The sequence below is a fragment of the Pituophis catenifer genome, unplaced genomic scaffold (assembly GCF_029215685.1).
Source record: "Pituophis catenifer annectens isolate HBS135680 unplaced genomic scaffold, rPitCat1.0.hap2 SCAF_2, whole genome shotgun sequence".
In the NCBI taxonomy this organism is placed as follows: Eukaryota; Metazoa; Chordata; class Lepidosauria; order Squamata; family Colubridae; genus Pituophis; species Pituophis catenifer.
The window spans coordinates 184,408,552-184,551,926 of record NW_027256882.1 but is presented as its reverse complement, the minus strand read 5'-3'; the positions used below and the strand labels follow the sequence as shown (position 1 = coordinate 184,551,926).

Here is a 143,375-nt window from a genome sequence, read left to right as displayed (position 1 = left end):
AAGAAAAGAAAAGAAAAGAGAAAAGAAGGAGGCAGGAAGGAAGGCAGGAAAGAAGGCAGGAAAGAAGGCAGGCAGGCAGGCAGGCAGGGAGACACCAAAATAATTTTGTTATTGATTAAACAAAGAATCAAATTAACTTTTTTTAAACAACATTAACTTGATTGTAAATCATTTCCCTTACATTGTATGTAAAGTCTGCCAATCCTTGCTTTCCCTGAAATTAAAGTATATTCATAATATACTGGGAACTACCGGAGTATATTCATAATATAATGAGAACTACCAGATGATTGGAAAAGAGCCGAAGTGGTTTCCATTTTCAAAAAAGGGAAAAAAACAGACCCAAGAAACTACAGCCCAATCAGCCTAACATCAACACCTGGGAAGATACTGGAAAAAATAATTTTAAAAAACACATCTGTGAACATTTAGAAACAAATAAAAGTTATAACTAGTAGCCAGTATGGGTTTGTTAAAAACAGATCACACCAAACCAATCTTATTTCATTCTTTGACAAAGTGACTAAATTAGTAGACCAGCGAAATGCTGTGCACATAATGGTACCACATCTACATGAAGGGAAGTAAGCAGTGGAGTACCACAAGGTTCTGTCTTAGGCCCAGTATTCTTCAATATCTTCATAAATGACTTAGATGAGGGAATAGAAGGAGAACTCATTAAATTTGCAGATGACAGTAAATTGGCAGGAATAGCCAACACCCCAGAAGACAAGTTCAGGATCCAAAAAGATCTTGACAGACTTGAACAATGGGCCCTATCCAACAAAATGAAATTTAATGTGGAGAAAAGTTTTACACCTGGACCGAAAAAACCAAAAGTACAAGTACAGATTAGGCGAAACCTGCCTCCAAAACAATAACTGTGAGAGGGACCTTGGAGTCTTAGTGGACGATCACTTAAACATGAGTCAACAGTATGCAGCAGCAGCCAAAAAAGCTAATAGAGGCATACAGTAGAAACAAAATCACATGAAGAATTAGTACCAGTTTATAAAGCCTTGGTAAGACTACATCTGGAATACTGCATCCAGTTTTGTCACCACATTACAAAAAACATGTTGAGACTCTGGAAAAAGTGCAAAGAAGAGTAACTAAGATGATTAAAAGCCTGGAGGCTAAAACATATGAAGAACAGTTGGAGGATTTGGGTTTTGCTAATCTAGAAAAAAGGACTGGGGGGACATGAAAGCAGTATTGCAATATTTGAGAGGCTGCTACAAAGAAGAGGGTGTTAATTTATTTTTCAAAGCACCAGAGGGCAGGTCAAGAAACAATGGATGGAAACTAATCAAGGAGAGAAGCAACCTGGAATTGCGGAGAAACTTCCTAATAGTGAGGACAATTAACCAGTGGAACAGCTTGCCTTCAGAAGCTGTAGGTGCTTCATCACTGGAGGTTTTTAAGAAGTGACTGGACAATCACTTGTCTGAAATGGTATAGGATCTGAAGAGGTTGTACAAAAAATGCTTTTAAAAGCCTTTGACGATCCCAGCTGAGCTGCGCGATCATCAGAGGCTTTTTTTTTTTTACTTTTAAAAGCATTTTTTCGGCCGAAGAGGTTGTAGAAAAAATGTTTTTAAAAGTAAAAAAAAAGCCTCTGATGATTATGCGGCTCAGCTGGGCATTGGGGGGGGGCAGGGATTTTTGCTACCGGTTCTCCGAACCACCGGGTGATCCGGTCCGAACCAGGAGCATTTCACTCCTGAGCTTTTCCCATAACTTCTTACTGGATGCTGATTGGACTCTCTGTGCTGGACTCTGGGGGGAAGGACTTGGGGTGATTTTCAATGTGTAACTTTCACGTGGTTTGTTCTAGATCTTGCCTTGCTTTCACTGGTATGAGTTCATTCACTGCTATGAGTAAAAGTAACTCTTCTCTAAATCAATGGAGTCAGGGTGGGGGGTTCTTTTTTAGGATTTGAACAGAGGCAGACCTGACACAATGCTTCCTAAATTCTTCTCCTCAGTTCTACCATCCCACTGAAATATAAACTGGGAGGGGTTTCAATTGATAATTCTAGTTCCTATTAGCCCAATATTGTATAGCAGTCTTCTTGATGCTGTAAAAAAATTGACAATAAAGTATTTCAATTATGCTGACATCAAGTGAAAATCTAATTCTGCCAAGAACCAGTTGTCAAACAAATTCTCATCTTCTCTTGCTGACAACTTCATTTCTTTGAAGATGAATAAAAAAATAAAAGGGTTTGGAATCCTAAACTTAAACCTTACCAAAAGGGAGAAATGGTTGAGAATTGAAAGTTACTGGAAACTTGGAGAAAGTAATTATATTACCCTTGAGTCCATAAAATAAAGAAAAGATTAATGGACAAGAATCAGACTTCTACAGACTTGGATTGCAGAAGGACAGTTTGATGAAGTCAGAGAGATTGTAAATTAAATCCAATGTAAGTTTGAAGTCAGAGAGATTGTAAATTTCAAAACTTGAAGGAGTAAGTATTAAGGAAAGATGGAAAATCCTGCAAACTAAACATTAAAGATGCCATTGTAAACCATTCCTCCATTGTAAACCATTCCTCCAAGAACAAAAACCTGAATACTTCCAGAGGAAGAAATGATGGACTGAAGACAGCTCTCCAAAAAGCAGAAATTTTAGATGAATATCTCTGAACAAGGAGTTGGTGGGGAGATCCCCCACATTCACTCCAAACAGTGGCTCCTCATAAAAAAAAACCACAAAACAATGGTCCCTGTTGTGTTTTGAGCAGTGGGGGACAACAGGAATAGCTTTCTTGCTCACCACTGCAATCGGTGCCTTTTAAAGGACACTAAATTCACAAACTTCCTTTTCAAAATTCATTTGTTTACTTTTAAGCTATTTGAGACTTTCAAATTGACAAGTCTGAAAAAAACAGGTGAGTGTTCCTTCCATCCCACTTGAAAGAAAATTTTAATCATAAATTTAAGAATTAAAAATGTTTGAAATAAACAGCAAAAATATAAGACTTTGATTAAAGTTTATTTATTTATTTATTTTATTTTATTTGTATACCGCCCTTCTCCAACAGGACTCAGGGCGGTGAACAGCCATGGTAAAACATAACATATAAAATTTAAAAGCAATTTAAAAAACATTAAATAATTTTGGCTATCCATTTAAAACAACCCAGGTTAAAACCAATTACAAATTAAAATCGAAGGGATGGGATCAAGCCAGCCCAGCTAGGTGAAAAAGATGTGTTTTCAGGGCCCGACGAAAAGTCCGGAGGTCTGGTATCGTGTGTATCTCTGGGGGTAGGTCGTTCCAGAGGGCAGGTGCCGCCACAGAGAAGGCTCTCCCCCTGGGGGTCGCCATCCGACATTGTCTGGCCGACGGCACCCTTAGGAGTCCCTCTCTGTGGGAGCATACTGGCCGGTGGGAGGCTATTGGCGGCAGAAGGCGGTCTCGTAAATATCCCGGCCCTAAGCCATGGAGCGCTTTAAAGGTGGTCACCAACACCTTGAAGCGCACCCAGAAGACTACAGGAAGCCAGTGCAGCTCATGCAGGAGAGGTGTCACATGGGAGCGCCCCGTCACTCCCATAATCCCCGCGCGGCCGCATTCTGGACCAACTGGAGCCTCCGGGTGCACCCCAAGGAGAACCCCGGAGTTAAATAAGACTTCAGTTTAGAAAGTTTAAGATCTACCGTAGATAAATTTGGAATAAGATTTTGGAATTAATCTTTCCCATGGGATTTTTTTTTTTAATTTGATTTATATGCCGTCCTTCTCCGGAGACTCAGGGCGGCTTACAATGTGTTAAGCAATATTAACATTTGCAAGATTTTGACATTTGCAAGACAAAATAAAGATAAGTAATTTTAAAAATTGGACAGTAGAAAGAGAGAAAAATACACAAGACTGATTAGCCACTAACTGGACTGAAAACTTTAATATTGTAAATGCTAATGATCACATTTGAAAAATGGAATCAGAAGTTAGTATCAATATGACAGTAGGGATGTTTGCTTCCATGGATAGACTGCATCCAAAAGATGTTTAGAAGAAATGACAGATGAGGAAAATATTCTATTTGACAAGATAGAGATTGCATCGAAAATGGAACTACAAATGACGGTTATCAGAATAATATGGAAAAGGATGTTGCACTGAACATGCAAAACAAACTGGTTGATATTTTAAAATCAATACAAATAATAAACCAAGAGTCATCTGAATAATTCTTTTTATTGAATTTAACAATTTAAAATATAAGCAATGTATGATAAAAAAAATCCAAAGAAATAGATGGCCATTGTCCTCCATAACATCAAGGGCTGTTAAAAGGAAAGGTTTTCAGAAGCTTCCCAGAGGCCAGGAGAGAAGGGCCCAAACATATTTCCAGGGGGTACAATTAAAAAAGGCCTATCTTCTCATTCATTTCCCTCACTTAACAGGACAGGCAGACTCATTTCAGATAAGCCAAACCCTAAGATAACCTGGCATTAAGTAAGGATCGCCTCTCCTTCCAACTTAAGAAAGTACGAACTCTTGAAACATGGTTGTTCAAAAAGATTCTTTTATTAAGCAGAAGTAACAGCCATCCAACTAAAGCACAATTTGAATGCCCTTAGGCAAAGCAGTAGGATTAAAGTGGTAGAGACCCCTCCCTTTAAGTCAGAATGCAGATTTTAGCCAATACACAACTATGAAGATGTTTTCTTTACTATTTCCTTTGCGAACCCGAACAAACATGCATTCCCACCACTACCCTTTAAAGTGAGACAACCCACATGGCTATCATATAAATTCCTGCAGGTAAAGGGAATCTCAGGCCTCCTTGGCGCCAGGATATAGGTTGTAAAATATCTGATGACACAGGCAATGCTAGGGAATCGAATCCAAGTGTCCCCCCTCCTCTGATTGAATGGCAGTATCACTTTTAGGGATCTGACATGCTACCCTCCTTAGAAAGCGAAAGGGTCCACCTAAAAAAAAAATATACACAAGATTTCATGATAATATATTAACAAGGTTTGTTAGGATATTGGGAGTGAAATTTTCTCAGTAAGATTGGAGCCTTAGCAACCCATTCATTGTGTGTTGATGGTAAATGTTTCCAAGTAACTAAGTATTGGATTTTCCCTCTGTGGATCCTAGAATCAAGGATTTCCTTGATTTCAAAGTGTTGTTCACCTTCAATCATGATGGGCACCGGTGGTGTAGATGTAGGTGGTCTGAGGGATGAGATTACTTCTCACTTGAGTAAACTAATATGGAATACTGGGTGGACTTGCCTGAATGTCTTTGGAAGGAGTAGTTCAACTGCTACTGGATTGATGATTCTAGTGATGGGGAAAGGTCCAATGAACTTTGGCCCTAGTTTTTTTGATGGTTGTAATGATTTCAGGAATTTTGTAGATAAGTATACTCTGTCTCCAATATGAAAAGGTTTGGGTTCCATCCTTTCCTTGTCAGCTTGAATTTTAAAAGCTTCTCTAGCTTCCTTTAAAGCTAGTCTAACCACTGGCCACGTGTTTTGCAAATTATCCATCCACTCCTTAAGTGGGTTCTTCTGTGGGTAGTTCAGGCATAGGGCTGAAATCCTGGCCTATTGCTACTCTAAAAGGAGTAAAACCAGTGCTTGAATGGACAGCATTATTAAACGCAACTTCAGCAAAAGGCAAAAGTTCGGTCCAGTTATCCTGTTGAAAATTAATAAAACATCTTAAATATTGTTCTAATACTGAGTTCAAAATTTCAGAATTTCCATTAGTCTGAGGATGGTAACCCGAGTTTAACCCCTGGCCAGTACCAAGTAAATCCAAAAATACCCTCCAAAAGTTGGAGGTGAATTGAACCCCTGTCGGAGATGATCCTTTGTGGAGCACCATGAAGTCGATAAATGTGTATTAGGAATAATTTGGCTAAACTTTTAGCAGTTGGGATCTTTTGGCAGGGTATAAAATGTTCCTGTTTTGAAAACAGGTCTGTCACGACCCAAATAACAGTATTTCCCGCACTGTCTGGCAATTCTACAATGAAATCCATGGCAATCTCTTTCCATGGCGCTGAAGGTTCAGCTACCTTCTGAAATAGACCTGGGAATTTCCCCTGACGTCTTTTTGCTGCTGCACAAATGGGGCAGCTATCTACATAGCTTTCTATGTTCTTTTTCAGTGATGGCCACCAAAATTGTTTTTTAATCAGGTGTAAGGTTTTCACAAACCCAAAATGTCCAGCTAATTTGGAGTCGTGGAACCTTACCATTAAGCATAGTCTTTGGCTGGCAGGAACATACAACTTCCCCCCCCACCCGAGCCAAGTCTTCTTTCATCAGACAGCTGGATTTGTTGTTCAAAAACCATTCATCAGTGGCCAATGCTTGTTTAAAATTTTGGGTGGTGTCATTGCCCGTCAATGTCTCTTGTTTTGCCTGGGATCTGGTGACTACTTTGGCAGCTAGTTGATTGTTTTGTACTATGGGTTTGATTACGTCTGGCTTTGCACTATTGTATTGCGGTTTTCTGGATAGCACATCCACCAGAAAGTTTTTTCCTCCCAGGAAATATTTTAGAGTAAAATCAAACCATTTAAAGTACTGAGCCCATCGTACTTGTTTTGGGGAGAGTTTCCTTGGGGTCTTTAGGGCTTCTAGATTTTTATGATGAGTCCAGACTTCAAAAGGAGTCTTACTACCTTCTAGGAAGTGCCTCCAGGTTCACAGTGCCCAACGAACTGCATAAACCTCTTTCTCCCAAATGGCCCACCTTTGCTCAGTCTCATTCAACTTTTTGGATGTGTAAGCGCATGGTTGTAGTTGGTCTTGCTCATTCTTCTGAAGCAGGACCTACTGCCACATCGCTGGCATCTCTTGTATGACAAATGGTTTAACCCAGTCAGCGGAACGATATAAGGCCCAGGCCGACAAACGCCAGTCCCTCCAACCACTGTTCCAAATAGGCGATAAGGTATATTTGTCAACCAAGTACCTAAGATTGAGGGTATCCAGCAAGACGTTTGGACCCAAATTCATAGGTCCCTTCCCTATAGTGAAAGTGATTAACCCAGTGACTGTCCAATTTAAGACTCCCTCGCATCTTAGAGAAAGCACACCCCGTTTTCCACAGTAGCTTATTGAGACCGGTCAGAGAATCTACCCTAAGACCCTTGCCAGCTGCTCCACCCCCTCCTTTGCTAGTGCAAGGGGAGACTCATTATGAGGTGAAGAAAATCCTGGACTCTAGACTCTACAGAAGTCGCTTACAATATTTGTGCATTGGAAAGGCTACCCTTTGGCTAAAGCTACTTGGGTTAAGAGTTGGGATGTAAATGCTGATGCACTCGTGAAACAGTTTCACGACAAATTTCCTGACAAACCGAAAGGTCCTCCTGGAGGGGGGGAGAGGGGGTTAAAGGGATTGGTCGGGAATTTTAGGTAGGTCTGATTTTTCTAAAAATTGTATTATCTTCTCTTCAGATATCTTCTCTTGATAATAGAGCTTTTCATAGTAATTCATACAAAGTCTTTTATGGATTTATTATCTTGTTTCATCTCTTTTATTGTGGTTTCATTCTCATTGATCTGATCAGGGTGATCAAATCGGGCCCAGAGCAGTTCAACAAACCCTTCAGCATCATTTAGTTCAGCCACTCCCTCACTGTGCAGCTGGACTATCCAGTCTGAAGCGTCTCCTTCATTCATCCCCTCTGAAATTCCAGATACTAAGTTGCGATCAGTTTCGTATTGTTCCCCATACTGATCTATATGGGCCCACATTCGGCTGAGGAAGAAAGCCAGTTTGGAAGACTGGCTACCATCGAAAGTGGCCCTAAAACGGGGTGGAGGTGGTCTTGCAGGTGGATTGGCCCCGGCGATGGGCAGTGGGCCCGGGAGCTGCTGGTGGATCCTGGCGGGCGGTGGGGCAAGCGCGGGCAGGTGAGCTGAAACCTGTGGCGGAGCTGCTGCTGGTGGCTGAATTGGGGCCGAAGGAGGAACAGGGGCCAGCTGCTGTGCTGCTTGTTGGGCTATAGAGGAGGGGGAACTCCAGTCGGCTGCTGGATTAGCCTCCACTGATGTGCCGGGATCATTGGGGCAAATTGGGCCCATGGGGATCCCTGGAAAATTGGAGAAGGTGCTGGCAACCACTGGCACTGGACCCACCCCTGGCCGGGATAGAATCCCCGCCTGGGGAGACACATTCTGCAGAAGGTAGTGCAAAGGGGAAAGGGGGGGGCAACAGGCAAGGGTCCTCATGCCGGCTGTGTTTGCTGTCTCCCAAATGCTGCTTTGCCTGGCTGCACGGAGCCGCTCCTCCTGTAATCCCTGGCCGGGTAGAAAGGTGCCTGCTGGCCACTAATTCCCAGACATTCCTAGAACACTGGAATGAGTTCCTTCTTTGCACAGCTACATAGCACAGTTCCAAAAGCAGCCATCGTTTTCTCCTGCCCACAAAATGGCAGCTGCAATCAAGTTACCACCACATAGTCTGGGAACAAACTGCTTCATTTTGCTGCTTTAATAAGCACTGAACAGTGAGCTCCTGCAGCCCTATGGAGACCTCTCTCAAGGCAGCAAAATGAAGAAATTTGTCTGGCCATTATAAGGCAGCTGCCATTTTGTCCCCACCCACAAATGGAATTAGAGAGGTCTCCGGTGTTCAGAAGCTTCTGCAATCAGGGTGGATAAAAATCAATGATTTTTTTAAAAAAATCAAAAAAATCAGATTTTTTTTAATTTAAATTGGATTTTTTTGATTTAAATCAGATTTTTTTGATTTTTATCAAATTTATTTTAATAAAAAAACTTTTGGGGTAAAAATCTATCGTAAAATAGTTTTCTATTTAAGATACATAAATAATTTAGTTTATTCAGCATGAAATGGAGCTTAGTTATGTAGCATGAGGCTGTATATTCTGCAACACTGGGACTATCGGTGAGTCAACAATGGGTCAAAGGAGTAGCAGAGATGACAGTTGCTCTTTAAAAATTATGATTTAAATCGAGTTGATTTAAATCAAGCCTTTTTACTAATGATTTAAATCATGATTTAAATTGTGATTTAAATCAACTCAATTTAAATCAAATCCACCCTGTCTGCAATACTGTGCAGACCATCTGAGGAAGCAAAATGAAGTTATTTGTCTTGTGGCCGCCATTTTGCCCTACCCATAAATGTCTCTAAACAGAAATAATGTTTTACTAGAATATTAGCTTTAATTTGTTTAATGTTACATAAAATTAACAACGAAGTGAATTGATCAAGATTCTGTCAGTAAATGAGACAGGATAGGACTCCAAATACATATATTATGTACAAGCATATAGCATCGGTATATAACGTCTATGCTTAAAATAATTTTAATCAGTTTTAAAATATTTTACTTATTCATGAAATAAACTCAGAAAAAATTGGGACATTTCTGAGTAAATGAACTTCATTTTGAGACATCATATATTGGTTTGAATCAAATTCTAAACACTGGTTCTGTGACCACCATATGCCTTCATCCATAGGTGCCTGATCATTCCTCAATGTCTATTTTTTCTCTTAATATTCCCTCTAAACAGGATGTATAAAAATCAATGATTTTTTTTAAAAAAATCAAAAAAATCTGATTTTTTTGATTTAAATCGGATTTTTTTAAATAAAATGCTTTTTGAAGAAAATATATTACCATCCAAAGGTTATTCTATCGTGAAATAAAGATTAGTTTTTTAATTATGTAGAATAAGGCTGTACATGTTTAATTTTTTTGGTAAATAAATTCCATTAATCCATTCACAATGTCATGCTCTCCCAGAGGTTTTTGTAAGATTATTGGGCAGTTTCTCTGCCTACAAGATATTATCACAGATGCTTGGTTTACTTTTGCAGTTCTCAAAACTGAATTTGACTCAGCAGAGATCACATGCCTCTTTTTCACAGCAAAAATGTTATAACATGAACAGAGCTGAGAAAAAGACCTTAATCCTATTGTTCTACAAACCTATGAATACAGAATCAACCCCTTTAGTCTAAGTTTCAAGAAGCTCAGTGAATAGAATAGAACGGACGTTGACTTACCTGAACGTCCTTTCTCGGCACGCTGCTGGAGAATCCAAATGTTGGGTAATTCCTCAGCTTCATTGCCAGACTGGGTGAATATTTCTTTAAGAAAATTCCTTGGCCACTCCTCCCTCGCTTGACTGGGCTCCAGTTCATTCACGAAGACAAATAGAAGATGGTGCTGCCAAACAAACAAAAACAAGAAACAACCTCCCCGGACCACAGAGACGCAGCCGAAGGGATGAGTTGGATTCTCCAGCAGCGCGCCGAGAAAGGACGTTCAGGTAAGTCAACATCCGTTCTCCAGTGCGCTGCTTGGAGAATCCAAATGTTGGGATATACCCAAGCTAGTTAGATGTTGGGGGGGCGACTGCATTATCCCGGGACGGGAAGGCCAGAACTGACTGCAGCACTCATCGACCAAAGGAGGCCTCAGCCGAGGCAAAGGAGTCAACCATGTAATGTCGAACAAAGGGAGTCAAGGTAGTCCACGTTGCAGCTCTACAGATGTCTAAGATGGAAGACTGGGTAGCTCAAGCAGCTGAAGTGGCCGCACTACGGGTAGAATGCGGTAAGATTCTCCCCGGCAGAGGTTTCTTCTGGGTGCAATACGCTGTCGTGGACGATGAAACCTTCATCCCCAGCGTAAATGGATTGAAGGACAGAAACAGGGCCTCAGACCTACGAAAGGACGCTGTCCGCTTGATGTACCGACGGAGGGCCCTCCTAATGTCCAAGGTGTGCCATTGTTGTTCCAGATGATGACAAGGTCGTGGACAAAAGTCAGGTAAAATCAATTCCTGGGACCAGTGGTATAGAGTTTACCTTGGGCAGAAAGGAGGGATCCGTTCGGAGCACAACCTTGTTAGGGTGAAAGATGCATAGGTCGGGTCGCACTGACAACGCCACCAACTCAGATACCCTTCTTGCCGAGGTAATCGCAACAAGAAAGGCAACCTTGAGAGTCAAACACCGAAGGGAGATAGATGCCAGAGGTTCAAACGGAGGCAACATCAGAGTGATAAGGACTACCGCCAGGTCCCAAGTTGGATACCGGTGGACAGTCGCCGGCCAGAGACTAGATGCCCCTCTCAAGAAGGTCCGTATACGGGGATGTTGAGTCAGAGGTCGATCATCGACAGCAGTCAGGAACGTGCTAAGGGCCACCACTTGATGCCTCAGGGTGTTAGGAGCGAGGCCACGGTCCAAAGCATCCTGCAGGAACACAAGCACATCCGAGGGAGACGCCGTCGTAGGATCCTGATGGGACTTGGAACACCAGGCGCAGAAGGAGTGCCAGGTGGCGTCGTAGATATGATTTGTGGAAGCGCGTCTGGCGGATTGCATAGTGTGGATCACGGTGGCAGGGATGTTGTCCTTCCTTAGATGGATCCTCTCAAATGCCAGACAGTCAACTGCAACCATTGTGGTTCTGGGTGCAATATGACCCCCTGGCTGAGAGATATGTTCTCGTTGGGAATGTGTCAGGGACGCTCCACAGACAGGCTCAAGAGGTCCGCGTACCAGGGCCAACGCGGCCAATTGGGGGCGACTAGGAGATCCACCTTCTCCGCCAACAGCTTGCGAATCACTCAAGGAATGAGTGGCAGAGGAGAAAAGGCATAGAGCAGACTCGGGGGCCACTCGCTTCGAAGTGCGTCACAACCTTCGGCTCCTGGACAGGGAAACCGGGAGAAGAAACAGGGAAGCTGGGCGTTCAGCGGGTGCGCGAAGAGATCGACCGTTGGGAGACCAAACCTTCTCGACAGAGTCCTGAACAAAGCTGGATCTAGGTGCCACTCCGCCTGATCTATTTGGGTCTGGCTGAGCCAATCCGCCTGGATGTTGTCTGCGCCGGAGATGTGCTCGGCCCTCAGTGACAGAACGTTCTTCTCTGCCCAATGTAGCAGCCTCACTGCCTCTTCCATCAGGAGTCTGGACCGAGTTCCGCCCTCCTTGTTCACATGGGCTTTCGTCATTGTATTGTCCATGAGGACTAGCACGTGATGCCCCGTCACCGAGGTCTGAAAATGGCGCAGGGCGAGATGGACCGCCTGCAGTTCTAACCAATTTATGTCGTGTCGTAAGTCCCGAGCAGACCAGCGGCCCTGAGAGACCGATGACTGCAGGTGTGCGCCCCAGCCGAACTGGCTCACATCCGTTGTGATGGTAATCCGGTTGGGTTCCTGGACGTAACAGCCCTTCCGTATGGACGGGGATATCCGCCACCACAGAGACAGGCAGACCGTCGCCGGGAGTGCGACTGTGGTGTTGGAACACGCCTGGAGGGACCGCTGGTAAGGCAGGAGGAACCACTGAAGAGGTCGACTGCGGAGACAGGCCCATGGAACAATCGCGATGCAAGATATTAGCTTGCCAAGCAACTGGGACAGCGTGAGTAGGTGAACATATCTGAGAGACAACATTCGAGTCACCAAGGATCTTATGCTGCGAATCCTGTCGGGAGCCAGGAAGACATGGCAACTGATCAAGTCTATGACAGCCCCAAGATGGAGAATGCGAGTGGTGGGAAGGAGCTGACTCTTGTCTAGGTTCAGCGAGAATCCGTACTGTTGTAAGAGGAGCGACACTGTCCTGAGGTCGGCCACAGCTTGATCTCGAGTGGCTGACAGGATGATGCTGTCGTCCAGGTAGCACATAACTCTGATTGGAATCTGTCGTAAGGCAGCAGCCAAGGTAGCCAGGAGCTTCATGAAAGTCCGAGGGGCGGACGAAAGGCCAAACGGCATGGCCCAATATTGGAAGTGCCGGTTTGAGTAGGCAAACCGAAGAAAGCGAAGAATGTGAAGGACGAATCAGGACATGCAGGTAAGCCTCCTTGAGGTCGATAGACGTCATAAAGTCCCCCCGTCGGATGCCCTGCAGAATTGACTTGAGCGACTGCATTTTGAAGTGGTGATACCTGACGAACCTGTTTAGTGCCTTCAGGTCTAAAATTCCCCTCCAGTCCCCGGAAGACTTTGGCACGAGGAAGAGACGCGAGTAGAACCCGGATCCCCGTTGTTCCACAGGCACCTGTTCAATAGTGTGGATGTTGAGCAGATGTTGAATCTCTGCGTCTTTACGGTTTGGAGAACCCAGGCGTCTGTTGTGGAGGAAACCCATTGGGGCAAGAAGTGAAGAAGGTGACCACCAATGGGTAGTTCTGCGCGGTAGTCACTTGCCCCTTCTGTAGGATCGGCTGGCAGCTCCACGGAACTGTCTGGCGTTAGTCTGGCCTCTGCCACGATCCCGGTAGGCAGGTCTGTCGGCGGACCGATTGAAGCCCTGAGTATAGTGTCTGGAGAAATATGACCCACTGGCCCCAGACTCAGTCCTAAAGGGCTGTCTCTGGTTATAAGGAGCAAATCTCCGATCCTGGCGTCTGTAGGAGGACGGCATCACTTTACGTTTATCCTTATCCTCCACAAGAATAGGGTCTAAAGCCTCTCCAAAGAGAAGGGAACCCCTGTAAGGAGCAGACGCGAGCCTCCACTTAGACTTGAGATCGGCCCTCCAATGACGGAGCCAAAGGAAGCGCCGAGAAGTGACGTTGGAGACAAGAGCCCATGATACAAACTTGGCCACAGTCAAGGAAGCATCTGCAGCATATTCTGTGGCAGCCACAATTTTATTTATGTCCTGGTGGAGCCTACAGTCATCAGATGGTAGCCGCTCCTGCAGTTGGCGCAACCATATAAGAGATGTGCGAGCAAAGAAAGACGTAGATGTAGCTGACCTGATGGCCCAGGCAGCTGCCTGATGCGTCTTACAATGAGATAACTCAGTCTTTTGTCTTCGGTCCTGAGACCGTCAAGCACATCGTTGGAAATAACGGAAGACGTAGTCAACTGTGCCACAGGGCCGTCCACGGAAGGCAACTGGATCAGATCTTGCAAGGAAGGGTCCGAGCAATATAATTTTTTATCTAACCCGTTAGGAGTTGGGATGTAGGCAAGTTGGGACCAAGATCTTTGGACCACGTCTGTGAACAGTTCAGGACACGGAATAAAGTCCTGGTCAGATTTGTGCAGCTGAAACAGGTCATCATGAGGATGAAGATCCGACTGCTGTGATGTCTGTGTGGCCGACAGTCCCATATTTGTGGTAACTTTAGCCTTGTGGAGCAAGGACTTAAACATGGAAGGACGGAAGAGTCCAGTGAAGGAAGGCCACTCAGGCGCAAGATCCTCATCTTCAGACAACTCCATCTCCTCGGGCTCCTCCTCATCCCAGACAGAATCGTAAGAAATGATTCAGCTCGATATGAATAGCCAAGACCAGGATCGCCATAAGCATGAGACAATGGTGGTTGCATGGCAGGCATGAAAAGACCTTGAGGCACTTGCTGAGGAGCCAAAGTCAAAATACGAGAGATAGTCTGAGACACCAGGTCCTGAATATCTCTAGATAATGCAGGTTGCAGACCTTCAGAAGGACGGAGGCCAGCGGGCGTAGGAGTGAAGGTCGCTTCTGGAGCAGACCTACCCTTACAATGAGTTGGTTGGACACTGGACCCCGGGGCTGCAGATGGAAAGGCAGCCTCTCTGAGGAGTTCAACCTCAGACGAACTTTGAGCAGCATTAGAAGGGTCTTGAGGAGCCGGAGGGGGTTTGTCCGGAGACAACTGTTGAGTAGAAGACTGGGCCCTCTGCTGAGGAAGAAGGTATTGTTTTTCAAAGGCCTTGCACTTCCTCTCCTGAGCCCTGTCAGCGGCTGCAGAACGCATAGTAGGGTTAGGGCTGGCCGACCGTGCCCGAACCTCTCTCTGTTTAGAGGCCTTGGCGGGGCCTTTTGAGCGTTTTTTGGCCTCAGGTGGACTGTAGGCCTGGTCAATGTCGGAGGACAAGTCAGACTCTGCCATGGAAACAAATTGATCCAACAGGTAAATCGATGAACCAATTAATTGAATGAAGGAGAATGAATTAAGTAATTGATTGTCTTTTCTTTTTTTAAAAAAAAAAAAAACAGGCACAACAAGGGATCGGGAAGCAATGTAATCTGACAGACAGCAGAATACTTGAAGGAAAGCAAGCAATAAACTTTCAGCCCAAACGATGAGGTGAATAAAACGTTGGCAAAATAGGTATCAAAACACCCCAACTAGCCACTTCGCAAATGCCTCACTCACTCCTCCGACTGTAAAATCAGGCAGGCGATGTCCGAAAATGTAAATTCAGGCAGGCGATGTTCAAACGCTGCTGGCTGCCGCAATTAAGGTCGTCGGATGCGGGCGGGCGGCGATGAGGGAACAACAAAAAAAATGGCGCGCGGCATGAATTGTGCCGCGCCAGCGCCACAGCCAAGTGAAGGCAGCCGCCAGAAAATGCGCCGATCCAATTTGCAAAACGGCGCTGCGAAGCAAAAGCTTAGGAGTTTGCCGGAATGAAAGGCAGGGACCCCTGGCCGCCAATTATCAGAGAATAAACGGTGGAGCGGTTTGGATGGCGGCGGTGGTTCTTCCGACGATCTGGGGACCAACGCAACCGCCAGCGGCAAATTATACATCTCGGAGATGCCTCAAAAGGTATTGCTCCGAGGAAATTGGCAAATACAGAAACAACGGGGGGGAGCCCTCCTGAGGTAACCCTCACCCACTGACTCACCCACCGCCGCGGTCCCAGAGCTTGACAGGGAAGCCAACAAACAGCTGATTTCAAGAAAAAATATATCCGCACCACTCGAGGAGTTAGGACTTGCTAGGATATTAGCAATTTGGAAATCCAATTGAGGGAAATTCTTCAGCCAAATTGCCAGAGCCAAGGAAAACACCAGTCTCTCGCTTGACTGAGTGAATGAACTGGAGCCCAGTCGAGCGAGGGAGGAGTGGCCAAGGAATTTTTTTAAAGAAATATTCACCCAGTCTGGCAATGAAGCTAAGGAATTACCCAACATTTGGATTCTCCAAGCAGCGCGCTGGAGAAACAATATTTTTCTGATTGTTTGGAGTGGAACAGATCTGCACAAGAAGAAAGTGAAATTAAGTGTGAGGAGGAAGGGGCAGACAAGCAGTACAAAATGAAAGTGAAACTTTCTGAGCACAATATTGCACAGCCACAGACAGACAAGTCTTTGGATCTTTTTGTGTGTATGACCTGAAGTTTATCACATTCTTTCCTTGGAGGAAAAAACCTATAATGGCAGCAGGCCGTAAAAGAGACCCAGTTTGGCAATATTTTAATGAAGTTCCTTTACCTATCGGTAAGGCAGGCATGCGTGCAAACTGCAAACACTGCAACAAAGAAATGCAAGGCCTGGTGGCCCAAATGAGGCAACATCATGAGAAGTGCTGTGATGAAGATGACCAAAGAAACACATTTGAACAGGCAGGATCTTCAGGTTGGTAAACATTTTTATTGAATCATATTTCTAAAGACTGTCTTGAACTGTCATGTTTGAGCAAAATTATATTTCTTATTATTACTGCATGTTACTGTCATTTGGTACAGTTATGAAGAAAAGCAAACATTCCTTTTGGGGCAGTGCTGTGTACAATAAGCAGAAATTGTATAAACAATAAAATAACAGCATTGACTTTTTTGTTTAGGGGAATTCATGGATTCTGGAAACTATCCACCTTCAAGATCACCATCCTCCTGTTCTACAGTTTCAGAGTTATCCATCCACGATAGTGCTTCATTAGCATCATCATCATCAGACACCCACAGCCACATATCACTATCACCTAAAAGAAAGAAAAAACCCTTCCCTCCTGGAACCACCATAGATAAGTTTGTGATAAAAACTAGCAGATTAGAAAAAGAGTTAATTGATGAAAAAATTGCCCAGTTTGTTTATGCAATGAACTCTTCTTTCCGTCTGACTGAGAACCCACATTTCATTAATATGGTTCAGTCACTGAGACCAGAATACAGTCCACCCAGCAGAGCAGATGTTGCAGGGAAACTGCTGGATAAAGTGTATGACAGAGAAATGGAGCAATGTGCAACAGCTCTGGAGGGTAGAATTGTTAACCTAAGTATTGATGGGTGGAGTAATGTCCACAATGATCCTATTGTATGTCCTTGTATAACAACAGAAGAAGGGAAAGTCTTCCTTGCACAAACAATTGATACGTCAGGAAATGCACACACAGCAGAATACTTACAAGAAGTGGCAGTAAAAGCTATAATAACATGTGAACAAAAATTCAAATGTCTAGTACACAGTTTGGTCACAGACAATGCTGCAAATGTATCCAAGATGAGAAGAAATTTAGAAGAGCAGGAAGGGAATACAAAGCTAATAACATATGGTTGCAGTGCTCATTTGCTGCACCTCTTAGCCAAAGACTTAAGTGTTCCAGAAATAAAGACTAATGTTGTTGAAATTGCTAAATACTTCCGTAACAATCATTTTGCTGCAGCAGCTCTGAAAAGGATGGGTGGAACCAAGCTGACGCTCCCACAAGATGTTAGATGGAACTCTGTGGTGGACTGTTTTGAGCAGTATATCAAGAACTGTATATCAAGTATACTTATATCATTATATTTATATATATATTGTGTATATATATATATATATATATATATATATATATGTATGTATGTATATATATATATATATATATATATATATATATATATATATATATATAAATATTATAACAGTATATCAAGAAATATACAAAAGTATAAAGGCTATTGCTTAACGCATTGTAAGCCGCCCTGAGTCTCCGGAGAAGGGCGGCATATAAATCAAATTAAAAAAAAAAAACAAACTGGCCTATTCTGATGACAGTTTGTGAAGAAAATCAAGATAAAATAGATGGCATTGTCATGGCCAAAATCCTCAACATTGGGCTTAAGAGAAATGTTGAACATATGCCGAGCATCCTGAAACCTATCTCTGAAGCTTTAAACAAAATGCAGAAAAATAGCTGTTTTATTGCTGATGCTGTTGAAATTTGGAAGGAACTGAGTGAACACTTAAAAACAGAACTACACACGGACATAATTAAATTACAAGCATTAAAAAAACGAATGGGACAAGTACTGTCTCCAGCTCATTTTTTGGCAAATATTGTCAATATCCAGTATCAGGGTCAAAACTTAAGTGCTGAGGAAGAGGAGTTAGCTATGACATGGGTATCCAGCAATCATCCATCTGTAATGCCAACTATAATAAACTTCAAAGCTAAGGGGGAACCATTCAAGAAATATATGTTTGCTGAAGATATTTTAAAGAAAGTCACACCAGTCAACTGGTGGAAGTCACTTAAGCACTTGGATTTAGAGACTGTTCAAGTAATGATTTCACTTTTAACAGCAGTAGCTTCTTCTGCAGGCGTTGAAAGAATATTCTCTTCCTTTGGACTCTTTCATTCTAAATTGAGAAATCGTTTGGGACCCGATAAAGCAGGAAAGCTTGTTTTTCTTTTCCAGATTATGAACAAAGAAGAAGATGAAGATGACGAGTGAGCTACAGAGGACAGTATTTAAGTTTTTCATGTGTAGGCTGGGCTGACAGTCTAAGTTTCTTAAAATATATATATTTTGTTTAGCCAAATTAGTTAACAAACATGGATGTTTGTTTAAGCAAATAACATATGCTGTAATGTTATTGTTTCAGTTGAATAAATCTATTTAAATTGTTATTTAGGTAATGATTATTTTTCTCCTTCCTAAGTACAATAGAAAAGTTGTCGAAATATGAATGATTAACCTATTAAACTGGGGATAAAAAAACTAATATGAAAAGTTGTTATTCTAAAAATCTTCATCTACTTGCATATTAAAGTTATACCAGCAAGAATTAGTCTTTATGTAGAAAACTATGATTTAAATCAAGCCTTATTGACTAGTGATTTAAATCGTGATGAATTGAACTTAATTGATATATGGCGAACCCTGCACCCAAATGATAGACAATACACATTTTATTCAAATGCACAAAAGTCGTGGTCCAGAATAGACATGGCATGGATTAACAGGAAACTTGGATTAGAAATTGGAATGGCAGAAATCAACCCGAACGCCTGGGCAGACCATAACCCCTTAGAAATAAGGTGGAAGAGTGTAAAGAGAAAGAACCAACAGAGATGGAGGTTTAATGCCAAATTACTAAGTGACAAAGAATGTATACTAAAACTTAAAGAAGTCCTTTTTCAAGGAAAATGAAAATCAGGGAACGCCTCGCGCAATAGTATGGGACACAATGAAGGCCTACTTGAGAGGAGTTGTGATTTCATATAGTGCATACAAAAATAAGGAAAAAAGGAGGACCCTGGAAGACTATTTAAACCACTTAGGAGAAGCAGAAAGAAAACTCCAAGACAACCCGGGAGATGAAACAGCTAAAGAAAGCTGGCTGATGTGGAGACACAAATTGAATATCATTGATCAAGAGGAACTAGCGCAAAAAATAAAAAGAACGAAACAATACCACTTTGAGAATGCCAACAAATCGGGCAGGTGGTTGGCCTATAAATTAAAGAAGGAAAATGAAAAGGGGACAATTCATACATTAGAAGATTCTAAGGGCAAGCTATTGAACAAAGAAGAGGACAAACTAGAAAGAGCTAGGGAATTCTATGAGACCCTATATAAAGAAGAGGAGGTCCCAGAAGGCAAAATAGAGCAATATTTGATAAATGCAGAGCTCCCGCGAATAACAGAGGAAGAGAGAGAAATGCTCAATAGAAAGATTACAGCTGAAGAACTAAAAACAGCTCTCTCTAAACTTAAAAATAATAAAGCGCCAGGCCCAGATGGATTCCCAGGGGAAATATATAAAAAACTAGAAGAAATATTGCAACCAAAATTAGTGGAAATTTTCAATGATGTATTGATGGATTCTAAAATCCCAGAGTCGTGGAAGGAAGCACATGTTACACTAGTGCCGAAAGAAGGTGCTGACCTAAAACAAATTCAGAACTATAGACCAATTTCCCTCCTAAATACTGACTATAAGCTATTTATGAGCATAATGGCGGAAAGAATCAAAAAAATATTAAACATTTGGATACACAAGGATCAAAATGGATTTCTCCCCGGGAGGCAAATTAGAGATAATTTGAGAACCATGTTGGACATTCTAGAGTACTATGAAGAACACCCCGAAAAACAGATGGCTTTAGTTTTTGTTGACGCCCAAAAGGCATTCAATAACTTAAATTGGAAATTTATGATTAAACAAATTGAGGTAATGGGATTCGGAACCAATTTTGAAAAGATGATAAAATCTATTTACGATAATCAAAAGGCAAGCATCTTAGTAAATGGAGACAGGACAAAAACATTCCAGATTAGCAAGGGGGTAAGGCAAGGTTGTCCCCTGTCACCATTATTGTTTATTTTGGCCCTAGAAATCTTCCTACGAAAAATTAGAAATAACGAGGAAATAAAAGGTCTAAAGATTAGGAAGGAGATCTACAAGACACAAGCATTTACAGACAATGTAGCTTTAATCCTAGAAGACCCTATAGAATCGGGACAAAAAGTGCTAGAGGAATTAGGTAAATACGGAGAGGTGGCAGGCTTCACATTGAATAAAACCAAAACCAAAGTACTGACCAAGAACGTAACCGAGGTTCAGAAAAAATAGATAGAAGAATTGTTAGGACTACAGGTTGTCAAAAAAATCAAGTACCTAGGAATTTGGATTACTACAAGATGTTCAACCCTAAAAGATCCCCTTTAATTAGGAAAATGAAACAAGACCTTGATAGATGGAAGAAAATAAATTGTCACTTTTGGGCAAGATAGCCGCGATCAAGATGAACATCCTCCCCAAAGTATTATTTTTATTTCAAAATATACCGGTGAACTTAGATAAAAAAAATTTTCTCAGAATTAAATAAAATTATCAGGGAATTTGTATGGGAAGGGAAGAAGCCAAGGTTTTCCATCAAAATTTTAAGGGGCAAAAGAGATATAGGAGGATTTGGTCTTCCCGATTGGGAAACATACTATAGGGCAGCTAAGTTAGTCTGGATAAGGGACTGGGCCACCCTGGAAAATAAGAGATCTTAACCCTAGAAGGCCACGACTTACAAAAAGGGTGGCATGCATACTATGGGATACAGAGAAGAAAAAGAAAACATATTTTCATAGACATAAAATTAGAGACTCGTTGATACAAACATGGACCTGGATTAGGCAGAGATACTATAAAAAAGTTCCAAGATGGCTCTCCACGATGGAGGCCCTGATCTATTTCAACAGATGGGGAATGGAGAAAATGAGTAGGTATAAAGACATCTTAGATTCCAAACTGCGCATGTCCAAGATGGCGGTGCCCGCTGGGATCGCGATCCTCAGATCGCGATCCTCAGACCTACCCTTTGGATCCTTTGGGGGTCGTTCTGAAGATCCTCGACCCGGCTTCCGGTTGCGTCATTCTAAATGGAGGACTAGGAATTGTGTAGCTGCTTATCCTAGTTCTCCCTTTTCTGTGTCTGGCAGTTGTTCCTGCGCCATCGTGAGCCGTGGAGAGGCTTGCGAAGAAGGGGAGGCATCGGGGCATGCGAGGAGGTGGCTTTCCCGCATGCCGGCAGATTTCTTCTCAGGATACCAGCGCAGAAAGAGGGCGGCGTGGGATCGCCCCGAAATCGTGACTATACCAACTGGAGAGGGGAGCCCGCCAGCGTGGTGTAAGAATTCTACTTTACTAAGTTAGCTCAGAGCTGACTGAACCTCCTGCCTAAGAAACATATAAGTTTTGCCATTTACTGGGGGAGCGGCTGAAACGGAGAAACGGCTGTCTTGTAAACTTCTTGCTGCTAGCTGTTATTTCCCCCTCAGAAGCAGTTATTGATCTCCCTTTGAACTTTGATATTATCAAAACTTCATCTTCTCCCTTTTTTTATTTGAATATATTCTCTGTTGCATGAGGAATAATTGACTGATCTTGTTGAAGACGTAGTGAGATTTTTTCTTTTACTTCTCTCTTTGTCACATTATCAGAAGAGGCGAGCTTTTTGCCACATCTTGATTTGATATCTTTTTCTTCTTTCCTCACTGCTGAAGACGGAGACCGCCCTTGGTTGGTCTTGTACTGCCACCTAGTGGTGGATTGGGATATTACAACGAAAGGAAAGGAAAAGAAAGGAAAGGAAAGGAGGCAGGAAAAAGAGATATATATACACTGCCTCATAGTAAACATTGAAAATAGACTAATTTGGATATATCAAGAGCTGATGGATTAACTTATTTGATTTAAAAGACTTGATTGATATATTTATTCAACAAAGAGTAGAGGAACAGTGGTTGTTTTCAGTTATGTCTACATCTTCAACTATTACCACAACAAATAAGAAAATTATCTCTCTGCCTACCGCTGTAACCCCAAATTCGACGTATTTAGCTTCTAGAAGAACATCGGAAGATATGTCGGTGACGGGGAAGACGCCCTCTATGCAGGCTCTTCAAAATATGTTACAAGCTATCCAGGAATCAATGGCTAAAAACCAGGAGTCGACATCTAAGAACTTTGAGGACTTGGGAGCAGATGTGAAAGCGGAAATGAGAGGGGTTAAAGAAGAAATTAAACAGATGCGAAGTGAACTGGGAGATATACGACAGACATTAATACAACAAGAGGAAAAAATGAAGGAGATAGAGAAGAAGACGGAGAAATGCGAAGGACGGATGGACAGTTGGGAGAAGAGACAAATAACCATAAATAGAGACTTAGAAGAAGAAATAATTTTTCTGGAAATGGAGAGATCTTCTTTTTTCCTTAGAATACAGAATGTGGCGGAAGAGAAAGGGGAAAAACTGGATGACATTGTAGGAGAAATAGTTGCAGAAACTTTGGAGGCAGATAGACTCATGATCCAACGGGATATTGATGAGGCCTTTAGAGTATTCACTAGCTACGCAAAAAGGAACAATCTTCCTCGGGAAATTCATGTTCGTTTTAATAAGAAAGCTTTGTGTGAAGAATTTTATAAACGAACAAGGGATCAAACTATTACATATAAAGGCCAACCGATGATAGTTTTGAAACAAATCCCACGTCGGGTAAGGGAACAGAGACGTAGATATCAATTTTTGACGACTTTCCTGAGGAAAAATGTAATTTCGTATCGTTGGTTATTGCCTGAAGGTTTATTGATGACATGGAGGGATAAGAAGGTGAGGATTCGGAGTCTTCAAGAAGCAAGAGAATTCATGGAACAACAACTTAATTTGTTAGAATTAGATGTTGAAGGAGAAGGGGAAAGTAGAAGTTTGGAGGAATCGCAAGAGGAAGAAGAGGTAGAGGAGAGGAGAGAAGGAAAGACGGGAAAGAAGGGTGGGGGAATACGAAAAGTCGAGGAATTAACAGCACCTCAGAGGGAGACAAGACAAACAGTTAAGAAGGCTATAACAGCGGGAAAGTAAAAACTTAGCTGAGAAAAGGAAATGGGGGAATTAGTGCGTTTGATATCTGTAAATATTAACGGTTTAAATGCTCCTAATAAACGTAGTAGGATTTTGAATAAATTAAGAAAGGCTAAGTATGATATTGTCTGCATGCAGGAGACTCATATAAAAAAAGATCAAAACCATTTGTTAGAATGTCGGGCGTTGGGTAAAACTTATACCTCATTAGCAGATCAAAAAAAAAGAGGGATAGTGGTATATGTACGACATCATTTGAAATCCCAACAGGTTTTTGCTGACCAGGAAGGCCGGGTTCTTATGCTCGAAATAGAAATTGCCCAGTGGAAGTCTTTATTGGTTTGTATTTATGCCCCTAATGACAATCAGAGGACTTTTTATCAAAACTTATATGTTAAATTGGGGGAACTGGAATATGAACATGTCTGTCTAGTGGGGGATTTCAATGCTGTGACGGATAGAATGCAGGATTATGTCCCGGGAAACATACAAGGAAGGTTAAAGGATATTAAGAGAACATTACCAAAAATATGTAATGATTTAAGGGAGGAATTTGGATTACAGGATATATGGAGGTTGAGAAATCCCAATAAAAATCAATATACTTATTTCTCTCCCAGACACCACTCGTGGACCCGAATAGATATGATATGGATGTCTCTTGAGTTGAGGGGGCTGGTCTCGGAAGTGGAAATAGGGCCCAATCAGTGGGCGGATCATAACCCGCTAATGGTAACTTGGAAGATCCCACATTGTAGGAAGAGTAGATGGAGAATGAATATAGGTATCCTGAAAGATGAAGAATTCATGAGTAAATTTAAGAAGGAGTTATATCTTTTTTTCCAGGAAAATAAGAAAGAGGATACTTCAATATACAATACATGGGATACGGCTAAGGCAGTGATGAGGGGATGGTTAATCAAATATATGATTGACAAACGTAGGGCGGGTAAGAAACACCGAGACAACCTCTTGAATAAATTACAACGGGTGGAAGAAAGGATGCAAAATGGATTAACCCAGACAACATTGATAGAGGAAAGGGAGTACTGGCAACACCAGATTAAATTATTAGATCAAGAGGAATTAGCAAATAAACTAAAGTGGACTAAACAAAATTTTTTTGAAAGGGCGAACAAAACAGGAAAATGGTTGGCTTACCGGCTTAGAAAGGAACAGGAACAACGGAGAATAGAAGGGCTGAAAGATGTAATTGGGAATTTCCATTGTACTAAGGAAGGCAAGAGAATGGTAGCTCAGGATTTCTTCACACAGCTTTATCAGAAAGGAGAGGAAAATATCTGTGAAATTCGGAAATATTTGGAAAAGACAGACTTGCCTAAAGTCTCGGAAACAATGAAGGAAATTCTTAATGCGGAATTCACGATGGAGGAAGTAGAAACAGTTATGAAAGCACAGGCGAATGGCAAAACCCCGGGTAGAGATGGCCTTCCAGTTGAATTATACAAAATAGTGTTTGACGTGATAGGAAGACACATGACGGATTTATTCAATGCGGTTATGAAAGAGGCTCAGGTTCCAGTATCTTGGACTGAGGCTTATATTTCTATTATCCCAAAAGAAGGAACGGATCTATCTCTTATTAAGAACTATAGACCAATATCATTACTAAACTCCGATTATAAGATATTTGCGGGGGTTCTTGCAGCTAGGCTTAGCTGCTTCCTTAACCAATTCATTCATTCAGACCAAAACGGCTTCCTTCCTAATAGATATCTACGAGATAATCTTAGAATTATCATGAATACACTAGAATTTTTCGAAAATCGCCCGGATAAACAATTAGCTTTAATTTTTGTTGACGCCCAAAAGGCGTTTGACAGAATCAGTTGGGAATTTATGATTTCTCAATTGGAATATATGGAGTTTGGTGGGAATTTTATTCGGGCAATTCGAGCTATTTACCGGGAGCAGACTGCAAGAGTTCTCATAGATGGAGAGGAGACGGAGAGAATTCAAATTCGTAGAGGTACAAGACAGGGATGTCCCCTTTCCCCATTGCTATTTGTATTAACTTTAGAGCCCCTGCTTAGAGAAGTGAGAGGAAACACGGAAGTAAGAGGAATGAAGATTAGGCAGGAGGAAGTTAAAGTTCAGGCTTATGCAGACGATCTTGTATTTATCTTGGATCAACCACTGGACTCGGGCCTGAAATTATTATGTTTGATTAGAGAGTATGGGAAGGTAGCGGGGTTAAAGATGAATGAAGAAAAAACTAAAATCCTAGTGAAAAATATGACTCAGATGCAAAGGCAACAGCTGGAGCAGTTAATGGGCTTAAGAATAACAAACAAAATTAAGTATCTGGGTATATGGTTGACCGCCAGATGTTCCTCCATAAAGGAGGATAACTATCTTTCTCTTTACAGCCAGATGCTCAGAGACTTAGAAAGATGGAAAAATCTCCAGCTCTCAATTTTGGGAAGGGTGGCAACTATTAAGATGTGCGTGTTACCCAAATGGTTATTTCTATTCCAAACAGCCCCGGTAAGGTTGAATAAAGAGTTTTTTACAAATCTGGATAGGAGTATATCTAAATTTATTTGGCAGGGAAAGAGACCGCGGATTAGACTTAAAATGTTACAAGAACCCAAAAATAGAGGAGGATTTGGACTCCCAAATTGGGAGCTCTATCACCAAGCAGCGAACTTGATTTGGGTGAAAGAATGGATGGTCCTACAAAAGAGACGACTTTTGACATTTGAGGGAGCCGGTCTTCAACATGGCTGGCACTATTTCCTATGGCCAGGAGCATCCGGCCGCCCTAGACACTTTGATGATCACTATTTACGTAGGACGCTTGGGTACACTTGGGAAAAGGTTAGAAGAAGAGTATATTTAAAAGTTCCATGTTGGATTTCGGTGCAGGAAGCTCAGGTTTACCCGACATTGTATAAAGGGGAGAAAACCTTGACGTATGAAGGCTTTTTGGATGTTCAGGGTAATCCGAAGTCACGAGAATTATTAATTCTTCAAGGATATAAGATAGACTGGTGGTCTTATTCTCAAGTGCACTCCAGGTATAAAAAAGATTTACATAGTGAAGGAATCTACTGTAAAAGACAAGAATTGGATAAGATCTTATTAGAAGGAGGGAAAGGGATATTATCTAAATGTTATGCATATTTATTGTCTCTGCAGATAGGACAGGATGTAGTGAAGGATTGTATGATAGCATGGGGGCGAAATTTTGGATATTCCCTTGACTTCCAGCAATGGGAACAGATTTGGTTGAAAAATATGAAATTAACCATGGCCTCCTCATATAAAGAAAACATATATAAAATGGTCTACCGGTGGCATCTCCCCCCGGCGAGATTAGCTAAAATGTTTCCCGGGACATCTGCCTGCTGTTGGAAGTGCGGTTACAGCAATGGAACCTATTTTCACCAATGGTGGACCTGCCCGCAGGCGGTTAAATATTGGAAAAAAATACGGCAATGGATTTTGGAAATTACACAGATTAATTTGGAACTAAGACCTGAGATTTTCCTATTGGGGGCAAAACCTTTGAATATTAAATCAGATATATGGTTCTTGTTGATTCACATTATCACTGCAGCAAGATTAGCGTATGCGCAGGAGTGGAAAAATCAATACTTACCGATAGATTTGAAAATAATATATAAAATTAATGAGTGTGCGGAATCAGATAGATTAACTAGATTGATCAATGGTAAAAAAGATTCAGAATTTTATAACAGTTGGAAAGTATGGTACGATTGGGTCCAGAAAAGGTGGGATAGAATAGATATATGATGATGTATATATATATGGTGGCAAATATGTATGTATAAAGGAATGATTTTATACTTATGGACAATGTAATCATATTACACCATGGTGGCAGGATTGTATATTTTATTTGTGTATTAGTGCATAGAATATATTAATAAAAATTTAAAAAAAAAAAAAAAAAAAAAAGATCCTCGACCCCAGGACCTGTCAGGGGAGCTCCTGGCCAGCACGGAGAGGGTTTTCTTTCCCTCCGTGACTAAGCAGAGGGGAAGGGGCGATGCGTGGAGCGCCAGGCTGATCAGCTGGGCGTCGGCAGCGTCAGCAGCATTTTTTCACAGCCGGAGCCATCAATCAGTTGGAACGGCGCTGTGCCGGGGGCGCCCGCCGCGCGGCAAGTTTCTAAGCCTGGGGGGGTTGCCCGAAGGGCTACACGATGTGTCGGGCACCCCCTGAAGACCTCTGGGACGTCGCCAGGCTCTTCGGGGGCTGGCAACGATGGCGCGGTGGCGGTGGCAATGGCGGTTGCTGTGGAGGCTAGCTGGCGGTCAGACGGCGCTGGGGACCCCCCCTTGGAATAGGAGTTGGGGGGGCAACAAACCAACAGGTCTGGGAGACCTGCAACCACGGTTGGGCGAAAAAGACCCGGAGCGATTTTCTGGGCCTTGGGAGGCCTCAATTTGTGGTTGTGTGGGGGGCTGGGGGCTCGAGAAAGCTGCCCCATTTCTGCCCCATTTCTCTCTCCTCCAGCGTTCCCTCTTTAGAACTGGGCCCACCTGGACCAACTGTCAGCCTGTGGGACTCATTGGCGCTATGCTCTATTATTATTACTATTCTGAACCCCCCTGACTCTGGAGAGGGCTATTTCCACCTGAATGGGAGACCGGTACATGGCTGCATCCCGTCGGCTGAGGGGGCTAGACATTTGCCTGACCACCGTGAGAGGGTGGCCAGGTGTCAGAGCCCCTGGGGGCTGAACCGGGAGGCTTTCTACATATATGCACTTTACCAGCGAAGGGACTTTTCCAGCGAGGGGACTTTTCCATCGGTCTTTACCACCGGACAAAACGCCGTGAGAGGGCGATTTTTGGACCTGACCCCCGGACGCTGTCTATATGCATCGGTTCATTGCTGCCACCCCACCACAAGAGGGGGCTGTCCAGCTGACCTAACCACCGTGAGAGGGTGGTTGGATCTATTTCCCCCTTGGAACTGTGGTCGTCCTGGCTTTGGACTATGTCCTCTGTTGTGAGGGGACAGGGGACTTGGTCCTGCAAATATGTCTCTGAGATCCCCCATTCCTTTGTCTTCTCCTCGGTCCTTTATATAAACCCTCAGGATATGGTCGTGTCACCCATTATGATTAATGTACTCAGCAGCGGAGCTTCTTGGTCTGCGAGACTCCCCCCTCTCGCAGGCTTGGCCCTCCATTCTATCGAGGGCCTACCTCGATGACAGGCTCTGGAGTCCCGAGAGGTGGCATGCCGCAAAGAGGGGGCTGCGGGGTTTTTTAAAATTGTCCTTGTTTAAACTTTTAAGGGGTTCTGGGAGGGGGGAGGGGGTGGGATTGGAATTAGGATTGTGGGTTTGGGGGATAACCCACTAGGGGGAGAGTCGGGCTTGGCCAGGATGTTCGGCGGGGGTGGTGGGGGATCCGGAGGGGGTCGAGCTGGTCCAGATTTTGTTTTTACCATCGGTACTGTGTGTGGGAGGGGTAGATATGGCGGGAGCAGGGGGCCATATCATGTTAAGGGAGCACGCACCCGCTGTCTTCAAGCGGTAGAGTGCTCCGGCCCCCAAGGCTCCACCCGTTCTCCAGGTAGTACAGACCTTCAGGGCCCGGGCCTTCGTCTGATGTTGTGCAATGCCAGGTCTGTAGTAAATAAAGCCCCCCTCATCTGTGATCTTGTTTACGAGGGGGGAGCGGACCTGGCGGGTATTACGGAGACCTGGTTGGGCCCAGAGGGAGGGGCCCCTCTGGTAGAAATGTGCCCACCAGGTTTCCACGCATTCCATCAGCCAAGGTCACAGGGGAGGGGCGGGGGAGTAGCGGTTATTATTAGAGAAGGCCTTAGGCCGAGGGAGACCACTGTACCTCAGACACCTGGTTGTGAGTCCCTCCTTGTGAAGTGGGGCCACGGGGTTCAGATGGGTTTGCTGATCACGTACCTGGCTCCCTGCCACGTGGCGGCAGCCCTGCCCGAGCTACTCAACGTTATTGCCGCGGTGGCGGTTGATATCCCCAGACTTATGGTCATGGGGGATTTCAACCTGCCATCCATGGGTGAGGCGTCTGAGGTGGCTCGTGAGTTCATGGCTTCCATGACGGCCATGGACCTGACCCAACTAATTCATGGCCCTACGCACACTGGGGGAAACACACTGGACTTGGTTTTTGTCTCTGGACAGTGGTTGAGTGATCTCGAGATAGGGGATATAGTCATCGAGCCCTTGTCATGGTCAGATCACTCGCTCCTTCGCCTTGACCTTCGAACCGCGGCACCCCGCTGCAGGGAGGCGGAACCGGTAAGATGGTACCGCCCCAGGCGCCTGATGGAACCTGATAGGTTCCAGATGGAGCTTGGGCCAATCCCGGAGGTTCTGGCTCACGCCTCATCTGGGGACCTAGTGGCCACCTGGGATAGGGCGGCTGCTGGAGCCCTGGATCGAGTCGTGCCTTTGCGGCCTCTGACCCAGCGCCGATCTCGCCTGGCTCCTTGGTTCACCGAGGAGCTGAGGGAGATGAAGCGCCGGAAAAGATGCCTAGAGAGCTGTTGGAGGGCTAGTCTTTCTGAATCTGACCGAACACTGGTAAGATCTCATATTAGGAGTTACCTAGTGGCGATAAAAGCAGCAAAATGTACTCATTTTACTGCTCTTATTGCGTCATCAGATAATCACCCGGCCACCCTGATTAGGGTGACCCGCTCCCTGCTCCACCAGGAAGCGCAGGAGGACCCCTTGGAGGGAAGAGCCGAGGATTTTGTTCAGTATCTGTATGACAAAATCACTCAGATTCAGGCAGGTCTGGACTCTGATGGAATAGATCCAGCGAGGGTGATGGAGACAGGTCTTGAGACTGTTATCTGGGATGAGTTTGATCCTGTGACCCCAGATGACGTGGACAGGATTCTGGGTAGATTGAACGCGACCACATGTTTGTTGGACCCGTGTCCCTCCTGGTTAGTGCTGGCTTCCCGAGAGGTGACGCGAGGCTGGCTCCAGGGGATTATAAATGCTTCGTTGGGTGAGGGTGTCTTTCCCGCCGCCCTGAAAGAGGCGGTGGTAAGGCCTCTCCTCAAGAAGCCTTCCCTGGACCCGGCAGTATTGGCTAATTATCGTCCAGTCTCCAACATTTGCTTCGTTGCGAAGGTTGTTGAGAGTGTGGTTGCGTGACAGCTACCCCAGTACCTGGATGAAGCGTCGTATCTAGATCCGTTCCAGTCGGGCTTCAGACCTGGGTACAGCACGGAAACGGCATTGGTCGCGTTGGTTGATGATCTCTGGAGGGCTCGGGACAGGGGTTGTTCCTCTGTCCTGGTCCTGTTAGACCTCTCAGCGGCTTTTGATACCATCGACCATGGTATCATGCTGCACCGGCTGGAAGGGTTGGGGGTGGGAGGCACCGTTTTACGGTGGTTCTCCTCCTTTCTCTCTGACCGGTCGCAGTTTGTGTTGACAGGGGGGCAGAGATCGACCCCGAGGCCCCTTATATGTGGGGTGCCGCAGGGATCGGTTCTCTCGCCCCTTCTGTTCAACATTTATGTAAAGCCGCTGGGCGAGATCATCCGTGGTTTCGGGGTGAAGTACCATCTGTACGCTGACGACACCCAGCTGTACATCTCCACCCCGGACCACCCCAACGATGCCCTTGAAGTGATGTCCCAGTGCCTGGAGGCCGTACGGATCTGGATGGGGAGAAACGGGCTCAGGCTCAACCCATCCAAGACCGAGTGGCTGTGGTTTCCGACGTCCCGATATAGTCAGCTGGCACCATCGCTGGCTATTGGGGGCGAATCATTGGCCCCCACGGAAAGGGCTCGTAACTTGGGCGTCCTCCTGGACTCACGGCTGTCTTTAGAAGAGCACTTGACGGCCGTGACCGGGAGGATTTTTCATCAGGTTCGCCTGATTCGCCAGTTGCGTCCCTTTCTAGATCGGGACTCGTTACGCACAGTCACTCATGCCCTCGTCACCTCTCGTCTGGACTATTGTAATGCTCTCTACATGGGGCTCCCCTTGAGGTGCACCCGGAGGCTCCAACTGGCGCAGAGTGCGGCCGCGCGGGTGGTTATGGGAGCAACATGGAGCTCCCATGTAACACCTCTCCTGCGCGAGCTGCACTGGCTCCCGGTGGTCTTCCGGGTGCGCTTCAAGGTTCTGGTTACCACCTTTAAAGCGCTCCATGGCTTAGGACCTGGTTACTTACGGGACCGCCTACTACCATCAACAGCCTCCCACCGACCAGTACGCTCCCACAGAGAGGGGCTCCTCCAGGTGCCGTTGGCCAAACAATGTCGGCTGTCGGCCCCTAGGGGGAGAGCCTTCTCTGTGGGGGCACCGACGATCTGGAATGAGCTCCCCCCAGAGATACGGAGGATTCCGGATCTGCGCACCTTCCGCCGCGAGCTGAAGACGCTTTTATTTCATCAAGCTGGCCTCGCCTAAATCTTCTCCCTTTTAAGTGTAAATTTTAAATTTTTTAATGGATTTTAAAATATGGGTATTTTAAATTATGGGTATTAATTCAGCCAAATTTATTTAATTCATTTTATTCGATTTTAAATTTTGTATATCTATGTGTTTTATTTCATGGCTGTGCACCGCCCTGAGTCCTTCGGGAGTAGGGCGGTATAGAAATTCAATAAAATAAAATAAATAAATAAATAAATAAATAGATGAAGGAGGAAACCTTAAATCAAATGATACCTTGAGAGAGCAAGGAATAATTTTAGATTGGTGGACCTACTTACAAATAAAATCTAGATACCAGAAAGACAAGGAACAATGCATCTTAGAGCTTGGACTTAATGGGTTGGATAAAGTCCTGATGGGAACAGGCAAAAAGATCCTGGCTAAATTATACAACTTTTTATTAGATGAAGACAGGGCTGAGGATATAACAAAGAATCAAGTGAGTGCATGGGAGAAAAATATTGGACGTGATATAAATTTTAATGAATGGGAAGAGGCATGGAATAAGAACCTTAAATTGACCAGAGCTGCAACATACAAGGAAAATCATTATAAGATGCTCCACAGATGGTATCTAGCCCCGGCTAGGCTAGCAAAGATATATCCCAATATGCACCCCAACTGTTGGAAATGTGGCTATGGTCAAGGCACCTTCTTTCACATGTGGTGGACGTGCCCGGAAGCGAGAGGATATTGGAGTAAGATCAGGAGATGGTTACAAGAAATAATTGGGGAAGATATTGAATTAACACCGGAAATATTTCTCCTGGGAATAGTAAAGAAGCCATATGGAAAGGAAAGGATTAATTTAATGATACACATAATTACAGCCGCTAGATTGGTTTATGCACAATATTGGAAAGAGAAAACCCAGCCACCAGAAGAGCTTATAATTAGGAAAATACTGGAGTGCGCAGAGATGACTAAATTAACTCATGAAATAAATGATGATGAGAATTCAGAATACTATACTGTGTGGGGAAGGTGGTATGAATGGATGAATGATAAAATGAAAGGAAGAGAAAAAGGTGTGTTAAATAAAAGTAAAAAGTAATTTAAAATGTCACCAGAAATATATTTTGTATATAGTTAAAATCACTGCACATCTGATATTAATGGAAATGTCAATATATTTATGTTTTTTAAACTCAATAAAGTTTTCTAAAAAAAAAATCGTGATTTAAATCAAATCCACCCTGCCTCTAAAGTTTAAAAAGTAACAATTAGAGAAGCAGCATAAATTTATAAAATTTATAAATTGGGAAAGCTCATCAATATTGCTTTCTTTTGGTGCAAAGATAAAACTTTTTTTAGCCATTTGAGATCTTTGTTATTTTTATTCCTTTTATATTTTTAAAATATTATATTTATTTTCTCTATCCTATCAATTTTCTAAATGAGAATAATATTAATAATCCCCAATAATACTATATATTTAATGTCTTTAAACTGTTGAAAATCTCTGTTTTTCTTATAACAGACTAACTCAACCCTCTGAAGTTATTTAGCATAGATAACTAGGTGAATTCCCTTTTATACATTAATAAGTCATGAAAAGCTAATCTGGTCTAGCGGTTAAGATACTGGCCTAGAAATCAGGAGACTGTCAGTTCTACTTCCACCAGTTGGGTCACTTTGCATCAAGTGGGTGACTTTCTCAGCCCAACTCACCTCACAGGGTTATTGTTTTAGGGAAAACAGGAAGAGGAACAAGTATTAGGAATCTTTGTTGCCTTGAGTTACTCATAAAGTAATAAAGGCAGGATAAAAATCTACAGAAAATATGTACAGAAAATATATTTCTCTGATCCTCAAAAGAAAAAGAATTAACAAAATAATTCAACCCTGCACATAAGCATCTTTAAATAGAATTAAGATGCAAGATATGACAAGGCCATTTGTCTAGCACAACAGGCATCAGTAGCTTGTAATGATGAGGGGAAGGAGCTGATGTCGCTACAGCACGGATGGAAGATCCTGGGGCTCCAGGATCACCACCGATATCCCCGTCGCTGGACGGTCCTTTTTGGACCTCACAGTCCCGCTGAGACTGTGATAGTGGAGGGCACATGCCTTCTTCATCACCATCTGGAGGACAGCAATCTATACAGATGATGTTACAACAGGAAAAGGAGAGAGAATGATGATTCTACAAGTAGTTCAGAAGATTGAACAAAGAACAGAGAAGACAGATGAGAAAGTGGAGAACATACAGCAAATGTTGTTGAAATATGAAGAAAGACTCCAAAAAACTGAAGAAAAGGAGGAGCAAAGAGAGAAAAAAAATCAGAGATATTGACATTAGACTGGAAGAAGTTGAACGAGATAAGAGTGGATTAATTGGATGGGAGATGGATAGATCAGAATTTTATCTCAGATTTCAAAATATAGAAGAAGAAAAAGGAGAGAACTTGGCAGAAGTAATGATAGGAATTCTAGCAGAAGCATTAGAAATCACTAAAGAAAAGATGATGGATGGCATAGATGAGATATTTCGAGTTTATACAAGATATGCAATGCACAATAAATTACGAGAAGTTCATATAAGGTTTACCAAGAAATCGATTAAGACACAAATACTGCAGATTGCTAGAGAAAAAACACTGAAGTATAAAGGGAACAGACGTTGCTTACCTGAATGTCCCTTCTCGACGTGCAGCTGGAGAATCCAAAGCTTTGGGTAGTTCAGTAGTTGAGTAGCCTACACTGAGTGTGTTACTTTAAATTTTTTCTCTTCAGACACGCCCACTTGCTCAGCAGAGTCCCAGTTTTGTTCACGAAGTAAGGAGCAGTAGAGCGTAAGGAAGGAATGTTCAGCAGCCAAGCTGGGTGGGTTGGATTCTCCAGCTGTGCGTCGAGAAGGGACATTCAGGTAAGCAACGTCCGTTCTCCAACGCACAGCTTGGAGAATCCAAAGCTTCGGGATGTACCCAAGCAAGTTCAGACAGGGGGGGAACCTGGCTGCTGCACGTCGTCTGAAGAGTTGCATACAGCTTGGAGCACCCGGCGGCCAAAGGATGCCTCCACCGAGGCAAAGGAGTCCACCTTGTAGTGCCTGATGAAGGGATTCAAGGATGACCAGGTAGCCGCTCTGCAGATGTCGGAGATGGAGGCATTAGTGGCCCAGGCAGCCGTGGTAGCGGCGCTCCTGGTGGAGTGAGGAAGGATTCTCTGCGGAACCGGTTTGTTCCGAGCTGAATAAGCCCTGGAGATGCAGGATTTTATCCATCTCCCAATTGTTGTAGAAGAAACCTTCCGGCCCATGGAGGCGGGCAGAAAGGAAATGAAGAGTGATTCAGATTTTCGGAAATGCTCCGTCTGTTTAATATATCTGCGTAGGGCCCGGCGGACATCTAAGAGGTGCCAGTTTGCTTCCCGAGGATGTCGAGGTTCCGGGCAGAAGTCCGGGAGGATCAATTCCTGGGCTTGATGGAATGAGGAATTTACTTTAGGTAGAAATGAGGGGTCTAGTCTCAGTACCACATGATTTGTGTGAAAGACGCAGAGGTCGCTTCTCACGGACAAGGCCGCGAGTTCAGATATACGGCGAGCCAAAGTAACTGAGACCAGAAACGCCACCTTGAGTGTCAAATCCCAGGACGGGTAGCAATGGATAACTGGTGGACGCAGGTTGGCTGCTCCTCGAAGAAAAGCGCGAATCGTAGGGTCCTGTGAGAGAGGAAGAGTTGCGGAAGCAGAAAGGACAGTACTTAGTGCAGCAACCTGGCGATGAAGGGTGTTAGGCGCGAGGTGCTTGTCCAGGCTCTCCTGGAGGAATCCCAACACTTCAGGAACGGATGCAGACGTTGGGTCCAGGTGGGACTTGGTGCACCAGGAACAAAAGGAAGTCCAAGTTGCATTGTAAATGCGGCACGTAGACGGCCGCCTGGACGCCTGAATAGTGGGAATCGCACTGCTGGGCATGTTGACTCTCCTCAACAAGATCCTCTCAAGCGCCAGGCGGTCAACTGCAACCATTGGGGATGTGGGTGCAGAATGACCCCCTGGCTGAGGATGATCCTGTCCCCTGGTATCCGCCATGGCCTTGCCACCGACAGGTCCATCAAATCTGCAAACCAGGGCCTCCGAGGCCAGTGGGGTGCGACCAGAATGACGTCGGCCCTGTCTGCTATTATTCTGCGGATCAGACAAGGAAGGAGAGGCAGAGGGGGAAAGGCATAGAGGAGACCCCTGGGCCATGGAGAGGCGAGCGCGTCGACTCCTTCCGCCTGAGGACATTGGTACCGGGCGAAGAACCTGGGAAGGTGTGTGTTGTCGCGGCTGCCAAATAGATCGACCAGAGGCATGCCGAATCTGCAAACAATCTCGGCGAACAGATCTGGGTGAAGGCACCACTCGGCGTGGTCCAGATGTTGCCTGCTGAGCCAGTCCGCTCTGATGTTCGTGGTCCCGGCAATGTGCTCTGCTGCAAGGGACAGGACATGCGTCTCCGCCCAGATCAGAAGCAGAGTTGTTTCCTCCATAAGTGGTCCTGAGCGGGTCCCCCCTTGGCGGTTTATGTGCGCCTTTGCTGTTACATTGTCCGTGCGTATCAGGACATGATGGCCCGACACAATTTGCTGGAAGCGTCGGAGAGGCGTATCGTGCGGAGCTCTAGCCAGTTGATCCCGTTGCAGCGCTCCTCTGTTGACCACGTATCCTGGGCGACGTGAGAGAGGAGATGACCTCCCCATCCCATCAGGCTGGCGTCCGTTGTCACTACCAGACGCTGTAGATTCTGAAAGTAGCAGCCCTGCAGCAGGCTCTGGGAAGACCACCAGAGGAAGGACCTTGAGACCTCTGGCGGGAGGGATACTTGTGCGGAAGAGTTGCTTCGTCTGGCCCTCTGAAAGGGGAGGAGGAACCACTGCAGCTGGCGGGAGTGAAACCTCACCCAAGGGACGACCGATAGGCAGGATATTATTTTGCCAAGTAGGCGGGACAGGAGCAGCAATACCACCTTCCGGGAGGAAAGGACCTGGGATGTTAATGACTGGAGACTGGAGCACCGATCCGTTGACAGGAACAACTGGCCCTTCACTGAATCTATTACCGTCCCTAAGTGAAGAATTTGCGTAGTGGGCTGCAATTGGCTCTTTGGAATGTTGAGGGAGAAGCCATGATGACGAAGGCAGCGACACACCACTCCCAGGTCTCGAGAGGCCCGGGTCGGAGAAGGTGAGAGCACCAGAATATCGTCCAAGTAACAGTGGAGCCGTACCGGATGTTGACGTAGGTGGGCTGCCACTGCTGCCAGGAGGTTCGTAAAGGTTCTGGGGACGGAAGAGAGGCCGAAGGGCATTGCCCTGTATTGGAAATGCCGGCCGTTGTATGCAAAGCGGAGGTAACGACAATGGGACAGTCGTATGGGCACGTGGAGGTACGCTTCTTTCAAATCGATAGACGTCATTCAGTCCGATGGTCGAATGGAAGCCAGAAGTGAGCGGAGAGACTCCATTTTGAACTGATGGTAGATGATAAATTCGTTCAGTCTCTTGAGGTCTAAAATGCCCCTGTGACCCCCCGACGCCTTGGGGACTAGGAAAAATATGGAGTAGAAGCCGGTCCCGCGATGTTGGGGGGGGACCGGTTCTATGGCCTGGATCTGGAGCAGGTGATGGATTTCTGCCTCCATTAATTGACGACGAGAGAGGGCATTGGAGAAAGTGAGAGGGGGGACGGGAACGGAACTCCAGAGTAAGACCTAGACGGATTGTCTGGAGCACCCAGGCGTCCGCCGTCGAAATTTCCCACTGGGAAAGAAAGTGAGTCAGACAGCCGCCAATGGGAAGGTGGGTGTAGTCATTTTCCTCTTCTGAAGGCACGGGAGCCCGTACCTCAGAAGCGCCGTTTGGGTGCCGGAGCCTTGCGTCCACGGTCTCTGAAGGAAGGTCTATCGAAAGAGCGGTCGAACCCTTGAGAGTAGGACCTGGAAGAGAAGGACCCAGAAGGTCCGGCGTCGGTCCGAAAGGGCTGCCTGGTGGAGTAAGATGAAGGTTTACAATCTGCTCTTTTGAAAGAGGATGGCATGACCTTCCGCTTATCCTTGTCCTCCACAAGGATGGGGTCCAAAGCGTCTCCAAAGAGACGGGAACCCTTGTACGGAGTTGAGGCGAGGCGCCATCTGGACTTTGCATCAGCTCTCCAATTTTTAAGCCACAATAAGCGACGAGATGTAACGGATGACACCAGGGCGCGTGAAGCAAACTTCACGGCATTGAGCGAAGCATCCGCTGTGTATTCTGTAGCCGCCACCAGTTTGTTCACATCTTGGCGGAGGCGTGAATCGTCAGGAGGGAGGCGCTCCTGAAGTTGGCGGAGCCAGATTAGAGATGCACGGCTGAAGAAAGAGGCCAAGGTGGCAGCCCTAACAGCACAGGCGGCCGCATTATGCGTACGACGAAAAGTAAACTCAGCTTTCCGATCCTCTGAGCGCAGCCCGTCAGCGACGTCGTTGGAAATTACCGAGGAAGCAGTCAGGTTTTATTTTTATTTTTATTTTATTTTTTTAGGTGAAACGAGGCTCAACAACAGCAGAGGAAGGAAGGAAAACAAACAGGTGAGTCCGTTTTAATTTTACAAGAGTGAACCAGCCGTGTCACGTTGTCTAAAGAACTGAGGCTTTAGTTTGACAGTTCTAATGCCTGTCAGCTCCCAGCAGCTGAATGCGCATGCACGGAGCTGTTGCCGGGTAGAAGATGGCAGCCGTTAGTGTTCTGAATTTGTGAAGCAATTTAGGCGCGAGGCGAGGGCTGCAGCTATTCCCAAGGAGCTTCCTCCGAACGCCCCCGTGCCTGCTCCACTGCCACGGGAGGCAAGCAGCTGGTTGAGGAGGGGAGATTCCAAGCGAAAACTTTCAGCCCGGGGATCAGGAAACAAGGCGCGAGCTGTCAAGAACCAGCTCCTAGCGCTCAGAGTGGCAAAAAAATGGCGAGCCCTCAGATACTCCAAACGCCGCCGCCGATTAAACTGATGGATGAGAACTGCCGGTAGTCAGCAACCTCTCGGCCAAAGCCCCAAGGCAATCCAATCACCGCAGCAGTACGATCAGAGCCGGGAAGAGAAAGGCGCCGTAATATTAAAGTCCTGACAGACGAACGAGGTCTAGGCGGGAGAGGGGGCGGTGGAAATGTCCTTCGTGCTCTGGAGATGTGCGATCACTCAGAAGTGATCCAGACGCCGATGGCAAGGCTCAATGTCCCGAGAAAGTGCCACTGAGAGCAGGGCAGCAATCTCAAGCCGCCCAGAGGAATTAAAGTCCAAAAGGCGGGGGTGGTATTACCGGCAGGCCGGGGAACCTACCCACACGCCGGCGGCAATTTGAAGGATCGGGAAAGTCAGAAGTTTGGCAGGGCTCCCCGGAATGTAGGAAAACTGCACAGGCGGTCAGCCTGGAGCCCCAGGCAACTCACCCCTGGCAACTCCTCAAGGAAGAATGGAATAAAATAGTCCTAATCAGAGAAGAATCCAAAGCTTCAGGAACAACAGTCAAGTAAAATCACTGGAGAATTTTTCAGACAGTGTCACAGGCTCAACTGAGTGAACTAAACTGGGACTCTGCTGAGCAAGTGGGCGTGTCTGAAGAGAAAAAATTTAAAGGAACACACTCAGTGTAGGCTACTCAACTACTGAACTACCCAAAGCTTTGGATTCTTCAAGCTGCGCGTTGGAGAAAGAAATTGTGGTCCTGAAGCAAATACCGAGAAGAGTGAGGGAGATGAGGAGAGAATATCAATTCTTGACTAAAATACTACTTCAAAACGGTGTCAATTATAGATGGCTGATACCAGAAGAATTAGTCCTCACGTGGCAACAGCAAAGATATAGAATAGATACAATGGATAAAGCTAAAGCATTTTATGCAGAATTCCACAGAGAGAAAGAAATGGAACCAAAAAAGGCGGACCCACTAATAGAACTCCAAGAGGAGAAGTTAGCAATGATTGAAAAAGCAGACGGAGCAGTAGGGGGTATTGTGGAATGCAAAGAACAACATGAACTAAGATCTACTAGAACAATAAACCCTAATTATAAAATATGAATATGGAAGAGAAAAAATTGATCTCAATTAATATAAATGGACTTAATTTAGCTATCAAAAGAAGAAAGGTATTTCACAAGTTAGAGAAATTAAAGTTTGATATAATCTGTCTGCAAGAAGTACACATTAAAAAGCAACATGAACAGTTACTGGTCCAGCCAAAACTAGGGAAAATCTTTACTTCATTGCCACAATGTAAGAAAAGGGGAGTTGTCTTATATATTAGAAATACAATTCAAGCGGAGTAAATATACGCAGATGACGATGGAAGAATTTTGATGGTAGAAATAATAGATAATAATATGAATATACTTTTAATAGCAATATATGCTCCAAACAATAATCAAGACAACTTCTATAGAAAGCTACAAATGAAAATAATTGAATTGGACTATGATAATATCTGCATGATGGGAGATTTTAATGGTATAATGGATGAGAAATTAGATTATAAAACGCACAAGGTAATAAAGCACAGTAGAAAGACCCTTTTGAAATCCTTTTTTAAGATGACAGAGGAAATAAATGTATAAGATGCATGGAGAGAAAGAAATGGAAAAAATAGACAATATACTTTTTATTCTGACAGACACTCATCTTGGTCTAGATAAGATATGATATGGACAACAATGGAATTGACCTCGAATATAGAAGAAATTGAAATAGAAGCAAATACCTGGGCAGATCATAACCAATTGACAGTTAAATGGAAAGGACAAAGGAGAAGATCTAGATGGACTTTAAATAATACAGTTTTAAAAGAAAAGGACTTTGTGCAGAAAATAGAGAAAGAATTGGCTTTCTTTTTTAAAGAGAATAGAAAAGAGGATACATCGATGCAAAATCTTTGGGATACAATGAAAGCTTATGCTAGAGGTCTGATAATGGACTATACAAGGAAAAGAAATATTAAGAAAAGACAAGCTTATAAAATATTAGAAGATGACTATAAGAGATTTGAAAAGGAACTCCAGAAATTTCCACAAAAGAAGGATATTAAAATAAAAATGGATACAAAAAAACATAAAATGGGGTTAATGGAGAAAGATTTGGCACAAAAAATAAGAAGTGCTAAACAGAATTATTTTGAAGATGCCAACAAATCAGGTAGATGGCTAGCATATAAATTGAAAAAAGAGAGAGAAGCAAGAAAAATAATACAGCTAATGAATGACCAAGGACAAAGTAAATATGGGAATGAAGAGAAGAAAAAAATTATCCAAGATTACTATAGAGAATTGTATGAACAAGAAAACATAAGAGGAGGAAAATGTTAAACGATATCTCCAAAAAGCGAACCTACCCCAGATTCCTAAGGATATTGAAGAGATGTTAGAGAGAAATATAACCATGATGGAACTAACTGAAGCAATTAAAAAACAAAAGAATGGGAAGGCACCAGGTCCGGATGGACTGCCTGCGAATACAATAAGACATTACAGGAATCCCTGTGTCTCCCACTGTTACAAATCATGAATGAAGTTATGTCAAGGATGGAAATACCTAAATCATGGTCAGAAGCATATATTACACTTGTTCCTAAGGAGGATACTGACCCACAACAAATTAAAAACTATAGACCTATATCCCTGTTAAATTCAGACTATAAAATCTTTGCTTCAATACTGGCAGAAAGACTCAAAAGATATTTAAATAACTTTATATATTCTGACCAAAATGGGTTTCTGCCAAAGAGACAGATTACAGACAACATGAGAATAATTCTGGACACGTTGGAATATTATGAGGCTCATCCTGAAAAGCAAATGGCTTTGATATTTTTAGATGCACAAAAAGCTTTTGATAATGTGAACTGGCGATTTATGTTACTTCAAATGGAACAGATGGGCTTTGGCAGAAAATTCATTCAAGCAGTAGAAGCCATATATCATAAGCAAACAGCAAAAGTAATGATAAATGGAGAATTGACAGATTCTATTGAGATAAAAAAAGATACGAGACAAGGTTGTCCACTGTCCCCTCTGTTGTTTGTATTAACATTAGAAGTGCTAAATAGAAATATCAGAGAAGAAAAAGATATAAAAGGAATGAAAATTCGAAAGGAAGAATATAAATTGCAAGCGTTCGCAGATGATCTGGTTTTTATTCTTGAAGAACCATTAGCATCAATAACTACATTGATAGATAAAATAGGAGAATTTGGAAAAGTAGCAGGTTTGAAGATTAATAAAGACAAAACGAAGATTTTGACAAAAAATATGTTAATAAAACAAAAAGAAGAATTGGCAGAAATATCAAAGATGCAGGTCACAAATAAGGTTAAATTGCTTGGGGATATATTTGACAGCAGGATGTAGTTTAAAGAGAATAACTATAATAAATTCAAACAACAGATTGGAAACAGACTTGGCGAAATGGGAAAATTTACAATTATCACTGATAGGGAGGATATCAACTATTAAGATGAATCTATTGCCTAGAATTTTATATTTGTTCCAGACAATTCCAATTAGATTGGGAAAAAATTATTTTGAAGAATTGAACAAAATAGTGTTAAAATATATTTGGCAGGGAAAAAAGGCAAGGATAAAATTAAAGTTGTTACAAGATGCTAGAATGAGAAGGGGTTTTGGTTTACCTAATTGGGAACTTTATTATCAAGCAACAAGTTTGATGTGGATTAAAGAATGGATGTTAAGGAATACCAGATTATTGACTTTAGAAGGACATGACTTGTTGTTGGGGTGGCATGCTTTTTTATGGTATAAGGCAGCGGTTCTCAACCTGGGGGTCGCAACCCCTTTGGGGGTCGAATGGCCATTTCACAGGGGTCGCCAAAGCCCTCTCTAGCCCCCCCCACGCCTTCATTCACCCTCTGCCTCTGTTGGATCGCCGGTCGCCGTTCACTTACCCCGCCCACTCCCAATCTATTGCTGCTTCCTGAGTCCCAGCTGATGGCTAGAGGGAAACAAACCGTTTAAATTCTTGCCGCGGGGCTTCAAAGGGCCGCCCTACAGCTGATCAGTGTTAAAAGAAAACAAATGAGAAGACTGGTGCCTGCAAAAATAGAAAAAAACAGCCCCTTTCAGCTTCAGCATAGGTTAATTACCATAAGTTGATTTGATCAGCCTCCGGACTCTCAGCTGATTTGCTCTCAGCTGAGGGCTCTGTTGCTAGCTGCAAAGAGAGGAGCAGATTTTTTTTCCCCTAGGTATGCTGAAAAAATGAAACTGAAAGTAAAGCAAGGTCTTTGTTGCAACGTGACAAAATGAGGCAGAGAGATTTCTTTTTCTTTTTCCTCACCAAAAAAGATAGGTGCAAAACTGCAAACAATGGGACATTTAGGGCAAAAGAGGTTCAACATTTTAAAACGCAAAAGAAAAAAAGCTCTATTTAACTAGGGAATTGTAATAATTGAGATACTATTAATTGTATATTGTGTTGAAAGCAGAAATGGTTAAGTTGTGGTTTGGAGGAATATATGGGGGAAATTATTTAGTTTATTATTATTGGTAAATATAATTAATTGATTTGTAAGAAATTGGATTGCATGGAAATAATTGGAATATTCATGTTCATATTGATTGATATACAAAAAAGATAGTTATATAACTAATTGATTTATATTAAAATGTTGAATTTCTATTAAACAACTGTATTATATAATTACATAATTAACCAATGTGAGGATGGATATAAAAATAGATGACAATGGGAAGAGGTATAATATAGAAGGGAAAAATTGAATTTGATTAAGATTAGAGATGAGGATGAAGGGTAATATTGGTTTTTTAAAAAAATAGATGAGGAATAATAATAATAATAATAATAATAATAATAATAATAATAATAATAATAATAATAATAATAATAATAATAATTTTATTTCTATACTGCCCTTCTCCCAAAGGATTCAGGGCGGTGTACAGCCTATTTAAAAACACAAGACAAAACATAGATTAAAAATTTTAAATAATTAAATAAATTTGGCTCAATTTAAAACCCCACAAATTTAAAATACCCCAATTTAAAATTATTATGTTGATAGCCCGGCCTGGTAGAACAACAGGGTCTTCAGTGCGCAGCGAAACACCCGGAGGTCGGAGATCTTACGTATTTCCGGGGGCAGTTCATTCCACAGGGCTGGGGCTCCCACAGAGAAGGCCCTCCCCCTGGGTGTCGCCAGCCGACATAACTTGGCTGATGGCACCCTGAGGAGACCCTCTCTGTGGGAGCGAACTGGCCGGTGGGAGGCTATTGGTGGCAGAAGTCGGTCTCGAAGGTACCCGGGTCCTGTGCCATCGAGCCCTTTAAAGGTGGTGACCAACACCTTGAATCGCACCCGGAAGACCACTGGGAACCAGTGCAGCTCGCGCAGGAGGGGTGTCACACGGGCACAACGAGTTGCGCCCATAACCACCGGCGCGGCCGCATTATGGACCAGTTGGAGCCTCCGAGTGCTCTTCAAGGGGAGCCCCATGTAGAGAGCATTACAATAGTCCAGCTGGGAGGTGACAAGGGCGTGAGTGACCGTGCGCAAGGCGTCCCAGTCCAGAAAGGGCTGCAACTGGCGAATCAGGTGAACCTGATAAAAGGCCCCCCTGGCCATGGCCGTCATATGCTCTTCTAAAGACAGCCGTGCATCCAGGAGGACACCCAGATTGCGAGCCCTCTCTGTGGGGGGCAAAGATTCACCCCCAATAGTCAGCGATGACACCTGCTGACTATATCGGGACGCCGGTAGCCACAGCCACTCGGTCTTGGACGGGTTGAGTCTGAGCCTGTTCCTCCCCATCCAGACCCGCACGGCCTCCAGGCAGCGAGACATCACATCAAGGGCATCGTTGGGGTGGTCTGGGGTGTAGATGTACAGCTGAGTATCATCAGCGTACAGATGACACTTCACCCCAAAACCACGGATGATCTCACCCAGCGGCTTCACATAAATGTTGAACAGAAGGGGCGAGAGGACCGACCCTTGCGGCACTCCCCATACGAGGTGTCTCGAGGTCGACCTCTGCCCCCTTGCCAACACAAACTGCAAGTGGTTGGAGAGGAAGGAGGAGAACCACCGCAGAACGGTGCCCCCTATTCCTAACCCCCTCAACCACTGCAGCATGATACCATGGTAGATGGTATCATGAGAGAGATCTAATAGGACTAGGACAGAGGAGCAACCCCTGTCCCAAGCCCTCCAGAGATCATCCACCAACGCGACCAATGCCGTTTCTGTGCTGTACCCCTGCCTGAAGCCTGACTGGCACGGGTCCAGATAGATAGCTTCATCCAGGTGTCGGGGAAGCTGTCGTGCCACCACGCTCTCAACAACCTTCGCCACAAAACGAAGGTTGGAGACCGGACGGTAGTTGGCTAATTCAGCCAGATCCAGGGAGGGCTTCTTGAGGAGGGGCCTCACTACGACCTCTTTCAAGGTGGCAGGAAAGGCACCCCCACTCAGAGAAGCACTTATAATTCCCTGGAGCCAGCCTCGTGTAACCTCCCGGGAAGCCAGTACCAACCAGGAGGGACACGGGTCCAATAAACACGTGGCAGCACTAATCTTACCCAGAACCCTGTCCACATCCTCGGGAGCCACAGGATCAAACTCCTCCCAGATAATATTCTCAAGACCTTCCCTTGTCTCCTCCCCTGGACTCATCCAATCGGAGTCCAAGCCATCCCAAATCCGAGCGATTTTATCATGCAGGAATTGCACAAATTCCTCAGCTCGACCCTGCAAGGGATCTTCCCGCACTTCCCCCCGAAGGGAGTGGGTCACCCTAAACAGGGCGGCTGGGCGGTTCTCTGCAGATGCGATAAGAGCGGCTGGGCCTGAGACTCTGTACAACCCAGGCCGCGAGTTGCGCATTGGGGGCCAGAGTGTGCAATTGCTCGTAAACAGCATATGCGCACCCCCGACACATGATATGGCCCCCTGCGCCCATCATACCTGCCCCTCCCACTCATTATTTCAATTTCATTGTCCTTCCTTTCGCCCCCCTGCTCCCCGGATAAATTTCCTTTCCCGACCCCTCTGCTGCAGCCAATCAACCTATCACTCCGCTCAGTAGCTATCTGGACCCCCCCCCAGGTCCATTTTTACAACCCCCTCCCTTCCTCCCAGGTCCCCTTAAAATTTCCTTTAAAAATTTAAATAAGAAACCCCTCAACCCCCTCTTCGCTGCATGCCATCTCTCGGGATTCCAAAATCCGTCATCAAGATAGGCCCTCGATAACATGGAGGGCCAGGCCTGCGAGAGGGGGGAGTCTCACAGCGCGAAGAGCTCAGCCAGTGAATACATCCTATAGTCTGTCTGGGGAAGATGAACGAGTCCAAGGATTCAATGGTGCTGATTAAAAGGTCCAGGAGAGAAAGTTCACCATTCCGGCATGGGTCAACCGGACTCCACTGTCCTCTCATGACAGTGGAGAGGAGTCTCAGGCCGCTGCCCTGGGAGAGCAGTGACCAAGCCACCCTCTCACGGCGGCTGGTAACAGCAGATCTTCTTCAGTGACAGCTGCAACAAAAGTGACTCCCTCAGTGCCCATGTTTTAAACATCTCCTCACAGCAAGGTAGTACAGATGACAATGGTACTGATGGTATAGCCAGAGGCGGGGGTCAGCTGTAGTTATTTTAAGAGGTGAATCCAGGTGCAGGAAGGGTCCAGTCAGGATGATAATAATCCCAACCAACGCCCACAACCGGGCCGCGGTGGGAAAAGGGGAGGGGGAGGAGGGAGACGGACTGGGGCGATAGGCCAATCATAGCCCAGCTCTTTCCAACCCCTCCAGTCTCCACAGATCTTCTAATCCCCCCCCTAAGTCCCAAGGTCTTCAGGAGGGTCACCAATCAGGCAGCTCCAAGTCAGTCCGCCAGGACTCCCCCTTCCACAGCTGACAATAGACCAGTTGGAGGTCTAAGTTCGGGAAGTTCCAACAGGGTCATGCCACTCCCCTTGGCGTCGCCACAGCAGCCGCCATTTCACTCCCGCCACCACAGCCGCGCCCAACGTCGCCGCCGCTACTGGCCGCTGCTGCAGGCAGCTCCGAGCTTTTTTCGGGGGGGGGCGTCCAGCGGCGCTCCTACATGCCGCTATCACCCTCACACACACCCCACGCCGCCCGGTTGCCGCTGGGGGGATGCCAAGGCAAAGGGCACCGCCCCGATCAATTCCGAGCCTCCCGTCTGCGCCGCCATAGCCTCGCGGCGCTCCACGGCTCCAGACAGCCTCACGAGCAGCTCGAAAGAGTCCAAAAAGTTTGCTGCAGGCTGTCCTTGTGTTCAACTTGCTGGGCCAGGGACGTTAGTTGGAAATTCGGCCCTCCAGGAATCCATGGTAGCACCTACATTGCCCCCAGACATCGGAGCTTCACCCGCGAGCCGCCATCTTCAAGCATGCGCAGAGAGTTTTTTATAAATATGGCAAAAAGAAAATATAGAAATTGTAAATTTAATTGAAATGACTAAACACTGGTTAAATTTGTGAACCGGCCAAATACTCTGTTCAAAGAAAATACATTGTATGTTTGTATGTGTGTTTCTAATTATTGCTATTTATTCATGTTTGTTCTCTTTTATTCTTTAAAGTTTAACAATTCATTCTTTATCTTAATATCTTTATATTTATTTGGGGTTGGTTTTCTTCCCTTTCATCTTTTTTATTGTACAGCAATCTTTCTCCTCAAACCTACCACCTCTCTCTTTTCTTTCCTTCTTACTTTCTCTTCCCCCCTTCTTCTCCTTCCTACTTCCTCTTCCTTTCTCCTTCTCCTCCTCTCTTCCTCCCTTTCTTACCCTCACTCCTACTCTAATTTCCCTTCCCTTCCGTCATCCCTCTCTATTGCTGTATCCTTTTATGCATATGGACTACTCAGAGGGCTGAAAAAGTTATTTTTGACTGGTCCTCGCACTTTTGACCAGTCCTCGAACTTACGACTGTCCTCACATTTTACGTTTTTGCCCTATCTTGTCACCATGGTGAAGAGAAGCAGTTGTGAAATGAGTGACATGGTTGTTAAGAATGCTTCAATGGGCATGATGACCAGTCATAAGTGCGAAGACCGGTCAAAAGTGCGAGGACCTATCAGAATCACTTTTTTCAGCCCTCTGGGTAGTCCTTTTGTGCACAGGGACTACTCAGAGGGCTGAAAAAATTATTTTTGACTGGTCCTCGCACTTTTGACCAGTCCTCGAATTTACGACTGTCCTCACATTTACGTTTTTTGCCCTATCTTATCACCATGGTGAAGAGAAGCAGTTGTGAAATGAGTGACATGGTTGTTAAGAATGCTGCACGGGCATAAATGTGAGGATGGTCATAAGTGTGAGGACCAGTCAAAAGTGCGAGGATCTGTCAGAAATGACTTTTTTCAGCCCTCTGAGTAGTCCCTATACACATAGCCATGGCCACCCAGTCACATGACCTCCAAGCCACACCCACAAAATAAGCCACGCCCACAGAACCGATAGTAAAAAAATTTAGAACCCACCCCTGGTTGGGGGTCACCTCAACATGAGGAACTGTATTAATGGGTCGCAGCATTAGGAAGGTTGAGAACCACTGGTATAAGGGAACAAAAGCATAGGGGTACTTTAGAAGACACTACATACGAGCGGCTTTGTTATTAAATTGGGAGAAGATTAAAAAACAACATTATTTGAAAATTCCAATCTGGGTATCAACGATTGAAGCATTTTCACATTTAACAACATTTAGAAGGGAACAAATTGTTAGATATAGTGAATTATTGGATGAAAAGGGTGAACTTAAATTGAAGCAAGAACTGGAAGAACAAGGTTTAAAGATAAATTGGTTTTCTTATTTGCAAATACATTCTAGATATGATGAAGATTGTAAGAAAGAAAATCTTTACAACACTTTGACTAATTTAGATAAAATCTTAATAGGTTCTGATGAATATGTAATTAAAAAATTGTATGGTTATTTATTAGAGGTAAAATTAGAAGAAGAACAAGTTAAAGAAACAATGATTGCATGGGGGGAAAATTTTGGTTATGGAATTGATTTAAAGAAATGGCAAAAATTGTTGTTGCAAAATTATAAAATGACAATGTCAACAGCATATAAGGAAAACTTGTATAAGATGTTTTACAGGTGGCATTTACCCCCGACGAGAATAGCCAAAATGTTCAAGAATAAATCTGAAAAGTGTTGGAAATGTCATCAGACACCAAGCTCATATTACCATATGGGGTGGACATGTGTAGAAGCTAAAAGATACTGGACTAAAATCCACCCATGGTTGGAAAAAATGATTAAAAAAAACACAGACTTTAAACCAGAGATTTTTTTATTAGGAATTATACCAGAAACATAGAGAATTGAGATATTTGATTGTGAATGTATTGACAGCAGCTAGAATTGTGTTTGCTAAAAACTGGAAAAATGAGAAAATGCCAATGCAAGATGAAGTTATTAAGAATGTGCTGAAATGAGTAAATTGACATTTGAAATTAGAGAACAAGAAGATAAACAATATTATAAGATATGGGATTTATTTTACCAATGGCTAGATCAGTGATAGCTAACCTTTTTCCCATCATGTGCCAAAAGCTGGGGGAGTGTGGGGTGGTTGCACGGGCGTATACCCACACTCATAATTCTATGTGCCCTGCCTCCCCATGCATGTGCGCGCAACCCTCCCCATGTTCCCTCCGCTTTTGACATGTGATGGCCTAGTGGGCCCGGTAGGCCCGTTTTTTGCCCTCCCCAGGCTCGAGGCTTTCTAGGAGCCTGGGGAGGGCAAAAACAGCCTTCCCCACCACTCCGGAGGCCGGAAACACGTCCAGTGGGCCCAGAAGACCCAAAGCACAAGGGTGCTGAAGCTGAGCTAAGGCAACACCTTAGCGTGCCCACCAATATGGCCATAGGTTCGCCATCACGGGGCTAGATAATAAAACATGGAAATGAAATATGAAATATAAAATGAATGTTAGAATATAATATGTGAAAATATATTTTTTTTGAATAATGCCATTGTTGAATAAATTATAAATGAGAATAAAGATATATATCAGGTTGATTATATGAGAAATTGGATAATTAGTAAAATATGATTATGGGGAAGAAGCACAAGGGATTTGTAACCGATCAACACACTGCTTAAAATTGTAATGGATGAAGGATGTTTTATGTTTTGTTTGTTTAAAAAATAAAAAAAAAAGTTAAAAAAAAAGGGGAGAGATCTACCTTGTGCTTCTGGAAGAGAAGTGCAAGATAAACAGATTTTTCTATTTAAAAAAAAGTAGCTTGTAATGACAAATATGGCTAATTGTGGGAAAAAATACTATAGGTAGTCCTCGGTTTATGACCATAATTAAGCCTAAATTGTAATCATAATTCAAGTTGGTTAAGTGGGTCATCACACCCATTTAACGACCTTTTTGTAGTAATTAAGAAATGTCATAGTAGTTAAGCAAACCAATTGTACCCAATGGGCATTTTTTGAAGGAAACCAGAAGTGAATGCCAGTTTGCAGCCAAAAATGTCATGACTCATAGTCACATGACCATGGGAAACTGCAAACGGCCATAAATGCGAGTTGGCTGCCAAGCACCCAATATGCAAGGAAGGGGAGAGGTGGCAGCCATCAGAACTTCAACTGTCCAAAGCAGAGGACTATTTGTACACAAGTCCAGGTTAATAAGATTTTTAAATCATTATTCTAAGACTGATGTACCATCTGCATATAAAAGGAGGTAATTAATGCCTTTTCTACTCATGCAACTTTAAAGGAGGGTCTTAAAAACGTATCTTCTGTTTAGTAACAGAAATAATTCATAAACAAATTAGTCACTAGAAAGTTTCTGCAAGCAGCAAAGTAATAAAAAATGTGGACCACAAAGAACATTAATACACCAGGAGATATTTTACAAAAGAAAAACTTAAAACGTCTACATGAAAAATCACTTCAATTTTCATAATTTATTCATACAATCAGCTGCACAATTACAGATGAACATATAACATGAGAACCAGACCACAATTTCCAGGAAACAATGAACCGGCATCTTCGGAAACAAGATAAGGGTGGAGAGAGCACGAAGGTCGCTTCGAGCACCATCCTACCATTTACCTCAAAAGACAGGAGGCGAGGACTCTTCGGACACCCGCCTCCCCCTGTCAATGAGGCTAGGAAAGAAGGACGGGAGTGTGCCATCTGCCAGAAAACGTCGCCCCGCCTCGCCAAATCACCCGTGACAACCCACACAGAAACCTCTGTTCGAGACCGCTACTTCTGGTATCTCTGTGCGCTTCTTGCTCAGCTAACGCAACTAGCGTCACCGGAACGTTCACGGGATAGGATACGTTTTAGCGAAAGAAGTTATTCACAGAGAACGGTTACACCAAGGCCACCACTCTAATGGTGGCTGTTTCGAAATCATCGCAGGAGACGTGCGTGACGTTCTCAGAAGGCATTTCCGCAAACTCCGTCGGCTACTATAAACCGGCGGGTCAAAAGAATCCCTCGGCATTTTGCCCCCTCCCCTATCTGCCTTTCCTTCGTTAGAACTACAGCTCGACTTACCGGCCGACGAAGTTCTCGAGGACCGAGCTCTTCCCCGCGCTCTGACCACCCACCACAGCGATTTGTGGCAGGTCGAGGTGGCAGCTTTGTCCAATAGAGCTGAAAGCATCCTGTAGCTTGTTCACCAGCGGAATCAACTCTTCCATTCCTCGGTTGCCCATAGCAACGACCTGGGGGGGTAAATCCCCCCACACTCCACAGCTTCCTTTCACAGCCCCAGGCAACAACCCACAAACTTCCCCTTTGGATTCTTCTCATCCGGCCTCAGCGACGCCCGTTTGCTCCTCGGCCCGCCCTAAATCTGTCAATCACTATTACTATTGCTAATAGAAACTGTCATTTCCCGTTCAAAGCCAATAGTAAAGGAGAATTTAGCAGGCTCCCATAACGATAGGATGGCATTTATCAATTATGTCTGTTTCCAGTCAGCATTCTAATAGGACAAATTATGTGTCATTCGACAGACTCTCGGTTCAAACAGCCAATAGCAGCTTTAAGAGCACAATGTGTATAGTATAATCCTGCCTTAGTATAACCCTGCCCTCGCCCTTTGGCCTCTTTATGTTTTTTTTAATTTGGTAAGCGACCTATCCATCTCTTTAAAACAACGAATCATCAAAACAAGAGGCCACCCCACCCTTCAAGTTACTTTCGCTCTTTATTGGACAATATTTCTATCACAAGAAAATGGCCAATCACTTAAGTCCGATTTACTTTTCACAGAGTATTTAGCTGAAACGACTGGTGATGCATTCTATTTTATTGCGCCTTATATTACATATTATTGCCATTCGATCCGATACCAAACTTTATTTCCTCATGGGAAACATTGGTTGATTGCACTGGTAAAACCATACTCGCAGTTTTGGTCGCCAGTATTCTAAAAAGAATTCTGTATTCTTTAGTATTTTCTGCACGAAAAGGACAACAAACATGATTGGGGACTGGAGGGTAAACTACAACGAACGGTTGCGGGAACTGGGTATGTGTAGTATAACGAAGAGAAAAACGGGTAACTTAAGTCTTCCAATATTTGAGGAGCTGTCAGAGGAGGGAGTCAACTTTTTCTTCAGAAGGCAAGAAAAGAAGCATCATATGAAAACTTAATAAAGAGAGGTACCCAGTTGCAAGGGAATTAGTATTTGTTGGAAGAAACTAAAAGATAACAATCCTGTTATAGCGAAATGAAAGTTATATGTCAGGAGCAACATAAAAGTAAACACAGGTAGAATGGGTACTTTAAAATGTGAACTTATTTGTGTGGTGTGAAACTAACCACTCATTGGTCAAGCAAACTGTTTTTTTTAAGTACTGTTAGAAGAAATATCCTTCTGGGTTCAGCTCCAAGTTGGGAAAAAGACACTGGAAACATAGAGACTGCTTGGAAAGATGGTTTAATGGTGGACAGGATCACATGGTTTGAGTTCCTGAACAGAAAAGGGGTGAGACGCAGTGAGTCCCCGGGTTTTATGCCCTCTCTGGCTTTGAACTTCCTGGGGCCCAGAAAAAGTATCCTGATTGGTTGTCAGACTCCCAGGAGGTCTTAGCTAGCCTTGCTGGCTGATGTAATCTTCCCAGGTGCCATGTGGTGAGTTTCTGTTGCTAGATGGGTCCTATTGTGTTAGTTTCTGTTGCTAGATGGGTCCTATTGTGTTGCAGATGATAATCCATTGACAAAGATTGAGTTTCTGCCTCTGGCCCATTGACAAAGGGTGGGGGCAGGAAGATGGGAGCTGCTTCATCTTTAAAATATGCTTCTCCATTTCTCATCCAGGGAAACATAATATTCTGCCTTTTTAATATTTCCTAAAATATTTCATTCTTCTAGGAAAGGGGTAGGTGCTAACTTCCTACAGTACAAAGTAAATGTACAGTACAAAGTAAAGTCTAGATATTTTCTCCTTACTCCTTACATGGTAAACTCTTAATTGCTGTAATATGTACAAAACAGCCTGTAACTCAAAAATATCGATACCTAATATTTTTCCCTCCTATTTTATTGTATTTCTACAATAAAACATCCTTTGAGGTTGATTGAGTTGAGAGAGAATGACTGGACCCAAATTCAGCAGCTTTCATGCCTAAGTCAGAGCTAAAAATCACAGCCTCCTGGATTCTAGATCATACCTTAGCCCTGTGATGGCAAACCTATGGCACGTGTGCCCAAAGTGGCTCACAAAGCCATGTCGCCCGGCATGCGCGGCCTTGCCTGTTTGTCTTCTGGGTTTCTGGCATGCAGACATGCGTCAGATCAGCTGTCCTTCACATGCGTGGTAGTGCCAAAAATCAGAGTGCGCATGCATGTCAGCCAGCTGATCGTCGGCATGCATGCACGCTAGAACCCGGAAGTTTGGCTTTTCCAGAGCGCAGCCCCAATGAGCACACATGCATGCGCAACGTTTCCACACAACCTTTTAGGCACTCTGCACTCGGTGCCGAAAAGGTTCGCCATCACTGCCTTAGCCACTACAGGTAAGTAGTGACTTGACTTACAACCACTATTGGACCCAAAATTTCTATTAAGTGAGACATTGGTTAACTGAGTTATGTCCCATTTTACGACTTTTCTTGCCTCAGTTATTAAGTGAATCACTGCAATTGAAGTTAATAACCCAGTTGTTAAGTGAATCTGGCTTCCCCATTGACTTTGTCAGAAGGTCGCTAAAGGGGATCACATTACCCCAGGACACAGCAACAATGATCATAAATATGAACCAATTGCCAAGTGTTTGAATTTTGATCACGTGACCATGGGTAAGTTGCAATGGTTGTAAGTCTGAAAAACGGTCATAAATCACTTTTTTCAGTGCTGTTGTAACTTTGAATAGTCACTAAATTAACTGTTGTAAGTCGAGGACTACCTGTGTCTGTATTCCAAGTAACGCAGAACTCTGTGGCAGATAGATTTCCTCAAAGAACATGCTTATTGGATACATCATATTGGCACAGCTAGTGAAAACCAACTCTAAAAGTTCCCCTGGTTTTAGCCTAATTAAAAGAACAAATGGTTCCCTCCCCAGATTTCACCAGTCACATCCAATGTAAGTAGCTGGCAGGCCGCTTGGTCACTTCTCTCTTCCTTCAACTGCCACCTGTTAGGATGACCTTGGTTCCCACAATAAAATGTTTTGTTTTGACTGTTAGCCAGTCTATCTACTGGCTTTCCATGAGTTCAGAACTCTGAACCTTTCAGAGTTCATGGCAACTATGAGGCAGCAAAAGATGGCTTCAGCCAGGTTTGCTTCAGAGTTGACAGTCGGACCTCCCCCCTTAACTCAAGAGAAGTTCCTGGAAAATTCAAACAGAAAATAAGTCTTCCATCAGCCACCCCTCCCATCCCTAGTCAATCTTAGTCAATCTATCTGCTTTTACATCTGAACTTTTTACCCAGGTGGTCTCCGACAATGGATATCCCTTCCATTGCACTAGGTATTGTAGTGTCTTCTTGTACAGCGGAAACTAGTCCCATTTTAGGTTTTAAAAATGGCTGAATGACCAGTCACTCTTTCCCAGCCACTTCTTAGATTGTTGGTTGTGGGGAAACTAAGAGGAGGAAGGAATATTAAATAAATTCTGCACCTTGAGTTTATTGTGGCTATTCTACCCATCATAGAAAGTTGCAAGCTTTTCCATCTCTCCATATCCAGCTTAATTTGATGCATTAATTTTATATAATTGTCCTCCTTAATTGTACATCTTGCTGTTAGATAGATTCCTACGTATTTCACTTTTTTCACTATCTGGATATCCATTTTCTTTATTAATTCATCCTTATGTATGTTTGTAAGATTTTAACTATCATTTTGGTTTTTTCCTTATTTATTTTTAATAACCTCTCCATATTTCTCTAATATCTCTATGAGTCTTGGGCAGAGGTGAAATGCTCCCAGTTCGGACTGGATCACCCGATCTGGTAGTGATGGCAGCAGGTAATTCGGAGAACCGGTAGCAAAAATCCCTGCCCCCCCCCCAATGCCCAGCTGAGGCGCATGATCATCAGAGGCTGTTTTTTTACTTTTAAAAGCATTTTTTCTACCTCTTTGGCCAAATAAATGCTTTTAAAAGTAAAAAAAAAAAAAGTCTCTGATAATCGCGCGGCTCAGCTGGGATCGTCAGAGGCTTTTAAAAGCATTTTTTTCTGCAATCTCTTCTGCTGAAGAGGTTGTAGGGGGAAAAATGCCTTTAAAAGCCTCTGACGATCCCAGCTGAGTTGCCTGATCGTCAGAAGCTTCTAAAAGCATTTTTTTCTGCAACCTCTCCATGTTGTAGAAAAAATGCTTTTAAAAGGAAAAAAAAAAGTTGGCCACACCCACCCAGTCACATTACCCCCTCCCCCACCAAGCCACACCCACAGAACCAGTAGTAACAAATTTTAGATTTTACCCCTGATCTCGGGCCTGATTCTAATGGTTCCTCTAAGATAAAAACTAAATGATCTGCAAATGCTGGTAGTTTATACTTTTTTGATTTCCATTCCTTTGATTTGCTCATCTTGCCTTATATTTCTGGTTAGTATACAATTATCAAATTATAAAATGGAAGAACAAGTTAAAGAGACGATGATAGTATGGGCCAAAAACTGGATATAGTATAGATTTGGATAAATGGCAAAAGCTTTGGGATAGAAACCGGAAACTGACAATGGCCACATCATATAAGGAAAATTACTATAAAATGTTCTATAGGTGGCATCTGTCCCCGGCAAGATTGGCTAAAATGTTTAACAATATGTCCCCAAACTGTTGGAAATGTAAACAGATACCAGGCACATAATTAACATATGTGGTGGACTTGCATAAAGGCAAGGAAATTTTGGACACAAATCCATACATGGCTAGAAAAAATGATCAGAAACAAATCAGAATTGTTTTATTAGGTATATCAGATGACTATGACAAAGGGACAATATATCTAATATTACATATCTTGACTGCAGCAAGAATTGTATATGTGCAGCAGTGGAACAATGCAAATACTGTGGGGAAGATGGTACGAATGGATAAATGATAGAATTAAGGAAGAAACAAAAGGTGCAGAAATTAATTAGAAATGTATAGTACAAATGACACCAGACACTTATTCATGTATATATGTATAAACACTGTGAATCCGATGTTAAACAAAATTATTATTATATTTTATTTGTGTATAAAAAATCAATAAAATTGTATTAAAAAAAAAAATGCAAATACCTCTTCAGAGGATGAGACGATAAGGAAGATACTAGACTGTGCGGAAATGGACAGTGGTGAAATCCATTTTTTTTTTTATTACTGGTATGGGTGTGGCTTGATGGGTGTGGTGTGGCTTGGTGGGCATGGCAGGGGAAGGATATTGCAAAAACCCCATTCCCACCCCACTCTGGGGCCAGCCAGAGGTGGTATTTGCCTGTTCTCTGAACTACTCAAAATTTCCATTACCGGTTCTCTGAACTGCTCAAAATTTCCACTACCGGTTCTCCAGAACCATCAGAACCTGCTAGATGAACCCTGGGGTGAACCCTGAGACTAACACTAAAAGTAAAAGATAAAGGAGATACAGAATACTATTCAACATGGAATAGATTCTATCAATGGTTGGAAACACGAGGTAGAAATTGGAATGTGAAAGAATCAGGTTAGGTGGACATGGAAAGAGATATTATTGTTAATATCGATATAGGAATATAAGTATTAGAATGATAGATAAGTTGAGATACTAGAATATCACGGTCAGAAATTATTGTGCAACACTAGCACTATTTAAAATAGTATATATGTTATTCTGTTTTTTACTTTTGTTTTATGGTAAGTGGAATGCCAGGACAATTACACTGTATTCAATATATTCATATGTAAACAATAAAAAATATTTTTTTAAAAAAAGAAACAAGCCCATTCTCTCTTGGCTGCTTGGAGAAAACAGCAGAAAGCAGAGGATGAGGAAGTTGGGAAGGCATGAAATGGGATTGAGGGAAGGGAGGGAACGGATAATTCAAGCAGTATATTGATCTTTCCATACAACGGAAGGAGCAGCAGAATGGGGCTTCAATCCCTTCCCCCGGAGATCTGGGCCATGCCAGAATACCGCTCGGGTGGGGGGAGAGGGAAGCCCTGGACCCTTTATCCCTGCCACACACCCCTTTGCCCCCAGCAACAACAGTTCTGCCACTTCTCCGACAGAACCCCTGGACCAGCTGGCGGGGCAGGGGTGGGTGGGGGAAGGCTATAGCGACAGGCCATTCCTGCTGGGTAACAGACAGGCTGCTCCTGGAGCAGCCAGGAGATGGAGAAGCCACCAGCGGGGAGGCAATGCCAGATCTCGCCTCCCGCCTGCCCGAGAGATTCTGCTTTCCTTGGCAAAGCGCTTCATTATTGCAGGGCAGGGGACATGGGCGGCACCACAGGATCCGTGCAGCTACTATCCCACCCCTCCTCAGCCTCGGCCACGCTGTGAGGCTCCAACTCAAGGAGGAGAAGACGGAGGAAGGGGGGGCGGGGGAAGTCTAAACGGCGGGGGAAGTCTAAAGTCTAAATAGGAGGCTGTCAGTCTCCCATGCCCGCGATGCCAGATCTCGCCTCCCGCCCGCCCCAGAGACTCTGCTTTCCTTGGCAAAGCGCTTCATTATTGCAGGGCAGGGGACACGGGCGGCACCACAGGATCTGTGCAGCTACTATCCCACCCCTCCTCAGCCTCGCCACGCTGAGAGGCTCCAACTCAAGGAGAAGATGGAGGAAGGGGGGCGGGGGAAGTCTAAACGGGGGGCTACCTCAAACAAGCTGCAGCGCTATTACGCAGGGCTCCAAGTGGTTGGAGAAGAGGCAGAAAGAGCAGCCTGTTCTATCCCTGTCCCCACACACACACAAACAGCCAGCCGGGGGTTAAAGAATTCCTTGGCACACATAAGGTTCGTTATCAGGAACTTGGCAGCAATATGATAACCGTCTGCCAAGTGCTTTACTTCAAGAAGAGGGAGTTTTCCTCCACCAGATAAACACCAACAAATACACACAGTTTTCAAAAACAGTCCAGCTCAAACAAAAACCTTCAGCAGATTCAGGCGTTGTACAAAGTGATTAGCCAGAAGTTAGCTTTGTCTGTCACAGAGTCTAAATGGCCACCACACTCTCTTATATAGCCTGTGGGGTGTGGTCCAGTGACTCAGCTTAATCCCTGGCACACCTCCTCATCTGCTGCAAACGTTTATCTCGCCTTCGTTGGCGCGGATCCAGGAACGACGTATCACCGTCATCGCTGTCATCGGAGACACCTGGCTCCTGGCCAATCTCCTCTCCTTCGGCAGACACCTGAGGCATAGCCAGAGAGGAGGGGCCTGGAGAGGGAGGCCTGGCTGGCTCCTCTCCTTCATGTTCGGAGCCTTCTTTCTCTGATAAGATGGGCTCGGGGATCGGAGCCACAACAGCAGCCAAGGCTGCGCTTTCAGCGGGTAAGCAACGCTGCCTCTGCCGTCAGGAACTTTGGAGAGAGAGGCCGGGGGCAGGCTGTAGCTGTTCTCGCCAGCTAAGAGACAGGCTGCTCGCACAGCCTGTCCCCGCCCTCTCCAAAGTTCCCCATGGCAGAGGGGAACTTTGCTTACCCGCTGAAAGCCCAGCCTTGGCTGCTATTTCTGCCGCTTCTCCAACCGTCCTGCATGATCGCGCTGTAGCTAGCTTCAGGTAGCTGCCATTTGGACTTTCCCCCACCCCCTTCCTCCGTCTTCTCCTCCCTGAGTTGGAGCCTCGCGGCGTGACCGCTTCCTGGCTTGCGCATTTCGTACCGCTTTCCGCGACCATTTCCCCACCAGTGGATCTCCATGAGTGAGGAGCTGCGCTCTCCTCCAGTCCTCCTGGGGCAGCTTGCCTCCCCGCTGGTGGCTTCTCCTTCTCCTGCCTGCTCCAGGGGCAGCCTGTTACCCAGCGAGAACGGCCTGCCACTACAGCCTGCCCCCGCCCTCTCTGCCCTGGCAGTTGCTCCTGGTGCTGCCGCAGAAGCGGCAGCACGACAACCGCTCTTGCTGGGGGCAAGGGGGTGGCGGTGACAGGAGCAGCAGGTGGGGGCTTCCCTCCCTCCCTCCCTCTGGAGGCCTGGGGCTATGCTAGAAATCTGCTCGGGCAGGGAGACAGGGAAGACCCGGACCGCCCATCCTTGCCATCACCACCCCCTCGCCCTTGGAGGCAGCGGTTCTCGCACAGCCGCTTCCCTGGCAGTGGCAGGAGCAGCTGGCAGGGGAGAGGGGATGGCGGCAGGCTGCGGCAGCAGACAGTTCGAGCTGGCTAAGAGGCAACGTTCTTCCTCCTGCCAGCCTCGAGCTCAGCTCCAGGCAGCGTCCAGCCAGCCATACCTGGCCTCCCCCAGCAGCAGACCACGTGGATTCCAGGCAGTGCAACTTCGGGGCCTTTCCTCATGGTGGCGGTGACGAGGCAGGCAGGCAGCCAGGTGCACGGGAGTGACTGGCGGCAGCGCTCCTGGCTGGCAAAGGGCGGAGTTCCGGAGCTGCATGCGGGCAATGACGGCATGGCCAGTGCGCACACTCACTAAGACATTAAGGCCACCTGATCATTGCACACGCATGCGCACCAGTAACCAGCAGACTAGCTGGCTGGTGCGCATGCGTGCCCTGGAAACCCAGAAGAAGAATGGGCGATGCCACGTGTGCCGGGCGACATGGCTCTGCGTGCCACTTCCGGCACGCGTGCTATAGGTTCACCATCACGGATATAGGGTCTCCTGCTCAAGCAGAGAGTTGGATTAGAAGACCTCTGAGGTCCCTGCCAACTCTATTATTCTATGTTCTCTATGTTCTAAATTGGGTGCTTCACAGCAGAAGCAATACAGCTGGCTGGACCACACATGCATTAAATTCAGGGCCTGTATGATCAAACTGCATCATTGTCCCATCCTGTATCTTTTCCCCCCAGGAAGAAACAAGAAGTAGCCAACACTGCAGCAGCTATAAAAAGTCTTGGGGAACTCCAGGGGATATCAGCTGATCACAGAAGTGTTAGTTAATATCCTTTATAATTTAAAAAAGGTAATAATCTTGCTCATCCAGCTGGATGCATTGTCACCAAAATTCATTTCATTCTATTTTGGAACAGGGCATCCTTTTTCTTAAAGAAATGGATATTTATCTGCATGATGATTATGGTATGGTGGCCTTCATTAGAATGACTCCCTAGATGTACAATCTCCCTTTCTTTCCCGGACAGTATTCAAGGTAGTGAGATTATAAACCTCCAAGCAGGATTATAAGCCAGATTATAAGCCTCCAAGCAGGATCCTTGGGAACGACCTACCTGCTCTCGCCTTTGTCCTCGTAGGTGTTCAGGAAGAGCCCAGAGTAGTCTGGCCCCAGCTGAATTTTCCCCTGAAAGGTAAACCACAGCTCGTAGAGCAGGGGTCCTCAAACTTTTTAAAGAGGGGGCCGATTCACAGTCCCTCAGACTGTTGGGGGGCCGAACTAGCTGGGTGGGCGTGGCTAGATGGTCATGTGCTTGGGTGGGCGTGGCTAGATGGTCATGTGCTTGGGTGGGCGTGGCCAATTTAAGTGTCCATTTTATGCCTTTCTCCTTCCTAAGATGTACTTGCTCAAGCCAAGGAATCTATTTACTTAATAAGGTCCACCCCCCCAAAGAGAAAAAAAGCACAAACTTTCTTGCCACTTGCCTAACTTCATTTCAGCAGCAGCTTCAGGCTCCTTAAAATAGGCCATTGAAAAAGGAATAAAACAAACAGGATTTCCTTCAAAATAACTCCTGATCATGTTTCAGATGACCACACAATAAACCAGACTGAGAACTGCAGCAATTAAGACTGCAACTAAAACCCCCAAGATGGGCATTGAGAGACATTGGAAGCAGGCAGAAGGCAAGAATCAACACAACCCATCCACCCCTAAAGCATCCAATGATGAATTAAGGAGGGATAATGATCCCTCAGACTGTTGGAGGCCGGACTATAGTTTGAAACAAACATGAACAAACTTCTATGAACACTGCACATATCTTTATTTGGGGCTCTTTGCAAGCAGCAGCAGCAGGGCCTGTGAGTGCCTGCCAACGGGATGCAGCCAGGGAAAGGATAGGAGACCAGACTACTTTTTTAATTATTTGGGATTACAAGGCTAAAGGTCTTTTAAGCCTAAAGGAGAATTCAAACTGATTTGTTTTTTGCCACACTTGTGCCTGTGTATGCAAACACATGAAAGCTACCAAAATTGTTCAGCAACCGATTTGGTGGATGTACTTTATATATGGCAAAATCAAAGCAGTGGGTGAATTCTCCTTCAGGCATTATAATGCGGTTGCTTTTGAATTAGTGTTAGCCAACTTCAGCTGATTTTGAAAAAGCTAGGAGACATGGAGACATATCTCCCACCCACCCACTTTAAAAGTGCGACTTTACAAGCAGCCCCTCCCCTACTCAAACACCGGCCCTGGTTGATATGGCTGTGAAAAAGTCTTTTAAATTTAAGGCAGCACTTCTGCAAGTTCTGCAAGGCAATCACAAAATTGTAGGAATCCACAATCTGCAGTTGAATCTGCACAATCTGCAGCTGAAAGTTTTACCCCCCCCCTCCAACTGCAGCATTGTTCGCTCCGGTTGCATCTCAAACGCCGCCAATGCTGTCTGAGCGGGTTACTACCCAGATGACCAATGTGGTGACGGGTACAGCCTTGAATGTAAGGAATTCACCTCCTGAATCTGAAGTTACGAGTGTTCTGTCCCCATCTCACACACGCACACAAACAGACAGCCGGAGGTTAAATAAGCTGGCAGACAACCGATTCTTCCAATAAGACGCTTGGCAGCAACCCAGTAGCTGCTTGCCAAGAACTTTTACTCAATAAACAAAATACACACAGTCAAGAATTGTCCATTTCGTAAAATAAATCCAAGGCCAATAATGTTGTTTCCAAAGATGCAATGTGACTCGATAGTAGTTAGTTTTGTCTGTCACAGAGTCTGAATGGCCACCTCACCCCCTTTTATACCCTGTGGGGTGTGGTCCAGTGACTCAGCCTAATCTCCGGCACGCCTTTTCTTCTGTTGCGTGCGCTTATCTCTGCGACGCTGCCGAGGATCCAGCCAAGACTCATTACCCTTATCACTGTCCACCTGTGGCTGCGTGGACGTGCTTGGCCCCGGCCCTATCTCTTGCCCTTCGGCGGACACCGAAGGCATTGCCAGAGAGGAGGGTCCTGGAGAGGGAGGTCTTGCCAACTCCTCTCCTTCACTCTCGGAGTCCTCTCCTGCCGATGACACAGGCTCAGGTAACGGAGCCACAACAACGAGTGCCATTGAGACATTAACTGCACATTTTGGAACTGACTTTAAGTTGCTCCTTGCTCAATGTGAAACTGCAACTCGTGTTAATACTCCCTCGACATCTATGACCCGTTCTTCATCTGTTGCAAACGGGGTGGGCATTTCCGGGGTCCCCTCACTTTTTGGAGCCACTTCTGGGACTATGCCAACTGAAGTTAATGTTCCAGGAGAACGCTCAAGATTTTCTGCAGGGGGGCAGCCGAGGAGGTCTTTGCATTCTGCACCACAGGCACGGATGATTCCTGAGCACATACAGCCTGAAAATTTGACCCCCTCTATTGAAGGGGGGCCACCATCGAGTGACCAATCGGCAGTCTTTAGGTCAACTGCCATGATTCCTATGCCCTATTGCCAGTTTTAAAATTTGCAACATCATGGGAGGCAACATTTTTCTAACCCTACGTCTTCAAATGCAAATATTTTGCCATCTGGTTTTAAAACCTTAAATGTTAGTGGAAAGAATTTAGAGGAGTGGTCTAAGAATTATTCTAATTATTCTAATGAGGGAGGATGTGTTATCGTTATTGCTTGACCCTCCCCACAAACCCTGAACTATGGAGATTGATCTTTTGCATCACAAAGCATTTTGTGTTTTGCTATCAGCCATTGACCCTGCTTTGTATCCCAGTATTCCACATGGTTTAACTATATGTGAGGTTTGGCAAAAATTGTTTAAACTGTTTTGTTGCAAGAATTCAAATGCAACAAGCAGAATTTCCAGGGAATTTCATTCTGCAAAATTGAAACCAGGTATCGATATGAATGCACATCTTTGTGGATTTAATAAGATGAGAGAGGAGTTAAGCCTAAGGGGGCAGCATGTAGATGAACAAAGTTTGATTAGTATTATAATCAACTCCCTGGACCCTAGTTGGGATAATTTTGTGTCCTGATTGGACAACATTAGCCCTGAAAATATGTCCCTGGAAGTTCTGTCTGGTAAGATAATTGCTGAAGACAACTTGAGAAAAGATAGAGCAACCTTCCATGGGAAGGATAGGCAAATGAGAAGATGAAATAGCCCTGATAAGATCTTTACTGTTGGAGAATGTTTCAATTGTGGGTCTAAGGGTCATTACAAGAGGGATTGCCCATGTAATGTTAGAGCACGCCAAAGGGCGCCCTCTGGTGGTCGGTATAGAAAAAGATCACCTACCCCACATGGGAAGCCACAAGGTAACCCTTCTAGTCAGAGAAGGGGTAGATGGCCAAAGAAGGATGATAAGGACAAATTTGATTTTGCTAATAACCTTGTTACTGTGGTTGAGACATCTGAATCAGATCTCTCAAGAAAACAATGTGATAAACTCTGGTTGTTGGACAGTGGGGCCAGCAAACATTGTGACTTACCGAAGTTTGTTTACTGAATTGAGGGGATATAAATCTATGGTTAAGGTTGCAAACGGTAAAAGGGTTAGAGTTATTGGCATTGGTAAGGTTTTTATTCCTAGGCTTGGGGAAGTTGATGATGTTTTATATATACCTGACATTGATCATAATTTCCTCAGCACTGTGAAGATAAGTGAAAATTCTAAGATAGAGGTATTGTTCACAGAGGGAACTGCAGAGGGAACCAACAATAAGCATGTGGTTGGGGAAGAAACTAGAGGTATTCACACCAACAGAGTTACCAGTGAACAAAAAGGTAATTGGCACAAGATGGGTCTTTAAGAAAAAGCCCATTGAGGATGGAAAATTTATTTACAAGGCGAGGTTGGTTGCGCAGGGCTTCTCACAGAGATTCCCTGATGACTATGTTGACACCTTCTCGCCTACAGTGCGGCCTGAAAGTGTGAAGACTGCACTTACTATAGCTGCCATACAAGGGGAGAATGTATATCAATTTGACGTACAAACAGCATACTTACACGCCAAGCTAGATAAGAAAATTTATTTATTTATTTATTTATTTATTTATTTATTTATTTATTTATTTATTTATTTATTTATTTATTTTATTCGGCTTATATGCCGCCCTATCTCACAATGGACTCAGGGCGGCTCACAACAATAAAACACAAGCCACAATATAAAATAAAGACCAAAATCAAAAAAAATTAAAATTAACCCTTAAAACCAATTAAAACCCCATCATCAGTCCAGGTCAAGGGATTTGAAAAGCCAAGTTTTTAATTCCCGGCGGAAGGTGCGAAGGTCAGGAGCTAATCGGAGCTCCAAGGGGAGTTGATTCCAGAGGGTGGGCACACTGACCAAGAAGGCTCTACCCCTGGGGGCCCCAGCCGCCACTGTCTAGCCAACGGCACCCTGAGTAGGCCCTCTCTATGGGCGCGAACCGGGCGATGGGATATCGTTGCTGGCTGTAAGTGGTCCGCCAAATATCCTGGTCCTAAGCCATGTTGGGCTTTATAGGTCATCACCAGCACCTTGAATCTCACCCGGAGGGCAACTGGTAGCCAATGCAAACCGCGCAGGAGGGGTGTAACATGGGAGTATCGGGATTCTCCCATCACAACCCGTGCGGCTGCATTTTGCACCAGCTGAAGCCTCCGAGTGGTCCTCAAGGGCAGCCCCATGTAGAGATCATTGCAGTAGTCCATCCGTGAGGTGACCAGCGCATGAGTAACTGTGCATAGGGCATCTCGGTCCAAGTAGGGACGCAACTGGCACACCAGACGTATCTGGGCAAATGCCCCCCTGGTCACGGTCGTTATCTGGTCTTCTAAACTCAACCGTGAATCCAGAAGGACGCCCAAGTTGCGCACCCTGTCTACAGGGGGCAAAACTTCACCCCCTATAGTCAGCGATGGTACCTCTCCCCTGAACCGAGATGCCGGTACCCACAGCCACTCGGTCTTGGCCGGGTTGAGTTGCAATCTGTTTCTACCCATCCAGACCCGTACTGCTTCCAGGCACCGGGCCATCACGTCGAGGGCATCACTGGGTTGGTTCGGGGTGGAAATATAAAGCTGAGTATCATCAGCGTACTGATGATACCTCACCCCGAAACCACGGATGATCTCCCCTAGCGGTTTCATATAGATGTTGAACAGGAGGGGCGAGAGAACCAACCCCTGAGGCACCCCACAAGTGAGGGGCCTCAATGTTGATCTCTGTCCCCCTGCCAATACCGCTTGTGTTCAACCTGAGAGGTAGGAGGAGAACCACCGTAGAACAGTGCCTCCCACTCCCAGCCCCTCGAGGCGGCGCAGCAAGATACCGTGGTCGACGGTATCAAATGCTGCCGAAAGATCCAATAGGACCAGAGCAGAGGAGTGACCTCTGTTCCGGGCCCTCCAGAGATCATCCACCAGTGCGACCAATGCCATCTCCGTGCTGTACCCGGGCCTGAAACCCGATTGGTACGGGTCAAGGTAATCTGCTTCATCCAGGACCTGCGGGAGCTGACATGCGATCACATTCTCAACAACCTTCGCTAAAAAGCGAAGGTTGGAGACTGGACGAAAATGACTTAATACAGCTGGGTCCAAGGCCGGCTTCTTAAGGAGGGGCCTCACCACCGCCTCCTTCAAGACGGTCGGGAAGTTTCCCTCCCTCAACGAAGCCGCTATCACCGCCTGGATCCAGCCTCGTGTCACCTCCCGGGCCGAATAGACCAGCCAGGAGGGACACGGGTCCAACACACAGGTGGCAGCACTCAGCTTCCCCATGATCCTGTCCACTTCCTCTGGGATAACAGAATCTAACTCTTTCCAAAACACAGGACCCGCTGTCTCACCCCCGTCTGACTCTGTCCAGTCAGAGTCCAAGCTGTCCCGAATCCGAGCGATTTTGTCCGACAGGTGCTGACCAAACTCCTCGGCTCGTCCCTGTAAAGGATCGTCCCTCACCCTCTGATTTAAGAGGGAGCGGGACACCTTAAACAGGGCAGCCGGGCGATTCTCTGCAGACGCAATGACATCGGCGAAGTAGCGGCGCTTTGCCGCTGCCAACTCCACCAGGTAGGCCCGTGTGGCCGACCTTAGTTGAAATCGTTCGGATTCGGAATGGCTGGCTCTCCAACAGCTCTCTAGGCCTCGTCTACGCCGCTTCATCCCCCGGAGCTCCTCAGTAAACCAGGTAGCCAACTGAGATCTGCGACGAGTCAGAGGCCACAAAGGAACGACCCGGTCCAGAGCCCCAGCAGCAGCCTCTTCCCAGGCCTCCACCAAGGTCGTGACCGGGGCGTGGGAGAGAGAGAGAGGGATCATCCCAAGCTCCTTCTGGAACCTCTCAGGGTCCATCAGGCGCCTGGGGGGGAACCAGATGGTCGGTTCCGCCTCCCAGCGAGGAAGGGCGGCGTAATGGAAGCCTAGCTGAAGGAGATAATGGTCGGTCCATGACAGGGGATAAATAGTAGGAGATCCCCCACCGAACTCATCTCGCCACTGCATATGTTAAGGCTCCTCAAGGTATAGATCACCAGGGAAATAATATTTGGCTTTTAAACAAAAGCCTATATGGTCTGAAACAATCTGGCAGAAGGTGGTACGAATGCCTTACCAGTAGTTTAAAACAGATGGGTTTTACAACCTCATCAGCCGACAAATGTGTGTTCATCAAAAATCACCAGAGTATTAAAGAGACAGTCCTGGCTTACGTGGATGATATTTTGTATGTCTGCAAATCTGAGGACAGATGTAAATTGTTCTCCAAGAAGTTAAGCAAGAATTTTGCCCTAAAGCCTCTGGGTCGGATCGATAAATTTCTAGGAGTCCAATTCGTAAAAACGGAGAAGGGGTATGAACTCTCCCAACAGGACAAGATTGTAGAATTGGTAGAAAGATGCAACATGACAGAGGCCAAACCTTGTGACACACCCATGCAGACAGATTTCCTCAAGAATATGTATGCTGAAAGTCAACCTTTTGAGCTGAAGACACTTTATAAATCAGTGATAGGATCTTTGCTATATATTGCAAGCTGGACTAGGCCAGATATCAGTCTGACCGTAAACGTTCTGTCCAGGCATTCTGAGAATCCCACTCAATACCATTGGAGTAGAATCAAAAGAGTTCTAAGGTATTTAAAGAACACTGTTAAACATTCACTCCTATTGGAGCCAGATATATCAGATAAACCAAGTTTATGCTGTTATGCAGATGCTGATTGGGCAGGGGACATTAAGTTCAGAAAGAGTACCTCAGGTTATGTTATATTCCTGAATGGAAGTCCCATCCATTGGTACTCAGGTAAACAAAAGTTAATCACAACTTCTACTGCCGAAGCAGAATATGTGTGTTTATCAAAAGTATCAAATGATCTGGAGTGGTTTGATGATCTCCTAATAAACTTGTGGGAAGAACCAGTGTATCCTATTGACATTTATGAGGACAACATGGCTGCTATTATCTCGCAAGCTGATGCAGTGGGACAGAGGTCACGTCACATTGACATCAAGTACAAACATGTTAGACAAATGACCAGGATAGGTTTTGTTAGGACAGTTTTCTGCGAGACAAAGGAACAAATAGCAGACTTGCTCACGAAGCCATTACCTAGGGACCAACACCAATACCACTTGGATAAGATATCTAGACCATGTAAGATTGTACTTCTTACTACTGTAATGTATATGCTCATGACTTGTATGTACATGTATTTCTGTAATCAATTATTGCAGAGAAGTGGATTGTTGAGAGGAAAAACCACTCAGCATGTTTGCTGCAATTAATTGTTTGGTTTGAACATTTTGAATGAGCCAATCAGAGCACAGCTTCCTGGCTCTGAGTTTCCCCGCACTTTCCAACGGTCAGTTGCTCAGTATATAAGTAGCAGCAGAATTACAGCCAAGCTGCTCCTCACCTCAGAGCCTGCTGATCCTGGGAGCCTCGTAGCTGCTGATCCTCAGAGAGAGAACTGCAGAGATGCCGAGCAGCAGCTACCTCCGGAGCTGAAGTCATTACAAAGAGCTGAGTCACTGCCTTGCTCCTGAGAAGACTTGCAGGAGAAGACTGACTAACAACACAGAGGACCTCCCACGTCTTGGGAAGAAGTTAAGAGCTAAATGGACTTTGCTGAGAGGAGAATCTTTTTGGGCTGTTGATGCCTTCTTGTAGGTTTTGTTTTTATGTGTTTTATTAAAATAGTTTCTCAAGACTTTTCAGCCAACTTCCATGCTGGTGCATTTGTGTGCGTATTGGGCCACGGTCTATTCGAACCCCCAAACCTCTTCCCCTTCACAAAACAGCCAGTTTCCAAGCTAGGAGAAGGCAAGCAAAAAATCCCCATTCCAACTGTGAAAAAGATCCCGTTTACATTGCTTTTAAAGGCTTTTAATTTAAGGCAGTACTTTTTAAAGCTTTTCATATCACCCCTCACTGGCCCTCCCCCACACCTTTCAGCCTTACCTTCGGCAGCAGCTGCATGATCAGAAGTGCAGCTCAACTGGTGAAATAAGTGTGGCTGGAGTGGATGCTGGCTGGAAGATAAAGCCGAGGGTAAGGGGGCGGGGTTCAATCCCACCACTCCTCAAGCCGGATGCTTTGCATTAGTGGGCCGTATCTGGCCCGCGGGCCATAGTTTGAGGATCCCTGTCATAGAGGCTGCCCGCTCTCAGGTTCTCCAACAGTTTGAGCACCAGGTACTGGTTCGCAGGGGCCGCCCACACCTCCTCCAGCGGGATGCTGTGGGTGGAATTAGGCACATCCTCCAGCGGGCCCCAAACTGAAGCCCCCCAGTAAGTCAGCTCAGCGCTGTGCAGGAGCACTGTAGAGGTGGCTTCATGGTACTGCACTGTGATATTCACCTCCCCCGAGTGCGTGCAGGGCTCGGGGAGGCCAAGCGCCAGGTGGGGCCAGAGCAGAAGTGAATAGTGGATTGGCGTGATGTACCAGAGCAAGCGCATGTCCTGGGGGCCATGCCATGGGCTCCACATTGGCATTGGCCCAGGGTGTTGTCAAAAGGCCTGGGTGCAGCTGGCCTCTTCTCGCCACACCCAGACACGCCTTGCCCCTCCCAGCCATTCCTTGTCATGCCTGGCTGCTTGCCTCGCTGCCTGCAAGGCATGCGAACATCCAGGCGGTGAGGTGAAGAATGATTGGGAGGAGCCAGGCCGGGCATGCCAAAGCACACTATTCAGCCGGTTCGCCAAATTGCACAAAATATTAACTACCAGTTTGGAAGGTGGGGCTGATGTCGCGTTGATATGCACCCCAGATGTTGAGGAGTGGGTGGAAAGCCTGGGGCTCAGGAATCCCAGTTGTTTTTATCAGTTTTGGGAGAGTTGGCTTGCTGTCAGGGTTCTGACTGATGCCCTTATCATGAGCCTCAAGCCAAGCTTCAAAAAAAATCTACTTATTTATTAGGAGCTTCATGTTGGCATGGACCAAGTGAAGCCAACTCTGACCACTTAAATCACGCCTTGGCTCTGACCCTGTTTCCCCCTCCCCCCAAGATGTGTCATCTGTCACATTCCCCAACAAAGCAATTTCGCTGGTTGTAGAAGTCCCTCACTCCAGCCACTTTGGGTCTGCGTGGAGATGACCTTGACATTGCTGGAATGTGCTTTGTTTCGACTGAAATGCAGTTCCTCGATGTAGCTGCAAGGCTTGGTTCCCCATCCCTCTGCCTATGGCAATTTGGTCAGGAATGCTTCTCGAGTTGACATTATTATTATTAACAGTGTGTAAAAAATATATTATCAGTAATATTAATTGCAGTTTGTTTCATCTTAATAAGTCATTTTTAATATCTTTCCAAATAGGAATAAAATTATTTTGAAATAATTCGTATTTGACAAAACAACTCCCAGGTATTTCATCTTTTTCTCTACTTTAAAACCTGGCTTAGTCAATATTTCACAATTCTGACAGGTCATATTTTTGACAAGCATTGTTTTCTGTTTATTTATTTTAAAGCCCACTAAGGCATCAAACTCATTTAATTTCTTCAACAAATATTCTATATTAATTTGTGGGTCTTCCAAAAGTATAATTAAATCATCAGCAAATGCTCTCAATTTGGAAACCATGATTTTATCAGTATATTCATCCAAAATTGCTCTTAGGGGTTCTACTTCTTGATCCCCTTCAGTCAGCCACTGGGTAATCATGATTCCAAAATATAATTAAAATTGTAAAATTAAAAGTTTATAACAATTCCATTTTATTTGGTAAATACATATTACTGGAAAGCTAATAATATTGCAGTCTTTGACTCCCTCATATGGTCAAACAATACGATTATCGGGTATTTTATTACAGTCAAATGGCTTCTCCAATCAGAGGAGGATAAAAAATGGAGCTTTCCCCCCTCCTCACAACATAATCAAAACACCATTTAAACAGTTTTTGTTCTAAAACCAAGAAAGTTCAAGAGTCATCTTAGAGATAGAAATAGTAAAATAGTAAAATCCTCCAAAATATTTAAATCCAGCAGTTTCTAAAGTAATTTCCTGCAGTTTCTGAAGTATAGTTTCAAGAAGACAAAATTAGCTCAGACAAAGACCTAGGATTTACATTTCCTTTTTTGCCTATAGAGCCTATGACCCCATAGGACCCCATAGGAATCTGACAACATCCAATAGAATATTAAAGGACATGTTCTTGCATGGGAACAGGAAGCTCAGATACAAAGCCCAAAGAAGGTATAAAAACCACCCACTCTCAATTCCATTTTGTCAGCTGCACCAGAACCACAAACCCTGGTGGTTCTGTTTCATCAATAAACCTTACTTTCCAATCGGCCTTCATGTTGTTTCCAGTGCTTTTCTCCCAGTTTGGACATGGACCTGAATATTTCTTCCAACAATTTGGCACCGCAAAACAGGACTCCAAGCTAACCTGACAAACGGACCTGACCCGGGTAAGCCTCCACCTTGCCGGCAACAGACTCACTGTGTCTGTGGGTGGGTTCCCCCAGTCCTTGGCTGTTTGGAGCAAGGGTAGTAAAGGGAGTTTTGAGTTTTGAGCTTAAAGGCTGCTTGGAAAGATGAGTACCTCTAAATTTTAACTTTTTTTTTTAATAAAAGTTTTTTTTTATTTTTTTTAGACAAACACACAGAAACATACAATGTATTTTCTTTGAACAGAGTATTTGGCCGGTTCACAAATTTATTTATTTATTTATAAATATTTAGTCATTTCAATTAAATTTACAATTTCTATATTTCCTTTTTGCCATAGGTATTCCTTATCTATTTTTTTTTAAAAAAAACAATAGTATCCTTCATTCTCATCTCTAATCTTAATCCTAATCAAATTCAATTTTTCCCTTCTATCTATATTATGCTCCTTCCCATTGTCATCTATTTTTATATCTATCCTATATTATATAACTATCTTTTTTTGAATATTAATCAGTATGAACATAAATCTTCCAATTATTTCCATGCAATCCAATTTCTTACAAATCAATTAGTTATATTTACCAATAGTAATAAACCAAATAATTCCCCCCTTACGTTACTTATTAAACTCTCCTGATAAACCAAAGTTTTGCCCACATAATCCTCCAAATCACAATTTATTCATTGCTACAAAAATTCAAAAAAAAAGAAAAACTTGTCATCTAGATTTCAAAGATACTAAAACAAATATTCCAATTATTAATCATTTCATTTTTACAATCGTATGGTTTCCCATTTGTTTCTTACTACTATTCATATTTCAATTCTAAATATATATAACATCTTTCTCTTTCATTTCTTTTTCTTTTTCTCCCTTCCCATTTTTATTTTTGCCTTTTTCTTTCTCCTTTTTTTTTCTTATCTCCCCGCTATTTACAGTCAGGTCCAGAAATATTGGGACATCGACACAATTCTAGCATCTTTGTCTCTATACACCACCACAATGGAGTTGGAATGAAACAAACAAACACAATGTGCGTTAACTGCAGACTGTCAGCTTTAATTTGAGGGTATGTACATCCAACTCAGGTGAACGGTGTAGGACTTACAGCAGTTTGTATATGTGCCTCCCACTTGTTAAGGGACCAAAAGTAATGGGACAATTGGCTTCCCAGCTGTTCCATGGTCAGGTGTGTAATATTCCCTCATTACCCCAATTACAATGTGCAGATAAAAGGCCCAGAGTTCATTTCAAGTGTGCTATTTGCATTTGGAATCTGTTGCTGTCAACTCTCAAGATGAGATCCAAAGAGCTGTCACTATTGGTGAAGCAAGCCATCATTAGGCTGAAGAAACAAAACAAACCCATCAGAGAGATAGCAAGAACATTAGGCGTGGCCAAAACAACTGTTTGAAACATTCTCAAAAAGAAGGAATGCACTGGTGAGCTCAGCAACACCAAAAGACCCGGGAGACCATGGAAAACAAGTGCAGTGGATGACCGAAGAATTCTTTCCTTGGTGAAGAAAACACCCTTCACAACAGTTGGCCAGATCAAGAACACTCTCCAGGAGGTAGGTGTATGTGAGTCAAAGTCAACAATCAAGAGAAGACTTCACCAGAGTGAATACAGAGGGTTCACCACAAGATGTAAACCATTGGTAAGCCTCAAAAACAGGAAGGCCAGATTAGAGTTTGCCAAACAACATCTAACAAAGCCTTCACAGTTCTGGAACAAGATCCTATGGACAGATGAGACCAAGATCAACTTGTACCAGAGTGATGGAAAGAGAGGAGTATGGAGAAGGAAAGGAATTGCTCATGATCCTAAGCATACCACGTCATCAGTGAAGCATGGTGGTGGTAGTGGCATGGCGTGAGCATGTATGGCTGCCAATGGAACTGGTTCTCTTGTATTTATTGATGATGTGACTGCTGACAAAAGCAGCAGGATGAATTCTGAAGTGTTTCGGGCAATATTATCTGCTCACATTCAGCCAAATGCTGCAGAACTCATTGGACAGCGCTTCACAGTGCAGATGGACAATGACCCAAAGCATACTGCAAAAGCAACCAAAGAGTTTTTGAAGGGACAGAAGTGGAATGTTATGCAATGGCCAAGTCAATCACCTGGCCTGAATCCCATTGAGCATGCATTTCACTTGCTGAAGACAAAACTGAAGGGAAAATGCCCCAAGAACAAGCAGGAACTGAAGACAGTTGCAGTAGAGGCCTGGCAGAGCATCACCAGGGATGAAACCCAGCGTCTGGTGATGTCTATGCGTTCCAGACTTCAGGCTGTGATTGACTGCAAAGGATTTGCAACCAAGTATTAAGAAGGGAAAGTTTGATTTATGATTATTATTCTGTCCCATTACTTTTGGTCCCTTAACAAGTGGGAGGCACATATGCAAACTGCTGTAAGTCCTACACCGTTCACCTGAGTTGGATGTACATACCCTCAAATTAAAGCTAACAGTCTGCAGTTAATGTACATTGTGTTTGTTTCATTCCAACTCTATTGTGGTGGTGTATAGAGCCAAAGATGTTAGAATTGTGTCGATGTCCCAATATTTCTGGACCTGACTGTATCTCACTGTTTATTCCAGTGTAATCAGGGGATTCGGCCGGAAGCGTTGTAGCAAGACAGTGAGAGAATTAGCGGGCTCTGTGAGCTCCACGAAAACCCAGACTGACGAACTGCTGCCGAGGGGTCTTCGGACCAGAACCGCCCTGTAGGGATAGGGAAGAAGGAGAGGCACCTTGGAAGACCAAGAGGAACAGGCAAGTTCCTCGAAGGTCAGAGGAATTGCTCTCCGATTCGGCGGTGGGGGCCGCAGCCATTGCAACTGTCAAGAAACTGGGGCAACCGGACTAAGTATTCGGCAGGAGCGGTGAATGGAACAGAGTTTTTGAAGCCGGGTGAGTGACAGCCAACCTACAGGCAAAGTAACAACAAAAAAATTATTTTTAAACCTGAAACCCCCAGCGTAAGAACAGCGGCTAACGGGCATGTGGGGGGGGGGAGAAAAATTTAAAGGAACAAAAACCCGAAAAGAAAATTGACTTTTGAATAAAATTATCTGGAACATTTTAAGAATTAGAAGAAGTAACCCCAACTTTGATTAAAGGATTGGAAAGAAAATAAATAGATCCTTTCTTTTTGAAAGCTAAGAAAAATAAAAGATAATTGAATATTAAGCCCTACAACAGAAGTGCTGTATACCTAAAGATAAAATAATGGAGGGGGGGAAAAGAGCGAAAAGTATTTGTTTAATTTGGACTGGACTATAAAATTGATTTGGTATTTTCAAAGTTAAAAAGAAGAAAAAAGAAACTAGATTGTGAATGAGGACTGATACAAAATGGACACTTCGTTAAACAATTAAGAGAATTATGGATTGTAGAAAGACATCTTCAGGAGAAAAAAGAGCATTGCAATTTGGAATCTTTATTTTGGAAAATTTTGAACTGCATCAGTGATAATAGTCGTGAGAACTTTTGGGGAGGATTTCTTTGTCTGCAAGCGGCTTGACTTTAGGGGGAAAAAAAGGAAACAACGGAACTTTTAAAACTGGAACAATATTAACACAGAAAGAACAAAATGGCGCAGGAAATTAGAGAAATTATGGAAATGATGTACTCGTCGTGGAAAGTGGAAATAAGAGGAATAATTACAATGTTACATGGAGAATCGAAACTTGAGGACCCAAAAATTGAGATAGAGCACACTCAAGCTAACAAGGAAACAAAGACAGAAGCAAGACACAGAGACTGAATATAAAGAAGAAGATAAAGACAATGAGATTAATTTGGAAAAAATAATTGAATATGTAAATAGTAATAATAAAAAGGAGGTTTTTAGAGATTACATTGGGATTAACAATGGAAAAAACAAAGGGCAAAAAGAGACAAAGAAGGAATGAAGGGAAAGAAAGAATATAAAAAACTTAAATGATTACACTGGGATTAACAGTGAAAAGAAAAAAGAGAGGAAAAGGATGGAAAACAATAGGAAATGCAGGGCAAAATAGAAGAGTCCAGATTTCTGAAATAAATTTTAACTTTTAAAGCCCAGAAAAGTGAGGGAAATATGTGTATGCCTGTATGTGTGCATAAGAGGACCCTTCTCCCAATCACAGCTGGATCCTGCTCCCTCTGTGCCTTTCCTAACTGTAGAAAGATCTGTTCTACCAACAGAGCCTAGAAAGCATGGGGGATTTGCCAGAGTGCAGGACCTTCTTTTAGGGTAAAGGGAGAGAGTGTGTGAAAATGGAACGGAAAAGTGAATGAGAGTTGAACTTGGGCAACCAGCCCATTAAGTCAAGCCCTGTGTTAGGAGGTGTCCTTACCTATGGGAAAAAAAGCAGAGGTCCTCCCGGACTCTCCTGGATCTGAAAACTGAGGTGGGAAAGGCCGTGGTAGGAGGTGCCCTTATTCTCTGTGGGGAGCAGCAGAGTCCTTCTGGACCCCTTTTTGGTCTGCAAACTGTGGCGGGAGTTCCCTTGGCAGGAGTCATCACAGCAACCAGAATGGAGCAGATTTTCGCAAGCCTGACTGACTGGCCTTACCACCAAGCCTAATGCCACCCAGCAGACTTGAAAGAAAGGACTCCGAGATGGACCAGTTAAGTCTAAAAGACTCTCTTCAATCCCCAGAAGACAGATGGAAAGATTGGGGGGGGGGAGAGGGCAGAAATTTATTGTAAGATTTTCTTTATTTGCTTCATTCACATTCTAACTGGTCAGTTAATGGGTTCATGGAGTGATGGCATTTGGGAATGGTTGGCACAGCAAGTCCTGAATACCTTGGATTTCTGTCTGGTGGGAGGGAAATTTGTCCAGGATGTTTGTATTGTCTGTCTTGAAGTAGCTACGCACAACACCCCATTCAGAATTAGATTGAGGCTATCCCCTTCACCTACCTCCACATAAAGCTTCTAGGCTGGTTCTTGCTCTAGGCTGGTTATCTCTCTGCCAATTCCAGGGGGGAGGGGGCATGCCCCCTCAGGCAATTCCCTCACTGGAGAGGTAGCAGAAAAGAGATCTCCAAACCCCAAACCCTGATTGTGACTCACAAATGATGCTGCCCAGTTGCCCAGTAAGGCTGAGTATGTTGCACTGGTGGTCTCATTAGTAGGAGTCCAGGGCTCATTGTGCGTACTTTCAAAAATATTAATAGCCTGGATTGCACACTGGTTTGCCTCAATTTGGCCTCACAAAAAACCCTGGATGTACTAAACTAAGAGCTAAGGCAAGTTTAGGAGGCAACCCTTGGAATTGGGCAGCCAGTAGTTACTTACTAAAGCAAAACCATGGCTGTGAAGAATTTTGGGGGATGTGTTTGCTTCAAACCTGACTGGAAGCTCACAGAAAGTGACATCATCTGAAAATAATTGGCATAGAAAATTGGATACTGTAAATTTATTTCCAGGACTTTTGCACTGCCTGCTAGACCTTCATGGGTTGAAAGTTCTTTTGGGACCCACTGTGATAACCATAATGGGAATCCTTCTTTGCTGCTTTATCAATGCCTTCCCCTTTGCATTAAAAAAATTAAAAGCACCCATCAAGTCTTCCTGATCAGATCAATTCCCAATCATGTGCCAGTAAAAGTGTGTCATCCACACTTATGTGGCCCAAAGGGGGGATAGTAGAAAGTCAGCATCTACTCCCCCCCCCCCGAAGAATGAAATATTTTGGGAAATATTAAAAAGACAGAATATTATATTTCCCTAAAGGAAAAATGGAGAAACATGCTCTTAAAGACAGAAAGCAGGCTCTGTCTTTCTTAATAGCCCCAAGCAGATATTTTGTGCCCATTAAGAAAAATTGGGCCAGCCCATTCAGAAGCCAGCCTCAGTTTCCCTCCCCCAAGCACAAACTGAGGAGGCCAACTTTTAGAAATGCAGATTTGGTAATCCATTTAGAAAGACTGGGTCAAGACAGAAACTCAGATAAGCAACAAACAAAAGGTTGGGAAAATTAGCTCAGGCAAAGACCTAGGATTTGCATTTCCTTTTTTGCCTCTAGAGCCAGCTATGACCCCTACACGACCCCATAGGAATCTGACAACAGCCAATAGAATATTGGTAGTAAAAGTAAGTAGAACCCACCCCTGCACATGACTATTAGAGCCAGGAGAGGTCATGGATTGAGTAAAATGTGGTGAAACTCACTTAACAATGCTCTTGCTTAGCAACCCAAATTTTGGCCTCAATTGTGGTTATAAATCAAGGACTATCTCTGCCTTCCTCTGCATGGCAGCTTTGTCCTAGTAAACTTCTTCTCCTTTTTGGCAATTTTCCTGTTACCACCAAAATAATCCAGACAATATAAGGTTTCCACCAAAATAATCCAGACAATATAAGGTTTCCTGCTGGAGCAGGGGGGTTGGACTAGATGGCCTCCAATATCCCTTCCAGCCCTAGATTGCTGTCCTGTTTCAAAGCATCTTCTGAAGCCACGTCTAGTGCCAGGTTTGTGGTCCTTCCTTCCTCTTCTTTCTCTCTCCCTTCCTTCCTCTTTCTTTCTCTTTCTTTCTTTTCTCTCTCTCTTTCCGTTCCTCTTTCCCTCTTTTTCTTCCTCTTTCTTTGTCTTTTTGTTTCTTTCTCTATTTTTCTCTCTCTCTCCCTCCTTCCCTTCCCTTCCCTTCCTCCAGAAACGCCAGCAAAATCCACCACTTTGCTCCTAAAGTGGTCTAGGTAGGGCATAGGTCTCCAACCTTGGCAACTTTAAGACTTGTGGACTTCAACTCCCAGAGTTCCTCAGCAAAGCTGACCAATGACATTTTGAGCCAAAGGACAAGGAAAAGAGGGCGGAATATCTTATTCCTATTGCAGGAGAGAAGTGACTTTTCAGCTTTTGCGCCACCGCAACCCCGCCTCCGGCAGTGGCGTCATATAATGTCTGGCTGCAGATCTCGTTATTGCTATGGCGGCAACGCTCTCCCTTCGCGTGGTAGCGGAATGCGGGCAGAGTAGGGCTCGTGCTTGTGAGCTGCGATTGCCGCATGGTCTCGTTGATTGCCCGGTCTTCATGCCTGTCGGCACGCAGGGAACCATGAAAGGGCTTACCGCCCTGCAACTAGATGTGTTGGGATGCCGCCTGTGCTTAGGCAACACCTATCATCTGGGCATGCGACCCGTAAGTCGAGCCTTCCGCATAAACTAAAGTTGTACCAGACAGTCTTAGGGAGAAAACTAGAGTTTTAATGTAGTTGTCTTGGACAACTGATTACTGAGACCTAGTACGAGAAAGTTTTAATACATGTACTATATAACTACCAGTATGACGTGTGACAGTGTTCCCAGGACATCTAACAATATTTGTTCTAGAAGACAACCCACAACAACCCTCAGCCACTTTGAACTGGAAGATTGAATTTTAGCTGGGGCTGGATTTTCATAACATACACCATCAAGTCATACTGTACTTTGCTTATTTATGTGTTTTACATTTTTTTTAATCATTCAACTATACTTCATTAAAATCATGGTTATTCAAACCATGACTTATTATGTTCTTTGACTGCAGTATGTTTCTTTTGGTCTTAATCTGAGCTTCAATCTGAAATTAATGCTTGTTACTAATCAAATTTCCCCGGGTTTTGCAACACACTGAACCATAAGTTAGCTACCCATAAATTGGCTGTATTTAAATAAGGTGAAATCAAAAGTTCTGATGGTATTTGAGTTGTTAGTTTGTTGTATGAATTCACCTATTGTAGCTAATTTGTGGTTCATTCAAAAACCCAGGATATTTGATTACTTGTGTCAAAGCTAATCATGGGTAAGTATTTTACATGAATAGATAGCCATTCTCTTTCCACTTTCTCACTGTGTAATATGAAGTTGATGAAATGCAGTAATAGTAAAACTATTATAATAAATTAAAACAAGATAGAAAAAGTGCTAATTCCTCTATTTGCTGCTTATTCACTTTCTTGGATCTGGTTTATATGGGGTTTATGCCGAAAAGATTGAGCAAAAACATCACTAATGACTGAAATATCTAATGTATACAGTTGTCAGGTGTGAAAGACCGGGTCCGCATGTAAAAGTCTAATTAAATATTGCCTCTAAACACCTATGCACAAGAATCTTCACAACTAACTGTGAGCACCTGCTTGGAGTTAGTTAAGGATCCATAGAATTAAAGGGGGGATTGGACTTTGTTCGCTTGTACATAGTGATTCTAAGCTGATTCCTCTTCTAACCCAGTCCCAAGTTCTGCCACTTCTCTTACAACAGCATAGCCAGCAAGATATCTGTCTCTTCAGATTTCTTTCTTAAATGTTTTGGATTTGATTAAGTTAATTTGCCTGTTTGTACATCCCATCAGCATGTATCCCTGTTCTGATTATGGCTTTTGTTTCCAATAACAGTTACATGGATGAATTATAACTCAGTTAAATAAATAATTAATTTGTATATTGTAGTTTCAAACACTTCATAAGCATCTTATGCTCTCTAAAGTAGAATCATTGTATTGCAACTGATTATAAGCATTTCAGAATTACTTACCCAGGATTCGTAGTAAGCATATAGTGAAGGTAACAAATAGAACCAGAAATTTCTTAGTTTCTACTTTAGCTTGATAACTACTGTATCATTTATCCCATGTAGCCTGTCTCTGTTTGGCCTCTAAAGCATACACACAGATGTTACAGTGGCACAAAGAACCAGAGATTTGTGTTTATTCTCTTACCCTTTTGGGTTTGCATAAAATCACTGAATGTATAATGCATCTATCTTGGAACTAGTTTAAGGGTGAATTTGGCAAGATTGGCAAAACATAGCTCAATATTGCATATAGCATAGCTATGATTTATTGATAAAGCCCAACATACTAAATCATAATTCATAGTTTGTAAGCAATAGTGGATGGGTTCATGCAACATGCTAAGGATCTTGGCACTAGTAATGTGATGGGCACTCATGACAATCTTTCATGCTGTTTCAGGGACCAGAGCTTATCAAAAAAGCTAATGGACTCCATAGCTTTATGAACTGGCCAAGAAACCTACTCACAGTGAGTATGACTGAGGAGGTTATCTGTACCTGGAAAATCAACCCTTTTGCTATAATTGAGCTTTGTTATAGTTAAGAAAAATAGGAAACAGTGACCTATATCACAGATATGGAAGTAAAAGCAGGATGTGAGAGATGGTAAGGACATGCATGTGGAATTGTATTGTTAAACTATGGAAGTGGTTGATAAACCACATAATTCTTTTGTCTTTCCAAGTGGTGAAAAGATTTTTAGTACACACTGCATCCAGTAAAAAACCTAGGGCAGCAGGACTGGCAAAATTTTGTTCATCATGTACAGTAATCACATGAAAACCTTATGCTTGACAAATAAATATGTGTTGTGTTTTATAAATGGAGGTCTTGGGCATACACTCCGGTCCTGTGCATTTTTCCTGAAAAGCAGATTTCATTCCTTTCAGTGGAATTTATTTATTTATTTGAATCCAGCTTTAATTATTTTTACAAACAGCTCAAGGCAATAAACATACCCAATATACCTTCCTCCTCCTACTTTCCCCACAACAACTCTATGAGATGGGTTAGACTGAGAGAAAATGACTGGCCCAAGATCATCCAGCTGGCTTTCATGGCTAAGGCAGGAGTAGAATGCAGAATCTCTGGCTTTTTAACTTGTTGCCTTAATCAGTGTATATAGAATTTCAACCTCAGCCGGTAGTTGCATATCTGAGCAGAGAAATCGGAATCTTAGTAAGTAAATGTGAGAGGTAGGTATGGCGAGAGATTTATCCTTATTAGTAAAATGAATGATGTGCTACATCATGTTGAGCAGAGAAGATAAGCAAAACGTGCTGCTTGAAGAAAACCAATGGCCACAATATTTATCATTGTGCCCCATTTCCAAATCCTGTCAGCACAACCAGCAATAATCCTTGGTATTGCTTTTCTTCCAGTAGTTCTGCAGCTGCTGATTCTGGTTACTTAGCCAACAATCCTGGGTCCTGTAGCCAGTTTTAACCAGATGTCCAGGACAGTGGTGGGTTCCTCCCGGTTCAGCCCGGTTCTCCCGAGCCGGTAGCGGTGACAATATGACTCCTCCTATGGTCCAGTATGGTTTAACCTTTGGCAAAGCTTTCATTTCCTCAGAGCACACAAGCCCCACAACCACATCAATGTCACTGAGGATTTTATTATCTCTTTTATTAATTAAGCATGAAACTCAGTCAACTGATCATTTAAAGCTGTGTCACAAATACCATTGACTGGTGCTAATGGTTCATATGGGTTGCTGCCAGTATACTAGATATCAACCAAGTATCTTCTTAAAATATATGATGTTCCGAGTAGCACAGTTTTTTTGCAGTTCCACTGGTGTTATTGAAGCTGAAATTTCTTGATGTGTTTTGTAAAATCCTTGGACATGTTACCAAGTGCCCCAATGACAATGGGTATCACTGTTACATGTTTCATCCATAGCCGTGTAGTTTCGATGGCCAGGTCGCAATATTTCATGATTTTTTCCAGTTCTTTTTCTTCAACTCTGGCGTCTCTTTTTCCACTTTGTGTTCCCATGACTTTTCAGATACAGGTATGTCTTATTTTTTACATAGTGACCAGTGGACTAACTTGGCAACTCGATCATGTCTAGCTTTGTAATCTGTGCGATTTTGCTCCACTCACATATTGTGTGAAACAGTTTTAACTTTGTCATTGCAAAGTTGGAATTTTGGATTGTCAGTTGATTTTTGTAACTTTGCTTTCATGGCATTAGTTTGTAGTGCTTGTTCTTAAGCAGCAAGTATTAAACCTTCCATTTCTTTCTTGATGATTCCTCTCTTAAGCCATGCCCATGTCAAGTTGTTATCACACTTTCCTTCAATGTTTTTCAAGTGCTGTCCATGCAGAGCTTTGGTTTTCCATCCATTTAATCTGTCATCCAACTGTTTTTCTTATATTCTGCCTTTGTTTCTGTTGTTTTTATAATGTTCTCTGTTTTCACAGCCTGCAGCAATCTTTCTGTGCTTTGGTTCACATAATCATTCAAAATAATCATTCAAACTTCATTTTTCTTTGTCTACAGTTTGATGGATTTGCAATAGCCCTCTGCCCCCTATTCTTCTTGGCAGGTACAACCTGTCGGTGTCACTTTGTGGATGTAAAGCGTGGTACATATTCAAAAGTTTACACATTTTTTTTTTATTGAAAAGTTTTACAAAAAACAAAAAATTTCTTCCCCCCCACATTCCCCCCGCCCTTTCCCTCCCCTCATCCCCCCTCCCCCCCAGACTTCCCAGAGCAAAATAAAAGGTATTTAATTTAGCAATCATAAACTAGATTAAGCTACTTATCCTCAGACTACTAACTCCCCCCCTGAAACCTTAACTCCACTATAGATAATTAAATACTTCTAATACTTAACATTCAATCATAAGCTATATGATATTTTCTTGTCTGATACCTATTTTGAATATAGTCAATCCATCTTCTCCATTCCGATACATATCTTTCTTGTGTATAGCTCTTCAAGTACGCTGAGATTTTCGCCATTTCTGCTAGGTTCGTTACTTTCAGTATCCACTCTTCAATAGTAGGCAAAGAGTCCTTCTTCCAATATTGCGCTACCAACAGCCTAGCTGCTGATATTAGATTCAAAATCAATTTAGTCTCTACTACTGTACAGTCTGTAATTATACCCAGTAGGAACAATTGAGGAGTAAATTTCAACCTTCTTTTCAAAATATTCTGCATCACCCACCAAATTTTTATCCAAAATGCCTTGATTTTCTTACAGGTCCACCATATATGATAATAGGTTGCATCATTATATTCACATCTCCAACATTTAGCTTGCAAATTAGGGTACATACATGCCAATTTTTAATATCTAAGTGCCATCTATAAAACATTTTATAAAAATTCTCTCTCAGATTTTGTGCTTGCGTAAATTTAACATTTCTGACCCAAATCTTTTCCCACGTTTCCATCATCACTGGTTCCTGAAAGTTTTGTACCCATTTTATCATACAATCCTTAACCAATTCCGTTTCTGAATCTATTTCCAATAATGCATTATACAACCTTTTAATATGCACCTGGCTTTGGTCTCTAATCTGTTTCACCAGATTTTCCTTATTTTGCATAACACCAAGTTTTTGATCTTCCCTCCATCTAGCTTGGAGCTGACCATACTGAAACCAAATATAAATTATCCCTTTTCCTTTTAATTCATCTACAGATTTCAATTGCAGCTTACCCCTTTCCAAAAGAAGAAGCTCTTTATAAGTAATCACCTCTGTTTTTTGCTCTGTACTTATATTTTCTATTGCATGTCTGGGATTTGCCCATATGGGTATCTTATAGTTCAGCTTGTATTGGTACTTTTTCCAAACCCTCAGCAACGCATTTCTAAGTATATGACCCTTAAACACTTTATCCACTTTTTTTTCATATAACAAATAAGCATGCCATCCATATAACAAATCATAACCTTCTATGTTTAACATTTTTTCTTCAGTTAAGTTAAACCAGTCACTAATTTGTGATAAAGCAGCTGCTTCATAATACAATCTTAAGTTAGGCATTTTAAGACCACCTCTCTCGCGTATATCCTGTATAATTTTCAGTTTCACTCTTGGTTTCTTCCCAGCCCAAATGAAAGTATTAACCCCTTTCTGCCATTCCATCAAGTTTCCATCTTTCTTCAGCACTGGTATCATTTGGAACAAAAATAAAAACCTAGGTAGTACATTCATTTTTATTGCTGCTATCCTTCCCAGTAATGATAGTTGTAACTTTTTCCAGTTTTCCATTTCTTTCTGTACTTTTTGCCAAAGAGTTTCATAATTATTTTTAAACAATTTCGTGTTTGAGGCTGCAATATATACTCCTAGATACTTAACCTTTTTAACTACTTCAAACCCCATTATTCTCCCTAGGCTTCTCTTTGAGTTATGGACATATTTTTAATTATCAATTTTGTCTTATGGGGATTTACTTTAAATCCAGATACTTTGCCATATTGAGCTACTATGCCCAGCATATAGGGAGCCGCTTCTATAGGTTGAAAAGTTTACGCATTTTGCAGGCCAAGTTTTCCAGTTCAGCCAAGTCCAGTTGATTATTCCAGCTGGGTATCATATCACTGGAACTGCCCAGGTATTAATGGCTTTAATTATATTTCCAGCATTCAGTTTTGATTTTAATATTTTGCAGACCCTCCTGATGTATTCCTTTCACGTTAACTCTTTGACTTTTCCGTTCAAGATGTTATCTGCTTCCAATATGCCTAGGTATTGGTAACCATCATCCTTTCATAATGCTTTCACGATGCTTCCATTTCCCAGGTCTATTCCTTCTATTTTTTCCATTTTTCCTTGCTGCATGGATAGTATAGCACATTTTTCAAGTCCAAAGTTCATTCTGATATCGCTGCTGAACAGTTGAACTGTATTGAGTATTGATTCAAGTTCAGTGAGGCTTTTTGCATACAGCTTGAAGTCGTCCATGTACAATAGATGGTTTATCTTATGCTGGCTTGAGATTTGGTATCCCAGTTTCGTGTTTTGGAGGATTATTGTAGGATTATTAATTCAGTGGAATTAATACGATGTTGAACAGTAGTGCGAAAGTGAGTCCCCTTGGAAGATTCCTCTTCTGATGTTGACTTCACCAATGTTTTTCCCATTTGCTATTAGAACTTTTTTCCATTTTTGCATATTTGCTTTCAAAAATGTACAAATATTTTTGCTGATTCCAATATTTTCCAGACAGGCGTTAATACAGCTGTGGGGTAGTGTGTCAAATGCCTTCTTGCAATTGATCCACGGCATATTTAAATTTGTTCTTCTTCTTTTTGCATTTTTTAGTACCATTTTGTCAATGAGCAGCTGATCTTTTGTTCCTTTTGATTGTTTATAACTTCCTTTTTGTTCTACCAGAAACAAGCTGTTTTCCATCAGATGATTGAATACTGAATTTGCCAGTATTCTTGGGGTGAGGGTTTTTTTGTATATGTTTTATTTGCAGTTTTTCTTTCAACAACCAATTTTTTACATTTTTTGTGGACAGTGTAATGACTGGGTTAACATTTTTCACACAGTACTCACAGTACTAATGTAATTACATATACAGAATTTTTATCTTCCAGCTTCTAATCCTTTTTTTAAAATTGAAAAGTTTTATAGAAAGTACAAACATTTTCACCCCCCACCCTTCCCCCCTCAACCCCTCCCTCCCCTTTCCCACCCCCCCCTTTCCCTCCTTCCCCCCCACCCCCCTCCGTAGACTTCCCAGAACAAGCACAGGGTATAGCATTCACAAATCAAAAGTTGCTGTAATCAGTAATTGCTGAGAGGGCAGCGGCTTCATAGTACAATCTTAAATTGGGCATTTTAAGACCACCTCTTTCTCGGATATCTTGCATTATCTTTTGTTTAACTCGAGGTTTCTTTCCTGCCCACACAAACTTGTTTATGCCCTTCTGCCATTCCTTCAAATTTTCATCTTTTTTAAGTATAGGTATCATTTGAAAAAGAAATAAAAATTTTGGTAAAATATTCATTTTTACAGCGGCTATCCTTCCCAGCAAAGACAATTGTAGTTTTTTCCAATTTTCCATCTCCTTTTGTATTTTGTGCCATAGTGGTTCATAATTGTGCTGATATAATTTGCAGTCATGATATAAACCCCTAAGTATTTAACCTTCTTAACTATTTCAAATCCTGTTAACCTTTCTATCTCTTCTTTCTGGCTTCTGACCATATTTACTAATCTCATCTTCTAATTCTTTCCTTTTTGCCCCCTGTTTCTTTCTATGTTTATTATTCAAATATATCAAAATTCCTCGCATATATGCTTTACTTGCGTCCCATACCATTTCCATAGATGTACCCTTTTGCATATTCATAACAAAAAATTCTTTCATAAATTTTTTACATTCTTTTACATTTTCTTCATACCTAAACAAATTATCATTTAACCTCCAGGACCTCCTAGACCCTTTTCCACACTCCAGTTCCAACCAAACTGGACTGTGGTCAGTCAATATTCTTGAACAAATCTTCGTGTTCTTCACCCTAGATAAAAGATCATTAGTAATTAGAATAAAATCAATCCTTGAAAAGGATTGATGTCTGTCTGAGAAAAAAGTAAAATCTTTTTCTTCCGGATTTCTTTCACGCCAAATATCCCTCAGCTCCCAATCCTCCATCATCTCCCAAAACGCTTTGGGCAATTTTGCTCTTGTTAAAACATTTTGTTTAGGCCCTTCTTATCTTTTTTAATATCCAAGACATCATTCCAATCCCCCAACAGGATGCAAGTTTTATATGCCCATTGTGTCAACTTCGAGTGTAGCAAATTGTAAAAATTTTCTTGTTGTTGATTCGGGGCATAGACTCCAATTACAAGTATTTTTTCTCCTTTAACTAAAAGTTCTATCGCTAAGAATCTTCCTCGGTCATCTGCTTCAATTAATTCAGCAACTAAGTCTCTTTTCAAATATATGACTATACCATTTTTCTTTTCTGGTACTGCTGCTGCGTAGTGTGTACCAAGTCTTGCATTTATCAGGTATTTTTGGTCTTGTACTCTTATATGAGTACAGATCACATCATTTTTAAATTGTTTAAGATAATGAAATATTTTTCTTCTTTTCTGTGGAGAATTCAAACCATTAACATTCCAAGTCAAAAATCTAGTTCCCATCTTTGGGCCCTTGAAGCAACTGGAGCAGATTCTGGTGGTCTTGTCTCATTTGACCTTTAGGTCTTGCTCCTCCCACTGCTTCTGTCTTGGTAGATTCTTGGATTGTTTCTTGAGTTGCCATCTGGAATTGTTGCTGTCTTGATACTTCTTTGAGCTTAGCTGTCACCGATCTGGTCTGTCTTTGATCCTTGGGTTGCGATAAATCAATTAATTCCAACTCTTGAACAGCCATCTGAATTTGTAATGGTTCTTCTCCTTTGCCTGTCAAAACTCCCCCCTGAACTACTGTCAGAAGCTCTTCTTTTTCACCTTCCGTCACATCCTTCTTTTTTTTGCCCTCTGGTGATTTGGGTGATTTGGGTGTGCCAGCCTTTAATACGTTAATATAAAAGTCTCTTGCCTTCCATATTGTGTTAAGCCGATACCTCTCTCCTGAATAGGTCACCACCAATCCAGCCGGTACCTCCCATCTATACTGTATCTGGCGTTTTTTCAGTTCATCCACCAGAAATGCATAATCCCTTCTGGCTCTCAAAATCTTAGGGGGGATTTCTTTCATTGTCATCACTTCCTGGCCTTCAACCCGAAGTTTATTGTTAAAAGTGGCCTGTAGAATTTCATTGCGTACTCTCCTTGTATTGAAGTATATCACAATGTCTCTTGGTAGATGTTTCTGTCTGGCAACCCAAGAATTAACGCGATACAGCTTGTCAATCTGCCAGCCCAAATCATTTTTTGACTCCCCCACCAACGGTGCCAATGCCTCAGACATCATTTCTCTCAAGTTCTCTTGTTTGTTCTCCTTCACCCCTCTAAATCTTAAAGCAAATTCCATATCTCTGTATTGTATCATAGCTACATCATCTTCCGCCTTTTGAATTCTGTTCTGAGTTTCATCTAATTTATTATCCAAGATTACCATAGATTTTTTAACTTCTTCAACTTTAACATCCACCATTTCAATATTGCCTGCCAAACATTTAAATGTCTTTATAATATCATCCCTAATTTGCTGATTCCGAGTTGCAATATCATCTGACACAGCCTGTATTTTTTCATTGGTTTCATTAATTTTTTCATTAATCAAAATAGCAAGTTTCTCTTGTGTAACTTGGAGGGCTTGTTGTAACATCTCCAACGTTAAAGTCTGTGGATCTGCTGGAGGGGCAGAGGCTTGCAGTCTAGGAATATGAGCTGGGGAGCTACCAGCACTTCCTGTCCCTTTAATAGGAACAGTCTTTACAGGTTTTGAGGCCATTTCCACTTTAAAATTCTTTAAATTTTAATCAGAAGCCAGAAAGAAAAGTTCCTCAAGAAAAGTCCCAGTCTTAGTTAGCATTTTTAAATCCTCCTTCTATCAGTTCAAAATTCTTTTCAGACAAAGGGCTGCCAGCAAAGCAAAACTTTCTCAGGCTTTCACTTTCTCCCGCCCCTTCAGGCTTCAATCGCCATTTTGTTGTAAAGTACTAATTGTTAGTTCCGAAGGAGGCTACAAACATCAGAGTTAGGTAAAGATACTTGCAGTCTGATTTCTCCTTGCTTGTTCTGCCTGCTGCTGGTTCAGAATGTTAAAATCCCCTCATTTCCATGCAGACTTGGTCGCAGCTTCTAAATCCGCTAATTAGCGGATTCGTCCCTGGTCCGGAGCTGCTTGACAGGCTTTTAGGGAGCGTGCACCCTTCGCGCCCCAGAATCCTTCCTAGGGCGTTTGGGGGGGCTCAACCTCCACCTATCTGCTCTTCTCTCTCCCCTTTGCCCAGGGAGAGGGTTCCAAGCCTCCAGACAGCTGTTTTTCGACTGTTCTGGGGCTTTAACGGAACCAGGGAACGGGCGCTCGTAAAGGAGGCAAGCGGAGCCAAGCGGAAGTCCCAGCTTCTAACCTTAATGTGCTCATTATAATTATAATATATTCTTTTAAGTATCAATATATATTATACTATTTTCCCAATTTATACTTATTTCTTTATTTTTTCCATTTGTTGGGGTTCTTACCTCATTATCTTTAAACAGTACTATTCTCTTTTTGTGATTATTTTCATCACTTTCTCCAAAAGTATATATAAACATCAATAACCTTTCTTTATACAATATACTTATTAACTCCTAACATTTAAATATAATAAATATCACTGTGTTCCACCACATTTTATCTCAACTTTCTATAAATATCAATAAAACCAGATGTCAATAAGATTTAATCAGTCCCAAGATTATATCTCTTAAGTCCCCTGAATTTATAGTCCTTGAAAACTATATTTTCCAATATATTTTTACATCCTGTTAATCATAATAATACCTTTAGATATACCTAGTCCTAGTCTTCCACCTCCTAATCTTGATATATTTGTATTTATAATACATTCTATTATATATCTATATATATGTGCTACTATTTTCCCAATTTTAAATTTCCACATTTCTATTGGTTTTCAATATTGTTACTATATTGCAAAATATTATATATCTATCCATCATCTCTCAGCCTTTTTAGACTTTCATCATTTATTGATTTTTTTCTTTAATGTTTCTCTCTTGGAATATCTTTCTAGCATTTTTACACAGACTGATTGTTCTCTCTGTCTTACACTGTATCTCCTTCTGCTGCATCTTTTGAATATCCATCCATAGCCTTTTCATTATTTTTGAAAGGTCTACCTTTTTTTCCTGTATTCTATTATAAGCTCGTAAGGGATGCTCTATTTGATTTTTAGTATTTATTATTGCTGTCTTTTCAGTATTTTTATCTGCTTTTAACTTATTTTTATCTTTTTGTAATTTATTTTGCTTTGCCCCCTCCATCACTCCTTCTAATTTCTCAGCTGTCTTCTGTGTGTTATATTCATCTTTTCCCACCATTTATTGAGAGCCTTCTACTTTCACGTCTTTATCTTTAAATATTCCCATCAACTTCATATAATTCTTTGTCACTATTTCTAACATTTCTTCATAAAACTTTATTGTCTTCTGCTGGGTCATTTTGTAACAAGTTGATATACCTCTAATATCCCAGTATCCCAATATTTAAAAATTCCAGAAAAAAATCAATTGTTAATAAGATTTGGTCAATCCCAAAATTATTCCTCCAAATCCCCTAAATTTCTAATCCTTAGGTGCTATAAATTTGTGCTTTACAGTCATTATAATTTCCGATTTACACCTTCCCAATTGCCCTGATTTTAAAGTCTTATATTGTGAGCCTCCGCTTTTTCTGCTTTGGCTGCCATAGTAACGGGAGGGGGGAGGGCAGGTAGCATGGGGGGGAAGCGTGCTGGAGGAGGAAAACGAAACCGATAGTTAAGCCACCGGACTGTATCTTTGAAGCTGCCGTCGGGCCAACAGTCGTGGCATTCCTGATTGATGATGCTGGCAGACGTGTGCTTCCACCTGACCCCTGGGAGACCTTTGAATTGGATGATTTACGGTAGACAGTGGGAGGGGATGCTTTCTATATGCACTTTTTGCACGTATTGCCTTAGATTCTGCTTTCCTTTGGTTGCGTTCACTTCATTTTCTAGTAAAAATACCTTTCTCTATAAACAATGGAGTTTGGGTCATTCTTTCCTGGACTTTGAAGGAAGCACACCTGACATATATATCTTTTCTTCTTTTTCTCCCCCCTTCTATCACTTTTCTTCTTTTACTTCGTAAGATGATCTATCACATGATGTTAATAACCCAAGTCCAACTTAGCCCACCAAGTTTCTTAGAATCTTTCAAATCCATTTTTCAGTGTACAGTTCCAATAAGGTTTTAGTGTTTAATTTAATTTGCTTTCTGAATCTTCAAAAAGCTCAAGAAATATTTCCCCAGCATCCAAATCTCTTTCTAAGATAAAGTCAAGGTCAAATAGCTTTCCAGATGATGTTTACTTTCTCTCATCACTTTCCTTTGAATTTTACACATTGAAGTAATCTTCCTTCTCCAGTAGATGCTCCCCTGCTCCCAATTCCAGCATTCTCCTAATAGGATGTGGGATGGTTCAGGAATGGGTTGATACAGTCTGATCTGCCTGGAGACTGAGTCATAATTTTTTGGCCATGCCTCCACGTTTCTCCGTCAGGCCCCAGTTTTTGACTCGGTCGTCTGATAGAGACATCTTTGGCAGTTGCTCTTCAATCAAACCATTCCTGGGCCATTCCAAATTCAGGTTTTTCCTCTTATCATCTCCAGGAGGTTCTTGTGGCTCAAGTCCTGGCCAGCAGATCTTAGGGCCAAGTGGCGGCTGGCTGCAGCCCCTTACATGGGGACCAAACTATTTGGGGCAGCCCTTGATCCTCTTCTTGTAGAGGACAAAGATAGGCATAAGGTCTTACCTTCTGCAACCAGGGCAGACAGGCGGGCCACTCCATATTCCCGTAGACAACCTGTCCGTTTCAATCCTCAAGAGGGACCATCCCAGCAGCATTCTGACCAGCAAGACAGGCAGCCATTTCGTTACAGGGGACACCAGATTGGATCCCAAAGATGGTCCTTTCATGGAACTGGCGGCCACCAATTCCGCAAACAGAAATGACTCCTCCATTCCCCATAGGAGGTCGCTTGAGCCTCTTTGCGGACCAGTGGGTGCTCACAACTACGGACTCCTGGGTCTCAGAACCATCAAATTCGGTCCACGTCTAGAGTTCCTCTCCAGCCCTCCGGACCACTTCGTGCCATGCCCTGTCTCCCAAGACTTCGCCAAGCGAGGCCTCATGGAGGACGCCATCTGGCACCTCCTGAACATCAGGGCCATAGAAGCCATTCCACCAGACCAAAGGAGACAGAGGTACTATTCCATCCTTTTTGTGGTGCCGAAGTGTCCGGCACCACGAAGCGAGGAGAGTAATCCTCAACCTAAAGAACCTCAACACCCACGTGGTCTACAGGAGGTTCAAGATGTGTTCCCTCAAGTCCATTCTTGAGGGAATACATTTGGGGGATTTCTTGGCCTCAGTCAACCTCTCCGAGGCCTATCTGCACATTCTGATCGCCCACGCGCATCGGAAGTGTCTCCAATTCAACTATGCGGGTTGCCATCTGCAATACCATGCCTTGCCATTCGGGCTGGCATCGACACCGTGCTGTTTCACCAAAATTCTGGCTGCCCTGATTGCCCACCTGCGGTTAATCCGCAGGTGGACAATACTTAGACGACATACTGGTTCAGGCCTCCTCCCTTCAGAGGGCTTAGAAGGACCTGCAATTGGCATTTCACACCTTGAGGGACCACGGCTTTCTGATCAACCTCCCAAAAAGCCATCTAGATCCTGTGACCAGCCTGACCCATCTAATGCTATAACAGACCCAGAGGTGGACTACAAAACAGTGAAGACAAATAAAAAATCCAGAAGAACACTGCCAAAATCTTTTTTTAAAATGACAGAAGAATTAAGTGTTCAAGATATTTGGAGACAAAAACATTTGAAAGAGAGTCAATATACTTTTTACTCAAATAGACATTTATCGTGGTCAAGGATAGATATGATATGGATGTCATTTGGACTCATAGAAGCAGTACAAGAAGTAAACATTGGCTCAAATATATGGGCAGATCATAACCCAATGACAATGATATGGAAAGGCCAAAAGAAAACGACAAGATGGACTTTGAACACAACAATATTAAATGAAAAAGAATTTCAAAAATTTATGGAAATGGAGTTGGAAGCTTTCTTCAGAATAAACAAAAAAGAAGATATGTCACTTCAAAATGTATGGGATACAATGAAAGCATATATTAGAGGCCTGGCAATAACATATCTGGGAAAAAAGAACAAAAAGAAAAGGCAAAAACAAGTAAGACTGGAAGAAGAATATAAAACCCTAGAAAAAGAATTTCAGAAAGATGTTCAAAATAAAAAAAAATAAGAAATTGATGGAATTGAAGAAACACGAAATAATTTTAAATGAACAAGAATTATTAGCAAACCAATTGAAAACATCGAAGCAGAACTTTTTTGAAAATGCAACTAAACCAGGAAGATGGTTAGCATATAAAATACGAAAAGAGAAGGAGAAAAAAACGATAAACTCTTTACAAGATACAGAAGAGAAACTACAATATAGAATAGAAGAAAAAAAGAAAGTAACCCAAGAGTATTATGAAAAACTTTATTCTCAAGAGAAGATTTCAGAGGAGGAGATACAAAACTACCTGGAAAAATCAGACTTAATTAAAATATCAGAACAATATAAAGGAATGTTAGAAGAAAGAATAACAATGATGGAGTTAATAGAAGCAATAAAAAGACAAAAAAGTGGGAAAGCACCAGGACCAGATAGTTTACCAGCTGAATTGTATAAAACGCTACAAGAAGCAGTTAGTAACGTGATGTTGGATCTATTCAACGACTTATTATTGGAGGCTAAAATGCCAGATTCATGGAAAGAGGCATATGTGACACTCATACCTAAAGTAGATACAGATTTACAACTGATTAAAAACTATAGTCTGATTTCGCTACTAAATGTAGATTATAAGATTTTCGCTTCAATAATGGCAAATAGGTTAAAAAAACCCGTTAAATGAATATATTCATACTGATCAAAATGGGTTCCTACCAAAAAGACAAATTAGAGATAATATGAGAATGATTTTGAATACTTTGGAATATTATGAGACACATTCAGAAAAGCAAATGGTGTTGATGTTTTTAGATGCACAGAAAGCTTTTGATAACCTGAATTGGCAGTTTATGATAAACCAGTTACAGAGAATGGGCTTCGGGGAGAGATTTATAAATACCATAAGAACAATATATGATAAACAATTTGCCAAGATAATGCTCAATGGAGAAATTACAGGGAAAATTAATATAATGAAAGGCACTAGACAAGGATGCCCTCTCTCACCGTTGTTGTTTATTCTGACTTTAGAAGTTCTAAATAGAAATATTAGACAAAATGATAAAATAAAAGGGATGAAAATTAAAAAAGAGGAGTATAAACTGCAAGCATTTGCAGATGATCTGGTTTTTATCATAGAAGAACCACAATTAACAAGCCCTAGATTACTAGAGCAGATAGAAGGATATGGAATAGTCTCGGGTCTGAAAATAAATAAAGACAAAACAAAAATTTTGGTGAAAAACACAACAGAAAAACAAAATAGAGAGATAAAAGAAAATTTAGACATACAAGTGGTGAAAAAGGTTAAATACTTGGGAGTATATTTATCTTCAAGATGTACAACAATAAAGGAAGAAAATTATTATAAACTAAAACAACAAATTGAAAAAAAATTGGAAAAATGGAAAAATCTCCAATTGTCATTTATGGGATGGATTGCATTGATTAAGATGAATATACTGCCAAGACTGTTATTTTTATTTCAAACGGTACCAATGAAAATGAAAAAGACTTTACTTTCAACATCTTAATAAGATAATGAGGAAATTTATATGGCAAGGGAAAAAAGCAAGAATAAATATGAAAATGTTACAAGATACGAGAGTACGAGGGGGATTTGGTTTACGAAATTGGGAGTTATATTACCAAGCAGCGACATTGACATGGTTGAAAGAATGGATTGAATTAAGTAACACTAGGCTGTTAACATTAGAAGGACATGATTTACAACTGGGATGGCACGTCTTTTAGTGGTATGGTAGAAATAAGATACATTCATATTTTCATTATATTACTACATTACATACATATTACATATATACATATTACATATATATTACATTATATAAAAATACATTGTTATCAGTATGGGAGAAGGTTAGAGATAAATACTATGTAAAAATACCAATATGGTTATCAACTATGGAAGCCTTAATTCACCCAAATGTTTTTAAGTTTGAAAATACTATCAGATATAAGGAGTTATTAACGGATAAGGGGAAATTGAAAGAGAAAAGAGAATTGGAAGAGCAAGGGATTGAAATAGATTGGTATATGTATATGCAGATAAGAACAAGATACAAAAAAGATGCTAAGTTATATGGTTTCTATTTGGAAAAAACTGAGCTGGATAGGATACTCACAGGAACAGAAGAGAAGCTAATAAAAAAAACTTTATAATTTTTTGCTGTTTATTGATTTGGAAGAGGAGCAAGTAAAAGAAACAATGATAGCTTGGGGAAGAAATTTTGGTTACCCTACTGAATTTGAAAAATGGCAACAAATGTGGGAAAGGAATTATAAATTAACGATGTCCACTGCATACAAGGAAAATCAATATAAAATGTTTTATAGATGGCATATGCCACCAGAGAGGATAGCAAAAATGTTTAAAGATAAATAAGCTAAATGTTGGAAATGTCATCAGCTACCAGGATCTTATTATCATATGTGGTGGACATGTCCAGAAGCAAAAAATTATTGGAATAAAATTAAAACATGGTTGGAAGAGATGATACAGTTACAGCAGTTAAAATACCTTTGGAAGATGAGGTGATAAAAAAAATATGGATTGTGCAGAAATGAATAGATTGACTTTAATGATTAAAGATAGGGAAGAGATAGAATATTATAGAATATGGAACTGTTTCTATTATTGGCTGGAAAACAGATATAAAAGATAAAAGCTTTATGATTATATTTAAAAATTTGATAGGCAGAATTTTGTCTTAGTAAGGAGATATTAAAATGGTTTGTATAAAGATCAAGATAGAAGAAAGTTCCTATTTTGGAGGAGGAAGAAGAAGAAGAACGACCGAAGATAACACCGAGATGTTTTTAGTTTAGTTTAGTTTAGTTTAGTTTAGTTTAGTTTAGTTTAGTTTAGTTTAGTTTAGTTTAGTTTAGTTTAGTTTAGTTTTATTTGATTTATATACCGCCCTACTCCTGAAGGACTCAGGGCGGTGAACAGCCACAAGATAAAACACTTAAATACAAAATTTAAAAGCAAAATAAAACCGAATTAAACAATTTGGCCCAAGACAGATTTAAAACACCCCAATAATTAAGAACAAATTAAAATTTACATTTTAAAAGGGAAAATTAGGCCAGGCCAGCCTGATGGAATAAAAAGGTCTTGAGAGCACGGCAGAAGGTGTGCAGATCTGGGATCCTCCGTATCTCCGGGGGGAGCTCATTCCAGATGGTAGGTGCCCCCACAGAGAAGGCTCTCCCCCTGGGGGCCGCCAGTCGACATTGTTTGGCCGACCGCACCCAAAGGAGCCCCTCTTTATGAGAGTGTACCAGCCGGTGGGAGGCTACTGGTGGCAGCAGGCGGTCCCGTAAATAACCAGGTCCTAAGCCATGGAGCGCTATAAAGGTGGTAACCAAAACCTTGAAGCGCACCCGGAAGACCACCGGGAGCCAGTGTAGCTCGCGCAGGAGAGGTGTTACATGGGAACGCCATGTCGCTCCCATAACCACCCGCGCGGCAGCACTCTGTCCCAGTTGGAGCCTCCGGGTGCTCCTCAAGGGAAGCCCCATGTAGAGAGCGTTACAGTAGTCCAGGCGGGAAGTGACAAGGGCAGGAGTGACTGTGCATAAAGAGTCCCAATCCAGAAAGGGACGCAACTGGCAAATCAGGCGAACCTGATGAAAAATCCTCCCGGTCACGGATGTCACAGGGAGGGGGCAACAGATGTACTAAATTTTTGTTTTTATAAAAAATAATAAAAAGTTATATTTAAAAAAAAAAGAAGTACACTGATCACAGTTCTTTGTATCCCATAGGAAATCAATCAGTTCCATTTAAATAGTCCCAGGAGTTATCAAAAGCCTGTTTATGTACCTTTTACAGGTTCAGTCTTCTAGCATAACATTCAGGGGTCACTTTAATTAAATAACTTCCTTGTTCTCATATTTGAGTCTCCGGTAGTTGTGGGGCAGTTAAATATAATCCAGTAGATATTTTCACAATCCCTCATATAAGTATTCCCAGACTTGTATATTTTCCTTTCGTCAGCAGGTGGCACTCTCACAACTTAAATTTCAATGTTGCCACTAGTCAGTCTAATTTTAGCTATTCTCCCTTGCGCTGCTTAGAGAGTCCATTGAGTGGGAGGTTCCTCATCCGATTGGTCTCTACTGAGTAAGAAATTTGCCTAAACACACCTCCTCTTCCTGCTTAGCCCAGTTCCTTACTCAGTCTGAGTCTCAATCACTTGTTTTTTCCTGGAGCTCCACTCCTTGGACTCTCTAAGCCTAATTTTTGGTTGGATTCTTGAAATTTCTTATTTTTCTTCAACGGGGAGCAAGCACAGAGAGGAATTTCGCAAGAGTTGATCAGCTGTAGAGTGCTAGCTTCGGCAGCGGCTCAAAGCACTTCTTTCAACCCAGTGTGTGATCGTGAGTTAATGAGGCGCGAATGGGGGCTGTTTCGTCGGCCTCAAGCTGTGTTTATAATGATTTGTACTGCGGGTTGAATGGAATCAAAGGCTGGCTGTCTTTTTGGGACGTTTTTTTCTGGCGTTGCAGAGAAAGGAGAGTGCGTGGGAGGCTGTGTTGCTCAACCTTACGCTAAGGGAATTGAGAGTAGCCTCGTGGTGTCTTGGCTCAGCTCCTCCCTGTATTGCCTCAAGATAGGCTTAAAGGGGCTGTTTGCAAGGATTTTGGAGTGTCTTTGGGGCTGTTCCGTCGGTCCTGGGGCATTCCTCCCCCTTTTTATTTATTTATTTATTTATTTAAGGGGTGCTAATTACGCTTGTTTGCTCTGGATCCTGGGATTACTCTGCAAGGCTTGGCGCCATTTTTAGAGTAGGACTGCCCTCCTCAGTCCTTCACCTGAGCCGCCATTTTGACCCGCCCTTAACGCTGAGTCATTGGGCGCCATTTTGTTCCTAACTGGGCCATTTGCAGTTTATTTCGTATGCCTGTCTCCTTTTACTAACTGCCCTAATATTCCCTGTTTATTTCAGGTACCTTTTTGGCATGAATCAGTGAATCTTCTGACTGTTTATACATTCTTGCTGATTTATAAACATGGCAGAACGCACCCGTTTTCTATTCCACCAGAGATGTGTGACATGATAGCCCAGTCGGTGGCTAAAGGCATTGAATCCGTCTTCTCACCAAGAGGCATTTTGGCTCCTCCTTCTGTGCCAGCTCCATCCAGACCTTCCTCAAGCTCTCCGGTCTTGTCCCAGGAGGCTCCTGCTCCTTCCCGATCTCCTCATTCGCACCGCAGTGACCAGTCCTTTATTGATGAGGATGAATATCTCGACTTCTGTCTTTCTGATGATGAGGAGGATTCCCCTTCTAGCAATTCTCCTTCCACAGGACTCTTCCGTCACGAGATGTTCAAGACTCTCCTGCACAAGGCCAAGGTCACAGCAAAATGGGTCTGGCTCAGCCTACACCGCTGCCTGCTTCGGAGTCTTCTGATTCCAACGCCAGTCTTTTCACCGAACGTGTCACCCAACAAGATGCTGTTCCTTCTCCTAAGCTTTTTGTTGATACTGTTCAGCGTCAATGGTCTCAACCGAGTTCCATTTCCAACCCCAGTGGATTGGATAAGAAATTGTATTCTGTGGAGCAAGAGTTTGAAGAGCTTCTCAAGCTCCCTGTCATTGATCCTCCTATGGCCAGCCTGACTTCCCCCAGCATTCTTCCATCTGATGCTGCTGAAGGTCTCCGCACGGAGGACAAACGGGCCGAAATATCAACACATAAGACTCATTTGGCCTCTGCATGGGCCATCAAGTCAGCTACGGCGGCCTCCTTTTTCGCCAGGACCTCTCTCATCTGGCTTAAACAGATGCAGGCCAGAGCATCCACAGAGGATACCCGTTTGCAACAGGACATTAGCAAGATAGTTGCCACTGAATACATGGCGGATGCGTCACTCAACTCGGCCAAATTCGCCTCCCGCGCCATGGCTTCCAACATCACCTCACGTCGCCTCCTTTGGCTCCGTCACTGGCAAGCGGACATGAAGACCAAGTGGCGTTTGGCGTCTGCCCCCTTTAAAGGAGGTGCTCTTTTTGGTGAGGCATTAGATCCTGTGTTGGTGGAAGGTCGGGACAAGAAGAAGGTCCTTCCTCTTTCGTCCAGGCGATATGGCCAGAGGTCTTCCTTCCCATATCGCAGACAATCCTTTCGTCCCTCTGAACAGGGGTTTACAATCCCACAACGTGCGGGTCAATTCAGCCAGTCCTCCAACAGGATCCAGGACTGTCAGCCCTACAGGGATCGTGGCCGTCAATCCCAGGGCAGACGCCCCCTCAGGGGATCAGGGTTTCACCCCTATCGCAGGAAATAACCTTGCAGCGCCTTTACTTTACTCCTTTACCGGCTGGAGAACTAGTGGCCGCCTGGGATAGGGCGGCCGCTGGAGCTCTGGACCGGGTCGTGCCTTTGCGGCCTCTGACCCGGCGCCGATCACATTTGGCTCCTTGGTTTACTGAGGAGCTAAGGGAGTTGAAGCGCCGGAAAAGACGCCTAGAGAGTAGTTGGAGGGCCAGTCTTTCAGAATCGGACCGGACACTGGTAAGATCTCATATTAGGAATTACCTAGTGGCGATAAAAGCAGCGAAATGTAGCTATTTTGCTGCTCTTATTGCGTCATCAGATAACCGCCCGGCCGCCCTGTTTAGGGTGACCTGCTCCCTGCTCCACCAGGAAGCGCGGGAGGACCCCTTGGAGGGTAGAGCCGAGGATTTTGTTCAGTATCTGTATGACAAAATCGCTCAGATCCGGGAAGATTTGGACTCCGACTGGGTAGTCTCAGGGGGAGGGACTGGGGCAGGTCTTGAGAATGTTATCTGGGATGAGTTTGATCCTGTGACCCCTGAGGACGTGGACAGGATTCTGGGTAGACTGAACGCGACCACTTGTTTATTGGACCCGTGCCCCTCCTGGTTAGTGCTGGCTTCCCAGGAGGTGGCACGAGGCTGGCTCCAGGGGATTATAAATGCTTCGTTGGGTGAGGGTGACTTCCCCGCCGCCTTGAAAGAGGCGATGGTGAGGCCTCTCCTCAAGAAGCCTTCCCTGGACCCAGCAGTGTTGGCTAATTATCGTCCAGTCTCCAACCTTCGTTTTGTGGCGAAGGTTATTGAGAGTGTGGTTGCGCGACAGCTCCCCCAGTACCTGGATGAAATGACGTATCTGGATCCGTTCGAGTCAGGCTTCAGGCCTGGGTACAGCACGGAAATGGCATTGGTCGCGTTGGTTGATGATCTCTGGAGGGCTCGGGACAGGGGTTGCTCCTCTGTCCTGGTCCTATTAGATCTCTCAGCGGCTTTTGATACCATCGACCATGGTATCATGCTGCACCGGCTGGAGGAGTTAGGGGTGGGGGGCACTGTTCTACGGTAGTTCTCCTCCTTTCTCTCTGACCGGTTGCAGTCTGTGTTGGCAGGGGGGCAGAGGTCATCCCCGAGGCCCCTCGTATGTGGGGTGCCTCAAGGGTCGGTCCGCTCGCCCCTTCTGTTCAACATTTATGTGAAGCCGCTGGGTGAGATCATACGTGGTTTCGGGGTGAAGTTCCATCAGTACGCTGATGATACTCAGTTGTACATCTCCACCCCGGACCACCCCAACGATGCCCTTGAAGTGATGTCCCGGTGCCTGGAGGCCATGCGGATCTGGATGGGGAGGAACAGGCTCAGGCTCAACCCATCCAAGACCGAGTGGCTGTGGTTTCCGACGTCCCGATATAGTCAGTTGATGCCATCGCTGACTATTGGGGGTGAATCGCTGGCCCCCACGGAGAGGGCTCGCAACTTGGGTGTCCTCCTGGATTCATGGCTATCTTTAGAAGAGCACTTGACGGCCATGACCGGGAGGATTTTTCATCAGGTTCGCCTGATCCGCCAGTTGCGTCCCTTTCTGGATCAGGACTCCCTACACACAGTCACTCATGTCCTCGTCACCTCCCGCCTGGACTATTGTAATGCTCTCTACATGGGGCTCCCCTTGAGGAGCACGTGGAGGCTCCAACTGCTGCAGAGTGCGGCCGCGCGGGTGGTTATGGGAACAACATGGCGCTCCCGTGTAACACCTCTCCTGCGCGAGCTGCACTGGCTCCCGGTGGTCTTCCGGGTGCGCTTCAAGGTCTTGGTTACCACCTTTAAAGCGCTCCATGGCTTAGGACCTGGTTATTTACGGGACCGCCTACTACCACAAATAGCCTCCCACCGGCCGGTACGCTCTCATAAAGAGGGTCTCCTCCAGGTGCCGTCAGCCAAGCAATGTCGACTGGCGGCCCCCAGGGGGAGGGCCTTCTCTGTGGGGGCACCCACTATCTGGAACGAGCTCCTCCCGGAGATACGGAGGATCCCAAATCTGCGCACCTTCCGCCGTGCTCTTAAGACCCTTTTATTCCAGCAAGCCGGCCTGGCCTTATTTTTCTCCCCTTTCTTTTAAATTTTAAATTGCAATTTTAATTTGTTTTAAATTTATTGGGATTTTAATTGTCGTGAGCCAATACTATTTAATTTGGTTTTAAATTGTTTTTAACTTTTGTATTTCTGTATTTTATCCTGTGCCTGTTCACCACCCTGAGTCCTTCGGGAGTAGGGCGGTATACAAATTTAATAAAACCTAAAACCTAAACTTCCCATCGGTGGTCGGCTTGCGCATTTCGCTAATTTCTGGCGCTCCACGACCACAGACGCATGGGCCCTTCAGACGGTGTCCATTGGAGTCACCTTGGAATTTGTTTCTTCCCCTCCACACAGATTTGTTCAATGTTCTATTCCCGCGGACCCTGCCAAGCGGGCCTTGATGGAAGCTGAGATTCTGCATTTTCTCTCCATTCAGGCCATTGAACCGGTCCCTACAGAACACCAGGGCTCCGGGTTCTACTCCATTTTGTTTCTTGTTCTGAAGAAGTCAGGGGGTTATAGGGCCATTTTGGATCTCAAGCGCCTGAACGTTCACATTCGTTATAGGTGCTTTAAGATGCATTCTCTCCATTCCATACTGGGTGGCATTAGATTGGGGGATTTTTTGTCATCCATTGACCTCAGGGAGGCCTATTTACATGTTCCCGTTAGGCTCTCCCACAGGAGATTTCTTAGGTTTTGTTACGGGCATGCACATTATCAATATAGAGCAATGCCCTTTGGCCTTTCCTCAGCCCCCCGTATTTTTACTAAGCTTTTAGATGTGGTGGCGGCCCATTTGCGTTCTTTCCCTATCAGACTGCAGTGTTACTTAGATGATATCCTTATTCAATCTCCCTCATTTCAACAGGCTCAGGAGGATGTTCGACTCACCATCGAGGCTCTTCAACTACACGGTTTCACTGTGAACTGGGAGAAAAGTCAGTTAAGTCCTTCCACAGACTTAATTCACCTGGGAGCCCGCATCGATACAGCGTTGGGTCAGGTATTTCTGTCGCAGGAGAGGCGTCACAACATCAAGTCCACGATCAGGCAGCTCAGGGCACTTTGCAGGGTTCCACTTCTCCGGCTCTCCCAGTTGCTGGGGCAGATGATTTCATGCCTGTCAATCGTTTCCTGGGCGAGATTACATTCCAGACCTCTTCAATGGCTCCTTCTTCCAAGCCAGAGGGCAGGCATCAGCAACTCTTCCACTCGGGTCAGGGTTCCTCCCAAGGTCCTCAAGTTGTTCCTCCAGTGGACCTCTCCCGCCCTGGAAAAGGGATCCCCCCTGCTTGAACCTCACCGCCTGGTGATCACCTCGGATGCCAGTCTGGTGGGTTGGGGGGCCCACTTCAACTCCCAATTTGTTCAGGGTCGTTGGACTGCCAACGATCTCTGCAACGACATCAATTGGCTGGAGTTGCGAGCTGCCCATCTAGCTCTGTCACTTTCAGAGTCACCTGTCTGGTCATCATGTTCTTCGAACGGACAATGTCACGGCAAAAGCCCACGTGAATCATCAGGGCGGCACCCGTTCCAGGCTACTCATGGACGAGGCTGCCCGGTTGGGTCTTTGGGCAGAGAGGCACCTGCTCTCCTTGCAAGTGGAGCACATAGCGGGAATCCACAACACTCGCGCGGACTGACTCAGCCGCACCGACATTGACCAGGCAGAATGGCATCTGCATCCCTCTCTATTTCATCAGATCGTTCAACACTTCGGCCTACCAGCGTTGGATCTATTCGCCACTCCGGCCAATGCGCAAGTGAACCGGTTCTTCTCCAGGTACTGGGCACCAGGAGCAGAAGTCACCAACGCCCTACTTTGCCGGTGACCTCCGGGTCGACTCTACGCCTTTCCTCCCATTTCTCTGATCCCGAGGGTCATTCGGAAAATATTGGAGGAGAGGGCAGAAGTCATTCTAGTTGCTCCCTTCTGGCCCCGGAGAGCCTGGTTTGCGGAACTCAAGGACCTCTCCGTCGCTCCTCCCTGGAGGATTCCACCAGACCAGGTTTCTCTGTGACAAGGGGCCGTGTCTCATCCAGACCCCCAATGGCTTCAACTAGCCATCTGGCTATTGAAAGGGACCTACTAAAGCGAGAGCTTTATTCCAAGGAAGTGAGAGACATTCTCCTGGCATCTCGCAGGAGTTCCACCACTGGCATCTATGAAGCCACCTGGTCCGCATTCCGTCGATGGTGTAATTCGGTGCACATTGACCCCACTCAGGCCTCCATCCTGCAGGTCTTGCAATTCCTACAGGTGGGTTTCAAAGCTGGTCTGGCAGTCAATACCCTCAGACGACAGGTGGCTGCCCTGTCTACTGTTCTTTCCTGCAAGGGCCACAGATCCCTGTCACTTCATCCTCGTGTCCGGTGTTTTCTCCGAGGAGTAACCAACTTACGTCCGCCTGTTGTCCACAGATATCCTTCCTAGGACCTTTGTCTGGTCCTGCAGGCCCTTATGGACTCGCCCTTCGAGTCCTGATCAACAATCAGTCTTAAGTTTCTATCCTTTAAAGTTGCCTTTTTAGTTGCCATCACTTCTGCTCGCCGAGTTTCCAAGCTTGCTGCACTTTCTGTTCACAAGGACCTATGTTTTTTTTTTTAATTTGATTTATATGCCGCCCTTCTCCGAAGACTCAGGGCGGCTTACAATGTGCTCAGCAATAGCCTTCATCCTTTTTGTATATTTATACAAAGTCAGCTTATTGCCCCCACAACTGGGTCCTCATTTCACCTACCTTAGAAAGGATGGAAGGCTGAGTCAACCTTGAGCCTTGGCGAGATTCGAACCCTGCAGTAATTGCAGGCAGCTGGTCTTAATAAGCTTAATAACAGGGTGCTTTAAACCCCTGTACCACCAAGGCTCTTTTCACCCCGATCGAGTCGTCCTTCGTCTGGACCTCACCTTTCTTCCAAAGGTCAATTCCCACTTCCACAGATCGGAGGAAGTTGTTCTCCCAGACTTCTGTCCCCATCCCGTTCACCACTCTGAACGTCGCTGGCATAAGTTGGATGTCCGTCGAGCACTCCGTACCTACATCTCCCGGACAGGTTCCCACCTCAAGTCGGAATCTTTATTTATTTCATTTCAACCTACCTCACTCGGCTCCAAGGTTTCTTCGTCCACCATCGCTAGGTGGCTCAAGGCATGTATTACCCTGGCCTATGAACATGGACACAGACAAGTTCCTGGTCGTGTTACTGCGCACTCAACTCGTAGTGCAGCCACCACTGCGGCTTGGGCCACTCAGGCCCCTCTCCTCGAGATATGCAAGGCGGCTACCTGGGTGTCCCCGAACTCGTTTATTCATCACTACAAGTTGGACAAATTTGCCTCAGCCGAGGCGGCCTTTGGTCATAGGGTTTTTCAGCACGTCCTTTCTGTTGAAGGCAATTCCATCTCCTCTGTTTCTTCCCGCCCTGGGGATATTTAGCTTGGGTATATCCCACTCAATGGACTCTCTAAGCAGCGCAAGGGAGAATGAACATTGGACTTACCTGAAGGTTCTTTCTCCTTGCGCTGCGGGAGAGTCTATACCCACCTTGTTGTGTTTCTGTTGGAGTTTTTGTTTTCTTTCCTTCTGTTATGTTTCGCTCAGGATGTCAGTTTCTTCGGATTCGGACTTTGTGCGGAACTGGGCTAAGCAGGAAGAGGAGGTGTGTTTAGGCAAATTTCTTACTCAGTAGAGACCAATCGGATGAGGAATCTCCCACTCAATGGACTCTCCCGCAGCGCAAGGAGAAAGAACCTTCAGGTAAGTCCAATGTTCATTTTGATCGTAATTTCAATTGTAATTCAATTATAGAAGCATGATAAGTTTTTAAAGTAAAAATTTCCAGCATTTTAAAATGCCTTCCCATTACCACGTCTTCCCAGTTTAAGAGTCTGTATTTTTAGAGATTTATTGTTTCCCCTCTTTAGGTCTTTTCCTTCCGGTTTGATGTTTTTCTCAAAATGCTTAATTGCCACTTTAACAAGCAATTCTGAGCAAATAGTTCTAAATTGTTCCTTGGGATTAGGTTTTAAATAAAAAGGATTCCTCTCCCAGTTCCAGCCACTGTTCACCTACTTAGCTCCAGCACCAGTCTTAGTTGTTCCTCGCAGAGCTGTGGAGTCGGGAGATAAATGTTCCGACTCCGACTCCGACTCCTCAGTTTTTTGTACTTCCGACTCCGACTCCGACTCCGACTCCCCGACTCCGACTCCTCTGTATTAATATGCGAATGTATTTTATACATTCCTTGAAGGAAAGAAAGGCAACATACATGTCATTACCACAGGACTACTGGCTGGGAAGCCAACAGTCTACTGTATTGAACAGTTTAAGCAAAAGACAAACACAATGAAAACAACAAAGTTTTATTAATTTTTTTTTATTAATTTAATTAATCAAGTTGCTGGATAGTAGCAGCAGGCATAAACATCAGGAACAGGAACTTTACCAGTTCAAAAATACAAACCACATTATTTGGTTGTTTTAGAACAAAAACAAAGCTTATCTATATGAACCAAAAACAAAATCTGTAAAACCTAGAAATGGTTTATATTAATCTTGAAATGTAGTTATAGGCTTAGCAAATGCAAATCAATTCAATGTAGAGTTCTAAGGAAGAGAATTGCCTCTGCCAGATCCTCTTTCATAGAGGCTCTTAAGTCAGACTTTATTATTTTTAGGGCTGAAAATAATCTTTCGACACTGACTTGGGTGGGTGGCATTGCAGTAACTATTCTGGCCACATCACTAACGATCTCTGGATAAACAAGGATGGCTTCTTCAACAGTAAGTTTTGATGAGCGATCATACTTTTCAACTTCTTTTAGTGCTTTATAAAACTCCTGTTGGAATTTTTTTATTTGGACATTTACTGGTTCTGTAACGCTTATGCGACGTCGCTTTCCTTTAGCAACTTCCATTTTGTCTAAGAAGGAATCAAAGTCTAATTCTTCGTTTGAAGAAGATGATTCTGAGTTACCACTATTGCTTAAAAGAACTCCATCCTCCTGTGGAGGTATTTCAGGTCGTAATCCCTTCATGCGAACTGCTACATCATAGAGGGCCTTTTTCCCAGTAGCAATCTGTTTACTGTTCAATAAAAGTCGGCTCATTGGGTCGACATAAATAGCCGCTAACAAGATTTCATTTTCCAGCAAAAGACTCTCTCTTTTCATCATTGAAGATGCAATGCCCTCAGCTATTAACCCTCCATTTTTGTTCAGGCGATATAACAGGCTCTTCCATTCCAAGAGGAATTTACCCGGGGTTAGATCATCACATTGCAACCTCTTGGTGACAGTGAAGGGGTGAGAAAGAAGGTTCTCCAGCTCTTTTGTTTGTGTCCACTGGCTTGCAGTTAATGCAAGATTTTCATTGTCCATTTCTTCTATGAAGTCTTTAAGTTCAAGCAAACGCTTCACCATTAAATAAGTGCTTCCCCAGCGAGTTGTTTGATCCAAAATGGCTCCTTTTCCTGCACGTCTTTTCAAAATTGCATCTGTTTTTGGGGCCCTGGCTGCAACAGTTACTTGCCGTAATTTGCCAATTAATGTAGCTGCATGGCGATCTTTTAATCCATCTCTTATGGCAAGTTGCAGTGTATGAACAGCACATCGCATATGATGAATAGTAGCAAGCTTCAATGCTTCTTCAACAAAGTTGTCTAAAAAAATGTCAGCATTCTCTTCAGTTTCTAAACTTTCTCTAATACTTGCAGAGCTGTCTTCCTCTAAGTCTAATATCTGTTTGATACCTTCTTCATCTGCCTTCATCTTCTCAATTGTGCTCAACATGTTAGAAGCGTTATCTGTCACAACACATAAAATCTGTTCCTTTTTAATTTCAAAATCTTCTAGAACACCCTCCACTAACTTCTGAAGGTAATCACTGGTGTGATGTGCCTGAGTGTCCTTTACTCCGAGGGTCCGTGTTATTGTTTTGTTATTTTCATCCACAAATCTAACATTAATAGCGAAATAATTGACTCTGTGACGTGTGCATGCATCCATTTTAAGGAAGACAAAACGTCCTTTCATAACTTTCTGTAGTTCTTCCTTTTTACATTTGGCCTCCTCAATTATAAGTTTCCTTATACTTTCTCTTTCCAGAGAAACACCAAGTTTTTTTGCCATTTCTCCATTTAGGCCTAAAAAGGCTGTCTGTGAAAAGAAGGATAGTGGTACACTATTCTTTACTACCATTTCAATAATGTGGTGTTTGAATTTTTCTGGTGTCATCCTTATGGTAACTTTGTCAGATATAAAGAATTTTCTTATTTGTGATTGTTCTCCAGTAGATTTCTGAACGTTTTTTGTCACAGAAGTAGATGCAATGTTTTCATTGCTATCTTTCTCATTCACGGCTTCTAACACTTTGGGATGAAAACGCTGTAAGTGTCTTTTCAAATTTGATGCTCTTGTAGGTGCATTTTTATCAGGCCCACTGAAACTGCTAATTTTTGCATCACATTGTTTTTCACCATCATCATCTTTTCTAATACATTGGCACACGTAATGTTTTCCATCACTTGATAATGCAAAGTGCTCATAAACAGTAGACTTTGTTGTGTTTGTTGTTAGCAGTCTTTTTGCCATTGTTTAGGATGCCTCTTTCCCTAAAATATAAAATATGTTATACTAACTGGCATATAATTAGATTTTTAATATCAACATACACAGTCTTGTAAGTTGTACGTACATGGCTTTATACAAACAAATAAGCTATATATCCCAGCACTAAACCTAGACATGATTTGTCCTATACAATATAAACACTTACAGTTGAATCCAAGAAGCTGTTCCACCAAGTTCTTCTAAGCCAGTGGTTCTCAACCTTCCTAATGCCGCGACCCTTTAATACAGTTCCTCATGTTGTGGTGACCCCCAACCAGGGGTGGGTTCTAAATTTTTTTACTACCGGTTCTGTGGGCGTGGCTTATTTTGTGGGCATGGCTTGGAGGTTATGTGACTGGGTGGGTGTGGCTAGCTGGTCATGTGACCGGGTGGCCATGGCTATGTGTATAGAGGGCTGAAAAAAGTCATTTCTGACAGGTCCTCGCACTTTTGACTGGTCCTCACACTTATGACCATCCTCACATTTATGCCCGTGCAGCATTTTTAACAACCATGTCACTCATTTCACAACTGCTTCTCTTCACCATGGTGACAAGATAGGGCAAAAACGTAAAATGTGAGGACAGTCGTAAGTTCGAGGACTGGTCAAAAGGGAGAGGACCTGTCAGAAATAACTTTTTCAGCCCTCTGAGTAGTCCATATACATAAAAGGATACAGCAATAGAGAGGGATGAAGGAAGGGAAGGGAAATTAGAGTAGGAGTGAGGGTAAGAGAGGGAGGAAGAGAGGAGGAGAAGGAGAAAGGAAGAGGAAGTAGGGAGGAGAAGAAGAGGGTGAGGAAGAGAAAGTAAGAAGGAAAGAAAAGAGAGAGGTGGTAGGTTTGAGGAGAAAGATTGCTGTACAATAAAAAAGATGAAAGGGAAGAAAGCCAACCCCAAACAAATATAAAGATATTAAGATAAAGAATGAATTGTTAAACTTTAAAGAATAAAAGAGAACAAATATGAATAAATAACAATAATTAGAAACACACATACAAACATACAATGTATTTTCTTTGAACAGAGTATTTGGCCGGTTCATAAATTTAAACAGTGTTTAGTCATGTTTAAAGTTTAAGCTAACAATCAGAGTTACAAGTTTTTATAGCCTTAGCTGAATGACAGCAGTTTTTCCAATGGTTTACAGCTTCAGTCTTGAACTATTGACCCTCCATTCCCTTCACTTATGCAAGTGTCTCTAGTCCTGCAAAAAACATATTTACTTAATCCCTTATCAGTGAGAGGCTAGGTTACCCATGGGCGCTGCGTTCCCTGTAACAGCAGAACACAACACTATGGAAAGTATAAGTATTGCCACTCCTAATTGTGCGTTGCGTGCCTTATAGTGAAGCACATGAAAAGCATGCTTCTTCACGGTCACTTAACGTGTTCATTTTGCGGTTACGTGAGGCACTGCATGCATTGGTCTTTATTCTTACAGTAGAGAAGTCATTAATTATAACTTTTTGTGAATTGGGACATTTAAACTTGCTTTTTTTAAAATTCCAATCTAAATTTAGTAGGAGACGGAGTCGGAGTCGGTGCATTGTTTGCCGACTCCGACTCCGACTCCGACTCCAGGTACCCAAAATTTCCTCCGACTCCGACTCCGACTCCTCGACTCCGACTCCGACTCCGACTCCACAGCACTGGTTCCTCGGTTGTCCCAGCTTCGTGGCAGCCATCTTTCGGCTGCCTCTTCTCCCCGTGGCTAAGAGGGAAAACGAACCCCGGGTCAGACAGGAGAGTTGTGACTTTCCTCGATCTCACAGGGCACCCTTCTTTGCATCACCGCCCCTACAAGGTGGCTTTGGCTCTTTTCAGAGCCCACCAATGAGGAGAACTCGGCACAGGAGCGTGGAGACCCGCCCCTGTCCGATCTCGCCGTGACGTCAACCGGAAGCCTGGTTGACATTTTCATGATAATTGTTTTATTCATTCTTTGTATTTTTTTATTTTCATTGCTGTTGCTATTACACATTGTTTTAGTTCCTCCATGATTTCTGTTATTTTTTCCTCCAGGTTGTAGGCCCGTTTTTCTTTCTCACCTGGCTCCAGATCCTCTCTATGAGTCTAGGGAAGGTGAAAACAGCCTTCCCCACCCCCTCGGAGGCCCTCTGGAGGACAGAAATGACCCATTTCCCAACTTCTGGTTGGACAGGAATTGACATTTTTTGCTGTCCCCAGCCTCCAGAGCCTCTCTAGGAGTTTGCCATCATGGCCTTAGGACCACCTCAGCCAGGCCTCCCATGGAGGGATGCCACAAGCAGCAGCACTGGCACAACGTGCCATGCAGCCTCATTCCATGAGTGGCAGCACTGGCATGACGAGCCACATGGTGTGTGGCTGCAAGTAGCCTCAGAAGTCAAGCAACAACACAACGTGTTGGGGCATAGGAGGCCTGACTGCAGCAGTCCTAAGGTAAGCGGGTGTGGGGTGTGTGGGGCAGCTCCACCCCCACATTGCCACCCTAGCTTGATTTTTACGCATCGGCCTCACCCCACCTTGTACAACCAGATGGTGGAATAGAGTGGGCAGGGTCTTAACTAAGGCTTATTTTTGGGTTAGGGCTTATATTAGGTACACATGTAAAATCAAGTTAGGGCTTATTTTAGGGAAGGTCATATTTTCAGGGAAACGTGGTGGTGTTTTTGTTATTATTATGAAATGTAAATTTGAATCTTATCAGAGGAATAGCCAGTAATGCCTTCACTTAATATTCATTTAGACTGGACTGTTTTGAGTTTTGCACTTGAACTGTTCTGCCAGCTATTCTGCCCTCTGCCAGCCTCTATTGAAGATTTGTACTATAACTCTTTTAAAATCATAGAGACACATTAGACATATGGGGTTATAGGTAGTTCACAACTTACACCACAATTGACCCCAAAATTTCTATTGCTAACCAAGGCAGTTGTGAGTTGCCCCATTGTACGATTTGTGTTGTAAAGTGAATCATTCAATGAATCTTGCTTCTCCCATTACTTTGCTTATTGGAGGCTGGCTGAGAAGGTTACAAATGGTGATCACATGACCTCGGGGCCATGCAACTGTCATAAATACTTGCCAATTGTAAAGGGCCCAAATGTTGATCACATGACTATGGGGATCATATTAAATGGTTGTAAATGTAAAACTGGTCATAGCTCACTTTTTTTACTGCCATTTTAACTTCAAATGGTCACTAAATGAATGATTGTTAAATCAAGGACTATCTATATATGTTCCTTTAGTGTACTGACAACATTCAAGACATGTTACTGGTTCTTTGTAATGTTTTTAATCTGTTTGGAAAGTTAAAGGATTATTGTGAGATGCTGTTTAGCATATTGCCCGGGTCTGTATAATGCTGCGTAATGCTGTAATATTTTTTTTTGCCCTAACACAACCATTTTTTCTTTATTTTATTTTATTATATTTCTATACCGCCCTTCTCCTGCGGGACTCAGGGCGGTGTACAGCCAGAATAAAACATAGCATATAAAATTTAAAAACATTTAAAAAAACAATTAAATAATTTTGGCCCGAATTTAAAACAACCCAATTAAAACCGAATTCGATTAAAAAACTGAGAGGATGGGATCAAGCCAGCCCAGCTAGAAGGAACAAGTGTGTCTTCAGGGCCCAACGAAAAGCGGATATCGTGCGTATCTCAGGGGGCAGGTCATTCCAGAGCGCAGGTGCTGCCACAGAGAAGGCTCTCCCCCTGGGGGTCGCCAGCCGGCACTGCCTGGCCGACGGCACCCTGAGGAGGCCCTCTCTGTGCGAGCAAACCGGTCGGTGGGAGGCTATTGGCGGCAGAAGGCAGTCTCGCAAATACCCCGGACCTAAGCCATGGAGCGCTTTAAAGGTGGTCACCAACACCTTGAAGCGCACCGGAAGACCACAGGAAGCCAGTGCAGCTCGCGCAGGAGAGGTGTTATATGTGAGCGCCCCGTCGCTCCCATAATCCCCTGTGCGGCCGCATTCTGGACCAACTGCAGCCTCCCAAGGGGAGCCCCATGTAGAGAGCATTGCAGTACTAGTAGTTAAATAAACCACAATTTATTGTTTAATGCAATTACAAATCTAGCCATTTGTAACTTGTATAAAAATATTGATAAAACATAACCTGGGTCAGCAAATGCAGGAACCCAGTCATTTTTATATTATTGGCATACAAAATCCATAGTGGAAGCATGTAGGGGTCTGGTTTAACTTATTATACTAAACCATAGTGTAATTTGCTTGATTTTTATTTGGTACAATGTGTAAATGTGTGGGGTGCCTTATAGGACTGGTAGTGAATGCAGCTCATGTGTGAAGGGATACTTGTTACCATTACACAATTAGCAGTACCAGTTTCCTTACTTCTCAGTTCCTTTCAAAGTGTCTTTTCTGCAGGATAGTGGTGGTTTTCAGATGGTATCTCTGGTGGAGTTCTCCAAGGTGACAGAGGAGGGAGTACATTTCTGTTCTCCTTATGATGGCAAGCAGATCCTGCTAACACCAGAAAAATCCATTGAAATACAGAATGCTCTTGGTAACTATTCTGTTTTGTATAATAATATGACTGGCTAATCTAACGCTTTCTTTTGTTTTATAATGGTAGTGATAGTTCCCTACGTCCATGATTGCCCATCATGTCAGAAATACCATTTTAGGAATTTATATAAAAAAAAAAGAACTGCAGAAAATAGTTCAATAGCTCATAAACACTCTACTTGACTCTATTTGCATACTTAGTCCCCATTTCTTATTTTCCTGTTAGTGAATGATTTACCCACTGTGCTCCTTTTTGATGAGATACAATCTGGTTACCCATGCGCTGCTAGCCTCCCAATTAGATTGCTGCAATGGATCTGTGTGGGAATAAAGTTCTTGAAAGAAGTAGTGAAATTATAATGATTTGAAAATGTTCTGTCTGGAATGTCTTATTGGGAGCTCAGAGCACCTGCTTTTAGCTAAGCTGTTTGCCTTCTAGACCCTATCATTCAGGAATTTTATTTGTTACCTATCAATTCCTTCAAATGGCTCAAGCCCCTCCTGCTTGAGGACACTGCTTCCCCCATATAGTATTCCTGAAAGCTACATTCTGCACAGAAGAGCCTTCTCATTGTTCTGTTATAGAGAGAGGCACATTCAGAATCAGCTAGGGCTGAGGGCCAACACACTGGAATTTTCTCATTTACTCTATACCAGAGGTCAGAAACCTGCGGCTCCAGAGCTACATGCAGCTCTTTGGGCCCTCTGTTGTGGCTCCTTGTTGGGTGATCCCACCACTAACTGGCCCCACCCCTTGCCCTCCCCTCCCAGTCACTCCTCGCCTGGCCTGAGAAGGTAAGGGTGATGGCAGGGGATGGAGAAGCGGCCAGGGCAGAGACAGAGAGATGCAGAGAGAGAGAGACATAGAGAGATACAGAGAGAGAGGGAAGTGGGGGAGGGAGGGGAGAGAGATATATGTCAAAAGGGTTTTGTGGTTTCTGGTGTTTTTTAACAACTGGTTCTCTGCCCTAATGACCAGCTGGGTAAGCGTGGCGGGGGGGTCATGTGACTGGTGGAAGTGAGTGACATCGAATTGGCCACGAACACCCAGGTTTTGTGGCTCCCAGTGTTTTCTTTTCTGTGGGAAATGGGTCCAAATGGCTCTTTGAGTGCTTAAGGTTGCAGACCCCTGCTCTATTGTGTTTTATTTGTTATAAATAAATAGCAGTCAGTTTGCTAGATTTTTGTTATCATATATTGATACAGAGAATTTAAAATAACAGCAAGTTTTTACTGATTATAAAGTATATCTATTCGCTATTCTCTCTCTCTCTCTCTCTCTCTCTCTCTCTCTCTCTCTCTCTCTCTCTCTCTGTCAGATCCCTAAAAGTGATACTGTCAGCCTCCACCTTTACTGCTTTGGCTGCCATAGTAACGGGAGTGGGGAGAGCTAGGTAGCATGGGGGGGAAGCATGCTGGAGGAATCTGGAGAAATCGAAAGTGATAGTTAAGCCACCTGACTGTATCTTTGAAGCTGCTGTCGGGTCAACGGTCATGGCATTCCTGATTGATGACGCTGCCAGACGTGTGCTTCCACTTGACCCCTGGGAGACCTTTGGATTGGATGATTTACGGTGGACAGCGGGAGAGGATGCTTTCTATATGCAATTTTCGCGCTTATTGCCTTAGATTCTGCTTTCCTTTGGTTGCGTTCACTTCATTTTCTAGTAAAAGTACCTTTCTCTATAAACAATGGAGTTTGGGTCATTCTTTCCTGGACTTTGAAGGAAGCACACCTGACATTAAGCAGAATCTCATCTCCAGCCATCCCGGATAAACACCGAGGGGGCTGAACCCAAAATATGTCTGATCAAGAGAGTGAAGGAGATCAGATGGGAACTTCTGGCTCTACTATAACTGCACTTCAAGTGGAGAAGGAAGCTGCGGAATGGATGGAAAAAATTTAGCTGAGAGAGGAGCCAGAGGAAGCTAGATGGTCGAGGGGAGTAGGAAGGTTGCCGGACCTGGGGAGGACCCCCCAAGGAGTAACCAGCTCCAGACCCCGTAAGGGAGAGGCAGTGTGGCTGCAAGAGCAAAAGGAGAGCGTCATGATTGCTCAAGCGATGCAACTCCTCCGCGATGCCAAGGAAAGCTGGAAAAACCGTGAGTCTTATATATTCCCTGTGGGGAAGGGAGGAGACTACTTCAGACTGGATCCAGAAGAGACAGTCTGTGGGGGAGAGGAAGAGGAAGCTGGGGAAGAAACATCTCAGGCTTCTGGAGCTCAAGCGAGGGATGCAGCAGCCCAGGGACCCCCAACCTTGCAGGCCCCCATCCTGCAGGTGCAAAAAGCCAAAGATTCCCCCCCAACCGGAAAATATGATGGGAATCCGAAGACCTTGGGGCTTTTCTTGACCCAAGTGTGGAACCACATGCAGGACTGGGGGGAGGATTACTTATCAGATGCGGCACGAGTGAGATGCATCACAAATGTCTTAGAGGGAGTAGCAGCTGAATGGATGGTGGTTCTCCACAATAATAATTCCCCCTTGCTGAGGAATTACAACCTGTTCATGAGGGCTCTTAGGAGGCGGTTTGAAGACCACCTAGCTGAGCAGAAAGCGAGACTCAGAATGAAGAGTATCCAGCAGGGCCGGAGATCGGTGGCAGAATACACCCAAGAATTTCGCGAACTGGCACCCTACATGACAGAGTGGTCAGAAGCAGCCCTACTGGAGAGTTTTAAGGACGGACTGAATGAAGACATATACAAAGACTGTAGAGCACGGGGGGCCGAGGGGGCCGTGCAGGGGACCCGTCATCCCCCTTCTACCGCAAAGGAGCACCAAAGGTGGGCGCAGGGAGAGCGGAATTCAAACCAAAATCGAAGCCCTTCACGTTCTTCAAATGTGGAAAGGAAGGCCATCGGGCCGCCAAATGTTTCTCCAAGCCAGTGCCAAAATCTACTGGCTCGGGACCAAAGAAGGCTGACAAAGCACCTGCAAAAGCTCGCGAAACCGTCCTGAAAGGAGAAGTCGTTGAGTTCGCTCCCCGAAACCAGGGTGAGTTGGGAACTCCGACCACCGCGGACGACAGCGGGACGGACTCCGACTCTGATGATCTGGTGAGTCACACTGAGGGCCCCATGCTCATCCCCATAGAAATAAGGGTGCCGTCCACAGGGGCACATGCGCAGATGTTAGCCCTATTAGACTCTGGGTGCACCAGGTGCATAATCAGCCCGAAAGTCGTGGAGAAAATGGGCCTGAGGCTAAAAACGTTAAAAAGGCCCATTGCGTTCTGTCAGTTGGACGGATCGATTGCAGGAGGGGACCCAGCCAGCTTTGTGACCGAACCCATTGAAATGCAATTGGGGGATCATGTAGAGACCCTCAGTTTTATTGTGGCCCCTGGCATGGAACGACCCCTCATACTTGGACTGCCCTGGCTCCGTAGATGGAACCCACGTGTTAACTGGAAAACGGGGGTTTTGCGCATTCGCACCGGAAAATCGAGACTAGAGAGGGAAGAAAACCCCCTGGAGGACGGAGTAGAACACGAAAGGGCGGAAGTGACAATAGGCCACATCGAAGGGGAGGAAAAGATTCCAAAGGAGTATTGGGATCTCCGAGAAGTTTTTAGTGAAAAGGCCTCAGATGTGCTACCCCCCCACAGAGCTACGGACTGTACCATTAAAATACTCCCCGGGGTGAAGCTCCCTAAGCCAAAGATCTACCCCATGACCCCTCGAGAACTAGGGGAATTGCGAAAATTCATTGATAAAAACCTAGAACGGGGTTTTATCCAGACCAAGGGTGGTGGCGCCTGTAATGTTCCGAGAAAAGAAAGATGGCTCCTTTCGTTTGGTAGTTGATTATAGGAATCTCAACGCTATTTGCGTGGTAAACATTTACCCCCTGCCGCTCATGAAGGACATGCTAGCACTCTTAGGAAAGGGGAAAATTTTCACCAAACTGGACTTACAAGAGGCATACTACAGAGTGAGAATTAAGGAGGGGGATGAATGGAAAACAGCGTTTAACTGTCCACTGGGATGTTTCCAGTTTCAAGTGCTCTCTTTTGAACTACAAGGAGCCCCTGCTGTGTTCATGCAATTGATTAACGAGGTACTGCATGAGCACCTGTATAAGGGGGTGCTGGTTTACTTGGATGACATTCTTATCTACTCTGAGAGCATGGACGACCATGTGAAATTGGTGCGAACTGTCCTGAAAAAACTCAGCGCTGCTGAACTATATGCCAAGCTCTCTAAATGCGAGTTCCACCAAAGCAAAATTGACTATCTTGGATATCGCATATCGCATAGAGATGGACCCTGGAAAAGTTCGGGCAGTATTGGAATGGGCCGCGCCACGCACCCGCAAACTACAAAGTTTCCTTGGATTTGCTAACTTCTATAGACAGTTTATCCCCTCGTTCGCCAAAATCGCGCTGCCAATAACAAATCTTCTGAAAACAAAAGGTGAAGTAAAACCAAATCCCTCACGAGCCCTTGAATGGACTATGCACTGTCAGGCGGCATTCGAAAAGTTGAAACGCTTGTTTGCTGCTGAACCAGTCCTCAAACATCCGGACATGGAAGAGCCTTTTGTAGTACAGGCTGACACGAGCGACGTGGCAGTAGGAGCAGTACTTCTGCAGAAGAATGCAGAAGGGAAATAACAACCCTGTGTCTATACGTCCCGCAAATTGTCAGAGACCGAAAGGAGATGGGCCATATGGGAGAAGGAAGCTTTTGCAGTGCGATGGGCATTGTTAACGTGGAGACAATTTCTTGAAGGAGCTAAGCATCCTTTTGAAGTTTGGACTGACCATAAAAATCTGGAGGCTTTGAAAACACCGTGTAAGCTGTCACCAAAGCAAGTTCGCTGGGCTCAACACTTCAACCATTTTAATTTCACTTTATGCTACCTTCCTGGTGGAAAGAACTTCATGGCGGATGCACTTTCCAGATTGCCTCAATACAACAGTACCAAGAAGGAAGTGGTTCGGCCTATCATACCTGTGACACAACTAGCAGCGCCAGTAACTACCAGAGCACAGATGAGGGCTGATCCAGCCCTCTCGGGCGATTTGCTTCATAAACTACAAGAAGCTCTAAAGACTGACGAGTGGTTTCAAACCCACTCGAATGAATGTACACTCTGTGATGGACTAGCGTGGATTGGGGCCAAATTGTATGTTCCGGCCAGTTTAAGAGTAACGGTGTTGCAGCACGCTCATGACGCCAAGGCGGCGGGACACTTTGGATTTGTTAAAACTGTACATCTCATTAAAAGACAATTCTGGTGGCCTGCACTCATAGAGGCATATGTAGCTAGCTGTCCGGTGTGTGCCTCAGCTAAGAGACCTCCGGGGAAGCCACCTGGTTTACTTCAGAGTGTGGCAAGGCCAAATGCTCCTTGGAAAGAGATATCCATGGATTTTATTGTAGATGTGCCGGAGAGTGGGGGGTGCACAGTCATTTGGGCAGTAACGGATTTGTTTTCCAAACAAGTACATTTCATCCCTTGTTCAAAAATCCCTTCAGCTAAAACCCTTGCAAAATTGTTTATTCAACATGTTTATCGATTACATGGGGTTTCAAAAGGTATAATCTCAGACAGGGGTGTGCAATTTACCTCCAACTTTTGGAAGGAGTTTTTGGGGTTAATAGGGGTTAAGCTCCGCCCACCACCCCCAGACAAATGGGGCTTGTGAGAGAACCAATGCCATGTTAGAACAGTACCTGAGATGTTACATAAATTACCAGCAAGACAACTGGGTGGACTTATTGCCATTTGTGGAGGTGGCGTATAATAACTCCATACATAGTAGCACCGGTGTCACTCCATTTAAGGTGGCCTCTGGCCAAGAGTTTGTACCAATCCCAGAGCTACCACAGGATAACCCACAGAACCCCTCTTTAATTGAGTGGATCGAACAGCTACGGGGTAGTTGGGCAGTAACTCGAAAAGCTTTAGATGACGCACACCGAGCACATAAAGCCCAAGCTGACAAAAAGAGGTGCCCGGCACACATGTACAAGGTGGGTGATATGGTTTATCTTTCCACCAAATATTTACAGACTTCCCAGAAATCAAAAAAGCTCGGACCAAAGTATGTGGGCCTTTTCCCAATCACTAGACTCATCAACCCAGTCACAGTTGAATTGGAATTGCCAAAAAATTTGAGACGAATCCACCCTGTTTCATGTTAGCTTACTGAAACCGGAACATACGTCCACTTTGCGTCCAAACCAGGACTCTCCTCCGGTCCCCATACTGATAGAAGGGAAACAACATTTTGAAGTTAAGGAAATCTTGGATTCTAGGAAGCATCACGGTAAAGTGCAGTATTTGGTGGCCTGGAAGCATTTTTCCATTATCTCAAGCTGAATGGGTGAATAAACGTGATGTCCGGGCGCCAAAGAAAGTTCAGTTGTTTCACACCAAATATCTTGATAAACCCTAATTTCTGTGTTGTGTTGTTTTCTCTTTCCCTATTTAGGAATAACATCTCTTCTGCAGAGGGGCCGAATGTCAGCCTCCGCCTTTACTGCTTTGGCTGCCATAGTAACGGGAGGGGGGGAGAGCTAGGTAGCATGGGGGGGAAGTGTGCTGGAGGAATCTGGAGAAATCGAAAGCGATAGTTAAGCCACCGGACTGTATCTTTGAAGCTGCATTCGGGTCAACGGTCGTGGCATTCCTTATTGATGACACTGCCAGACGTGTGCTTCCACCTGACCTCTGGGAGACCTTTGGATTGGATGATTTACGGTGGACAGTGGGAGGGGATGCTTTCTATATGCAATTTTCACACTTATTGCCTTAGATTCTGCTTTCCTTTGGTTGTGTTCACTTCATTTTCTAGTAAAAGTACCTTTCTCTATAAACAATGGAGTTTGGGTCATTCTTTCCTGGACTTTGAAGGAAGCACACCTGACAGATACTGCCATTCAATTGGAAGAAGGGGGAGACTTGGATTCAATTTACTAGCATTGCCTGTGTCAACAGATATTTTACAACTTACATCCTGACTCCAAAGAGCCCTGAGATCCTCTTTACCTGGAGGAATTTTTATGATAGCCATGTGGGTTGTTTCACTTTAAAGGATAACAGTGTGAATGCATGGTGGTTCGGGTTCTCAGGGAAACTAGTAAAGAAAGCATCTTCACACTTGTGTATTGGTTAAAATCTGCATTCTGACTTAAAGGGAGGGGTCTCTACTGCTTTAATCCTACTTGTCTTGCCTAAGGGTATTCAGATCTTGCTTTAATTGGGTGGCTATCACTTCTGTTTAATAAAAGGTCTCTTTTGAACAACCACGTTTCAAGAGTTCGTACTTTCTTAAGTTGGAAGGAGGGGTGATCCTTACAAAAAGCAAGATCTGCAAAACGGTCAACGCAGAGAAGTAATCTTCGCTTTACTGAGGGGACCTTGCAAACCATGTGTCAGCACGTCAAGATGCATTTATCCTAGTCCTGACATGAAAAGGAGAACGCAAGTGTCTGCAACGGGACAGTTGCCTTTCACCTACTTATTTTAGCTGGAGATAATGTCCCCTAGGAGATGGATGGGAGAGGGGAAATTCTTTGAGTTGGAGCAGTAGATTAGGGGTGAGTGATTGGGATGATGGCCAATGAATGCAGAGGAGTGGGGGAAGGAAGAGGAGGGATTTTGGGTCAGCACCTCAGTGCTGGCTGCATAGAGTCAGTGTAAAAGTTGCCGTGCCAAATAAAATGGAAGTTTGTTTCAAAAAAGACTGTTTGAGACGCAATTTATTTGAAGACGGCCTGAAAACCTGACACCATGTCTGAATGAAGCAGAGAACTGGGAGAAGCTGATTGCTGGGGGGAGACATCAACCGTCACCCAGTCGGATGCCTATTTCGTACACACCATCGGAGAGGATGAGGTAACCCTGGAGAATCCTGAAAAGCCCCGCTGGTCAATTGGCATCGGGAAGAAAGTTATCTGGGATGAAAGAACCAGAGGAGTCACCCTCAGCCGTGGCAACCGAAAACCGGGATGGAAACTGGAACTAGAAGCCCTTGCTGACCAGGGGGGACTGACCAAAGCACCACTGAGGGAGGATTATCTGAAGAGGCATATAACATAATTGGTGATGGAAACTTTGGAAAATCTCAACATACGAAGGGAGCCAGGACAACAACCAAAGGCTGTGGAAAAGGCAGCAGTCGCGGATGATGCCACAGGAGGCACCCTCAAGATGCACGTCAAGATGCATTTATACTAGTGCTGACATGAGAAGGAGAACGCAAGTGTCTGCAACGGGACGGTTGCCTTTCACCTACTTATTTTAGCTGGAGATAATGTCCCCTAGGAGATGGATGGGAGGGGGGAAATTCTTTTGAGTTGGAGCAGTAGATTAGGGGTGAATGATTGTGAAGATGGCCAATGAATGCAGAGGAGTGGGGGAAGGAAGAGGAGGGATTTTGGGTCAGCACCTCAGTGCTGGCTGCATAGAGTCAGTGTAAAAGTTGCCGTGCCAAATAAAATGGAAGTTTGTTTCAAAAAAGACTGTTTGAGACGCAATTTATTTGAAGACGGCCTGAAAACCTGACACCATGTCTGAATGAAGCAGAGAACTGGGAGAAGCTGATTGCTGGGGGGAGACATCAACCGTCACCCAGTCGGATGCCTATTTCGTACACACCATCGGAGAGGATGAGGTAACCCTGGAGAATCCTGAAAAGCCCCGCTGGTCAATTGGCATCGGGAAGAAAGATATCTGGGATGAAAGAACCAGAGGAGTCACCCTCAGCCGTGGCAACCGAGGAGGAGGAGGAGTGGAGGAAGGAAGAGGAGGGATTTTGGGTCAACACCTCAGGGCTGGCTGCATGGAGTCAGTGTAAAAAATGCCATGCTAAATAAAATGGAAGTTTGTTTCAAAAAATACTTTGCTTGAGATGCAGTTTATTTGAAGACAGCCTGAAAACCTGACACCCTCCTTCTGGAGCCTGCCTATCGAGCAGATGGCGCAGCAGCAGCAGGAGAAGACCTAGCAAACCCTCCCCCCCAGGCAGCACGCTCACCGGCGCCCATCCCCAACCAGCCCCGAGTCCCACAACTGGAAAGAGAAATTTCTTCCCTTGGGGTGAAGTTTGATGGGAATCCGCAGCAATTAGGATTCTTTGTGGCACATGTGCTAACCTACATGCAAGAGTACGGGCGTGATTTCCAAACCCAAAGATCCCGAGTGTGAGTTGTGACCCTAGCCCTAGAGGGTGCCGTTGCCAGATGGATGGTGACCCTGCATAACGCCAACGAACCAGAATTATGGGATTTCGACCATAGGTTTCGTCCTCAAACCTGCGACGCCGGTTTGAGGACCCACTAGCAGATCGCAAAGCACGTGACTGCATTAAGGTGGTGAGGCAGGGGCGATGGCCAGTAGCAGAGTATACTGAAGAATTCCGGGACCTCGCATGTCGTACGAACTGGCCAGAAGATATTTTGGTGAGCTGTTTCAATGACAGGCTGAGTGATGATCTATACAATGCCTGCATGGCCCGAGGTGCAGCGAATCACCTACATGAATGGTACGTCACCGCCGAAGAAGCTGAGATCAATATGGCTAGAAACCAGTATTGAGCGGGGTGAGCATGGAAGCAATCCCCACCCCAAAGGAAGCAAGAGCCCCTCAAACCACAAACCGCATTGTCTCCGAGATCCGAGATCTAAGTTGGAAGGAGAGGCAATCCTTATACTCTCTTTCTCTCTGAAACAGCTTGCCTTCGGAAGTTGTGGGAGCTTCATCACTGGAGGCTTTCAGGAAGAGATTGGATTGCCATTTGTCAGAAATGGTATAGGGTCTCCTGCTTGGGCGGGGGATTGGACTAGATGACGTACAAGGTCCCTTCCAACTCTGTTAATCTAATTTAATCTAATCTATGCAGGCCCAGCTCCTTTGTTGATGAGACTTGGGGAGGGGCAGGCCCAACTTTTGTCCTTTTGTTTCCTTAACAATTTGGTTCTTTTCCCTGAGGGAGCTTTTCCTGACTTTTGTCCACCCTGTTTACGTGCGTTCACCACTTCTAGATATGGTCGGCCTAGAATCACACAGGTTACTTGTATTTGTGTTCAATTTTATATTTATCAGTTCTATTAGTTTTCTGCTGTGAACCAGTTCGGACCATGCAGTATATAAATTATCAAAATAAAATAAATTTGTAAATTAAAGGTAAAGCTTCCTTTGGATGTTTACTTTATATCTTCATTCCACATTTTTTGAAAATGAGCCAGAACAAGATTTTTTTCTCCTATTTTATTGCCTTATTTTTGTTTAATGGCTTTCTCATTGTAGGTCCTATATGTGCCTCATAGATCAAAGAGTATAGACCCGTGATGGCGAACCTATGGCACACGTGTCACAGCTGGCACACGGACCCATATTGCCTGGCTCGCACAGTGGTGCCCATTCCTCTTCTGGGTTTCTGTTGGACGCATGCGCACCGGCCCTGCTAGTCTTCTGGTTACTGGTGCGCATGCGCGTGTGACGATCAGCAGGACTTCATGCATGCGGCTGTGCCAGAAACCAGAAGATCAGCTGGCCAGCTGATTGTCCCACACGCATGCTCGCCAGTAGTTAGTTAGTTAGTTGGTTACTTTATTAAATTCCAAACTGCCCTTCTCCCGAAGGACTCAGGGCGGTGTTCAGCCATGTTAAAACACACATAAACTCTCAAAATTTAAAAACAATTTAAAACGAATATATTAAATTTGGCCCACAAAGTTAACAATTGACAAACAACCCAATTTAAAATTCATATTCTAAGCCAGCCTGGCCTGTTGGAACAACAGAGTCTTAAGGGCACGGTGAAAGGTATGAAGGTCGGGGATCATACGAACCTCCAGGGGCAGGTCATTCCAGAGGGCAGGTGCCCCCACAGAGAAGGCTCTCCCCCTGGGTGTCGCCAGTCGGCATTGTTTGGCCGACGGCACCCTGAGGAGTCCCTCTCTGTGGGAGCGTATTGGCCGGTGGGAGGCTACCGGTGGCAGAAGGCGATCTCGTACATACCCAGGTCCTAAGCCATGGAACGCTTTAAAGGTGATAACCAGCATCTTGAATCGCACCCGGAAGACCACCGGGAGCCAGTGCAGCTCACGCAGGAGAGGTGTTACATGGGTGTGCTGTGTCGCACCCATAATTACCTGTGCGGCGCATTCTGGACCAGTTGGAGCTTCCAGGTGCTCTTCAAGGGGAGCCCCATGTAGAGAGCATTACAGTAGTCCAGACGGGGCGAGGGCGTGAGTGACCATGCGCAAGGCGTCCCAGTCCAGAAAGGGACACAACTGGTAAATCAGGCAAACCTGATAGAAAGCTCCCCTGGCCACAGCTGTCATATGGTCTTCTAAAGACAGCCGTGCATCCAGGAGAAAACTCAAGTTGCGAGCCCTCTCTGAGGGGGTCAGGATCTCACCCCCAATAGTCAGCGATGGAGCTAGCTGGCTATATCGGGACTCCGGAAACCACAGCCACTCGGTCTTGGACGGGTTGAGTCTGAGCTTGTTTCTCCCCATCCAGATCCGCACGGCCTCCAGGCACCAGGACATCACGTCAAGGGCATCATTGGGGTGGTCCGAGGTGGAGATGTACAGCTGAGTATCATCAGCTTACTGATGGCACTTCACCCCAAAACCACCGATGATCTCACCCAGTGGCTTCACATAAATGTTGAACAGAAGGGGCAAGAGGACCGACCCTTGCGGCACCCCACAAACCAGATGCCTCAAGGTCGACCTCTGACCCCCTGCCAACACAAACTGCGTACGGTCAGAGAGGAAGGAGGAGAACCACCACAACACGGTGCCCCCCACTCCCAACCCCTCCAATCGGCACAGCATGAGGTTGATGGTATCAAAAGCCGCTGAGAGGTCTAATAGAACCAGGACAGAGGAACAACCTCTGTCCCGGGCCCTCCAGAGATCATCAACCAATGTGACCAATGCAACCAGAAGACTAGGTGGCTGATGCGCATGCGTGCACCGGAAACCAGAAGTTTATTTCCCGGCACACGCATGTCCACTGGGCAGCTTCTCTTAGCACGTATACACACTGGCCATGCCATTGACAGCTGCTTCCTGGGATCCACGTTGGAGGCCATTTGTGCCGGCAAACAAGCGCTCTTTGCCTGCGCTGCTGTCTTTGCTTGAGGTTTGCCTTTGGTGGGGGGGAGAAAGGGGGGAATGCTCTTTGCAGAGGTGGTGGCAGCTCCTCCTCCCCCTACCAGCCTCGCTGTAAATCTCAGGGTTTGCCTTACCGGGGGGGGGGAGAGAAAGGTCCTGGTGGGAGGGATGTCTGTGGTGCCAGTGACTGCAGCCACGCTCCGGAAAAGCCCCGTTGGAGTGCCGATCAGCCATGTGCAAGGTGGTGGCCAGCACAAGAGAAGCAGGATGCCAGATGCTCAGCTCTGCACACCCACGGAGCTGGGGTGAGGGGCTTGCCCACATAAGTTTGCTGGTGCCACTGCCTCTTTGCTGGCATAAACGGCCTGCTGCCACTGCCTCTTTGCTGGCAAAGTTATGTAGGCAAGCCCTGCGCCGCGCCAGCGCAGACCATGCTAGAAATTGCCTGACCGGCTCCAACGCTGCTTCTCCAGAGTGCGGCTGCAGTCACTGGCACCATGGACGTTTCCCCCCCCCCCCAGGACCTTTCTCCCCCCCGTAAGGCAAACCCCGAGATTTACGGTGAGGCTGGCAGGGGGAGGAGGAGGAGCTGCCGTTGCCTCTGCAAAGAGGATCCCCCCCCACAACCAGGACTTCCCCCCCCCCCCGGTAAGGCAAACCTCGAGATTTACAGTGAGGCTGGCTGGAGGAGGAGGAGGAGCTGCCTCTGCAAAGAGGATTCCTCCCCAACCAGGACTTTCTCCCCCCCCCCCCATAAGGCAAACCCCAGGTTTTATGGTGAGGCTGGCAGGAGGAGGAGGAGTCGCTGGTTTTTGGATTTGGAAAAGAAAGGGTTTTCGGGCGGCAGTGCTGAGATCCCCTCCCCGAATCAAAAAAGTGCACTGCATTTCAGGCGGCGGATCTGGCCTTCTGCGGAGAAGGAGGAGGAAGCCGCGCGGTTCTGCAATGTGCACCGGAGAACCACAGAGGAAAGCGTTGTCCAGCAAATCCAAAAACAGAGCGCACGGCTGGCCGCGTGCCCTTCTCCTCCTTCTCCACAGACTCACTTTCTCTTTCCTCCTGGCCAGATCTGCCACCTGAAATGCAGTGCACTTTTTTGATTCGGAGAAAACCCTTTTTTCTCCAAATCCAGAAACCGGGCATATGCAGGCAAAACAAGAGCACCACAGTTTCAGGCACTGCACAGGAGGTGTAAGGCAAGGCGGCTAGCCACTCTGTCTGCCCCTGTTTCAGAGACCCAGGCGGAGGGCGGTTGCTTCTGCTCCTGGCCCAGGAGGAAAGAGAAGGTGAGTCTGCAGAGAAGGAGGAGGAGGGTGCACGGCTCTGCAATGTGCACCGGAGAACCAAGGAGGAAAGCCTTTTTGGGTGGATTCGGGGAGGGGATCGCAGTGCTTCTGCCCGAAAAGGCTTTCCTTTGTGGTTCTCCGGTGCACATTGCAGAACTGCACACCTTCCTCCTCCTTCTCCGCAGACTCACCTTCTCTTTCCTCCTGCCAGATCTGCTGCCTGAAACGCACTGCACTTTTTTGATTCGGGGAGAGGATCGCAGCACTGCCGCCCAAAAACCCTTTCCTCTCCAAATCCAAAAATGGGGCGTGCGGAGGCCAAAAAAGTGCATTGCATTTCAGGCCTCTTGAAGCCTGCCGCCAGCTGCTCCTGCCACTGAGTGAGAAGTGGTAGCGTGAGAAGTGCCGGCAGCGATGGGGTGGCAGCGAAAAGGATGGGTGTGCTGGGGCTTCAATTCCCCCCCCCCTACGCCTGGGTCCACGCCAGAAGCCTGCTCATGCGGAGAGACAGGGAAGCCCCAGCTCGTCCATTCTTGCAGCCACCACCCCATTGCCCCTGGGGGCGGCCGTTCTCATGTTGCTGCAGGGGGCTTGCCAGGAAACCCAGCACCCAGTGGGGAGGAACCCAGGCAAGGCTGCTGGAGCTTCCCCAGCTGGCATATGGTGGGGCCAAGAGCGCTGTCGCCAGGGAATAGTTCGGTATCTGGTTGTCCTCCGATAAGAGACGCGCCAGCCCCCTTGGAAAAAGTGGGGAGCGCATGTACCGGATGGTGCATGCGCAGTGCAGGGTGCATGCGTGGGGGGAGGGTCATGTGCGCATGCGCAAATGGGGTGCCTATTGCATTATGGGTACTGGCATGTGCAAGCGCAATAGCGCGAGCGTGCTCTGACTTTTGGCATGCACCGCCAAAAAGGTTTGCCATCACTGGTATAGATTATAAACTAAATATTGTTAACATTTATTCAGGCAACTTTATCCTCCATTTCCCAATTGATTGATCTTAGTTTACTTGTTTTTTTCCCCATAGGCTCTGACATTATAATGCAATTAGATGATGTGATCAGCAGCACTCTCAGTGGCCCACGTGTGGAGGATGCCATGTTAAGGTTTGTGCTGTGTCAATCAACTCTTTGATTACATTGCCAGCTCCATTCAGCATCTCCCAATCCTTGGCTTCTGTGTGGCTTGTAGACTTGGCTTTTTGGTGTAAACTTTGTCTATTACCAGGAAGCTTTGAAACTTAGTGTGCTTAGTGCTGACCAATAAAATTATCTTTATGCCATTTAATCATACATGTTCCCTTCATTCTGTTTTTAAGCTTATATGTCTTTCTGAAGTGACTTCAGCAAAAATTCATCAGTTGCAAAATATTGCGAGACAATATTTGGATTACTGTGGAATCAAACACGTTAGGAAAATCATGCAGTGCATGGCTTCAGGAATTCTTTCAAGTCTCTTGATTGGCAGTAGCCATAAGAAGCACCTATATTTTCTTCGGTGATATGAAATCACATGTTGCATCTGTATGTGGGTTTTTGCTGTCTCTTTGAGTTCCTCTTGTACATGCTTGTGTGCATGGGAAAGTACAGGACAGCTCCATACATTCAGTCAGATCACCAGAGGAGCTTACACTGGAGGAGTTAGCAGCTCTTACCAAGGGCCTCTCCCACTGTGGGGGCATTGGGGGATTTTTTTTCTGGAAAATTGGATTTGAATCATTTTCAAATTCAAACTTTGTTTTACTGACACCAAATTTGATACAGGTTTGTTCAAGTTTTGGAGGGCTATCCTGATGACAGTACTAAGCCCCTTTATGTAACTTATTTCCAACATTCTATTGTGTTGGAAAGAATACCATATCTGAAAAAAGAAATAAATAGTAAGTGCAAAATTACCATTCAAAGTTAGGAGAAAGTCATAGTTTTCTCTTTTTCCAACAAGATAGCTTGTTTCCATTCCTATTAGCAAGGTCTCTGAGAACCCCTTCATAAAAGTTACAAAAAATATAAAAACTTCCTAATATAATTCATTTTTAACCCACACAGTCATGTTTTACAACATTTACAGCAACAGCAAAGCGGCAAGTTGGCAGCCGAGTTGCAACCCAGTCACTTTTGACAGCAAAATGGATGGCATATAAATTTAATAAATAATAAAACATATAAATTTCCAAAATTTGTGCAAAAATTGTGCAATGCTCAAAGTTTAAAAATGTGTATGTGCTTTTTTTTCGACCATGCAGAACCCTAGCAATTTCTTTTGGGATTCCAGTTCAGAAAGGCTGAATTGACCTACATGCCATTGTGCTATAGGACAATATGCAAAAGGTTATGCCTACATATTTAGATCCCTTATAATGGGCAGCCCGTGGATCATGTGTGGCATTTTATATACTGTGTTTCCCCGAAAATAAGACTTGCCCAAAAATAAGACCTAGCTTGATTTTAAGCATGCGCCTAATATAAGCCCTACCCCAAAAATAAACCCTAGTGAAACGGGTGGACGAGGTCAGCACAGGAGGCAGTGAGCACGCATGGGCTGACGGTGTCCAGCAGCCCACACACCGTGGGTGAGTTGATTACCTGTCCAAGCAGCAGGCAGAGACGGGGGAAGCACAGGATCTGGATGCGCTGTGCGGGCCGTACAAAACCCAAGAATCAGTGGGCCAGAGCAGCAGCTAGCCGCAGGAGCCTCGTCTTCATGCAGTGGCACCAGCAGCAGATAGAGGCAGAAGCGTGCAAGGCAAGCCAGGCATTCCGGATCTGCCGGGCGGGCCATGGGAAAGGCAAGAGTCAGTGGGCCAGAGCGAGCAGCTGCTGGAGGCTCATCTTCATGTGTCGTTTTGCCTGCAGCCCACGCGGTGCATCAGGATTGCCTGCCTTCCGCCTCTGCCTCCCATCTGCTGCTGGTGCTGCCATGCAAATATGAGCCTCCCACGGCCGGCTGGCCACTCCACCCTACCAACTCTCGGCTTTCCCGCAGCCCACGTAGCGCATCCGGCTCACCTGCAGGTGGGCAATATGGAGTATGTATGGGCAGTTGTATGCCATGCACAGGCACTATGGAGTGCAGCATGTGGGTGGATACTGCAGGTGAATGATACAGAGTATGGTGGGTGCCATGGATCCCACCGGAAGTTGGGAAACAGACCATTTCCAGCCTCTGGAGGGCCTCCGGTGGGGTGGGGAAGACCATTTTCGCCCTCCCCAGGCTCCTAGAAAGGCTCTGGAGCCTGGGGAGAACGAAAAACAGGCTCACCGAGCCATCGCATGCCAAAAGTGGGGGCAGCACGGGAGGGTCACGCACGCATGCATGGGGGGGAGGTGTCTTAGCACCTCTCAAATAAAAGGACTGGAAAAGGCTTCTGGATCAACACTAGAGATCTGTTTCCATTTCAAATTAGATGTTTCTGTATAAGACTGTCCAAAAACCTTGCTTGGCATTAAATCTTTTGAGATTGCTAAAATCTTGGGAAACTTAACAATTTATATGAAATTTTAAGCAATTTTAAATGATTGCTATTATGCAGTGTTCTCTTAGAACTTTCTGAACCCTTGCTGAATAAAGAGTTGAAAGCAAGAAAGAAGGGAGACAAATATGCCAGTACTGCACCATTGTTGCATTCCTGATACCCTCTGTGACAGAATAAGAATATGCCAAAAGTGAATAACTAATAACTATAAAAGATTGATTCACCTGTTTTATCCATATTGGTGCCCCCCTCCCCCCGAGATGTTGGACATCAATTTCCAATTGTCCCTGAACCAGCAGAATAATTGTTTATTGCATGGCAGACATTTAGAGGAATTTGTCCAGCAGAACTTGTAGGTACATACGAAGATAGACTAATATATGCAATTTTATGCTGGGCTGGAGATGGGGTAGGATTGAATATAGAAGTAATTTTGAAGTTGAAGAATATCAGAGAAGCATTTATTTTCAGGAAGCTCTTAGACTTGAATTTGACATTATTCGGAGAAAGTTAAAAGAAAAAAATATCTGGAAATTCTGTAATTAGAATGAAATAACAAATGCAATTAATACAATGTTTGTTGCAGGTCTATTCGCTGGTTGGACAGATGTATTGCAGCACACAGCAAACCTAACCAGCAGAATTTATTTGCTATTATTCAGGGTGGGCTGGATCCTATCTTTCGAAACAAATGTCTGGAAGGTAAGATCACTTTTATTATGAAACTGGTCAATTCCAGCTCTTTTAAACTGCCACTATTTTACAACAGACTACAAGGGAATTGGGATGATCTAAAAGTCTCATCTGTGATTCTGATTGTGATACAGGCTAAAAACACTGAAGCTTTTTAATTATCTCCTGGCCATTTGTTTGCCAAAATGGTTTGTAAAACTTACAACAATATATAGATAATAAGCTTTAGATACTCTAGTGTCCTTCATCTGTCTCTTTTTCTTCCCACCCCCTACCACCTGCTAGAGATGACTAAACGAGATGTGTCAGGTTTTGCTATTGGAGGTCTGAGTGGTGGTGAGGCCAAAGATCACTTCTGGAGGATGGTAGCCCTCAGCACAAAACATCTCCCAAGGAACAAGCCTCGCTACCTTATGGGAGTTGGGTAGGAAGAAACAAACCGTGTTATTAAATGGGATAAGGATAACTACCTTTTGCAGTTGCTCACCTGATGCATGTTTCTTATCTCTGTTCTGCTCAAAGTTATGCTATTGATCTGGTGGTGTGTGTAGCCCTGGGCTGTGACATGTTTGACTGTGTCTATCCCACAAGGACAGCAGTAAGTACATGCATCAACTTGGGAGGAAATGGAGTGGCAAGTTGAATGCAGTTTCACCAGCTGATGCAAAGAAACAAATTGGCAATGAAAGACTGTAAAATGAGGGGAGGGGATTTTGTAGGGATTTGAAATACCCACCCCCTAGGGAACCAGTGTTGTTTTCAGTGGTATCTCTGAAATATGTGGGCCTCTTTTCATTTCCAGCGCTTTGGTTCAGCTTTGGTCCCTTGGGGCTCCCTACAGCTGAAGAACAAGAAATATGCCAAGGATTTCCGGCCCATTGATGAAAATTGTACTTGCCCTACCTGCCAGAGGTTTGTGTGCTTGGGTTGGAGTGGATTTTTAAACAAATAGGAATGGCAAAAAAGAGCTTAATTAAATTAAAGGAAAAGTTAAATTCAGATCCTCATTTAGTCAAAAACCTCAGCATATAATCAGCATATATCAGCTACATGTGCTTACTCAAACCAATTGATCTCAGTCAGTGATGTGAGGATAAAATGTGGTGACATCATTCTGAGTAGGATAAAAATGCAATAAAACATTTATTTTAGAATTGTCTTCAGTTTGATAATTCCAGCTACCTCATCTTAAATTTTCTTTGACTTCTCTATGCTACACAACAATCTTTGCATTCTTCCTCTTTTATTGAGTAAATGGCCACAGAGGTGCATTTGGATTCTCCATCTTGTAAAAGTACCGATATCTGAATTGTCTGATATAACTTCACTCAGCTGATACTAGGTCTAATTTTCAGTATTTTATCTTGTATTGTAAAGAAACAAAAACATTTTCTCCTTATTCTCTAGCTCTTGATGTATCAAAAGTTTTCCGTAAACCTCAGGTTACAAGATGATCTCCTTGTTTATTTGTGTCTTAACAGATATAGCCGAGCTTTCCTGAGTGCTCTCTATCCTATTGATTCAGCTGCCAAGCACCACATTACCATCCATAATATTGCGTACCAGGTCAGTCTGTTCAGAGGCTATAAAACATCTGTTAAATGGGCTATGGGCTATGAAATAGGGATAAGAAACTGTGATGGTTCAGAGGTTAGAATGCTGCCCACTGCCAGGAGTTCAATCCTGACCAGCTCGAAGTTGACTCAGCCTTCCATCCTTTCAAGATCGGTAAAATGAGGACCCAGATTGTTGGGAGCAATATGCTGACTCTGTAAATCACTTAGAGAATGCTATAAAGCACTATGAAGTGCTAAGTTGGCTTTTCTATCTTGTACCATAACTTTTATCAAAGTGAACAGAAAGCTTTTTTCTCTTGCTCACTGTTTAAATTCTATATTCTCTCTTAATTTCCAGGACATCTGCCTATGCGATCATAATAAAAATTTTCTTAACTAAATTTTGGAAGTTCAATTTAGTTACGTTTTCTTACTTTTTTCCTTATCTAATCCTTTGTTTATTCTTTTCTATCCTTTGCCAATTATTGTTTACAATGAAAGGGAATGTAAAGTATATTATGCAAAATTTTATCAGTTTATATAATTTATTATGTATATACTGTAATTAGGCTTACACATTATAGTAAGCTGGGATTTGCTTAACTGTGTTAACCCTAGATGGCTGGATTTTTACAACTCACCAAGCCATAAGCCACAGTGTATAAACAATAATAGCTAGATTCATACATGTATATGGAGATTCTCAGTCATCAAGGTCATGGTTGTCCCAAAAGTGCTTTTTTAAAAGGCAACTGGAGTTTCTGGGTTTGTTTGTTTTTTTTTTAAGATGTTTTGCTTCTTATCCAAGAAGTTTCTTCAGCTCTGACTGGATGGTGGAGAACCTCCAGGTGACCTTAACAACTCACTAAAAGAATGCAAATGACCAGCTGTCTACAACGAGTATAAATACTTCCATTCCCCACCATCTAGTCAGCTGAAGAAGCTTCTTGGATGAGAGGCAAAACATCTTCAAAGAAAAAACCAGAAAGTCCTGTTGCCTCTTGAAAAAGCATCTTTGGGACATTCATACAACATACAAACTCTGATCCAAACAAATCATATCTATAAGCTAGTATGTGCCTGCTGGTAGAATATAAATCCTTGAGATGAGGTGCCTACCTTATAGTCTCACATTGGATTCTGCCATAATTACCAGACTAGAAACTAGGAGACTCTGAGTTCTAGCCCCGCCTTAGGTATGAAAGTCAGCTGGGTGACCTTGGGCCAGTCACCCTCTCTCAGTCCAATCCACCGCACAATTGCTGTTGTGGGGAAAGTAGGAAGATGGAATATTAGTTATATTCACCACCTTGAGTTATATAGGGTAAATATAAAGAAATAAAGCATATGCCTTAATAGTGAAAGTATATGAATTGCTCCATGTCAAATGAAATACAGAGTAATTGCTTCCTGTTTTATTCTATATTATGCATTTGTTGTCATGAAAGGGAACATAGGGAGTAATGGTTTCCATCTCCTCTTATAGAAAATAAGGATGACAGAGCTCCCCGTTTTGCTTCTTAATTTCCCCCTGCTTTCCAGGGCAAGTACAAGATTCAGCCTCCAAGCAGATCCAGTTCTACATAACTGATGGGGGAACATCACATCATCTATCTTAATTATATAAACAAAACTGCTGAGACCAAACTGGCTCTATAATAAGACAGGGTCTTATTTTCCCCAAAAATAAGATCCTCTTATATTTTTTTTGAACCGTGAAATAAGCGCTTGGCCTTATTGCCATGCGCTCAAAAGCCTGATTGGGCTTATTATCAGGAGATGATTTTGGGGGAAACAGAGTAGATATAAGTCAGATGAGTAGGCAGTAAACATACCAGGATGTTTCTTGTTAGAGAAAATGTGCTGTTGGGATGCTTCTTGAGCATTTCTTCTAGATCAGTGATTCTCAGTCTTGCTGGTTGGGGAATTCTGGCAGCTTAAAATTGCCAAGGTAATTATAGAATATGTCTTCTGTTTGCATTCTTCTCCTTCAGAGAAATTGCCCAGTACATGCTGTCTCCAATTTGAGCATAGCACTGGATAACCCAGCATGAGTAGCCAGTAGTAACAGAGAAAGAGATTTCACTAGAAACTATTGAAGATTTGAAGGATAGAGACTTCAGATTAGGCAATAAGGGCTGTCCATATAAAGCAAATGATTCTTGGAAGCCTTTATCCATGCTCTACAGCAGAGTTCCCCAAACTTTCTGGATCAGCGGCTGGAGGGAAAGGGAGGAGCAGGCACAGTGGTGGGATTCTGCCAGTTCTAGGCGGTTTGGCCAAACCGTTTGTTAAATTGCTGGCTCACCCCACCCCTTGCCCCGCCCCTCCGTACCACTATTTATTGCCAATAAATAGTGGTGGGTGGGGCAAGGCAAGGGGCGGGCGAGCCAGCAATTTAACAAATGGTTCGGTGTTTTTTTGTAATTTATTAGCCTCGCAACACACCAAACCACTTGTTAAATTGCTGGCTCGCCCCGCCCACCACTATTTATTGGCCTCGCTCGCAGTGTTGCACAGCTTGCCTGCAGTTATTCTTTGGCTCCTCCCCAGCCTGCTTTCCTAACTTTGCCTGTGGCAGCCTCCCACTCTGTTCCCAAACACCCACCTTGGACTGCCCCCGACTGCTCCAGCAGCAGAATAGGCAAGTACAGCCAAGTGCTGCCCTCGGGGAAGCGGGGCTGGGAAAGGAGTTCGACCTGCGCCCGCATGGCTGCCAGCCGCGGCCTACCCCCATCCAAGCACCTCGCTAGTGGCTGGCGGCCGTGTGGCTAGCAAGGTGCTTGGATGGGGTGGGCAGCATCTTTGAGCCGCTGGCTACCCCATCCAAGCGCCTTGCTAGCCATGGTGTGGTGCTTGGATGGGGATAGGTTGTCACGAGTAAATGCCTTATTCTCAAATGGGGAGAATGTATATTCACAGAGTATCAGGGGTTAATTTATACCTCCTCCTTAATGTATTCATATGTAACCACTCCCATCCATTTACTCCGCCTTGTTGATATAAAAGGGGACGTATGCACCTCCCACTTGCTTCTATCTACGATCATTCAGAGAATATAGAATGCCTACTGTAAATAAATAATATTTTGTTTAAATACTTCGTTCCTGAATCATTTATTGAGTCTGATCCTTAAAATTACGCAACAATCTGGTAGCAGAGGATGGTTGGACTGACTCAATAAAAAAATAGATATGCCTAAGAAAGAAAACTCCAAAAACAAAAGAGAAAGACCCAACACCAGGGCACACAATAAAGAGATGGAAACGGATCAAGAAATGATCGATGAATCTACAACTATAACAACAAAAGAATATGAAGACTGCACTACAGACAATGAAGAGGTAATCGATGAAACTGATGAACAAGAAGAGAACGAGATAGAAAACAGCGATCTCAGATCAGAGATACTGAGACTACTGAAAAGCCAAAAAGATGACAAAAATCTCATCGCGAACCTCCAAGACATCATAAAAGACAGCGGAGCAGCGAGAGAAAAACACATCGTAACAAATGAATCTAAAGAACTAAAAATGGTGAGCGAATTGCCTGTAGATAAGAATATAACGAAAAGGAAGACTAACGGTCCCGCACAAAATTTCGAATGGCAGCCATCTTGGTTTCAACAGACCACTAAGATGAGCGAAGCAGAGCCAATCAGAAAACAGAATTCAAAATGTCTGGCGCGAAAAGCCCTACAGAGTGTGAAAAGTAAAAAAGAAAAAGTCTACTCTTCAGAAGAATCCGATACAGACATCGAAGAAACTTCAATCGAACTACAAATAGAATCAGCAATGAAAACTCTCTTTGCAACATTCGGTCCAAATTTAAAAATTACTAAAGAATCAACGAAAGCTGGCGATCAAAGAATAAAGAAAAGACAGGCAAGCAAGCAAACGTCTCGGAATCTACCCGCTTCTATCCAGACAGCGAAAACACCGGCGCCTGAGCCCAGAGAACCCTGTAAATACTCCCCCACACCGCAGACGCTTCCAGGAGCCAGAGACCTCAACCGGAACAACTTCAGCGACAAGAAGCAAGCGCCAGTCGTCACCTGGACACCCAAGATCGAACCGGAGACCGAATCATCGGAGGAAGAACACTACGAGGGAGCTACAGCAACGAGAACCTCTCCCGACAGCTTCAGAAGCGAAATGAGCAACGCGCATGCGCAAACACACGCAGACAACTACGGAGAACATGAAGAACAGAGAGAACCATTCAGACTCGTTGCAAGCATACCTACACCATTCTGCAACTATCAACATTTACAAGATCATGGACAACCTCCAGTTGTAAGTAATGGAACAAATAATATTGGGAACTTGTCCAATGATTTCCCAAAACTGAGAATAGATGGTATTAATTTACAGGAATGGTGTCAACAACTTCAGGTTGTTTTTCTAAAAGAAAATTTATTATTTTTCATAACTAACCCTCCCAAAAAGCCTTGGACTCTAAAATTGGACTGCCTGCACCACAGAGCATTCTACTTATTAATATCTAGTATATCTCCTGCTATGTATCATAGTATTAAGCATAACCTGACTGTCTCAGAGATTATTCATTGCATGTTTAAATTGTTTCATAGTGAAAGTGTAGCAACCACAACAAGAATGTCTAAAGATTTCTTCTCAGCTAGGATAAAACCTGGGGTTACTGTAAGTGAACATTTAATATCTCTAAACAAAATCAGAGCAGAACTACATTTAAGGGGGGAAATAATATCAGAACAAACAATGAAAAGTGTTATCATTAATTCATTAGACCCATCGTGGGATAACTACATATCACATTTAGACACAATTAATTTGGGATACTTATCCATAGAAAACTTATCAAATAAGCTAATAGCTGAAGATAATCTAAGAAGAAGCCGCTGCAATACACACATAGAACATAGACAAACTAAGAGAGTAGTATTTCAAGAAAAATATCGAGAATCAATTGAATGTTATAATTGTGGATCCAAAGAACATTGTGGAAGAGATTGTCCTAAATTCCTTAGAGAAAGACAAAAACATGACTATAGAAGCAGATATCATAACAGACAATCATCTATTGATAGATATAGATATAGAAACTCACCTAATTTTAGAGAGCGTAGAGGGGGCAAGGATAATTCAAGAGATAGAAAGTCTGGATCATTAAATGGATTAGATAAACATAATATAACTAACATACAAAATTCAAGGGATAATGCTTGGCTCATTGATTCTGGGGCAACTAATCACACAACACATGACAAAAAAATACTATCTTCCTTTATAGAAGATAAATTTGTAATTAAGGTAGCCAATCAAGAAAAAGTCCAAGTTATTGGAAGAGGAAATGTAAATTTACCCGGTCTAGGGAAAATAGAGGGGGTATTATTAATACCAGAAATACCACATAACATACTTAGTGTAATAAAACTAAGCAGAGATTCTGACATAAATATAGTATTCTCAAAAGGAAAAGCAACCCTAGAGAAAAACAAAACAAAATTGGGTAGTGTGGTTATCAAAGGGGGTCTACCATATTTAATCACAGAAGAAAAATGGCTACACAATATTGATTCAAACATGGAAGATGACACTAACATAGAGAATGAAGACAACAGCAATAGTGATAATGAGGAACATGAAACAAACCATAACCACAAAAACACATCTATTGATGACACACTCAATAACAAAAAACCTACGATTGGAAAACCAATTCACGATGAATGTGCACATATATTACATAGAAAGTTAGGACATGCTAGTTTTCCTGTAGTACAAAAAATGATTGAACATGCTGAAGGTGTTAAAATAAAAAATTGTAAAAATTATTTAGAATGTTCAGTATGTAAATCCTCAAAACTCAGAACTAATCCCAGGCCAAAAAGGGCTACAAGATCAACTAATCACATTTTTGATCTGGTACATATGGATCTAGTTGGTCCATTAACCCCATCAATCACATATAGAAAACGATATTTTCTAACTATTGTAGACGACTATAGCCGTTATGGGTTTGTCTATACTTTGAAACACAAAGATGAAACATTTCAAAAATTTAAAGAGTTTTACAAACGTGTAGAAACACAACATAATATTAAAATAAAACAAATCATGACAGACAGGGGATCTGAATTCATGTCAAAAGAATTCTCCCAATGGCTAAAGGACAAAGGAATGCTACACTTCACATCTAGCCCTTTCTCTGCATTCCAAAATGGAGTGGTAGAACGAAAGAACTCGACACTACAAACCATGATTAGATGTACATTAGAAGATGCTGGCTTAGGAAAACAATTCTGGTCAGAAGCCCTACTATATTCCAATTATACTCAAAACAGAACTTGGTCCAGCATCGTAACCAAAACACCATATGAACTAATGTACAATAAAAAACCTAAGATAACACACATGCACATATTTGGAGTCACAACGGATGTACACATACCAAAACAATTGAGACGTAAAGGAGAGAATGTATCCAGAAGACTTAGATTCATGGGATACGAAACAGGCACAAAAGGGTACAGATTTATTGATAATAACAACAAATTCATAATATCTAGAACAGCTGTATTTCATGAACAGGCCAATTGGTCTAAGATACATCTTAATGAGATATTCCCAACTACAAAGACAGACACTGAATATCAAGACAAAATAGAAAGAGAAGAACACAATCACAACACACATGAAAACAAAAATAAAACATGGACAAATAGTCACCCCAGAATAAAAACAGATTCATTAACCAAAAAGGAGGCAAGATACCTACACGATAACGATAGCAAACCAGAAAAGACAATCAGATGTAACAGAAATCAAGTGCCAATATAAATATATATATATATATATATATATATATATATATATATATATATATATATATATATATATAAATATAAGGATTACATAATGTACATGAGTAATGAAACGTCAACACCCAACACATACGAGGAAATATTAAAGCTCCCCATTGAAGAAAGAAAAAAATGGGAATTAGCCATGGCCAAAGAAATGGACAGTTTGCGAGAATTAAATGTATTCACACCTACTCCTGCACCTAAGGACAAAACTATTATAGGCACCAGGTGGATATTCAAAATTAAAAATCTGGAGGAAGGTAACACATTATATAAAGCTAGATTAGTTGCACAAAGTTATGCTCAAAAGTATCCTGAGGATTACACAGACACATACTCTCCCACAGTAAGGACTGAGAGTGTTAAGACTGCTTTAGTTATAGCATCTGCACTTAATCTTGATGTCTTCCAGTATGATATACAGACTGCATATTTACACGCAAAACTTGATAAAGAGATATATGTAAGAGCACCTCATAGTCAATACACAAACAAAAATGAAACTTGGTTATTGAATAAAAGTTTGTACGGACTAAAGCAATCCGGCAAACGTTGGTATGAATGTTTGGTCAACGTACTCAAAACTATGAATTTCAATGCTACAACTGCAGACAATTGTTTCTTTGTTAAAAAAGAAGGTGACTCATTAGAATTTGTGTTAATTTATGTGGATGACATTTTATATATTGGCAAACATAAAGAGAAAAGAGATACATTTGTAACAAAACTAAATGAACATTTTTCTTTAAAATCATTGGGAAAAGTAAACAAATATCTTGGAGTTCAAATCAGTAAGACCAAAAAAGGATTTAAATTATCTCAAAAAGATAAAATTATAGAACTCCTGAATAAATGTAATTTGAATGATGCCAAACCTTGCGATACTCCAATGCAGGCCGATTTTTTAAGAAACATGGATGAATCATCCCCTGAATTTAGAGATAATACACTTTACAGATCAGTTATTGGTTCCCTTTTGTATATATCTAATTGGACTAGACCTGATATTGCCTTACCCCTCAACCTGTTATCCAGATATGTTAGTAAACCCTTAATGTAACCCTTAATGTTTAATGGGAAGCCATTAAACGAGTATTAAGGTATTTAAAGCACAGCTTAGACTTCTGCCTACTACTGGAACCCAATAATGTTAAAGAGCCCATTCTTACTTGTTACGCTGATGCAGATTGGGCAGGTGACACTAAATGCAGAAAAAGCACCTCAGGTTATATATTTTTTCTAAACAATTGTCCAGTCTACTGGTATACTGGAAAACAAGATTTAGTAGCCACATCAACAACTGAAGCAGAATATGTTTGTTTGTCTAAAGCCTCCAATAATCTTGTATGGTTTAATGATTTATTATCAGATGTTTGGAAAAATCCTTCATTACCATTTATCATACATGAAGATAACAAAGCTGCTATAGAGATATCTAGATCTGATGCTATTGGTCAAAGATCCAGACATATAGATATCAAATTCAAACACGTAAGACAATTATCTCAAGATGGATTCATTAAAGCCATTCATTGCGAAACCTCAGAACAAATAGCTGACATATTGACTAAACCTTTGCAATCTAAACAACACAAATATTTAACTTCTAAACTACAAGTTTTATATTGTTCTGAATCTGAATGTAATTATTGTTGTATATCGAATCGGCATTTAGAGGGGGATTTGTCACGAGTAAATGCCTTATTCTCAAATGGGGAGAATGTATATTCACAGAATATCAGGGGTTAATTTATACCTCCTCCTTAATGTATTCATATGTAACCACTCCCATCCATTTACTTCGCCTCGTTGATATAAAAGGGGATGTATGCACCTCCCACTTGCTTCTATCTACGATCATTCAGAGAATATAGAATGCCTACTGTAAATAAATAGTATTTTGTTTAAATACTTCGTTCCTGAATCATTTATTGAGTCTGATCCTTAAAATTACGCAACATAGATTGCGGTCAGCGGCCGCGTGGCTAGCGAGGCGCTTGGATCGGGTGGCCAGCGAGGCGCTTGGATAGGGTAACTAGCAGCTGGCGGCGCTGGCTACCCCATCCAAGTATCTTGGCCTGCCACTGACCCAGAAGGACTGTCCTGAGGCTGCCTCCCGCTCGCATGGTGCCAGCCTACCCTACCCCATCCAGTCGCTGAGGGAGACGCACGATTTTTCTCTGCCCCGGAACACTGGCTGCCTAGGCTGCAGCCGATGCTCTGCACTGTAATGGGCTCCAGGAGACACCGTCTGCCCCATTGCAAAGCTCAGTAAGAGCAACCAGGCAGGCGCACGCGCAGTGGGGTGCAAGCTTAAGGTGCCGCCTCCAGGCCAAGGGGCGACCCGATGGTGCGGTAGGTACGCTGCCGCCACCGCCACCACCCGAACAGGAGAGGAGAAAGAGAGATGGAGAGAAAAAGAGATGAAGGAGAGAAAGAGGGGAGAGAAAGATGAAGGAGAGAAAGGGGGGAGAAAGAGATGGAGAGAAAGAGAGATGAAAGAGAAAGGGGAGAGAGAGATGAAGGAGAGAAAGGGGAGGAGAAAGAGAGATGGAGAGAAAGGGGGGAGAAGGAGAGATGGAGAGAAAGAGGTGAAGGAGAGAAAGGGGGGGAGAAAGAGAGATGGAGAGAAAAAGGGGGGGAGAAAGAGAGATGGAGAGAAAGAGAGATGAAGGAAAGAAAGAGAGGGGGGAGAAAGAAAGAGATGAGAGAGATGAAAGAGACACACAGAGATACCTGTTTAAAAGAAAATACTGGGAGCCACAAAACCTGGGTGGGAGTAAGTGATATGGAATTGGCAATGCCCACCCAGGTTTAAGGTTGTGTTTAAGTGTTTACATGTGTTTAAGGTTGAGTGTTTAAAGTTGCAGACCCCTGACCTACCCCATCCGATCGCTTCACCCTGCAGCCAGCCCTGTAGGCCTGCGCCCGTCTCCCACCTGGGCAGCAGCGGCCTACCTACCCCGGTTGTATCACCTTGCCCTGAACGCCTGCTTCGGACTGGCTCCGACCGCTCCAGCAGGTCATTTTTATTTAATTATTTTAATTAAGAATGCTGCAATGGGCATAAATGATGACCGGTCAAAAGTGTGAGGACCTGTCAGAAATTATTTTTTTCAGCCCTCTGGGTAGTCCCTATGTACATATGGACTACTCCGAGGGCTGAAAAAGTTATTTTTCACTGGTCCTCACACTTTTGACCAGTCCTTGTACTTACGACTGTCCTCACATTTTATGTTTTGCGCCCTATCTTGTCACTGTGGTGAAGAGAAGTAGTTGTGAAATGACTGACACGGTTGTTAAGAATGCTGGCCAGCCACTCATGCGGCCTGGTGGCCAATAGGCCATGGACCACAGGTTGGGGATCTCTAGTCTCTAAGTTACTTTTTGGTACAGTCTCTAATTTACCTATTGGATTGGTTTATCATTGTTTATTCTTCCCACTCTCAATCTATTTCTTTCTGTATAATACCTATCCTTTTTTTTCTCCAGATGAACCTGATGCATTCGATCCGCAAGAGTATAACTGAGCAAACGTTTCCACAGTTTGTTCAGAATTTCATGAAGACTATGTATGGGAACTCCAGCAGCTATCCCCAATGGGCTATGGAGGCCCTGGCCTCAGTTGGAATTAACCTGGAATAAGAGACATCAAGAAACACTCTGGATCCTAAACTTTCCTTGGGTTTGATTGCCCTTTCATGGCTTACTCAGACTTGCTTTCCAGAACAATTACTTTGGGTAGTAATAAAACTTGAAAACTTCTTTCCAAGGAGTGGTGGAGAAAAGTTGAGTTCCTTCTCTGGTAATCTATCACAATGGTCTTGTAACAGTAGTCAGAGTTTAAATTAAAGATGTCTAGAAGTTCTTTGGTGTATCTCTTTTCTAGTTCTAGCTGAACTACAAAAGTAGTAGTAGTTCTTGTAGTTGTAAACTTCTCATTAAATTTTCTAAAATTAATTTATCCTGGCTAAATGGTTTGTTTGAATGTGTAAAAGAACCTCAGTCATACTGTTTAAAATTTATAAGCTTAACTTTGCATCATTGACCTTGGGCTGTTGTAAAAGCTTTATTTAATAACAAAGGGAAATATACAAATAGAAGGAAGATAAAAATAAAGAAGAGAGATGAGTACATACTGTATGTAGCAGCATGCCCTGCCCTGATTTTTCTTTTTAGGGTTTTTCCAGTACAATCACTAGTTACATCTATTCTCCTTGTCCCTGATCAACATTCCAGTTTTCTTCTTCCATGGGAGGAGAAAAATATGAGGCTGGCATTGGTGAACAGCACTGAGACACATAGGTATCATTGTTACAGAAAAAGCAAGGAATTTACATGGAAAAATTGAAGCGTGAAGAGGATTATTGCTGACATCAGACACCAAAAGCAGAATTCTCTGCTAGCATTGCCTCCTGCTTCCTTCTTTTCTCCTCAGAAATGCTGAGTGTATGGTATGCATATTCCTTCACTGAAATTGTTTTCAAGCTGGCTATCAGGTCATGAGCATGATTTGCACATAAGAGCTAGTGTCTTGTCTAAATGTCTTTGGTGCTTTACAGAAAATGGAACCAGAGCTCTGCATCTATACAAAATGAATTTTCAAGGGAAACTGGAATACATTTCTCACATGGATCCAAACGAACAGCCTGATACCACATCAGCTGATTACTACAACTCTGTCTGCTGCTCCAAGAAATTGATTTGTAGCCCATGACATTATGCAGACAGGAGAAAGAACATTTGACTCTTGATTTTATCAAAAAATCTTGCATTTGCAATCCAGAAAGTGAATTAATATCACCAAAATGGTAGAGCATTGCAAAAGAGCAATGTTTGTATTATGTTCCATTTGCCATCTTGCCACAACTAGAAATGGCTTTTTACTGCAATAAATCAACATAAAAAATTATTGAATTTTTTATACTATATTTTTATACTAATTACAAAAAAAACAACACACTAATACAAACTAAAAAGTAAAAAA

At 43.7% G+C, this 143,375-nt stretch overlaps 2 protein-coding genes across 12 annotated transcripts in view; one reads left to right on the top strand and one right to left on the bottom strand.

Moving 5' to 3' along the window:
- Positions 1 to 51,591, bottom strand: part of DNM2 (dynamin 2) — a 238,751-nt gene extending 187,160 nt beyond the window's left edge. For all 9 annotated transcript variants that reach the window (XM_070938319.1, XM_070938320.1, XM_070938322.1 and 6 more), the window contains exon 1: positions 51,344 to 51,591. In XM_070938319.1, coding sequence (XP_070794420.1) covers positions 51,344 to 51,504 — 161 coding nt within the window. In that variant the 5' untranslated portion in view covers positions 51,505 to 51,591. The remainder of the gene's footprint in view (positions 1 to 51,343) is intronic.
- Positions 51,592 to 78,314: 26,723 nt separating this feature from the next.
- On the top strand, positions 78,315 to 142,348 carry QTRT1 (queuine tRNA-ribosyltransferase catalytic subunit 1). 3 transcript variants are annotated; one of them, XM_070938316.1, is made up of 10 exons: positions 78,315 to 78,541; positions 80,360 to 80,428; positions 112,302 to 112,440; positions 126,848 to 126,926; positions 129,879 to 129,994; positions 130,271 to 130,409; positions 130,508 to 130,583; positions 130,788 to 130,897; positions 131,467 to 131,551; positions 141,881 to 142,348. In XM_070938316.1, the coding sequence occupies exons 1-10, from the start codon at positions 78,329 to 78,331 to the stop codon at positions 142,031 to 142,033; spliced, it is 1,179 nt and encodes a 392-aa protein (XP_070794417.1). In that variant the 5' UTR covers positions 78,315 to 78,328; the 3' UTR covers positions 142,034 to 142,348. The 3 variants fall into 3 exon arrangements, with proteins under 3 accessions (XP_070794417.1, XP_070794419.1, XP_070794418.1); XM_070938318.1 differs by lacking the exons at positions 78,315 to 78,541; positions 80,360 to 80,428 and adding an exon at positions 104,993 to 105,064; XM_070938317.1 differs by lacking the exons at positions 78,315 to 78,541; positions 80,360 to 80,428 and adding an exon at positions 110,011 to 110,339.
- The last annotated feature ends 1,027 nt before the right edge of the window (positions 142,349 to 143,375 follow it).

Bases quoted from the DNA above. Each gene is read 5' to 3' on its own strand.
- QTRT1 (XM_070938316.1), top strand. From the start codon at position 78,329: ATGGCGGCAACGCTCTCCCTTCGCGTGGTAGCGGAATGCGGGCAGAGT. The intron at 80,429-112,301 runs GTGAGTATGACT...TCTTTTCTGCAG, and splicing joins GGCCAAGAAACCTACTCACA to GATAGTGGTGGTTTTCAGAT. The intron at 131,552-141,880 runs GTCAGTCTGTTC...TTTTTTCTCCAG, and splicing joins TCCATAATATTGCGTACCAG to ATGAACCTGATGCATTCGAT.